The sequence below is a fragment of the Grampus griseus genome (assembly GCF_964374135.1).
Source record: "Grampus griseus genome assembly, chromosome: 19".
NCBI classification, from domain to species: Eukaryota; Metazoa; Chordata; class Mammalia; order Artiodactyla; family Delphinidae; genus Grampus; species Grampus griseus.
Window position 1 is genome coordinate 5111253 of NC_139013.1, and position 132140 is coordinate 5243392.

The 132140-nt window shown below is 42.1% G+C and overlaps 2 long non-coding RNA genes and 1 pseudogene across 5 annotated transcripts; all 3 read left to right on the plus strand.

The window, feature by feature from the left end:
* Nucleotides 1-12608: 12608 nt before the first annotated feature.
* Nucleotides 12609-14067, plus strand: LOC309836657 (outer mitochondrial transmembrane helix translocase-like; annotated as a pseudogene). Its single transcript has 3 exons — nucleotides 12609-12929; nucleotides 13150-13606; nucleotides 14048-14067. The product of its transcript is annotated as an outer mitochondrial transmembrane helix translocase-like (transcript).
* Nucleotides 14068-22671: 8604 nt separating this feature from the next.
* LOC309836239 lies at nucleotides 22672-90155 on the plus strand. Of its 3 annotated transcripts, none has more exons than XR_014298131.1 (5): nucleotides 22672-22732; nucleotides 24677-24735; nucleotides 29925-30014; nucleotides 42607-42733; nucleotides 89996-90155. It is a non-coding gene; the product is annotated as an uncharacterized lncRNA (long non-coding RNA). The 3 variants fall into 3 exon arrangements; XR_014298132.1 differs by lacking the exon at nucleotides 89996-90155 and adding an exon at nucleotides 67063-67214; XR_014298133.1 differs by lacking the exon at nucleotides 89996-90155 and adding an exon at nucleotides 63442-63498.
* A 515-nt stretch (nucleotides 90156-90670) lies between these two features.
* LOC309836240 lies at nucleotides 90671-99781 on the plus strand. The gene is made up of 4 exons (XR_014298134.1): nucleotides 90671-90893; nucleotides 91239-91332; nucleotides 95412-95599; nucleotides 98161-99781. It is a non-coding gene; the product is annotated as an uncharacterized lncRNA (long non-coding RNA).
* The last annotated feature ends 32359 nt before the right edge of the window (nucleotides 99782-132140 follow it).

Consider the following 132140-nt stretch of genomic DNA (forward strand, 5'->3'; position numbering starts at 1 on the left):
CCTCTGGAGTCCCACCCCTGAGCCCATCCCGGTTTGATCAGAGTTGCTGTACTTGGAAGAAGTAATCAGAAGATGTGGAAACACTGGCTGCTCTGTATTCCACGTGGCCCCTCGGCACCTGCTGTAGCTGTCTCAGGTCCTCTCTGCTGGTTTAGATCCCTCAGCCGTTTCTTCTGTTCAGGGGTGTGTGGAACAGCTAGGTGGATTGGATCTTCTGTGCTTGTACTTAGGAAAACTGTAAGCACCGTGGATGGAGAGATCCTCTTTTTGATCCTAAATACTACCAGGAGACCAGTGGTGAATCTGTCAGGCTCTTAGCTTGGCATCTGTGGGTTGAGCACATGGTCCCGTCTCAAGATCCTTGAATGTCTGACCCTCACATGTTGCATTGTTTTTTGGTCCTGTACTGCTCTGCTTAGTCTGGGAATGTCGACTCTTCCTGATTTTACATTCTGCTTAGTTTGTATGATTTTATCTCTTAAATTCCTTTGCAGTATCGTCCTAAGGTCTGAAATTTTATCTGGTTTCTTTGCTCTGATAATGTACACATGTGTAATAGGGAACTTGTGGTGGATTCTCTATGGAGTGTGTTTACTGGTTGCCAGAAAACATTTAATGGAGACACTTTCCCTCATGTTGTAATATTTTCCTCCTCCGTTCAGAGTCACCACTTGAAGCTACTTATTGGAGTGGTCAGCACGTTTTGGGACACGAGGTAGAAAGTATCACGAGAGCCTGTCTGATGAGTCTTTCCAGGTGTTTTTCTGGCTTTGGGGACTGTCACAAAAGCCTGTCTCAAGGGCACTATGACAATGTTGTTCACATATACCAACGATCATACATTTTAGCCTCTGTAAATGGTGTAGAAATTTATCCCAGGATGCTAAATATGAACTGATCTGTTGTTGATGCCACATTTTTCGTTGCCTGTGTGCCATTGTTCATTTACCTCAACAGCTAATATTGAAGAATCTTAATGAGGGAGCTTATGAAGTGGAATGATACTTTCAGTGATGAAGCATCATTTGTTTTTTTTAAGACAGTGGTACTTTCATTTTGTATATTCATATGCATTATACATGATTCTTATTTGTATTTATTATTAAGTTCATACATTTTGTGTTAATCTTCGTGTTTTTGTTTTTATGTTTGCAGTGTGTGGGTTGGTTGATTGGGGAAGGCCCCCGCGCCCCGCCATGGTAGAATTGATCAGTCCCTTTTAGAGTTCTTTATGTATTCTAGATGTTAATCTGTTATCAAATATATAATTTGCAAATATTTTCTCTTATACCATAGAGTCTTTTCACTTAGAGCATGCTTTAATTCACAGTATTTTATCATTTTGATATAGTCCAATTTATCTGTTTTTCTTTCGTGGGCTGTGTTTTTTAGTGTTATCTGATAAGTCCTTGGTGAATCCAATGTCAAGAAACATTCCTTGTATGATTACTTCTAGTACTTTCATACACTTGGGAGTTAGGTTTAGCTTTTTGAACCATCTTGAGTTAATTTTTTTCTGTCGTGTAAGACAGTGGTGCAACTAAATACTTTTGTTAGTGGGTTTCCAGTTTTCTCAACACCTTTTGTTCAGTAGACTGCCCTTCTCCCATTGAATGGTCCTGACACCCTTGTGGAGCATCAGTTTAGCATATACACAAGTTTTTTTTTCTGATGTCTCTGTTCTGTTTCAAGGATCCCTCTCTCTGTCTTGATGCCAGTACCACATTGTCTTGGTAAGTTTAGCTTTGGAAGAAGTTTTGAAATAAGTGTGAGACCTTCAACTTTGTTTTTTTTCAAGCTTATTTTTGTTATTCAGGGTTTCTGGAGATTCCATATGAAACATCGGATGGATTTTTCTGTTTCTTTGGGGAAAAGCTATTGGGATTTCACTAGGGGATAATTTGACGTGTTGACCAGTTTGTGTAGTATTGACTTTCAGTCTAGGGATTTGAGATACCTTTGCATTTATTTGTGTCTTTTATAAGCTTTTTCAGTGGTCTTTTTTTTTTTTTTAATATTTATTTAATTATTCGGCTGTGCCAGGTCTTAGTTGCACCACTAGGGATCTTTAGTTGCAGCATACAGGATCTTTTAGTTGCAGGAATCTTTAGCTGTGGCATGTGAACTCTTAGTTGCAGCATGTGGGGTCTAGTTCCCTGACTAGAGATCAACCCTGGGCCCCCTGCATTGGAAGTGCAGATCCTTAGCCACTGGACCACCAGGGAAGTCCTTCAGCAGTCTTTTTAATTTGCAGTGTACAAGTCTTTCCTGTCATGTATAACATTATGTCTAAGTATTTTATTTTATTATTTGATGTTATTGTAAATGGAATTGTTTTCTCAATTTCTGTTTTGATTGTTCATTTTTAAGGTTTAGAAACTGAATTGATTTTTCCATGTTGACTTGGTGTCTTGTAAGTTTATTGCAGTCTTTCATTATTTCTAGCAGTTTCTTTTTTTACAGAATCTTCAGGGTTTTCTTTTCTTTTTTTTTTTTTTCGGTACGTGGACCTCTCACCGTTGTGGCCTCTTCCCATTGCGGAGCACGGGCTCCGGACGCGCAGGCTCAGCGGCCATGGCTCACGGGCCCAGCCGCTCTGCAGCATGTGGGATCTTCCTGGACCAGGGCATGAACCCGTGTCCCCTGCATTGGCAAGCGGACTCTCAACCACTGTACCACCAGGGATGCCCTTCAGGGTTTTCTACATGTTATATAATGTCAGATAATTTTGCTTCCTCTCATTATTGGGATCCCTATTATCTCTTTTTCTGCGTCTGTGTTCTTTCTAGGACTTCAGGTATTATGTTTTTTTAGAAATATTGAGAGCAGGTATCCTCGTCTTGTTTCTGATCTTAGAGGAAAGCTTTCATTCTTTCACCATTAAGTATGATGAGAGCTCTGAGGAGCTACTCCATTGCAGCATGGCTTTCAGCATAGTCCTATACCTTTTCTGAACAGAGAACATATTCAGACATAATGAGGTTGAACCCAAGTTTGTGTGCTCAGTGAGGCCAAACAAACTGAAACTTTAGAGTTTGGAGCAGAGAAAGGTTTATTAATCAAAGAGGCACCAACCCGGAAGATGGTAGACCTAAACTTGCCTCAAATGCATTTTGCGGGTTGGCCAGGGTGTAAGATTTTTGGAGAGAAAAGGAGAGAAGGGAGGGGAGTGTCTGTGATCCCAGCTTCCCTGTAAGATCTCAGCTGCAGACTTTGGGCACCACGTTGTGGCATCTTCCTGATTATTCTGTAGGTTTCTGCAAAACAAATTCCTAATCACAGTCTTCTGATCCCTTAACTTCCTTCTGGGAGAAAGCAAAAGCAATAGTTGTGACATTTTATTATTTACTTAGAACCGATGTGACGGCTTAAGAATTTTACTTCTCACTTGGTCCTCTGACTGTCATCAATTTTTTCAGTCCTCTTGGGGCCGCTGGTTGAAGCCACAGTTTGGGCTCATAGATCAAGGTATCAGTTTAAGCTATGAGTCATGGGAAAGATTATGTTGGGCTTGCTTTTCCTTTCTTTCTGCATTCCCTCCTTCCCCTAATGAGTATCTGCTTGAATCTGCTCTTTGAAACTCAGGGAAGATCCAGGAGACCGAAGCCTTTTTCTACCAAGAGGAATCACGGCACTTGGAAAGGCTTTTGGTATCTAGGAGGTATCTAGGAGGGCCCTGCTGGGTTCCGTTTGTTTCAGTCCCCCGTTTTCTTTGATACTGCTCAGTCTTGAGGGGAACAGGTGTGGGAAGACAAGAAATGGAATAAAATTTTGGATAGAGAGATTAATCAAACTCAGCAGGGGAACACATATTTAGGGAGACTCACTTTTACAATCATGGCCTCCTACTCTACTGGACTGTTTATTCGGTTTCTTTGTATCTGCACATGTGTGTACAGAAGAAACTCATTCTTCTCCTTTAGATGGCCTTTTCCTGTTTTTTTTTTTCTTCTGATTTTTGCTAAGAACATTCTTGTGCAATCTCGTGGAATATTATGTGTTTTTCTGGAATGTAAGTATGACAGTGGAAATTATGGAATATACAGTTGGATACATTACACAGCAAATCATATAATAGATATAATCCTGCTTTCTCCCTACAGCATCTCACTCTCTCCCTTTTTAAATCTCTCTTCTTTCTGTCCTATACTCATAGTATAATTCTCATAGTTAAAAATCGACAGTATCATATCAATTGCTAAACCAATTCTTTTTTTTTAAGGTCAGTATCTTAGTTGCCCTCGTACAGTTATATTCACACAGGTACGCAGTTACCAGCTGTGCTCCCATGTATACATATACGCTGCCCGCCACTCAAATCCTTTCTCAGTCCTGACTTTTCCTCACATGGTATCTTGATGTCCTGGAAACACTGTCATTTGCTCCAATATTTAAGTTGTTCTCCTTGTGGTCCCCAAATCGACAGCACTCCTTCACCCATCCATCCACATTCCACATCACTCACACCGTAGAAATGATCCCTCATAATCTGTTGAACAACTTTCTCAGGACATGACCCAAGGCGCTACCTGCCGCAGTGATGACTCAGAAACCATTTCCCAGAGGGACGGCCGAATAAACTTAGTAGTTACACAGCTGACTTCTTCTTGCATCTCCCTTGACGTTTTCCTTCTAAACTTCTGGTGTTAGTTGTATTATTTGGTAATCTGTCCTGCCTGTGGGTGGTCATGCTTAAGAATGAGCGTTCTCAGTCTATAGGTCCAGATTCAAGTTATGGTTCTGTCACCCCTTTCTGTTGGTTAATGTCAGTTGTTAATGTCAGTTGGGTTAATGTACATAAACCTGTGCCTCTACTGCCCTGATTTTAAAAATCATGTTAATTTACCTCAAGCCTTTTAAAACAAATTTTTGCTGTTAGCTGGCTTAGACTATTGCATGTTTTTTCATAAATAGTGAAAAGTTACTTTTCTAGAAAAAGATACGTTAGTATTCTGTCATGTTTTTCATGATACACCTTTGTCTTCATTATATCCTGTCTGCTTTTCGTTTGCACTTTGTTCTCAGCAACGTGTCTGACCTCAGTTAATGAGTATACAAAGTGTTACTGTTCATCCCATATATTTTGGAACTACCTTTTTAATGGTACTGCATAGATAGGGAATTCTCTACTCATTGCCTGATAGAGAACTGAAGAATATTTTACATATTAATTTATACGTGTGATTTACAGATGATGGTTGTTCAGCATGTATTATGCAATACGACTAACTTGTTAATGTTATAAAACGCTTTTCCTTATGGGTACATAGTTTTATAGCATGATTGAGAAAAATGCATTGTTTTCTTAACAGCTGTTTTGTTGGATTCTTCACTTCCTCTATGCTGTATCTGTTTTACAATTCTAAAGAGACAGTTACTTAGATTATTCACCGGCAGAGCTAATTTTGTATTATTTACCATTACAATATATTGTCAGTTATTTAGCATTGATTTATGTATAGGAAGTAGGCAGAATATATCTGCAGTATAAAAATTTTTCTCCTCGATTATGAGCCAGCAGCATGCTTACTGTTAATGAGTATGGTCTTTGGGGTTATGGTGGAAAAATACCCTTTCTCTGAGAGCCGACATATGTTTGTCAAATGTGAGTGTTTTTGTCTTAGGAGTTTGAAACTAGACTACCCTAAAAGTAATTTGAATTATATTTTATCACTCTTTCTTTAGTTAAGCATTACATGCTTTGAGTTTATCAAACTTTTAAGATCATGTTTGGGAAGTTTCCTAACTGTGCTTGGTATAAGTATTACTTGTGGTGTAATATCATGTATTCAACATGAAATATTTATTTGTGAATTGTAGTGACAGGATACCTATAGATGTTTATGTCTTGTAGATATTTTTCCTATACATGTGATCAAGCAATTACAACCAAAAGTGAACACTGATCCAGGAGAAGTGTTCCAAACACTGATGTTGGGAAGACCTGAAAACGATGAAATCAAACATTTGCACATCAGAGAAATCCAGGAAGATATGTATGACTTTGAGTGTCGGTGCAGAGGTAATGAAAGAAATGACAAAGGAATGCCTGTAACCCATGATGGAAATCTCACTGATGAAAGAGATTGACATGGTAAAAGGGTTGTAGGAATCAAACCCATTGGAAATAGGCTTGGATTAAATGTTCAAAAGAAACTGCAGATATTTAAAACTGATGGGATATCTTATGAATGTAATGAAGTTGAAAGATCTAACAACAGTAGTTCCTCATTTTCACCACTTCAAAGAATTCCTCCTCATGTCAAAACCAACGTCCCTAATACATATGAGAATGATTTTATCCATCTTTCAATACAGACACAAGATCAGAAAGCACTCAGGGAAAGACCTCACAAATGTAATGTGTGGCAAAACCTTTCTTCAGGGATCTCACCTCATTAGACATCGGATCATCCACACAAGAGAGAAACTACGTAAATGTGATGTATGTGGCAGAGTCTTTAGTCATAAGGCAAAGCTTGCAACCCATCAGAGGATTCATACTGTGGAGCAGCCTTACAAATGTAATGACTGTGGCAAGGTTTTTAGTCAGTATGGAACCCTTGCAAGTCTTCAGAGAGTTCATACTGGAGAGAAACCTTATGAATGTAATGAATGTGGTAAGGCCTTTAGTCAAAAACCATATCTTCGAGTTCATTGCCGAATACATACCGGAGAGAAACCTTTCAAATGTAATGAGTGTGGCAAGATGTTTAGTCGGAAATCAAACCTTGCAGTTCATAAGAGAATTCACACTGGAGAGAGACCTTTCAAATGTAATGAGTGTGGCAAGGCCTTTAGTGTAAAGGGAAACCTTTTAAGACATCAGAGAGTTCATACTGGAGAGAAACCTTACAAATGTAATGAATGAGGCAAGGCCTTTAGTCGAAAATCACATCTTTGAGTTCACTGGAGAATACGTACTGGAGAGAAACCACTCAAAGTAATATGGTTTGCTAAGTCTCATTTTTGAAGATCAAAAATGTAGAACAGTGAGAATTTATGTTGAAGAGCGAACTTTCAAATGTAATGGATGTTGTAAATTTTTACATCAAGTATGCACACCTTTGGTGTTGAGAGCATTCATACAGGTCAAAATATATACACATGGAAGCTCTTTGAAATAGTGTGTCCGTATGGTTCACCCAAGAACACATATTTGGGAGAATTCTTAAAAATTTAAGGCATCTGGTGAATATTTTGAGCAATTCTTACAACAGCCCGTACACTAGAGAATGCATACTAGGAATAAATCTTTACCTCTTTGAGATGTTACATACAGCAGAACCATGACAAGTCACCCGCTGTTAAAACTTACGACATGATGTGTATATTTGAGGAAGAAGGACATGTATGGAAATGGCCCATTGTCTTCAGTGTATAAAATATTCAATTATTTGATTTTTCTCAAAAAGAATACATTACTATTTGTGCTTTTCAATCTGAAGTTTGAAGTAATAGGGGAGAACAGGGACTTCCCTAGGGGGCCAGTGGTTAAGATTCCGTGTTTCCAATGCAGCAGGTGTGGGTTTGATCCCTGCTCGGGGAACTAAGATCTCAAATGCTGCAGGATGCGGCCAAAAAAAAAAGGATGAAGTAATAGAGAAGAAGAAATATGATTCCATATTGGACTTGTTTCTTTTACTTTAACCTTTGTATTCTATTGCTTTTGGTAGAAGTCAGTCACTAAAGGGATGTTGCCTATACACTTAAATTATATATAATGGGCCATCTCTGGATACACTGCCACCCTTGTAATGAGTGTTAATGTAAAATACCTTTGCTTAGCTCCCAGGAAGCATCCTGACCAGACCCGCCTGTGAATGGCTTCAGGAAGGAAGAAATTAACATACCCCTTCCAGAGTGTCACCAGAAAGTAAACCAGTGCATCTGAGAAAAAAATGGAAAATTTTATTTGAGCCAAAATAGAGGATTGTATCCTGGGAAGAGCATCTCAGAAAGCTCTGAGAACTGTTCTGCCTGTTAGAAATCAAAGCACAGTTATATAATTTTTGTGAGACAGACAGTTATACATCAAATGACATATATATATATATATATATATATTTTTTTTTTTTGCTGTACGCGGGCCTCTCACTGTTGTGGCCTCTCCCGTTGCAGAGCACAGGCTCCGGACGCGCAGGCTCAGCGGCCATGGCTCAGGGGCCCAGCCGCTCCGTGGCATGTGGGATCCTCCCGGACCGGGGCACGAACCCGTGTCCCCTGCATCGGCAGGCGGACTCTCAACCACTGCGCCGCCAGGGAAGCCCCAAGTGACATATTTTTGACAGTTCACATAATCCAGGTCTAAGCATCATTGTGGTAGGTCATGTGAACCTTTACAAGATCAAAAAGGAATGTTATCCTTTAAGGAGTTGCCTTGTTGATGCTAGGAGAATGTGTCTTTATGGTTGAGTATTTATTCCTGCTGATGTGTCAGGTTTGGTTGATGTATCAGGCAAATACACAATGCACAGTGCGGGGAGAGAGGAAGCCAAAAGGCAGAGAAGAATTTATGTAAATTTTTCTTGTCTTGCCATAAAGTATAAATTTTATTTCACGGGAGTCTGACCTGAAGCAGGACTTTACTCTCTCCCCTTTTAGTATCAAAGAAACCTGGGGCTTCCCTGGTGGCGCAGTGGTTGAGAGTCCGCCTGCCGATGCAGGGGACACGGGTTCGTGCCCCGGTCCGGGAAGATCCCACATGCCACGGAGCGGCTGGGCCCGTGAGCCATGGCCGCTGAGCCTGCGCGTCCGGAGCCTGTGCTCCGCAACGGGAGAGGCCACAGCAGTGAGAGGCCCGCGTACGGCAAAAAAAAAAAAAAAAAGAAGCCTGAATTCTAACTCAGGGGAGATGATTCTTTGGGACAGTTGTTGACTATCTTCTCGGTCTGCTGGTTTTCTGAATAAAGTTGTCATTCCTTATCCCAGCAACTAGTCTCTCGATTTATTGGCCTGCAGCGAGCAGTAAGAGCTTAGCATTGGAAACATTGTGATCTTATGCCTTCATTACAGGCCTTGATGACAGTCTCTGGGAAGGAATCAGTAAGATGAAGGGGCCAACTTCATTAGTTGTGGTTCATTCGCATCCATGTTCCCTGGAAAAACAAGGCCCCTAAATTATTAAATTCAGTAGTGTGTGAATTAGCATGAGGGAGGGCCAGAGAATAGTGTAAGACTGTGACTTGACTCATCATGATTATTATATTCAGGGTGCCCTTTCATAGATAGACCACTGTGTGCTATAGTGCAGAATGCTTTACCAGCTGACCATGAACAACGCAGGAAGAATATCAAGTGATTGGGTTTTATTTGGTTTTGTTTTTATTTTTTAAATTTTTTGGCCTTGCCGTACAGCATGGGGGATCTTAGTTCCCCAGCCAGGAATGGAACCTGTGCCCCCTCCAATGGAAGCACTGGAACCAGGAGACTTAACCACTGGATCGCCAGGGAAGTCCCTGGGCTTTTTTTTTTTACCTGAGAGGAGAGTGACAGGTTACTGGGGACTGTTTATCCAGTAGCAATAATGCAGGGGTAGACTTGGTCACTTTCTCCATTGAGTGGCAATAGTAGTTTTATATATCTATGTTTAAAGGAAAATTAGTCTTATTGTTGGAAATTGAAGAGAGAAATATTCTGGAGAGGAACATTTAATGAAAATATTCAGAATAGTGTGTGTATATATATGATTCACACTTAACTCTCGCCGTTACATTTTGCTGCTGTTTTATTCAGAATGTATCATTAGTCTCCTGTTTCAACTAATAAAATAATCAACTTCGTTACAACACTGGATGTATGTTATTCCTTTTTCCAACAGTTTTATTCTGTCTCTGTACTTTATAGCAGAAGCTAGCAATGCACTGTTAGTATCTCAGGGTTGAAAGCATCTATAACAATCTTTCCAATATGGGATCGAACAACATACAAGTCGGAGATTATATACTCGTAATTTGTACTTGAGTTATTCTCTCCACACTCTGTTGCAGAATATTCAAATGTCTATAATGCAAATCGTATAGCAGTGCCTTTCAGACTTTTGACTTCAATTAGTGTACAACAGTTCAACCAAGGAAATGGAAAGACCTAATTGGCTTTATTGAATGCTTCATGAATTGGGCAGCATCACACCTAGTAAATAAAGAGGTGCTCCATGGAGCTGTACAAAGTGGAAGAGCCCATGATGTTGAGCATCTTTTCAGGTGCTTTCTTTTTTTTTTTTTTTTTAATTATTTTTGGCTGCGTTGGGTCTTTGTTGCTGCATGCGGGCTTTCTCTAGTTGTGGCGAGTGGGGGCTACTCTTTGCTGTGGTGTGCGGGCTTCTCATTGTGGTGGCTTCTCTTGCTGTGGAGCGTGGGCTCTAGGCACGTACACTTCAGTAGTTGTGGCACATGGGCTTCGTTGCTCCATGACACGTGGGATCTTCCTGGACCAGGGCTCGAACCCCTGTTCCCTACCTTGGCAGGCAGACTCTTAACCACTGTGCCACCAGGGAAGCCCTCAGGTGCTTTCTGAATGTGTGTCTATGACAGGTTTTTGGTTTGTGTTTACTGTGAAGTTTTTCTATGGATATAGAACTCTGCACTTCCTATACTTAGGTGACTCTTTTCCCTCGTTAGGGAATTTTTCAGTTATTGTTTCTTCAGATATTTTCTCAGGCCCTCTCTCTCTCTTCTCCTTCTGGATCCCCTATAATGTGAATATTGGCACACTTGCTGTGGTCCCAGAGGTCTCATAAACTGTCCTCCTTTCTTTTCATTCTTTTTTCTTTTTTCTGTTCGGGGGTGGTTTCCACTACTCTGTCTTCCAGCTCACTGACCACTCTTCTGCCTCATTTAGTCTACTGTTGATTCCTTCTAGTTTTTTTCTTTACATTTCAGTTGTTGTATTCTTCAGTTCTGTTGGATTGTTATACTTTCTAAGTCTTTGTTAAAAACTTCATTCCTTGCTCTGTGCATCCATTCTCCTTCTGACGTCTTTGATCACCTTTATGGTCATTACTCTGAGCTCTTCCTTTGGTAGATTGCATATCTTCATGTAACTAAGTTCTTCTGGGGTTTTATCTTCTTCCTTTATCTGAACCATAATCCTCTGTTGCCTCATTCTGTCTAAATTGCTACTTGTATTTTTAGGTATGTGGTAGGTTAGCTGAGCTTCTCATCCTTGGAGGGATGAGAAAGTGTCTCCCACTTTAGGCGACATCCTTTGTGTCCCAGCAGTACACTCCCCTCTTGTAAGCCAAGGGTCAGGGGCCAGCTGGTCCCAGGGTTGTGTCTGGCCTGTGTTTGCAGATTCTGTCTGTAGACTGCAGGACTTCAGTTTTTTTGCTTCTCACGTGTGCCCCATGGTGGGTGAGGCTGGTCTCGAGGCTTGTGCCTGCCCACTGGTGGGTGGAGCTGGGTCTTGGCCCTCTGGTGGGCAGGGCCAGGTGTAGATGCATGTGTAGAGATGGCTGTGGGCTCAGGATTTCTTTAGGCAACCTGTCGGCTATGGTTGGGGCTGTGTCCCCACCCAGTTTCTTGTTTAGCCTGAGCAGTCCCAGCACAGGAACCTACAGGCTGTTGGATGGTGCTGGGTCTTGGTGCTGACATGTCAGCCTCCTGGAGAGCTCATGCAGATGAATGCTTCCCGAGATGTCTGCCACCAGTGTTTAAGTCCCCAGTGTGAGCCACAGACGCCTCCCCAGTAGACCATGTAAGACCAGCAGATAGGTCTGGCCCATGCTTCTATCCTATTACTGCTTTTGCCTTTTGTCTCTGTATGTTGGCCTTTGAAGAGTGAGGTATTGGGCTTCCCTGGTGGCCCAGTGGTTAAGAATCCACCTGCCAATGCAAGGGACACGTGTTCAAGCCCTGGTCTGGGAAGATCCCACATGCCGTGGAGCAGCTAAGCCCATGCACCACAACTACTTAGCCTGTGATCTAGAGCCCGTGAGCCACAACTACTGAGCCCGCCCGCCACAACTACTGAAGCCCGCGCACCTAGAGCCTGTGCTCTGCAACAAGAGAAGCCACAGCAATGAGAAGTCCGTGCACTGCAATGAAAACCCAACGCAGCCAAAAATAAATAAATAATTTTTTTTTTTTAAAAGTGAGGTATCTGTGAGGGAGTGAGTCGCGGGTTCCCACAGGGCTTTGTGAGAGGGGTGAAGGGTCCAGCTGAGGTCCTTTGCGGACCAGATCGGATCTGGGAAGCCAAGCTGGAAAGGTCACCTCCCTTTCCTCTCACACCCCACCTTAGTGCCACCCCCCAGCTTCCCGCAGCCCTTGGTATCCATTGGATTAACCTCCAAGGGCGTCCCAGTCCTCACCTTGCCGTCCACCTGGCCTAGGCCCTTAGTTCTCTGTTAGTGCTGCCCCTGTGAGTTAGGCCATTTCCAGGGAAAGTTTAGGTAGCTGGCTTGCTGCAGGGGCATGGGGTTGTCTTGGGTGACCTCAGAACCAGGGTCCTAGGTGAAGGTGGCCAGAATGAACCAGATCTGATTGTTGCACAGGCACTGGTACGACCTAGTGCAAAAATGGAGGTGGTTCTTCCAGCCTAGGCACCCTTTCGCAGAGAATGATGGTGTTAACAATTTCCTGTTCTTCATGCGACTGTTACCAATCAAGATGGAACATGCTGAAGCCTTTTCTCGTCCCCTGAGTCGGAATGATGTTGGTTTAATTTTCTGTTTGATGATATTTGATGCAATAACATACTTTACAATCGAATGGATGATGGATGCCATTCATCCAATCAGAAAGCAAAAGCTCTGAAACAGAAAAATTAAGCCAATTGCCGTGAAAAATGTGAAGATTTCAGAATATGAAATGAGTATTGCTGCTCGTCAACTAGACCGTCTGAACACGTATGTTACTTGGAGTGATATAGGAGGTTTAAATTATGTCATTATGGATCTGAAAGATACAGTCATCTTACCTATCAAAAAGAAACATTTGGGGCTTCCCTGGTGGCGCAGTGGTTGAGAGTCCGCCTGCCGATGCAGGGGACACAGGTTCGTGCCCCAGTCGAGGAAGATCCCACATGCCGCGGAGCGGCTGGGCCCGTGAGCCATGGCCGCTGAGCCTGCGCATCTGGAGCCTGTGCTCCGCAACGGGAGAGGCCACAACAGTGAGAGGCCCGTGTACCGCCCAAAAAAAAAAAAAAAAGAAACATTTGTTTGAAAATTCCAAGCTTCTGCAGCCTCCAAAAGGTGTTTTTTCTCTATGTGCCTCCATGCTGTGGTAGAACATTGATTACCAAGGCTACAGCCAAAAAAGCAGGTTGTTTTCTTAACCTTCAGCCTTCAACACTGACCGGTAAGTGGTATGGAGAATCTCAGAAACTACCTGCTGCTGTTTTCTCCCTGCCATGAAGCCACAGTCTTCCATCATCTTTATAGATGAAATTGACTCCTTTCTATGAAAACGTTCAAGTTCTGACCATGAAGCTACAGCCATGATGAAAGCTCAGTTGATGAGTCTTTGGGATGGATTGGGTACTGATCACAGGTGCCAGGTCATAGTGATGGGAGCTACGAATCATCCTCAGGATTTTGACTCAGATATAATTGGAAAAATGCCTATGAGATTTCATGTCAACCAGCCTGTTCTAAACAAACCTCAATGTGGGAGTTGGCTACCGGCGATGCATCCAAAAAGATATTGCTGTGATTTATGTATCCTGACATATTTTTGAAAATAATGTGTAATCTGCTGTTTTTTAATGTTGTCCTAAAATTCTTGATTCTGTCCCATGATTTGATGGTGGTATGGAGTTCATCCATGCAAGGTGATTTTCTTTGTCCTTGTTCTGTCAATTACTGAGAGAGATGTATCAGAATCTCAAGGTGTAGTTGTGGATTTGTGTATTGATCCTTTCAGTTCTATCAGTTGTTGCTTCACAAATTTTGCTGCTGTTCTTTTGTGCATGTACACTTAGGATTGTGTGGTCTTCATGGTAGATTGGCCCTTTTTTCATTATGTCATTTGCTATTACCCTTGGTAGTTTTATTTTCTTTGAACTTTATTTTATCTGCTATTAAGAAGACACTCCTCTTTCCTTTCAGTTCATGTTAACATGGTGTAACTTTTTGATTCTATTGACAATGTGAGTGAGATAAATCTTTGTTGTGTGAAGCTGTTCCCTGCATTGTAGGACGTTTACCAGCATCACTGAACTGTACACACTAGACACCAGAAGCACTACCCCAGTTGTGACACTAAAAGGTGTGTCCAGATTTTTGCAAATGTTTCCTGGGAGTAGTGTGATCTCCCGTGGATATCCTTTCAGTAACAGAAAAGATAGTAGTATGGCATTTGGTTTTCAACTTCCTTTGATGTAATATTACAATCAAGACCTGATATTATGAATGAACAAGCTGTTTTCCAAGCAAGAGGGATCTCATGAGACCATTATGAGATCCTCACTGGTGATGGAAGTTGTATTCGTATAGACATTTTTTTGTTTTCATTTCAGTTGGAACTGAGGTGAATGTATTTTGTGTGTGAACAAAGTAAAGATAACTTTCTTTTATTTATTTTTTTATTGAAGTATAGTTGATTTACTATGTTTCAGATGTACCACAAAGTGATTCACTTATATGTATATTTTTTTCTGATTCTTTTCCATTATAGTTTATTACGAGATATTGAATATTGTTCCCTGTGCTACACAGTAGTTCCTTGTCGATTATCTATTTTATATATAGAGTGTGTATATGTTAATCTCACATTCCTAATTTATCCCTCCCCTCGTTTCCCCTTTGGTAACCGTAAGTTTGTTTCTACTGTCCCTAAGTCTGTTTCTGTTTTATAATTAAGTTCACTTGTATCATTATTTCAGACTCCACATATAAGTGATATATGATATTTGTCTTTCTCCATATGACTTACTTCACTTAGTATGAAAATCTCTAGGTCCATCCATGTTGCTGCAAATGGCATTCTCTCATTGTCTTTTATGGCTGAATAATATCACATTGTATACATGTATGTACCACATCTTCTTTATCCACTCATGTGTTGATGGACATTTAGGTTGCTTTTGTGTCTTGGCTATTGTAAGTAGAGTCGTGATGCACATTGGAGTATATATGTCTTTTTGAAGTAGAGTTTTCATTTTTCTGGATATAGGCACAGGAGTGGGATTGCTGGGTCATATGGTAACTCTATTTTTAGTTTTTTAAGGAATCTCAATGCTGTTCTCCGAAGTGGGTGCACCAATTTACATTCCCACTAACAGTGTACAAGGGTTCCTGTTTCTCCACACCCTGTCCAGCATTTATTGTTTGTAGACTTTTTAATGATAGCTGTTCTGACTGGTGTAAGGTGGTACCTCGTAGTTTTTATTTGCATTTCTCTAATAATTAGTGATGTTGAGCATCTTTTCATCTACCTTTTGGCCATGTGTATGTCTTCTTTGGAGAGATGTTTATTCAGGTCTTCTGCCCATTTTTTTATTGGGTTGTTTGGTTTTTTGATATTGAGCTATATAAGCCATTGTATAATTTGGAAATTGACCCGTTGTTGGTTGTCTCATTTGCAAATATTTTCTCCCATTCTGTAGGTTGTTCTTTCATTTTGTTTATGGTTTCCTTTGCTTTGCAAAAGCTTTTAAGTTTCATTAGGTCCCATTTGTTTATTTTTGCTTCTGTTTCCATTACTCTAGGAGAAGGATTCAGTATATCTTTCTATCTGTTTGTGTCATCTTTGATTTCTTTCATCAGTATCTTATAATTTTCTGAGTACAGGTCTTTTGCCTCCTTAGGTAGGTTTATTCTTAGGTATTTTATTCTTTTTAATGTGATGGTAAATGGGATTGTTTCCTTAATTTCACTTTCTGATGTTTTGGTTTTACTGTATTCAAATGCAACAGATTTCTGTATATTAATTTTGTACCCTGCAACTTTACCCTCTTCATTGGTGAGCTCTAGTAGTTTTCTGGTGGCATCTTTAGGATTTTCTATGTATAGTATTATGTCATCTGCCAACAGTGATCATTTTACTTCTTCCCAATTTGGATTCCTTTTATTTTTCTTGTCCAATTGCTGTGGCTAGGGACTTCTTTCTGATGAAGCTGTACTAATAACATATTACAGTATTATTTCCAATCATTTATCACCCTCCTGTGAGGTCATGTATGTCTGCCCTTTGATATCAAGCTTGGCCAATTGACATAGGCAACCCTTCCATCCCTTTGAGAGGATTGCTCTTCCCTCCCTATTTTATGCAAGCTTGGTCATTTGAGTTCCTTGGCCCATTTGGTGTGAATAGAATGACATGTTTTTAAGTGGTGCTGGGAAAACTGGACAGCTACATGTAAAAGAACGAAATTAGAACACCATACACAAAAATAAACTAAAAATGGAATAAAGACCTAAATGTAAGGCCAGACACTATAAAACTCTTAGAGGAAAACATAGGCAGAACACTCTATGACATAAATCACAGCAATATCCTTTTTGACCCACCTCCTAGAGAAATGGAAATAAAAACAAAAATAAACAAATGGGACCTAATGAAACTTAAAAGCTTTGCACAGCAAAGGAAACCATAAACAGGATGAGAAGACAACCTCAGAATGGGAGAAAATATTTACAAACAAACAACTGACAAAGGATTAATCTCCAAAATATACAAGCAGCTCATGCAGCTCAATATCAAAAAAACAACCCAATCCAAAAATGGGCAGAAGACCTAAACAGACATTTCTCCAAAGAAGATATACAGATTGCCAGCAAACACGTGAAAGGATGCTCAACATCACTAATCATTAGAGAAATGCAAATCAAAACTACAATGAGATATCACCTCACACCAGTCAGAATGGCCATCATCAAAAAATCTACAAACAATAAATGCTGGAGAGGGTGTGGACAGAAGGGAACCCTCTCGCACTGTTGGTGGGAATGTAAATTGATACAGCCACTATGGAGAACAGTATGGAGGTTCCTTAAAAAACTAAAATTAGAACTACCATATGTCCCAGCTATCCCACTACTGGGCATATACCCTGAGAAAACCATAATTCAAAAAGAGTCATGTACCACAATGTTCGTTGCAGTTCTATTTACAATAGCTAGGACATGGAAGCAACGTAAGTGTCCATCGACAGATGAATAGATAAAGAAGATGTGGCACATATATACAGTGGAATATTACTTAGCAATAAAATGAAGCGAAACTGAGTTATTTGTAGTGAGGTGGATGGACCTAGAGACTATCATACAGAGTGAAGTAAGTCTGAAAGAGAAAAACAAATACTGTATGCTAACACATACATATGGCATCTAAAAAAAAGAAAAAGGTTCTGAAGAACCTAAGGGCAGGACAGGAATAAAGATGCAGATGTAGAGAATGGACTTGAGGACACGGAGAGGGGAAAGGGTAAGCTGGGATGAAGTGAGAGAGTGGCAATGACATATATACACTACCAAAGGTAAAATAGGTAGCTAGTGGGAAGCAGCTACATAGCACAGGGAGATCAGCTCGGTGCTTTGTGACCACCTAGAGGGGTGGGATAGGGAGGGTGGGAGGGAGATGCAAGAGGGAGGGGACATGGGGATATATGTATATGTATAGCTGATTCACTTTGTTATACAGCAGAAACTAACATACCATTGTAAAGCAATTTTACTCCAATTAAGATATTAAAAAAAAGAAGAATGGCATGTTTACATGGACGCTTTCAAAGTCTTTGTTCTGTATAGCCTTGTTTCCTCTCTACTGCAAGAATGTTCTTGGGTAGACTGAAATTTTACCCTTAATGACAATTGAATTATAGAAATAAGCAAGAGGTGATAATAATGATAGAGCTCATATGAGGAAGCAATACATATTTGTTGTTATAATCCAGTGAGAATTCAGGAATATTTGTCACCACAGCAAAACTTTTAGAAAGCTGACTGGTACACTTTCAATGACCTTTTGTTTTTTCATCCCCACCTTCACCTCCCAGAGTCAAGGTTACAGGTAAGAATGTAGTATCTCCAGGAATTGTTTCACCTTTGACATCTTGATGTCAAGAATTCTTTTCCTAAATAATTACCCTTATTACTTCCAATTTCTGTTTTCTCTTCCCATTAGAATAGCCATTCATTTTTATTTTATCTAGAAATATATTACTTTTTGTAGTCCAGCTACCCTCAATGGCCTATGTGTTCTCAGTTATACCATTTCGAAGTGGTGTATCATAATCAAATGTTTGTAACTTACCTCAAGCCTTGCCCTTTTACCTGGTCCTGCCCTTCCCCCGCCTATGAGAGCCTCAGAACTGGATGAACTGAGTTATGGATGTAAGTCCCATGCCAAGCAGGAAGTTCACATTAATAACCAAAATAACCAAAACCCAAGCAAACAAACAAAGAAAGAAAAAAGAAAGAGCCCTTAGGTTTTCAGATGTTTTAATAAATTGCTATCCATTTTCAAGTTTTTAATTTCTCCTGAAGTACTGGTCAGTTGTAAATTTCATATGTTCTGTTCTCATTTTCATTCAGTTGAGAATACATGCTAATTGCCTTTGTAATTTCTTCCTTGTTCCAACCTTGTTCATTAGTAGGTCTTTATTTTCCATATATTTGTGGTCATTATTTTCCATTATACTTTTTCCAGATATTTTTTGTTTATTGATTTCTGGTTTTTCCATTGTGGTCATAGAAATATTTTGTATAACTTGAATTCTTATAATTTATCAAGACTTGTTTGATGGCCAAAAATATGGTTTGTCTTGGTAAAGTACTTGGAAGATCTTGAAAAGTTATCTCATTATGTTGGGTGTTCTTACAAAGGAAAAACTTGATTTTCTTCCTCCTGTGGAGGGAAAAATCCATTTCTTCCTACTGTGTGTTTCTTTCCTCTGTGTCTCCTATGTCTCACACCACAACACCCTCACATAGAACACTTCTGACACTTTTGGTCACTGATGTGTGAGGAGTTTTCTGCACAACAAGCAATTCCTGGGACACCAGCTGTGTATCCTACAATTCAGCTCAATTCTGACACCGCCTGTACTGAGATCGCATGAGATCCTACAGATCTCACAGGACTGCCATCTCTTTCAGCACACTTCAGGTGGCAGCACAAATGTACGTTATCACCTGTGCTTCTGACCAATAGGCTGTAAGATCATAAGTTTCAACAACCCCCTCTGTCACCCTCTGTAAGCCAGGAGTAAAGAATCTGCACTTGGAAGTTATGTATTCATTTGCAAGAATGCCTGGTAAATTCTGGAAAAAACGTACTGGAGGAAATATGTTCAGACTTATTATAATGCATTGAAGCTAAATGAGTGAGTCACTGACTTCAAAATCTCAGTGGTCGGGAGTGGAATGGAAAGTTCAGAAAGAGACCTTAGGGCTAGAAGGTATTTTATTCCATCATTGGTCTTCACCTGTGAAATCAACCTAAATCTCTGACACGTGGGTGTTCTTTAAATGACTTTCGTTACCTCCATCCCTCAGAGGTTATCTTTTCACTCTGTTGATGGTATCATTTGGCACACCAAATTTCTGCGTTTGATGCAGGTAAGGTTCCAGCTTCCTTCTTCTGCTGGTAGATATCTAGTTTGCCAGCACCATTTGTTAGTGAGACTGTCCTTTCCTCTTTGTGTAGTCTTGGTACCCTTGTCAAAACACTTTACGTACTGGAAAGGATTATTTTGCGGCATTCTGTTCTGTTCCATTGGTTTATTATATAGCACAGGGAACAATATTCAATATCCTTAATAACCATAATGGAAAAGAATATGAAAAGAATATATGTATTGTATGTATAAGTGATTCACTTTGCTATACAACAGAAATTAGCAGAATATTGTAAATCAAGTATACTTCAACCAAATAAATTTTGTAAAAACACAGAAGAAAAAGAATATATTCCCGTTAGTCATGATGGTCTTTTAAATGTGTTGATTTTTTAAAAATATTTATTTTTGGCTATTATTATTTTTGGCTGCATTGGGTCTTTGTTGCTGCTCACGGACTTTCTCTGGTTGTGGTGAGCAGGGGCTACTCTTCTTTGCAGTGCGTGGGCTTCTCATTGCAGTGGCTTCTCTTGTTGCTGAGCATGGGCTCTAGGTGCATGGACTTCAGTAGTTGTGGCACGTGGGCTTTGTAGTTGTGGCTCGGGTGCTCTGGAGCACAGGCTCAATAGCTGTGGCGCATGGGCTTAGTTGCTCCACAGCATGTGGGATCTTCCTGGACCAGGGATCAAACCATGTCTCCACTGGCAGGCAGATTCTTAACCATTGCACCACTAGGGAAGTCCTTGGAAGGTTGGTCTTAATTGTTTATAAATGTTGGGTTGAATTTTGCAGTGAAGCTATCTTGCTTTCCTTTGCTGAATGGTTTTTGAATACTGGTTCAATCTCCTTAAAAGTTATAGGCTTGTTCAGATTTTTAATTTCTTTATAATTCTGTCTTGGTAGGTTGTGTTCTGTATGGATTTATCCATATCTTCTAGGTTATCTGATATTTAGACATAGAATTGTCTAAATATTTTCTTCTAAATTTAAAAAAAAATTTCTGAAGAATCAGTTGTAATCAGCTATAATATCCCCTCTTTGATTTCTGATTCAGTCATTTGAGTCTTCCCTTTGTTGTTAATCTGGATAAGGATTTGTCAGTTTTGTTATCCTTTTCAAATAACGATGTTGTACTGTTGTCATGTTCTCTGGTTTTATTCTACATTTCATTTGTCTCTGATCCTTTTTCCTACCTTCTGCTAGCTTAAGCATATTTTGTTCTTCTAAGATCTTTTTATTTTGCTTTTTTTTTAAAAGGAATTTTTTAGTCACCATATACGTTCACAAGGTAATTCATCGCAGGTGTGGCAGAGAGTAAGTATTTTAAAGAATAATGGGGACTTCCCTGGCGGTCCAGTGGTTAAGACTTTGCCTTCCGGTGAAGGGGCTTGCAGATTCGATGGAGAGCTATGATCCCACATGCCTTGGGGCCAAAAAACCAAAACATAAAACGAAGCAGTATTGTAACAAATTGAATAAAGACTTTAAAAATGGTCCACATTAAAAAAAAAACTTTAAAAAATGAATAATGCAGTTCTCATCAAAGAAAAGTTTTTTCTCCTATTTTGATTTCTCTTCATTTTATCTATATGAGATGATGCATGATAATTAAACTTACTGTGAGTTATACACCAGGACAGTCTGCTCATTTTACCTGAAAATACTTTAAGTATGCTAATTTCCCTATGTAAACATCATCCTATTTCAATGGATTCCCATGTCTCTCTGGTTGAAATGTTTCACATGTAGGGATGTGATAAAGCATAGTTTATAGTAGATGTTATCTAACAGATACTGCCTTAAAAATATTGGGGGTCCAAATGAAGTTACTGTATATTTGGTAATCTAGTTTTACTCTCTTTGGGGTTCAAATTAAAGAGAATATACCTCCCTAGTAAATGCTGTTAGAAATATTGCAACTTAATTATTCTTTAAATGGAAATAAATCCCAGTGTCTTCTGAAGACTGTTATTTTTCAGGCTTTGTTACCCACCCTTGACAAAACTTTAAGAAATAGAAAATAAAAAACTAAAATATATTTGGAAATAAAAAGTGAAAAATTCTAATTATGTTCATAATGAACATATAATCAATTTGAAATTACATTGTGTTATTATGTATTTAAGTAGAATTTCATTAAAAGTTTTGGGGAAAGATACTTAAAAGTAATTCTCCCAAGTGTGGAATACAGTAAGTTTTTTAAACAATAATGCAGTTCTCATCAAAAGAAAAAAAAAGTTTTTTCTTCTAGTTTGCTTTCTCTTTTTATGTTATCTGTATGAAATTCTGGATGCTAACTATACTTATTGTGATAATCATTTCACAGTATATGTCAGTCAGTTACTTATGCTTTACAGCTTAAACTTATACTGTGATGTTTGTCACTGTATAAAGTGTTGCTTATACAACTCTATGTCACTGTTTACAGAATTGGTTTTAGAAAGGCAAATAATTAAAACACATTGGATAAAAGAAAGAATAATGCAGTTTATAACAATTTTAAAAAAATGTATTGCTGTTTTTAAGGCAATTTTTAGTGACCTAAATGATCACATGTCTTAGTCTTCCATCTCAGACCTCCAGGTACTGTCCCTGAGTTTGTGGAACTCAGCACCATGTTGAGTTTGCCCTTCTGCGTGAATGGGGAATAGAGAAAAAAAGCAGTTTTGTAGGGTGTCAGTATGAAATAGCCCATTTCTACCCAGGGGGAGTTTTGTATTTGTTATTTGTAATACAGAGAGTAGTCCCATTTTTATTTCTTAAAGCTGCTTAAATTAATTCCAATTTAGGAAGTGTTCCTGGATCCAACTAATGGCCCACGTCAACCCCTCCCTCTCCGCTCCTAGAGACCCAAGTTCCCAGACCAGTGAATTGCTTCAGCCTCACTAGCAGGACGTCAGAACAACTTGCTGTGAGAAATAGGTTTTTATTAAACCCTTTTAGTCTTAAGAGGAAATATCTTGGCTTCCAACATAACTGGCCCACACGTGAAAACTGTTACAGCCAGTAACTTAAAGGAATGTAGTCAAGGTAACAGGCGCACCAACCCCGCCCTGCTCCCTGCACCTCCCTCCTGCGCTCAGTGCGCAGACCTGGGCGCTCTCCTCGCCCCGCCCCTCGCCGCTGGCGCTCCGCCTAGGCCCCGCCCCGGAAGCCCTCCCTCGAACGCCAGGCGCCCTTTCCTCAGGACGCGGAGAGCGGAGAGTGCTGAGCCAAGGTCGCAGAGCGGAGCGTAAGTTTCTTTCCAGTGTAAATTTGTGCAGCTCCCCCTCCCCCACCCCCCGCCGACCACCGTCACCCTCCGCCGCACCCGTCCCAGAGTAAATCCAGACGTGGCAGTTGCAGGTCGGGTATCTTTTCGTTTGGGTTTTAATTTTTTCTGAGGCTGGTCCGTTCCCTTGGCTTTTTCAGCCTTCGGTCCACGTAGACACCGTCTTTGGCGACATTTTCCTGTTTAAAACTCTTTAGTACCTCCGCCCTCCCCCTGTAAAGTCCTCTTCCGCAAGGTGGGTTCGCGCCCCGCAGCCTCGCCCTCTCGGCCCCTGGAGGGCTGCGCCGGCCGCCGCGCTCCCGGACAGGCCGCGTCCTTCCCGCGGTCCTGGGGTTCTGCAGAGCCCCGCCCCTCTCCTGAGACCCCCTCCCTCCCTCCCCGCGCCTCTGTCCTCGCCTCCTCCTAAGGCCGGTCCTTCTGCTTCTCTGGCCTCCCCTTCCTGGTCAGCCCTTCCCCTCACCCCGCGTTGGGGGAGGTGACCTGGTCCAGCCTTGTGACTCCTAGTGGTGTTCCGTGTCGTATTCAGCTCTATTGAAAAATGTGCTTTTCCAGTCCGCGGGCATCTCATTCAGTCTCCAGCCCCTTAAATGGGCGAGGGGCATCAGGAGAAGCAGAGACTGAGCGACTGAGAGAGAAAGATTAAAACTGCGAAGGAGAAAAGCATGAGAGAGAACCGATGGGAACGTAGAGGGTGGCTGAGGAACTTGCAAAGAGGTAGTAAAATGAAAGAGATTAAGCCTTGAAAGTAGCAGGTGAATAAAATAGAGAAGTAAATGAAAAAGCCAGATCTCCAGGGATTGGAAAACAACAAGGGAGAGCTGCCCTGGAGGAGGGGGCGGCGAACGGTGGTGAGGTACGTCAGACGTGGAGAGGATAAAACGTGGAACCATGGACTTCAGTGCATCATGGTGCTGGCAGAGAAAGAAGCCAAAGGGTGACAAGAGCAGAGGAAGAAAGAAGAGCAGGAAGGAAGCACAGCCACCTGGGGTTCCAGAGAGTGGGGAGGAAGGGAGAGTAACAGGGAGAGAAGGAGTGTAACCCGGAGGGCAGAGATGAGGCAAACAAGAGGCAGAAATACCTGCAGATTTTTGACAGAATCAGAAAGGTTGGAGAGAAAGAGCATCTCGAAGGGAAATAAGTTGCAGAGTGGGGCAGGACAGGTGTGAGGGAAGAAATAAGAGGGGAGAAACAGCAGGAGTGTAGAGGGGAATAAAAAGAGACACACAGACCAAGATGAAATAGGGAGACAGGTGAACAGAATGAGATGGAAACACCTAGTAAAAGTAGAGAGGGTAAACTGGATCCAGGTGGATGGTGAGTTGATTGGATATAGATGATTAAGTTGTGATGATATTGATTCGTGTCTTTAGAATCTAATACATTTAAAATTTCTTTAAATTATACAGATGAGGATGAGAATTGCAAAACTCCTGTCAATAAGGCTTGTGCCTTTTGTTATTATTTGTATCAGAAGATAACTTCCATTTGCAAACCCTGTTGAGCCAGCAGGCAGTGACTTGATTCACTCAGTTGTCACCCCCGTACCTTTTCCTGACATGGGGTAGAAGTCAGGGGAGAGGAGAAGAGGGGCAAGAAATGACTGACTCTGTCACTATGTGGTGGTGGCTTTTTAAGGCAACATTGTTTTTTTTAATGGATTTACATTTTTCTTTTTCTTTACATATGGTTCTTTTTGTAGCTTGGAATAAATCTTAGTTCATTCAATTTCTTCTTTCCTATAAATCATTTTTAATTTATGAAATAAGCTTTTTTAGTCTCCAATATTCTAGTCATGTCATTCTTTTCCAAATGTGATATACCCTCGGTTTTTATTTTAAAACTTTGATACCAGATTTTTAGATTAAAAATAATACACACATTATTTCTTTTTCAAATTTGTTTCAGATTCATTCCTCGCCTGAGTGTTTTCTTCTCTTCATCTAATATATTTGAAATTTTCTTTGGTAAGTAGAAATAACTTTAGACTGTTTTGACGAGTACTTGGCAAAGATGTCAATGATCTTTTATAGTAACAGTCAAAACCTAGTTTAACCAGTTAGTCTAATCCCTTTTTTCCATTTTCTGTGGTCGGGGAAGATAGTGAGCTATGAGGTGATACGAAGATGTTTCCCTCAGGTCCCTTTTGACTCTTCTGTGCAAATGAGGAAGGATGGGTGGGATTGACTTGGAATCTTCTTCCAACAGCGTCCCTCTACTCACGATGAAAAGGATTGCTCAGATCTTATTTCTAAGCTGATTCCTTACAATGTTTTCTGCACCAGGGATATATATTTGCAATTCTGTGTTTTTAAAACATTTTACTGCAATCTTCTGATAAAGAAGAATTACCTGCTTGGTACCAGTGTGATCGAACCTTGAAAGAGAAGTTTCCTTTGTTCAGGCACATGAAAGATGGTCCTGGTGTTAAATGGGACAGTTGATAAAGACAAACTGTGCCCACTTGCCCATCAGGTGACCTTTTCAGAATTCATTCACACCCGGTTCTATTCACTCAGCTCAGACCTTGTCATAAATGTCTCCCCTCTGGGCCTCAGGGAGCCCTATTGTAACATGGAGATGAGAGACTAGACCAGAAACTCTGAGCGTGAGCAACACTGACCCCTGAGATGATTGGCCACATTGGGCGTGTGTCTGTGTGTGGCAGTTCTGGTTTGGAGGGAGTGTCCACTGGTAATTAGAATTTTAAATGGATCCCAGACTTCCCAAAATGAAAAACTAAAGAACAGTAGGATGGAGGCAGGAAGCTAGGCTCAGAGTCAGCGAGACCATCATCAGGTGTCTTCCATGAATAAGGATAAATCTCCAGGGAGATTTTGTCACTTCCTGACACTCAGACCTCCACTGGCCTCCATTTGTCCTCAGGAGAAAATCCCGACTCCTCCCTGTGGCTGCTCAGCCCTGTGTCATCCTCAGGGCCCTGCCAGTGTCCCCAGCCTCATCCTGGGAGCTTTTCTCTTGGCTCACTCTGCCTGGTCACATTCACCTTTTCTCTGTTTCCAAACACCATCTGTCTCAGATGTTAGTTTCCGCTCTTACCTTTGGTTATTAAATCACCATGCTCAGGCCCTTTGTCCCCCTTCAGGTCTAGGCTCAGAGACGGCTCCCCATCCTGCCTTGACAAGCTCTGTCATTTTAACCAGGTTTTATTGCCTTTAAAGTCAGTCACCCTCATCTGAAAGCCCTTCTCCGTTGATTATTTTCAGTCTTTCCTGGTTACCCTTTATTTAAGGGCTCACAGTGTTCCTCCCCTTCCCAGGATGGCTGCAGTACCTGATGCTGGAGGTGTCTTTAGATGTTAGGACTGTGGGTTGGGCTGGATAATCCTCAAGGGAGACCAAGAGAACAGGGCAGGTGATGAGGATGTTTCCTGCATTCTGGACATTTCAGCTGTAATTGATCTCTACCACATGTGGCTACTAAATTACTGAAAAGAAGAGCCCCAAAATACAGGAGTCCTCAAAAGCCCATGGATGTCCTCATGCGGTGTCCTGAGGTGTCTTCTTGTTTAGTCTCCTGTGTGACTGCTGTGCTATAGCCCTCAGTGTTCCAGGCTGTGCACATCCAGGTACCAGTCGCCACCTTGGACAGGAGCCTTGCCTTCCAGCAGTTCATCTGCACAGAGTCAGCGGTAGTGGTTTCACTGCGCTAAGGGTGGGCAGAAGGAGAACCTAATGGGGCATGAAGGAGGCCTCCCTTAAAGAGCTAGAACATCTTCCAAGTAGGTGTGAGTGGGGACAACAGGAAACTGAGACCTGGGGACCCTCTCTTTGAGACGTCCTCCCTGATCTCAAATGCCTTTGTACCCAGACTCCATAATGTCCCCAGGTGGTGGCAGACTTTCCCAAGAGGACCAGTTTCTTTCTTTCTTTTTTTTTTTTCCTTTTTTGCGGTACGCGGGCCTCTCACTGTTGTGGCCTCTCCCGTTAAGGAGCACAGGCTCCTGACGCACAGGCTCAGCGGCCATGGCTCTCGGGCCCAGCCGCTCTGCAGCATGTGGGATCTTCCCGGACCGGGGCATGAACCCGTGTCCCCTGCATCGGCAGGCGGACTCTCAACCACTGTGCCCCCAGGGAAGCCGTCTGTTTTTTTTAAAATAAATTTATTTATTTTAGGCTGCACTGGGTCTCTGTTGCTGCACGCGGGCTTTCTCTAATTGCAGCAAGCAGGGGCTACCCTTCATTGTGGTGCGCGGGCTTCTCATTGCGGTGGCCTCTCCTGTTGCAGATCACGGGCTCTAGGCACGCGGACTTCGGTAGTTGTGGCACGCAGGCTCAGTAGTTGTGGTGCACGGGCCCAGTTGCTCCGCGGCATGTGGGATCTTCCTGGACCAGGGCTAGAACCTGTGTCCCCTGCATTGGCAGGCGGACTCCCAGCCACTGCGCCATCAGGGAAGCCCAAAGGGCCAGTTTCTTGATTTTCATACTGAATGCCCAATATCCTTTGGGTGGCAGCTTGTGTACATTCCTGTTTGGATCCCTTTGCCGAGAAGTCCCTGTGCCTTTTAGTCTCCTTTAGTCAGTCATGCATGGAGAAGAGGTAGAAAAATGGGGAAAGCGGAGGGGAGCCTGTAGGGACCGCAGGAGGGATATGGCAGCAAGCGGGGGCATCAAGATGAGCCCAGTGAATGGTGTGTGCACCTGTCCCAAGGGTAGTTACGGGATCGAGGGCTGTGTGGGTCTGTTGGAAAGGAATGTCTCAGTTCAGGCTGGAGAAACTGGCAGTGGGTTTGTTGGAGAACCTGCATGGAATGGTTTGAGGTGCCCTAGTGTCTTAGCTCAGGTTCCTGGGACGTCAGTGTTGAGGCTGACATTTGCCTGCATGGGTTTGGTTCGATAACTCATGATCACACGTGAGCAGCAGTGAAGAAAGTGAAATTTGACTGAGAGAAATGTTATCCTCCACTGTTAGAACTATGGCCTGAGCAGAGCCCACAGGGAGCTCTGGGTGCAGGAGGATGGGTGCCTTGGTCTTAAGGGGCTGGATCTAGAGGGTGCCCCCCAGCATCCACTCCACACACTGACTTTTGTTGGCTCTTTTAGGAGGACAAGCATCATCATGCCACCAATAGAGTAATATAGGGAAAATCTCAGATCATTTTTTGCGTTAACGTTGGTATCTTTGAGTATTTGGTGTTGCAAGTGAAGAAAGTTTCCTATGCATTTGGAAAGATGCAAAGAGAATCTGGAGTGTTGCCTTGGAAGATGTTGGGGTCTCACTGGGGCATGTGCATCATTGGAAATATCTTTTTAGTAGTTTTTTGTGATTCCAGTGTTTTGCCTGGGTCACTGTAAATGAAAATACGGTGCCTTGTGTCTAGTGGGTCCTTGGGTGTCCTCTTATGTATTATCCCTCATGCATGAGTTATTAGGGCTTGAAATGTTTTCTGTCATTGTGTAACAGGATGAGGGGATCATTTTGGGCTCTATGGACACTGTGTTGGACCCCATGAGAGTTTGTAAGTTTGTTTGAGTCCAGACTGGAAATTATGAGTAGTAAGCTTAAGACTGCAGAATGTTTTTAGTAGGGAGGTCCTGCTAGGTATGGGTCTATGAGCCCAACTTGAGAAGAGTCATAAAGTCTCGTGTTGTTGGGAAAGATTATTGCAAGAATCAGAGGACAGCAACACTGCAGTGATCTGCAGTCCGGGGGCTCATCCTTGGGAAGATGCAGCTGCAACTTTCTTGCTGCCAGGCCAGTGCTGGGTACTCTATTATCCACTCCTGTCCCTCCCAAAATATGCACAGAGGCACAATACAGAGAACAGGGAACCTTTGTGTGCTGTTGGTGGGTGGGTAAATGGTACCGCTAAATTGGAAAATATGGAGTTTCCTTAATAAATTAAACATAGAGCAGGCACACAATCTATCAAACTGTCTTCTGGCAGATATCCAAAGGAAAGGAAATCAGTGTTTTCAGGGACACATCTGCAGTCTCATGAGTATTATGGTATTTGCAGTAGCCAAGGAACAGAAACAACCAAAATGTCTGTTGACAAAAGAATGGGTAACAAAATCGTGGTATCAAAACATATACTGTATATTGTACAGTATGTATATAATATGTGTAATGAAATGTTATTCACTGTATATAAATATGAAAAATCAAGGATCCTGCATTTATGACAAAATGAATGAACCTAGAGAACATTATGCTAAGTGAAATAAGCCTGACAAAGGACAGGTATTGTACATGGAAACTAGAATTATCAAACTCATAGAGCCATAGAGTAGAAAGGCTGTTACCAGGAGCTGGGTGGTAGGGAAAATGGGGCGATGTCTGTCAAAGTATACAGATTTTCAGTTGTAAAATGAATAAGTTCTAGGGATCGGATGTACTGCATGCTGCCTATACTGTTTCTATATACTTGAAATTTGCTCACAGAGAAACAATTAAGTGTCCTCACAACAAACACACAAAATGGTAATTGTTAGTTGATGGAAGTGTGACTTGCTTGATGGTGATAATTATTCACAGTATACACATCTGTCAGAGGATCACTTTGTATACCTTACATTTACATCATTTTAATTCATCAGTTACACCTCAGTAAAGCTGGGAAAGAACAAGAAAGTGGGGGCTGTGCTGGGCTTGCCTCCTGTGAGTGGTGCTCAACCCAGGCTTCCCATTAGATCGATGAGGCTTTATGCATAGACATGTTTTGTACCCTCTGACCAGGGATTCCTCTTCATGTAGTCAGTGTGGGACCAAAGCTCGATAATATTTATGTTGCCCCAGGTGATTCCAATCCGGATGCGTCACTGAGCATCAGGACTCTGGGTCCCCCCGTTCCTGAGGGCTGAGATCTGGGCTGAGGGTGAGGGCTCTGCTCTGTGTGGGGATGGATCAGGGCTGGTCTGTGACCTGCAGGGGATCGTCGGGTCCCGCTGAGGTGCCCGCTGCTGCTGGGTACGTGAGGGCCTCACCAGGAGGGGAGCGAGGTCTGAAGAAAGGGTGGGAAAACTCACCTGTTAGACTCTGTGTGGGAGTTTACTGTCCTGAGTCCCTCCTGGGACAGTGGGCAGCAGAGGACCGTCTGTTCCCCATGCTGAGGGCTTCCCTGTGTGTGTGGTGGTGACTCAGGAAGGGGGTGTGTTGATTGCAAGCATTAAACAGCCTGTTTTCCACTTTCAAGGTCAACCTCTAAAGACTCACGTTTCCTGAGGAGGAAGCCCGGAAGAGGAGGGAGAGGAAAGAAAAGGAGTCGGAAATGGCTCTTTCTCAGGTAAAGTCATATTCTCAGTTGTTTCTTCTGTCTGTCCGTCCTGAAATGCCCTTCTTTGGGCTTGCTGATCTTGTCTGACTCTGAAGTATCCTGCCTGACACCTGTACCTCACACTCACCCGGGGCCCTCCCTCAGGGTCTGTCGTCTCCACTTAGATTTCACACCCACGGATTGGAGACGTGGTGTCAGTGCTCTTGGGCAGCAGGGACTGTTGAGGGGCCCCATCCGGATGCACTGTCCACTCTCTGTCAACCAGGATAGAGAAGCTGCACTTGGAAGTCGGGTATTAACGTGCACAGTACCTGGTAAAATCCGAAAATCAGACCAATTGGAGCAGTTTGTTCTGACTTTTTCTAAGGCAGTTCAAGGTAAACATGTGAGTCACTCTCCTTAAATCTTAATGATTGGGAATGGAATGGAAAGTTCAAAAATAGACATCAGTGGCAGAGGGTGTTTTAGTTTATCATCAGATTTAAACTATGAAATCAACCTAAATCTCTGGCAGTTGGAAATTCTTTAAATTACTTTCATCACCTCCATTCCTCAGAGGTTGTCTTTTCACTCTGGATTGTATCCTTTGACAGACAGAAAGTTTTACTTCTGATACGGGCAAGATTCCAGCTTCATTCTTTTCCTAGTAGATCTCTCTTTTCTCAGCACCATTGGTATTGATACTCTCCTTTCCCCTATGTGTATCTTGACACCCTTGTGAATACATTTTACATATACGCAAAGGATTATTTCTGAGTATTGTGTTCTGTTCATTTGGTTTATGTTATCTGTGTTTATACCGGTACCACACCATCTTGATTACTTCTTAATACGTTTTGAAATAAAAAGGGAGGCCTTCACCTTTCTTCTTGTTCAAGAGACTTTTGGCTATTTGTGGTCTCTAGAACTGCCCTGTGACTTTTAGCATTTTTTTTTCCCTCTATTTCTGCAAAGATTGCTATGGAAATTTTGATAATGGGTCCACTGAATCTGTAGAACACTTTGTGTAGCTTGGATTTTTTCTGGGTTTTTGTTTTTTTTTTTTTTTGCGGTACGCGGGCCTCTCACTGTTGTGGCCTCTCCCGCTGCGGAGCACAGGCTCCGGACGCACAGGCTCAGCGGCCATGGCTCACGGGCCTAGCCGCTCCGTGGCATGTGGGATCCTCCCGGACCGGGGCACGAACCCGTGTCCCCTGCATCGGCAGGCGGACTCTCAACCACTGCGCCACCAGGGAAGCCCTAGCTTGGATTTTTTAAGAGAATAAGTCTTCCAGCCCATGAGTACAGGTTGTCTTTCTATTTGTATCTTTTTGGATTTCTTTTAGCAATGGTTAGTAGCTTTCAGTGTACAAGTCTTTCACCATGTTGGCTAATTTATTCCTAAATATTTCATCCCTTTTTAATGCTATAGTAAATAAGATTGTTTTCTTGTTTTCTTCTGACATTGTTCATTGTGTATAGAAATGCAACCGATTTTTGCATTTGGAGTTTGTATACGACAACTTTTCTAACAGTCTTGATATAGCAGGTTTCTTACGGAATCTTTATGATTTTTACATATAAAACCTTGTCATCTAGGAAAGAAGGTAAGTTTACTTTTTTAGTTTGGATAACTTAGATTTCTTTTTCTTATCTAATTGCTCTGGCTAGGAGTTTCAGTACATTGTTGAGCAGTGGTGCAGAGAGTGTGCGTCCTTGCCTTCTTTCTGATCTCAGAGGACAAGCTTTCAGTCTGTCTCCATTGAGAATGTTGTTAGCTGTGCTTTTTTCATAAATGGCGTTTATTATGTTGAGAGAATTTACTCTTTCTGGTTTGTTGAGTGTTTTATCTTGAAAGGTTGTTGAATTTTGTCAAATGCTTTTCTCTGCATCAATTGAGATGGTCCTGTGTGTTTTTTTCCTTTACTCTGTTAATGTGGTGTATCACATTAATTGATTTTGTACGTTGACTTCTCTTTGCCTTATATGAATAAAATCCACTTGGTCAACATGTCAGATCTTTTTAATGTGGTATTATTTTGCTAGTATGTTGTTAAGGATTTTGCATCAATATTCATCAGGGGTATTGGTTTCTAGTTTTACTTTCTTGTTGTGTTTTTGTCTGAGATTGGTATCAGAATCATGCTGGCTCCATAGAAAGAATTTGCAAGAGTTCCCTCTTCAACTCTGTAATTTTAGCAGGATTAGTGGTAATTCTTTTGTAAATATTTCATAGAATTTGGTCCTGGGTTTTTCTTGTTTGTTTGTTTTTTTAAAATTATTATTTATTTATTTATTTTTGGTTGTGTTGGGTTTTCATTGCTGGGCGTGGGCTTTCTCTAGTTGTGGCAAGTGGAGGCTACTCTTTGTTGCGGTGCACAGGCTTCTCTTATTGTGGAGCATGGGCTCTAGGCCCACAGGCTGCAGTAGTTGTGGCACGTGAGCTCAGTAGGTGTGGCTTGCAGGCTCTAGAGTGCAGGCTCAGTAGTTGTGGCTTGCGGGCTCTAGAACGCAGACTCAGTAGTTGTGGCAAATGGGCTTAGTTGCTCCATGGCATGTGGGATCTTCCCAGACCAGGGTTTGAACCCGTGTCCCCTGCAATGGCAGGTGGATTTTTAACCACTGCGCCACCAGAGAAGCCCTGGGTTTTTCTTTGTTTGAGGTTTTTGATTACTTTTTGAATTTCTCTAGTTATAATTCGGTTCGAATTTTTTATTTTTTTTCTTTTGAATTTTATTTTTTTATACAGCAGGTTCTTATTAGTTATCCATTTTATACATATTAGTGTGTATATGTCAATCCCAATCTCCCAATTCATCACACCACCACCACCTCCCCCGCCACTTTCCCCCCTTGGTGTCCATATGTTTGTTCTCTATATCTGTGTCTCAATTTCTGTCCTGCAAACTAGTTCATCTGTACCATTTTTCTAGGTTCCACGTATATGCGTTAATATACAATATTTTTATCTTTCTGACTTACTTTACTCTGTATGACAGTCTCTAGATCCATCCACGTCTCTGCAAATGACCCAATTTCTTTCCTTTTTATGGCTGAGTAATATTCCATTGTGTATATGTACCACATCTTCTTTATCCATTCATCTGTCGATGCGCATTTAGGTTGCTTCCGTGACCTGGCTATTGTAAATAGTGCTGCAGTGAACATTGGGGTGCCTATGTCTTTTTGAATTGTGGTTTTCTCTGGGTATATGCCCAGTAGTGGGATTGCTGGGTCATATGGTAATTCTACTTTTAGTTTTTTTAAGGAACCTCCATACTGTGCTCCATAGTGGCTGTATCAGTTTACATTCCCACCAACAGTGCAAGAGGGTTCCCTTTTCTCCACACCCTCTCCAGCATTTATTGTTTCTAGATTTTCTAATGATGCCCATTCTAACTGGCGTGAGGTGATACCTCATTGTAGTTTTGATTTGCATTTCTCTAATCATTAGTGATGTTGAGCAGCTTTTCATGTGCTTCTTGGCCATCTGTAAGTCTTCTTTGTAGAAATGTCTATTTAGGTCTTCTGCCCATTTTTGGATTGGGTTGTGGGTTTTTTTTTTTGCAGTGGCATATTTTATATATTAATAGAGGGGCTTAAATAAGACAGTTGTAGAAGCTGAAAGACAGGAAAGAAAAAAATGAATCTATGTGATATCTCGAAAACACATTTTTTTGTTTTACCATAGGTACCTTTTTAAAAATTTTTTTAAAGGTAACACTAGTGTTTTTTTTAAATTGCACACAGGTCTATAAACCTAATAAGTAGGTTTTTTTCTGTTTTTTTTTTATACAGCAGGTTCTTATTAGTCATCAGTTTTATATACATCAGTGTATACATGTCAGTCCCAATTGCCCAATTCATCACACCACCATCACCACCACCCCCGCGGCTTTCCCCCCTTGGTGTTCATACGTTTGTTCTCTACGTGTGTGTCTCAATTTCTGCCCTGCAAACTGGTTCAGCTGTACCATTTTTCTAGATTCCACATATATGCGTTAATATACAATATTTGTTTTTCTCTTTCTGACTTACTTCACTCTGTATGACAGTCTCTAGATCCATCCACGACTCTATACAAATGACGCAATTTCGTTCCTTTTTATGGCTGAATAAAATTCCATTGTATATATGTACCACATCTTCTTTATCCGTTCGTCTGTTGATGGGCATTTAGGTTGCTTCCATTACCTGGCTATTGTAAATAGTACTGCAATGAATATTGGGGTGCATGTGTCTCTTTGAATTGTGGTTTTCTCTGGATATATGCCCAGTAGTGGGATTGCTGGATTATATGTTAATTCTATTTTTAGTTTTTTAAGGGAACCTCCATACTGTTCTCCATAGTGGCTGTATCAGTTTACATTCCCACCAACAGTGCAAGAGGGTTCCCTTTTCTCCATACCCTCTCCAGCATTTGTTGTTTGTAGCTTTTCTGATGAAGCCCATTCTAACTGGTGTGAGATGTTACCTCCTTGTAGTTTTGATTTGCATTTCTCTAATCATTAGTGATGTTGAGCAGCTTTTCATGTGCTTCTTGACCATCTGTATGTCTTCTTTGGAGAAATGTCTATTTAGGTCTTCTGCCCATTTTTGGATTGGGTTGTTTGTTTTTTGAATATTGAGCTGCATGAGCTGTTTATATATCTTGGAGATAAATCCTTTGTCTGTTGATTCGTTTGCAAATATTTTCTCCCATTCTGAGTGTTGTCTTTTCGTCTTGTTTATGGTTTCCTTTGCTGTGCAAAAGCTTTTAAGTTTCATTAAGTCCCATTTGTTTATTTTTGGTTTTGTTTCCATTATTCTAGGAGGTGGATCAAAAAAGACCTTGCTGTGATTTATGTCAAAGAGTGTTCTTCCTATGTTTTCCTCTAAGAGTTTTATAGTGTCCGGTCTTACATTTAGGTCTCGAATCCATTTTGAGTTTATTTTTGTGTATGGTGTTAGGGAGTGTTCTAATTTCATTCTTTTACATGTAGCTGTCCAGTTTTCCCAGCACCACTTATTGAAGAGACTGTCTTTTCTCCATTGTATATCCTTGCCTCCTTTGTCATAGATTAGTTGACCGTAGGTGCGTGGGTTTACCTCTGGGCTTTCTATCTTGTTCCATTGATCTATGTTTCTGTTTTTGTGCCAGTACCATATTGTCTTGATTACTGTAGCTTTGTAGTATAGTCTGAAGTCAGGGAGTCTGATTCCTCCAGCTCTGATTTTTTCCATCAAGACTGCTTTGGCTATTTGGGATCTTTTGTGTCTCCATACAGATTTTAAGATTTTTTGGTTCTAGTTCCATAAAAAATGCCATTGGTAATTTGATAGGGATTGCATTGAATCTGCAGGTTGCTTTGGGTAGTATAGTCATTTTCACAATATTGATTCTTCCAATCCAGGAACATGGTATATCTCTCCATCTGTTTGTATCATCTTTAATTTCTTTCATCAGTGTCTTATACTTTTCTGCATACAGGTCTTTTGTCTCTAGGTAGGTTTATTCCTAGGTATTTTATTCTTTTTGTTGCATGGTAAATGGGAGTGTTTCCTTAATTTCTCTTTCAGATTTTTCTTCTTTAGTGTATAGGAATGCAAGAGATTTCTGTGCATTAATTTTGTATCCTGGAGCTTTACCACATTCATTGATTAGCTCTAGTAGTTTTCTGGTGGCATCTTTAGGATTCTCTATGTATAGTATCATGTCATCTGCAAACAGTGACAGTTTTACTTCTTTTCCAATTTGTATTCCTTTTATTTCTTCTTCTTCTCTAATTGCCGAGGCTAGGAGTTCCAAAACTATGTTGAATAGTAGCGGTGAGAGTGGACATCCTTGTCTTTTTCCTGATCGTAGAGGAAATGCTTTCAGTTTTTCACCATTGAGAATGATGTTTGGTGTGGGTTTGTCATATATGACCTTTATTATGTTGAGGTAGGTTCCCTCTGTGCCCACTTTCTGGAGAGTTTTTATCATAAATGGATGTTGAATTTTGTCAAAAGCTTTTTCTGCATCTATTGATGATCATATGGTTTTTTTTCTTCAGTTTGTTAATATGGTGTATCACATTGATTGATTTGCATATATTGAAGAATCCTTGCATCCCTGGGATAAATCCCACTTGATCATGGTGTATGATCCTTTTAATGTGTTGCTGGATTCTGTTTGCTAGTATTTTGTTGAGGATTTTTGCATGTATGTTCATCAGTGATACTGGTCTGTAATTTTCTTTTTTTGTAGTATCTTTGTCTGTTTTGGTATCAGGGTGATGGTGGCCTCATAGAATGAGTTTGGGAGTGTTCCTTCCTCTGCAATTTTTTGGAAGAGTTTGAGAAGGATGGGTGTTAGCTCTTCTCTAAATGTTTGATAGAATTCACCTGTGAAGCCATCTGGTCCTGGACTTCTGTTTGTTGGAAGATTTTTAATCACAGTTTCGATTTCATTACTTGTGATTGGTCTGTTGATATTTTCTATTTCTTTCTGGTTCAGTCTTGGAAGGTTATACCTTTCTAAGAATTTGTCCATTTCTTCCAGGTTGTCCATTTTATTGGCATAGAGTTGCTTGTAGTAGTCTCTTAGGATGCTTTGTATTTCTGCGGTGTCCGTTGTAATTTCTCCTTTTTTATTACTAATTTTATTGATTTGAGTCCTCTCTTTTTCTTGATGAGTCTGGCTAATGGTTTATCAGTTTTGTTTATCTTCTCAAACAACCAACTTTTAGTTTTATTGATCTTTACTATTGTTTTCTTTGTTTCTGTTTCTTTTATTTCTGTTCTTTATGATTTCTTTCCTTCTAGTACCTTTGGGTTTTGTTTGTTCTTTCTCTAGTTCCTGTAGGTGTAAAGTTAGATTGTTTGAGATGTTTGTTGTTTCCTGAGGTAGGATTTTATTGCTGTAAACTTCCCTCTTAAGCTTCCCTCGTCGTGTTTTCATTGTCATTTGTCTCTAGGTATTTTTTGATTTCCTCTTTGATATCTTCAGTGATCTCTTCGTTATTTAGTAACGTATTGTTTAGCCTCCATGTGTTTGTGTTTTTTATGTTTTTTTCCCCTGTAACTGATTTCTAATCTCATAGTGTTGTGGTCAGAGAAGATGCTTGATACGATTTCAGTTTTCTTAAATTTACTGAGGCTTGATTTGTGCCCCAAGATGTAATCTATCCTCGATGATGTTCCGTGCACACTTGAGAAAAAAGTGTAATCTGCTGTTTTTGGATGGAATGTCCTATAAATATCAATTAAACCTCTCTGGTCTATTGTGTCATTTAAAGCTTCTGTTTCCTTATTAATTTTCTGTTTGGATGATCTGTAAGTGAGGTGTTAAAGTCCCCCACTATTACTGTGTTACTGTCGATTTCTTCTTTTATAGCTGTTAGCAGTTGCCTTATGTATTGAGGTGCTCCTGTGTTGGGTGCATATAGATTTAATATCTTCTTGTTGGATTGATCCCTTAATCATTATGTAGTGTCCTTCCTTGTCTCTTGTAACAGTCTTTATTTTAAAGTCTGTCTGATATGAGTATTGCTACTCCAGGTTTCTTTTGATTTCCATTTGCATGGAATATCTTTTTCCATCCCCTCACTTTTAGTCTGTATGTGTCCCTAGGTCTCAAGTGGGTCTCTTGTAGAGAGCATATATGTGGGTCTTGTTTTTGTATCCATTCAGCGAGCCGTTGTCTTTTGGTTGGAGTATTTAATCCATTCACATTTAAGGTAATTATCGATATGTATGTTCCTTTTACCATTTTCTTAATTGTTTTGGGTTTGTTTTTGTAGGTCTTTTTCCTCTCTTGTGTTTCCCACTTAGAGAAGTTCCTTTAGCATTTGTTGTAGAGCTGGTTTGCTGGTGCTGAATTCTTTTAGCTTTTGCTTGTCTGTAAGGCTTTTGATTTCTCCTTCAAATCTGAATGAGTACCTTGCTGGGTAGAGTAATCTTGGTTGTAGGTTTTTCCCTTTCATCACTTCAAGTATATTATGCCACTCCCTTCTGGCTTGTAGAGTTTCTGCTGAGAAATCAGCTGTTAACCTTATGGGAGTTCCCTTGTACGTTATTTGTTGTTTTGGCCTTGCTGCTTTCAATAATTTTTCTTTGTCTTTAAGTTTTGCCAATTTGATTACTGTGTGTCTTGACATGTTTCTCCTTGGGTTTATCCTGTATGGGACTCACTGCGCTTCCTGGACTTGGGTGGCTATTTCCTTTCCCATGTTAGGGAAGTTTTCGACTATAATCTCTTCAAGTATTTTCTTGGGTCCTTTCTCTCTCTCTTCTCCTTCTGGGACCCCTGTAATGCGAATGTTGTTGCGTTTAATGTTGTCCCAGAGGTCTCTTAGGCTGTCTTCATTTCTTTTCATTCTTTTTTTTTATTCTGTTCCGTAGCAGTGAATTCCACCATTCTGTCTTGCAGGTCACTTCTCTGTACTTCTGCCTCAGTTATTCTGCTATTGATTCGTTCTAATATATTTTTCATTTCAGTTATAGTATTGTTCATCTCTGTTTGTTTGTTCTTTAATTCCTCTAAGTCTTTGTTAAACATTTCTTGCATGTTCTTGATCTTTGCCTCCATTCTTTTTCCGAGGTCCTGGATCATCTTCACCATCATTATTCTGAATTCTTTTTCTGGAAGGTTGCCTATCTCCACTTCATTTAGTTGTTTTTCTGGGATTTTATCTTGTTCCTTCATCTGGTACATAGCCCTCTGCCTTTTCATCTTGTCTATCTTTCTGTGAATGTGGTTTTTGTTCCACAGGCTGCAGGATTGTAGTTCTTCTAGCTTCTGTTGGCTGCCCTCTGGTGGATGAGACTGTCTAAGAGACTTGTGCAAGTTTCCTGATGGGAGGGACTGGTGGTGGGTAGAGCTGGCTGTTGCTCTGGTGGGCAGAGCTCAGTAAAACTTTAATCCGCTTGTCTGCTTCTGGGTTTGGCTGGGTACCCTCCCTGTTGGTTCTTTGGCCTGAGGCGACCCAACACTGGAGCCTGTCGGGTTATTTGGTGGGGCTAATGGTGGACTCTGGGAGGACTCACACCAAGGAGTACTTCCCAGAACTTCTGCTGCCAGTGTCCTTGTCCCCACGGTGAGCACAGCCCCCCACCCCTGCCTCTGCAGGAGACCCTCCAACACTAGCAGGTAGGTCTGGTTCAGTCTCCTATGGGGTCACTGCTCCTTCCTCTGGGTCCTGATGCACACACTGCTTTATGTGTGCCCTCCAAGAGTGGAGTCTCTGTTTTACCCCAGTCCTGTCAAAGTTCTGCAATCAAATCCCACTAGCCTTCAAAGTCTGATTCTCTAGGAACTCCTCCTCCCGTTGCTGGACTCCGAGTTTGGAAAGCCTGACGTGGGGCTCAGAGCCTTCACTCCGGTGGGTGGACGTCTGTGGTGTAAGTGTTCTCCAGTTTGTGAGTCACCCACCCAGCGGTTATGGGATTTGATTTTATTGTGATTGCGCCCCTCCTACCGGCTCATTGTGGCTTCTCCTTTGTCTTTGCACGTGAGGTATCTTTTTTGGTGAGTTCCAGTGTCTTCCTGTTGATGACTGTCCAGCAGTTAGTTGTGATTCCAGTGCTCTCGCACGAGGGAGTGAGAGCATGTCCTTCTAGTCTGCCATCTTGAACCAATCTCCAATTTTTTTATTTCATAATGATAAATCAAGTTTAGTAGGTTGTATGTTTCTAAGAATTTACCTGTATCTTTTAGATTCTGTACTTTGTAGGCATTATTGTTCATAGTACTTCCTTAAAAAACTTTGATATCAGTTGCAATCGTTTCTCTTTCATATCTGTTCTTAATTATTTGAATCTTTTTTTTTTTTCTTAGTGTAGCTAAGGGTCTTCTCATTCAGTTTTTTCAAAACACCAACTGTTGGTTTGTTCATTTTTATATTTTTCTACTTTCTATTTTATTTATCTTTGGTCTAATCTTTTTTTTTTAATACGTTAATTTATTAATTTTTGGCTGCATTGGGTCTTCGTTGTTGGGTGTTCGTTGCGGAGTGCAGGCTTCTGATTGTGGTGGCTTTTCTTGTTGCAGAGCTTGGGCTTTAGGCATGCAGGCTTCAGTAGTTGTGGCATGCAGGCTCAGTAGTTGTGGCACACAGGCTTAGTTGCTCTGCCCAGACTAGGGCTCGAACCTGTGTCCCCTGCATTGGCAGGCGGATTCTTAACCATTGCCCCACCAGGAAAGTCCCTGGTTTCATTTTTCTTATTTACCTCTTTCCTTCTGCTAAACTTGGGTTTAGTTTGTTTTTGTTTTTCTACTTCCTAGAGGTGTAAAAATAAATTTCTGATTTGAGATCTTTTTTTTTTTTACTGTAAGCATTTAGCAGTTTTGAATTTCCTTTTAGTACAGCCTTCATTGTGTGTTATAACTTTTGGTAGGTTGTATTTTCCTTTTCATCCATATATTTAAAAATTCCCTTGTGATTTCTTCTTAGACCCATTAGTGGTTTAAGAGTGAGTTGTTTAATTTCCGCATTTGGGGGAATTTTCTTTTTTTTCTTCTGCTGTTTATTTCATTGTTGTTTACTTTTATGATATCAGTCTCTTAAAATTGTTAAGATTTGTGTTTTGGCCAAACATGTGGTCTGTCATGGAGAATGCTTTATGTGTGCTTGAGACGCATGTGTTTTCTGCTGTTGGGTCATGTGATCTGTTATGTCTAATAACCAGTAAGGTCTGTAGTTTCCTTATTGATCTTTTTGGTTCCATCCGTAAGTTCAGCTGGGGCATTGAAGTCTCATAGTATTCCTGTGCTGCTATTTCTCTCTTCTTTTCCTTTAACGTTTGCTTCATTTTTCTGAGATATCTAATGTTAGATGTATATATATTTTTACTTGATACTTCTTTTTGGTAAATTGACCCATTTATCATTATATAATGTATTTTTGTCTCATGTCACTTGTTTTTCTTCAGTTTATTTTGTCTGATATAATGTATTCTCTCCTGCTTTCTTTAGGATGGAATATATTTTTCCATCCTTTCACCTTTCTGTGTCCTTATATTTGTGAACACTAGCAGTTCCAAGTCTCTCACAGTGTGTCCCTTGCCCTCTGTTTTCCCCCGTTACTTACTCTAGTGGTCCCTGCTTAGGCACACTGTACAGTGGTGAAAGGCAGGTGCCCTGGCCAGCCCCCTTCACTCCACTGTAACTCCAGAGGGAATGCATCGAGTGTTTCCTTCTGTTCATGACATTTCTTGAAATGTTCTTGTTTAATCAGAATTTATTTTTTTCCATATCCTTTTTTTCTTGATTTTTAATTGTCCAGGAAGTTTTTAACTTTACTATTATGATATATTTTTTCATAACCTGTGGCAATAATGTATAATAGTAAATTTTCTAATTTCTAATCAATGTTTTATTGGTGGCAAAAACAAAGAAATTCTTTGGCTTTTGTTAATGCCTAGCTATGTAAATTTAAATGGATAAAATTGTATTTATATTTTTGGGCATGGTTATCTTATTGAGATTTGAGTTCAAGTATTCTATTTTTTCTAATGTTCATACCATTTTTTTTTAGTATGCTACTACAGAATCACGTTGACAAACTAAATTAAGTACAGTGGATACATTTTCATTGTCTGAAAGATGCTGAAATACATGTGAATAAAACGATGATAAAAAATTGTCCAAAAATGTGTCAAGAGATTTTTCTCTCATTTCAGTTATTTTTTATAGATATGTATGTGCATGAGTGCATGGATGTGCAAGTCTGTGGTTTAGAAACAAGAGATCATGATTTTAAAACTATGTATTATATCTTTTTTCGGTTGAAATGGTCTTCAGTATATTCCATTGCCTGGAATTTTTCTATGCAATCCTGTTAATGGTTTAAGTAGTAGTAAGATTACTAACAGTTTATGTGTATGTGCTGTGTGTCCACATCTGTAATGACCTTTCATGCCATTCACCTTGGACTTCTTTCAAGTTTTCTCAGGGAACCCTCTGTCAATGTACTTCTAATGCTTTCTGTATTACTTAACTATTTGATTCTTAAGCTTCAGTTGCTGAGCACAGCCCTCTGAGTTCAAGTGTTTGCTGTAACATTTCTTACCTTCTTGATCTGAGTCAAGTTTCTCAGAGTGTCTGTGACAGTTTTTGTCCTCTGTAAGGTGGGGACAGATCTTCCTTTAATGAGCTGTTATGTTGATAACAAGGTCTTGCCTGTAAAAGTACTTACGTAGAGTAATGTTTAGAGTAACATTAATGTAACTTAGAGCAATAGGAAGTGTTCAAACACTTTTAGTCGTTGTTGTTATCATCATCATAGTTGAAGGTTTTGACCTTTCATTAAAAGCACTGCAAACTTTGTCATCTCATCTGTATACTGAATCTCACTCAGTGTGTAGAACGTAATACCTAACACTTCTGCATAGACAACATGGTGTTGAGTGTTACTTATAGGCGTTTCATAGATTTTTCGACAGTGACGAAAAATCATATTAATTGGAGGACCTCATAAGGTCTTATGAAAAAGTATAAGAAATTAAGATTAGAGATACATAATTTTTCCAGATACCTCTAAATGGATCTGGTAGAACACATACTTTAATTGAATCAGTCCTTACCCCTTCCTCGTCTTTTCCATTTGTATGAAGATGAGAACTCTTCGTGGCCCATTGGTGAAATGTGGTTTCATTTCAGGAACGGTTGACCTTTGAGGATGTGGCCATCGAATTCACTGAGGAGGAGTGGGAATGCCTGGACCCTGCTCAGAGGGCCTTGTACAGGGACGTGATGGTGGAGACCTACAGGAACCTGATCTCCCTGGGTGAGGATAACTTCCCTTCAGAGCTGGGATCTGCCCTTGGGTGTCTTTGCATTTTCCCTTGTGTGCCTCTTGGGAGGCCCTGATAATCTTTGAAAGCCCTGTTGATTCACATCATGTGGCATCATGAGTTTAAACTGACCCTTTCTTCAGATGCTCTGCACGTTTCATGTTACATCAGGGGTTGTCCCAGAGCTTAATTACGTACAAAGCTCAATGGCAAACTTTAAAAAATACCAAATTTCCTATTTTCTGCCTTTTGGCTTTTGACTCAGTTTTTGCAGGAAGAGCGCTTGATGTCTGCATATTACACCGTTCCCTGTGTAGAAGGGAGGCGGTGGATGAATTTGTGAAATACTTTTCCTGACCCACCTGTAATGTCCTCACCCCTCAGCTGAACAAAGAGCTGGGATTTTAGGAAAGCCACAGCACCTCACATTTCTTTGTCCTGATAAACCAGAATTTCTGTTTCTTTTCTAAAAAATTTTTTGGCCACACCTTCTGGCTTGTGGGATCTCAGTTCCCTGAGTAGGGATTGAACCCGTGCCCTCTGCATTGGAAGCATGGAGTCTTAACCGGTGGGCCACCAGGGAAGTCCCAGAATTTCTTTTTCTGATCTGACTATTATCTCCACATTGGAGCAAGAGAAAGAGCCGTGGACAGTGGGGAGAAATGTGAAAAATAGCCAAGAATACATTGTGTGGGAGTCAAAAGTGCAAACAAAGATGGGTATCTCAGAAGGGCTGTTTCTTTTGTTTAGGGGTGTGTGGGACAGGCGGGTGGATTGGATCTTCTGTGATTGTTACTTAGGAAAAGTGTAAGGACAGTGGACGGAGAGATGCTCCTTTTGATCCCAAATCCTACAAGGGGTGCCTATGTGAATCTCTCAGGCTCTTAGCTTGGCATCTGCGGGTCGAGTACATGGTCCCATCTCAAGATCCTATAATGTCTGACCCTTACACATTGTATTCTTTTTACTCTTGTACTGCTCTATCTGGTCTGGGAATGTCGACTGTTCCTAATTTTACCTAATTTTGCCTCTTAAATTTCTTTGAAGTATGTTCCTAAGGTCTGAAATTTTACCTGGTTTCCTTGTTGGGATAATCCACCTATGTTTATCTGGCAGCCTCTTGTGGAGTCTCTAGGGAGAGTGTTTACTGGGTAACAGAAAATTTTGATAGAGACACTATTCCTCGTACGTTGTAGTATTTTCTTGCTCTGTACAAAATCACCACTCGAAGCTACTCAGTAGAGTGGTCAGCATGTTCTAGGATATGAGATAGAAAGCATCACAAGAGTCTGACTGATAAGTCTTACCGGGTTTTTTTCTGGCTTTGGGGACTGTCACAAAAGGCTGTCTCAAGGGCACTGTGACCGTGTTATTCATGTGTCTCAATGACCATACATTTTAGCCTCTTTAAATTGGTATAGGAATTTATCCCAGGACAACTTTGTCAAAGCTCACATTCTCATATCTGTGAGGCTGTTGGCTAAAGTGTTGTTGATGCCACATTTTTCACTGCCTGTGCCATTGTTCATTCTACCCCAACAGCGAATTTTGAAGCATCTTAATGAGAGCGTATGAAGTGGAGGGATACCTTCAGTGATGAACGATAATGTGTTTATAACACTGGTACTTTGATTTCGTACATTTCTATGCATTATAAATGATTTTTTATTTTATCATTAGGTTCAAATTTCCATGTTACTCTTGGGGGTTTTGTTTTATGTTTGCAACGCGTGGGATGGTTGATTGGGGATGGGTCCCTGTGGTGGAATTTGTTATCAGTCCCTCTTAGAATCTTTATATATTCTTCATACTCATCTATTATCAGATATGTGATTTAGAAATGTTTTCTCTTTTACTGTTGGTTGTCTTTTCACTGTGCTTTAATGCACAGTAGTTTATATTTTTGATGTAGTCCAATTTATCTGTATTTTGTAGCCTGTGCTTTTGGTGTTATACCTGATAAATCATTTGTGGGTCCAATGACAAGAAACTTTTTCTGTATGTTTACTTCTAGGAGTTTTACATACTTGGGACTTAGGTTTAGGTCTTTGAACCATTTTGAGTTAATTTTTGTCTGTAGCGTAAGATAATGGTCTAAGTAAATACTTTTGTTAGTAGGTATCCAGTTTTGGCAACACATTTTAAAAAAAAAATATTTTTAATTAATTAACTTTTTTTGGCTGCGTTGGGTCTTGCTGCGCATGGGCTTTCTCTACTTGTGGTGAGCAGGGTCTACTCTTTGTTACGTTGCACAGACTTTTCGTTGTGGTGGCTTCTCTTGTTGTGGAGCACCAGCTCTAGGCACGTGGGCTCAGTAGTTGCAGCACATGTGCTTAGTAGTTGTGGCACCCGGAGTTCAGTAGCTGTGACACATGGGCTCAGTAGTTGTGGCTTGTGGGCTCTAGAGTGCAGGCCCAGTAGTTGTGGCACATGGGCTTAGTTGCTCCATGGTATGTGGGATCTTCCCGGACCAGGGCTTGAACTCATGTCCCCTGCATTGACAGGTGGATTCTTAACCACTGCGCCACCAGGGAAGTCCTGTCAATACCTTTTGTTCCACTGTTCCACTGATTCTCCCATTAAGTGGTCTTTACACCTTTTTGAAACATTGTTTAAACATCTACACAAGAGGTTTTTTTTTTAAAGTATAGTTAATTTATAATGTTGTGTTAATTTCAGGTGTATAGCAATTTACAAGATACTTAATATAGTTACCTGAGCTATACAGTAGGTCCTTGTTGTTTATCTATTTTATATATAGTAGTTTGTATATATTCATCCCAGACTCCTAATTTATCTCTCTCCTCGCCCCCCCACCCCCCCGCATCCTGCACTTTCCCCTTTGGTAACCGTAAGTTTGTTTTCTATGTCTGTGAGTCTATTTCTGTTTTGTATATAAGTTCATTTATATCACTTTTTTAGGTTCCACGTATAAGTAATATCATATATGTCTTTCTTTGTCTGACTTCACAGGTCCATCCATGTTGCTGCAAAAGGCATTATTTCATTGTTTTTTATGAATGAATAATATTCCATTGTATATATGTGCCACATCTTCTTTATCCCTTCATCTGTCAATGAAAATTTAGGTTGCTTCCATGTCCTGGCTAGTGTAAATAGTGTTGCTATAAACATTGGGGTGCATATATCTTTTCAAATTAGAGTTTTCATCTTTTCCGGATATATGCCCAGGATTGGAATTGCTTGTTCATGTGGTAGCTTTATTTTTAGTTCTTTAAGGAACCTCCATACGGTTCTCCAAAGTGGCTACAGCAGTTTACATTCCTTCCAACAGTGTAGGAGTGTTCTGTTTTCTCCACACCCTCTCAAGCATTTACTGTTTGTAGACTTTTTTTTTTTGGCCACGCCGGATCTTAGTTGTGGCACGCAGAATATTTAGTTGGGGCATGCGGACTTCTTAGTTGCTGTATGACTTTCAGTTGCGACATGCGTATGGGATCTAGTTCCCCGACCAGGGATTGAACCTGGGCCCCCTGCATTGGCAGCGTGGAGCCTTACCGCCTGGACCACCAGGGAAGTCCCCTATTTGTAGACTTTTTGATGGTGGTCATTCTGACCAGCGTGAGGTGATAGCATTTTTTGGTTTTGATTTGCATTTATGTAATAATTAGTGACATTGAGCATCTTTTCATGTGGCTGTTGGCCATCTTTTTGTCTTCTTTGGAGAAATATCTATTTAGGTCTTCTGCTAATTTTTTGATTGGGTTGTATGGTTTTTTTGATATTAAGCTATATGAATTTTGTATATTTTGGAAATTAATCCCTTTTTGGTAGCATCATTTGCAAATATACTCTTCTAGTCCTTAGGTTGTATTTTCGTACTTTTTATGGTTTCCTTTGCTTCGCAGTAGCTTTTAAGTTTAATTAGGTCCCATTTGTTTATTTTTGCTTTTATTTCCATGTCTCTAGGAGAGAGATCCAAAAAAATATTGCTGTGATTTATATCAAAGAGTGTTCTGCCTTTGTTTTCCTCTAGGAGTTTTATAGTATCTGGTCTTACATTTAGCTGTTTAATCCATTTTGAGTTTATTTTTGTATGTGGTGTTAGAGAATGTTCTAGTTTCATTATTTTCCATGTAGCTGTCCAGTTATCCCAGCACCACTTACTAAAAAGACTGTCTTTTCTCCATTGTATATTCTTTCCTTCTTTGTCATAGAATAATTGACTATAAGTGAGTGGGTTTATTTCTGGGCTTTCTATTCTGTTCCATTGATCTGTGTTTCTGTTTTTTGCCAGTACCATACCGTCTTGATGACTGTAGGTTTGTAGTATTGTCTGAAGTCAGGGAGTGTGATTCCTCCAGCTCCATTCTTCTTTCTCGAGATTGTTTTAGATATTCGGTGTCTTTTGTGTTTTCATACAAATTTTAAAAATGTTTTGTTCTCGTTCTGTGAAAAATGCCATTGTTAATTTGATAAGGATTGCATTGAATATGTAGATTGCCTTGGGTAATATGGTAATTTTAACAATGTTGCTTATTCCAATCCAAGAATATGGTATATATTTTCATCTGTTTGTGTCATCTTTGATATCTTTCATCAGCATCATATAGGGTTTTTTTGGGTTTTTTTGTGGTACGTGGGCCTCACACCGCTGTGGCCTCTCCCGCTGTGGAGCACAAGCTCCGGACGCGCAGGCCCAGCGGCCATGGCTCATGGGCCCAGCCGCTCTGCGGCATGTGGGATCCTCCCAGACCGGGGCACGAACCCGCGTCCCCTGCATCGGCAGGCGGACTCTCAACCACTGCGCCACCAGGGAAGCCCAGCATCATATAGTTTTACAAGTACAGTTATTTTGCTTCCTTAGGTAGGTTTATTCCTCGGAATGTTATTTTTTGTGATGACATGATAAATGGGATTGTTTCCTTAATTTCACTTTCTGATATTTCGTTGTTAGTATATAGAAATGCAACAGATTTTTGTATATTTATTTTTTATATTTATCCAGCAACTTTACCCTGTTCGTTGATGAGGTCTAGTAGTTATCTGGTGGCATCTTCAGGATTTTCTACGTGTAGCATCATGTCATCTGCATACAGTGATAGTTTTACTTCTTTTCCTATCTGGATTCCTTTTATTTCTTTTTGTTTTCTGATTGCAGTGGCTAGGACTTCCAAATGTATGTTGAATAAAAGTGGTGAGAGTGGACATCCTTGTCTTGTTCCTGATCTTAGAGGAAATGCTTTCACCTTTTCATTGTTGAGTATGATGTTAGTTGTGTGTTTGTCATATATGGTCTTTATTATGTTGAAGTAGGTTCCATCTGTGCTTACTTTCTGAAGCGTTTTTATCATAAATCAGTGCTGAATTTTGTGAGAGGCTTTTTCTGCAACTACTGAGATGATCATATGGTTTTTAGTCTTCAATTTGTTAATGTGGTGTATCATATTAATTGACTTGCAGATATTGAAAATCTTGCATCCCTGGAATAAATCCCACTTGATCATGGTTTATGATTCTTTTAATGTATTGTTGGATTCTGTTTGCTAGTATTTTGTTGTGGGTTTTTGCATATATGTGATATTGACTTGTAATTTTCTTTTTTTGGAATATCTTTTTCTGGCTTTGGTGTCAGGGTTATTATGGCCTCACAGAATGAGTTCATTGGAAGTGTTCCTTCCTCTCCAAAAGTATTTTTTGTAATAGTTTCAGAAGAATGAGTGTTAGCTCTTGTCTGAATATCAGAATGGGAGAATTCACCTGTGAAGCCATCTGGTCCTGGACCTTTGTTTCTTGGAAGATTTTTAATCACAGTTACAATTTCAGTACTTGTGATTGGTCTGTTCCTATTTTCTATTTCTTCGTGGTTCATTCTTAGGAGATTGTACCTTTCTAACCCATTTCTTCTAGGTTGTACATTTTATTGGAGTATAGTTTCTTGGAGAAGTCTCTTCTGATTCTTTGTATTTCTGTGGTGTCCATTGTAACGTATCAGTTTTGATTTCTGATTTTATTGATTTGGGCCCTCTCCCTTTGTTATTAATGACTCTGGCTAAATGTTTTTCAATATTCTTTTTTTCTTTTATTGGGGTATAGTGGTTTTACAATGTGTTTGTTTCTACTGTACAGCTAAGTGAAGTAGAGTTCCCTGTGCTGTACATCAGGTTCTCATTAGTTATCTATTTTACACATATTAGTATAAAATAGCATGTTAAAAGATACTTTCTTCTTTTCCAATATAAGCATTTAAAGCAGCAAATTTCCCTGTAATTACCATTTCACTTATTAGGTTTTTTTAAATTAATTTTTATTGGGGTATAGTTGCTTTACAATGTTGTGTTAGTTTCTACTGTACAGCAAAGTGAATCAACTCTACGTATACATATATCCCCTCTTTTTGGATTTCCTTCCCATTTAGGTCACCACAGAGCATTGAGTAGAGTTCCCTGTGCTATACAGTAGGTTCTCATTAGTTATCTATTTTATACATAGTATCAATAGTGTATATATGACAATCCCAATCTCCCAATTCATCCCACCCGACCCTGCCCCTTGGTATCCATACGTTTGTTCTCTACGTCTTTGTCTCTATTTCTGCCTTGCAAACAGGTTGATCTGTATCATTTTTCTAGATTCCACCTATATGCATTAATATACGATGTTCGTTTTTCTCTGACTTACTTCACTCTGTATGACAGTGTCTAGGCCAACCACGTCTCTACAAATGACCCAATTTCATTCTGTTTATGACTGAGTAATATTCCACTGTGTATATGTACTACATTTTCTTTATCTGTTGGTCTGTCGATAGGCATTTAGGTTGCTTCCAGGACCTGGCTATTCTAAATAGTGCTGCAATGAACATTGGGGTGAATGTGTCTTTGAGTTATGGTTTTCTCTGGGTATATGCCCAGTAGTGGGATTGCTGGGTCTTATGGTAATTCTATTTTTAGTGTTTTAAGGAACCTCCATACTGTTCTCCGTAGTGGCTGTATCAATTTACATTCCCACCAACAGTGTGAGAGGGTTCCCTTGTCTCCACACCCTCTCTAGCATTTATTGTTTGTAAATTTTTTTATGATGGCCATTCTGACTTGTGTGAGCTGATGCCTCATTGTAGTCTTGATTTGCATTTCTCTAATAATTAGTGATGTTGAGCATGTTTTCATGTGCCTCTTGGCCCTCTGTATGTCTTTTTTGGAGAAATGTCTGTTTAGGTCTTCTGCCCATATTTTGATTGGGTTGTTTGTTTTTTTGATATTGAGCTGCATGAACTATTTGTATATTTTGGAGAGTAATCTTTGGTCCATTAATTCGTTTGTAATTATTTTCTCCCATTCTGAGGGTTGTCTTTTTGTCTTGTTTATGGTTTCCTTTGTTGTGCTGAAACTTTTAAATTTAATTAGGTCCAATTTGTTTATTTTTGTTTTTATTTCCATTACTCTGGAAGGTTGGTCAGAAAAGATCTTGCTGTGATTGATGTCAAAGAGTGTTCTCTCTCTGTTTTCCTCTTAAGAGTTTTATAGTATGTGGCCTTACATTTAGGTCTTTAATCCATTTTGAGTTTATTTTTGTTTATGTTGTTAGGGAGTTTTCTAATTTCATTCTTCTACATGTAGCTGTCCAGTTTTCCCAGCACCACTTATTGAAGGTACTGTCACCATTGTATATTCTTGCCTCTGTTGTAGATTAATTGGCCATATGTACATGGGTTTATTTTGGGGCTCTCTATTCTGTTTCATAGATGTATGTGTCTGCTTTTGGGCAAGTATCACACTGTTCTGATGCCTGTGACTTTGTAGTATAGTCTGAAGTCAGGGAGCCTGATTCCTCCAGCTCTGTTTTTTTTCCCTCAAGATTGCTTTGGCTACTTGGGGTCTTTTGTGTTTCTATATAGATTTTAAGATTTTTTTTGTTCTAGTTCTGTGAAAAATGCCATTGGTAATTTGATAACAATTGCATTGAATCTGTAGATTGCTTTGGGTAGTATAGTCATTTTCACAGTATTGATTCTTCAAATCCAAGAACATGGTATATCTCTCCATCTGTTTGTGTCGTCTTAGATTTCTCTCATCAGTGTTTTATAGTTTTCTGAATACACGTCTTTTACCTCCTTGGGTAGGTTTATTCCTAGGTATTTTATTCTTTTTTTGTTGCAGTGGTGAATGGTATTGTTTCCTTAATTTCTCTTTCTGGTCTTTAGTTGTTCATGTATAGGAGTGCAAGAGATTTCTGTGCATTAATTTTGTATCCTGCAACTTTACCAAATTCATTGATTAGCTCTAGTAGTTTTCTGGTGGCATCTTTAGGATTTTCTACGTATAGTGTCATCTCATCTGCAAACAATTTTACTTCTTCTTTTCCAATTTTATATTCCTTTTGTTTCTTTTTCTTTTCTGATTTCTGTGGCTAGGACTTCCAAAACTGTATTGAATAGTAGTTATGAGAGTGGACCTCCTTGTCTTGTTCCTGATCTTCGAGGAAATGCTTTCAGTTTTTCACCATTGAGAATGATGTTAGCTGTGTGTCATACATGGCCTTTATTATGTTGAGGTAGGTTCCATCTGTGCCCACTTTCTGGAGAGTTTTTATCATAAATGGGTGTGGAATTTTGTTAAAAGCTTTTTCTGCATCTATTCAAATGATCATATGGTTTTCATTCAATTTGTTAATATGGTGTATCACATTGGTTGATTTGCGTATATTGAAGAATCCTTGCATCTCTGGGGTAAATCCCACTTGATTGTGGTGTATGATTCTTTTAATGTGTTGTTGAATTCTGTTTGCTAGTAGTTTGTTGAGGATTTTTGTGTCTATATTCATCAGTAATATTGGTCTGTAATTTTCTTTTTTCGGGATATCTTTGTCTGGTTTGGGTATTGGTGACGGTGGCCTCACAGAATGAGTTTGGAAGAGTTCCTTCCTCTTCAGCTTTTTGGAAGAGTTTGAGGATGGATGTTAGCTCTTCTCTAAGTGTTTTGTAGAATTCACCTGTGAAGCCATCTGGTCCTGGACTTTTGTTCCGGAAGATTTTTAATCACAGTATCAATTTCATTACTTGTGATTGGTCTGTTCATATTCTTTGTTTCTTCCTGGTTCAGTCTTAGAAGGTTATACCTTTTTAAGAATTTGTCCATTTCTTCCAGGTTGTCCATTTTATTGGCCTATAGTTGCTTATAGTAGTCTCTTATGATCCTTTGTATTTCTGCAGTGCTCTTTGTAACTTTTCCTTTTTCATTTCTAATTTTATTGATTTGAGTCCTCTCCCTCTTTTTCTTGATGAGCCTGGCTAAAGGTTCATCAATTTTGTTTATCTTCTCAAAGAACCAACTTTTAGTTTTATTGATCTTTGCTGTTGTTTCTGTTTCATTTATTTCTGCTTTTATCTTTATGATTGATTTCTTTCTACTAACTGGGTTTTTTTGGTTCATCTTTCTCTAGTTCCTTTAGCTGTTTAGATTGTATATTTGAGATTTTTCTTGTTTCTTCAGGTAGGATTGTATTGCTGTAAACTTCCTTCTTAGAACTGCTTTTGCTGCATCCCGTATGTTTTGGATCATCGTGTTTTCATTGTTATTTGTCTCTAGGTATTTTTTGATTTTCTCTTTGATTTCTTTACTGATCTCTTGGTTATTTAGTAGTGTAGTGTTTAGCCTTCATGCATTATATATTTTTTACAGTTCTTTTCCCCTGTAATTGATTTCTAATCTCATAGAGTTGTGGTTGGAAAAGATGCTTGATATGATTTCAGTTTTCTTAAATTTACCAGGGCTTGATTTGTTACCTAAGATGTGATCTCTCCTGGAGAATGTTCCATATGCACTTGAGAAGAAAGTGTATCCTTCTGCTTTCAGGTGGAATGTTCTATAAATATCAATTAAATCTATCCGGTCTATTGTGCCATTTAAAGCTTGTGTTTCCTTGTTTATTTTCTGTCTGGATGATCTGTCCATTGGTGTAAGTGGGGTGTTAAAGTTCCCCACTATTGTGTTACTATCGATTTTCCCTTTTGTGGCTGTTAGCATTTGCCTTATGTATTGAGGTGCTCTTATGTTGGGTGCATAAATATTTACAATTGTATGTTTCCTTGGATTGATCCCTTGATCATTATGTAGTGTCCTTCCTTATCTCTTGTAACAGTCTTTATTTTAAAGTCTATTTTATCTGATATCAGTATTGTTACTCCAGCTTTCTTTTGATTCCCGTTTGTATGGAACATCTTTTTCCATCCCCTCACTTTCAGTCTGTATGTGTCCCTAGGTTTGAAGTGGATCTTTTGTAGACAGCATATATACAGGTTTTGTTTTTGTATCCATTCAGCCAGTCTGTCTTTTGGTTGGAGCATTTAACCCCGTTCACATTTAGGGTAATTATTGATATGTATGTTGCTATTACCATTTTCTTAATTGTTTTGGGTTTGTTTTTGTAGGTCTTTTTCTTCTTTTGTGTTTCCTGCTTAGAGAAGTTCCTTTAGCATTTTCTGTAGAGCTGGTTTGGTGATGCTGAATTCTCTTATAGCCTTTGCTTATCTGTAAAGCTTTTGATTTCTCCGTGGAATCTGAATGAGATCCTTGCTGGGTAGGATAATCTTGGTTGTAGGTGTTTCCCTTTCATCACTTTATATAAATCCTGCCACTCCCTTCTGGCCTGCAGTTTCTGCTGAAAGATCATCTGATAATCTTATGGGGATTCCCTTGTATGTTATTTGTTGCTTTTCCCTTGTTGCTTTTAATAGTTTTTCTTTGTATTTAATTTTTGATAGTTTGATTAATATGTGTTTTGGCGTGTTTCTTCTTTGGTTTATTCTGTATGAGACTCTCTGCACTTCCTGGACTTGATTGGCTATTTCCTTTCCCATGTTTAGGGAAGTTTTCGCCTATAATCTCTTCAAATACTTTCTCAGACTCTTCCTCTTTCTCTTCTTCTCCTGGGACACCTGTAATTCGAACGTTGTCCCCGAGGTCTCTGAGACTGTCCTCAATTCTTTTCATTCTGTTTTCTTTATTCTGCTCCATGGCAGTTATTTCCACCATTCTATCTTCCAGGTCACTTATCCGTTCTTCTGCCTCAGTTATTCTGTTGTTGATTCCTACTAGAGTTTTTTTTTTTTTTTCGGTACGTGGGCCTCTCACTGTTGTGGCCTCTCCCGTTGCGGAGCACAGGCTCCAGACGTGCAGGCTCAGCGGCCATGGCTCACGAGCCTAGCCACTCCGCAGCATGTGGGATCTTCCCAGACCGGGGCACAAACCCGTGTCCCCTGCATCGGCAGGCAGACTCTCAACCACTGTGCCACCAGGGAAGCCCCCTACTAGAGTATTTTTAATTGCACTTGGTGTGTTGCTCATCACTGTTGGTTTGTTCTTCTGTGTCCTTGTTAAACATTTCTTGTGTTTTATTCTATTTCTGAGATTTTATTATTTTTTTATATAAATTTATTTATTTGTTAGTTTTAGCTGTGTTGGGTCTTTGTTGCTGTGCGTGGGCTTTCTCTAGTTTCAGTGAGTAGGGGCTACTCTTCGTTGTGGTGCGCGGGCTTCTCACTGTGGTGGCTTCTCTTGTTGCAGAGCATGGGCTCTAGAGCACGTGGGCTTCAGTAGATGCAGCGCGTGGGCTCAGTAGTTGTGGATCGTGGGCTCTAGAGCACAGGCTCAGTAGTTGTGGTGCACGGGCTCAGTTGCTCTGCGATATGTGGGATCCTCTGGGACCAGGGCTTGAACCCATGTCCCCTGCATTGACAGGCGGACTCCCAACCACTTGCGCCACCAGGGAAGCCCTATTGCTGAGATTTTAGATCATCTTTACTATCATTACTCTGAATTCTTTTTCAGGTAGACTGCCTATATTCTCTTCATTTGTTTGGTCTTATGGGTTTTTACCTTGCTCCTTCATCTGCAGCATATTCTTCTGTCTTCTCATTTTGTTTAATTTACTGTGTTTGGGGTCTCCTATCCGCAGGCTGCAGGGTCGTAGTTCCTCTTACTTCTGGTGTCTGCCCTCAGTGGGTGAGGTTGGTCCAGTGGCTTGTGTAGGCTCCCTAGTGGGGGGACTGGTGTCTCCGTTCTGGTGGGTGCTGCTGGATCTTGTCCCTCTGATTGGCAGGGCCACGTCCGGTAGCTCTTTTTGTGGTGTTTCTGAGCTTAGTATGACTTTAGGCAGCCTGTCTGCTAATGGGTGGGGTTGTGTTTCTGTCTTGCTAGTTATTTGGCATGAGGCCTCCAGCACTGGACCTTGCTTGCTGTTGGGTGGAGCCAGGTCTTGGTGTAGAGATGGAGTCCTGTGGAAGAGCTCTTGCCAATTAATATTCCCTGAGGCTGAGAGTTCTCTGGTCATCCAGCGTCCTGGACTAGTCTCTCCCACCTCAGAGGCTCAGGCCCGACCCCTGTTCAGAGCACCAAGAGTCTGCAACTGCACGGTGTGGAAGAAAAGGGAAAAAAAAAAAGAAGGAAAACAGACACACACAAAGAAACACACAAACGAAAACAAACAAAAAAGAAAACGAACAAACAAAACCCCAAGACAAAAAAACAAACCGCAGGAGAGAGAGATAACAAAAAAGAAGAGAGCAACCAAACAAACGAACCCCAAAATGAAAACAAACACTAAAAACTAAACTACCTAAAAAAAAAATAAAAAAAAAATAAAAAAATAAAAAAAAAAATAAAATAAAATAAAATAAAAATAAAAAAAAATAAATAAACTACCAAAACTAAAAGCAAATCAAAAGCAGAAATCGAACTCTCGGTAGGTCTCTGCACCTGCTGTGGGCACCATGGGGCCAGCTTATGCTCTGACCTGACCCAACTCGTACGAGTACTTGCCCCAGAGTCCACAGCCTCAATTGTGGAAACACTCGTTGTCTATTCAGATATTGCACAGATGGAGGGTGTACCAAGCCGATTGAGGGATTTAATCTGCTGCTCCTGTGGCTGCGTGGAGAAATTTCCCTTTCTCTTCTGTGGTTGCACTGCCCCAAGAGTTCAGCTTTAGTTTTGGCTCTGCCTCTGTGTTTTGGCCACCCTCAGGAGTCTCTTCCCCACCCGGGCAAGGGGGAGTGAAGGCAGTGGCTGGTTAGGGCTCACTTGCTCACCCAGGCCAGGGAGCGGGAAGGACACAGCATTCACAGTTGGGATGTGCGGGGAGTACCTTTGGCAGCAGAGACCAGTGGGAATTTTCAACAGCCTGAGGTGTGCTGTTCGCCCTCCCCAGGAAGTTGGTCCCAGATCGCTGGACCGTTGGCAGTGGCGGGCTGCACTGGCTCCCGGGAAGGTGTGGGCAGTGACCTGGGCTTGCTCACGGGACCTGCGGTGGCAGCAGTAGCTGCCACGCCCACCTCTGGGGTTCAAGATAGCAGGCACAGCTCTCACCAGGCCCTAGAGCTTGTGTAGGCTGTGCCCTGCTGTCTGTGAGTGCGTGGAGAAAGAGGCTCCTAGGGCGGGTGTGCCCCTCTCCTCGTGCACCCTGCAACAATGGTCCCTTGTCTATCTGGCAGGCCCAGGTTGCTTTCCGGACTCCATCAGGCTGTCTTCTCACAGCTAACCCCCAATCCTCTCTCCCTGGGGTCTGACCTCTGAAGCCCGAGCCCCAGCACCCAGCCCCCACTCGCCCCGGCAGGCAGGCAAGCATCTCAGGCTGGGGAGTGCTGGTTGACACTGATCCTCTGTGCGGGATTCCCTCTGCTTTGCTCTCCGCACCCCTGTTGCTGCGTTCTCCTCTGAGGCTCCAAAGCTCCCCCTTGTCTCTGCCAGTGAGGGGGCTTCCTAGTGTGCAGAAACATTTCCTCCTTCACAGTGCCCTCGCAGAGGCGTGAGTCCTGTCCTGTTGCCTTTGTCTCTTTTTGTTTTTTCCTTTTTTCTTTTGCCTTACCCAGTTACATGGAGACTTTTTGCCTTTTTTGGAAGTCTGAGGTCTTCTGCCAGTGTTCTGTAGGAGTTGTTCCACATGTAGATGTGTTTTTGATGTATCTGTGGGGAGGAAGGTGATCTCCACATCTTATTTCTCTGCCATTTTCTGAGACTTCTCTATCAATGTTCTTTATCTTTTCAAAGAACCAGGTTTTAGTTTCATAGATCTTTTCTTTTCTTTTTTCTTTTTTTTGGTCTCTATTTCATTTATTTCTGCTCTGATCTTTATATCTCTCTTTGGGGTTTTGTTCTTTTTCTAGTTCCTTTAGGCATAAAGTTAGGTTGTTTATTTGAGGTTGTTTGAGATTGTTCTTGAATCCTAAGTTTAGCTTGTTTTGCTATAAACTTCACTCTTAGAACTGTTTTTACTGTGTCCCATAGGTTTTGGGTCACAGTTTTCATTTTCATTTGTCTCTAGGGTTTTCTTTTTTTAATTTCCTCTTTGATTTCTTCAGTGATCCACTGGTTGTGTAGTAGCATATTCTTTAGCTTCCACATCTTTGTGTTTTTTGCAGCTTTTTTGGTTTTTGGTTTTTTTTTTTTTTTTTAGGTGATTTCTAGCTTCATAGCATTGTGGTCGGAAAAGATGCTTGATATGATTCCAGTTTTCTTACATTTACCAAGGATTGCTTTGTGATCCAGCATGTGGTCTGTCTTGTAGAATGCCCCACGTGCACTTGAAAAGAATGTGTATTCTGCTGCTTTCAGGTGGAATGCTCTATAAATATCAATTAAGTCCATCTGCTCTAATGTGTCAGTTAAGGCCTGTGTTTGCTGATGGATTTTCTGTCTGGATGATCTGCCCATTGATATAAGTGGGTGTTAAAGTCCCCCACTATTATTGAGTTGCTGTCCATTTCTCTTTTTATGTCTGTTAACATTTGCCTTATATATTGAGGTGCTCCTTAGTTGGGGTGAATATACATTTGGAATTGTTATGTCTTTTTGGATTGATCCTGTGATCATTTTCTCGTGGCCTTGTCTCTTTTAACAGTCTTTTTTCTTTTTCAGGTCTGTTTTGTCTGTTTTATTTCCAGTTGCATGGAATACTTTTTACCATCCCTTCACTTTCAGTCTGTATGTCTCTGCATCTGAAGTGAGTCTCTTGCAGGCAGCATATGTACAGGTCCTATGTTTGTATCCATTCATCCAGTCTGTATCTTTTGGTTGCAGCATTTAGTTCATTTACATTTAAGATAATTATTGATATGTATGTTTCTATTGCCATTTCATTAATTGTTTTGGATTTGTTTTTGTAGGTCTTTTTGTCCCCCTTTCTTCTTTTGTTCTCTTTTCTTGTCGTTTGATGAGTATCATTAGTGTTATGGTTGGATTTCTTTTTCTTTTTTATATGTATATGTATTAGAGATTTTTGTTTCTCAGTTACCATGAGGTTTTTGTATACTAGTACGTATGTTTATGTGCTTGTTTGAAGTTGCTAATCTCAAATGCGTTTTAGATACCCTGCATTTGTAGTCTCCTCTCTGCATGATTACTGTTTTTGAGATTATATTTTACATCCAGTTGTTTTGTATATCCCTTAACTGCTCATTGTGGATACAGATGGGTTTACTACTTTTGTTTTTTAACCTACCTACTAGCTTTGTGTGTGGATGATTTTCTGCCTTTATTACATGTTTGCCTTTACCAGTGAGCTTTTCCATTTTGTGATTTTCTTGTTTGTAGTCAAGAAAGTCTTGTTGTGGTCTTTTCCCACTAGAGAAGTTCTTTTAGCATTTGTTGTAAATTTGGTTTGGTGGTGTTGAATTCTTTTAGCTTTTTCTTGTCTATGAATCTTTTGATTTCTCCATCAATCTGAAGGAGAACTTTGCTGGTTTGACTACTCTTGGTTGCAGGTTTTTCTCTTTCATCACTTTAAGCATATTGTGCCAGTGCCTTCTGGCTTGCAGAGTTTCTGATGAAAAATCATGTGATAGTCTTATGGCAGTACTCTTGTGTGTTTTTTATTGCTTTCCCTTGTTGCTTGTAATTTTCTGTCTTTAATTTTTGTTATTTTAATCAGAATGTCTCTTGGTGTTTCCTTTCCCAGGTGAGAGAAGTTTTCAGCTATTATCTCTTCAAATATTTTCTCAGGCCCTTTCTCTCTTCTCCTTCTGGGAACCCTGTATTGTGAATATTAGCATACTTGCTCTTGTCCCAGAGGTCTCTGAAACTGATCTCATTTCTTTTTATTCTTTTCTTTTTTTCTCTTTGGTGGCAGTGATTTCCCCTACTCTGTTTTCCAGCTCACTGGGCCATTATTCTGCCTCATTTCGTCTATTATTAATTCCTCATATTTTTCATTTCATTTATTGTATTCTTCAATTTTGTTTCATTGTTATTTAGAATTTCTAAGTCTTTGTTAAAAACTTCTCATTTCTCACACTGTGCATCCATTCTCCTACCAAATTCTTTGATCATCTTTACGATTATTCCTCTGAACTCTTTCTTGAATAGTTTGCCTGTCTCCACCACACTTGGTTCTTCTTCTGGGCTTCTATTTTGTTCCTTTATCTGAAACATATTCCTCTGTCGCCTCATTTTTTTTTTTTTTTTCTGTCGCCTCATTTTGTCTAAATTGCCATTTGTATTTTATGTATGTGGTAGGTTAGTTACATTTCTCAACCTTGGAGAAGTGGCCCTCTGTAGGAGACGTCCTATGCATTCAGGCAGTGCACTCCCCTTTCGTCACCTATGGACCAGGGGCTATCTGGTCCTCAGGTAGTATGTGGCCTGCATTTGCAGATTTGGTCTATAGGCTGCAGAGACTATAGTTTTCTTGCTTCTCGTGTCTGCCCCCTGGTGAGTGAAGCTGGTCTAGAGGCTTGTGCAGACTTCCTTGTGGGAGGGGCAAGTGCCTGCTCTCTGGTGGGTGGTGCTGGGTCTGCCTCTGGTGGGTAGGGCCCACTGGTGTCTAGGGGCATGGGAAGTAGCTGGGGCTCAGGAAGTCTTTAGACAGCCTGTCTGCTAATGGGTGGGACTGTGCCCCTGCCCAGTGTGTTGTTTGGTCTGAGGTGAGGAGTCACAGCACTGGAGCCTGCAGGGTTTTGGATGGGGCCAGGTCTTGGTGCCAAGATGTCAGCCTCCAGGAGAGCTCATGCAGATGAATGTTCCCTGATATGTCCACCACCAGTGTCTATGTCTCCTGACCATGCTACAGTTGCCTCCTGCCTCCCCGGAGATCCTCTAAGACCAGCAGGTGGCTCTGGTCCATGCTCCTATGATATGACTGCTTTTGCCCTTTGTCCCAGTGCATGTGAGATTCTTTTGTGCGCCCTTTAAGAGTGAAGTCTCAATTTCCCCCAATCCTGTGGAGCTGCAGTCAAGTCCCGCTGGCCTTCTAAGCCAAATGCTCTGAGGACTCTGTTTCCTGGGGCTGGACTCCTGGGCTGAGCTGCCTTACGTGGAGCTCAGAACTCTCACTCCTGTGGGAGAACCTCTGTAATATAATTATTCTCCTGTTTGTGGGCTGCCCACCCAGGGGGCATGCGATTTGATTATATGGCCAATCTGCCCCTCCTTCTGTCCAGTTGTGGTTCCTTCATTAGCTGTTGAAGATCTTTTCTGGTAGGTTCTAGTTCAGTGGTTGCTCTTCAGTCAGTTGTGCTTTTGGTGTGCTTGTGAAAGGAGGGGAACTTAGGGTCCTTCTCTGCCATCTTAGCCGCTATCCCTCAAGAGTTTTTTTTTGGAAGTCTTCTGTTCTATTCCAGCAGTCTGTCTGTATGCCAGTACCACACTGTTTTGATTAGTGTATCTGTGGAATAAGTTTTGAAATAAAGAAGTGTGATACAACAAGTTTGTTCTTTTCAAGATTGTTTTTGCTATTTGTTTTCTCCTGAGACTCCATATGAATCACAGGATGGATTTATCTGTTTCTTCAGGAAAACACCACTGGGATTTCACGAGGGAATGATTTGAATATAATGATCACTTTGGGTAGTATTGACATCATGACAACATTGACTTCCAATCCATGAATTTGGGATGTCTTTGCATTTATTTTTGTCTTTTCTAAAATTTTCAGCAGTCTTTAGTTTGCAATATACATATCTTTACCTTCTTGTATAATGTTGCATCTAACTTTTTTTTTTTTTGATTTTCTTGTAACTGGAATATTTTTCTCATTTTCTTTTTTGGTTGTTCATTTTTAATGTTTATGAGCCCAACTGAATTTTGCATGTTGATTTTATATCTTGTCATTTTTTTAGAGCTCTAAAAATTTTAGCAGGTCTTTTCTGCGGAATATTCACGGTTTTCTACATATTAGATCATGTCAGTTCTGTAGAGATGATTTCACTCCCTTTTGCTATTGGGATATCTGTTACCCAATTTTCTGCCTCTGTGTTCTTCCTGGGACTTCCAGTAATAGGCTTTTAGAAATATTGAGAGCAGGTATCCTTGTCTTGTTCCTGATCTTAAAGGAAGAGCTTTCATTCTTTCACCATTGAGTATGATGATAGCTTTGTGTAACTGCTCCATTGCAGGATATTTTTCAGCATAGTCTTCTCCCTTTTCTTGATAAAGAACGTACATCACACATGATGTTGAATACAAATTCATATGCCCGTTCCTCATTGGAGTTAGAAGCAGAGAAATGTGTATTAGTTGAGGAGGTGCCAACCAGAAACTTGGGAGACCTGGCCTTGCCTCAAATCCATCTTCCTGGCTGGCCAGGGTGTAAGATTTTTAAAGGGTAAGGGAGAGAGGGGAGGGGAGTGTCTGTAATCCCAGCTTTCCTATAAGATCTCAGCTGCAGACTTTTGAGAATCAAGTTGTGGCTTCCTTTCTGATTATTCTGTATGTTTCTGCAAAGCAGTTCCTAAATCAGAGTCTTGTGATCCCTTAACTTCCTTCTAGGAGACAGGAAAAGCAATAGTTCAGGCATTTTATTACTTAGAGCCAAATGTGGCTGGTTAAGAATTTCAATTCTCAGTGGACCCTCTGGTGTCATCAATTTTTAAGTCCTCTTGGGGTAACTGGTTGAAGCCACAGTTTGGGTTCATAAATCAAGGTACCAATTTAAGCTACCAATCATGGAAGTGATTAAATTGGACTTGCTTTTCCTTTGTTTCTGTATTCTCTCAATCCCCTAATTAGTAACTGCTTGAATCTGACTTTCTGAACTCAGGAATGGTCTAGGAGACTAAAGCCTATTTTTTTTTTTTTTTTTTTTTTTGTGGTACGTGTGCCTCTCACTGCTGTGGCCTCTCCCGTTGCGGAGCACAGGCTCCGGACGCGCAGGCTCAGTGGCCATGGCTCACGGGCCCAGCCGCTCCGCAGCACGTGGGATCCTCCCGGGCCGGGGCACGAACCCATGTCCCCTGCATCGGCAGGCGGACTCTCAACCACTGCGCCACCAGGGAAGCCCAAGCCTTTTTTTTTTTTTACAAACAGGAAATGGGAGACTCGGAAAGGCTTTTGTAACCAGGAAGGCCCTGCAGATTCCTGTTCAGTTTCAGTCCCCCGTTTTCTTTGGTACTCCTCAATCTTGAGATGAACATGTGTGGAAGAAGAAACAGAATAAAATTTTCGATAGGTTAATCAGACTTAGCAGGAAAACTCAGATTTAAGGCAACTTAACTTTTGAAAATTATGGTCCCCTACTCTACTGGAGGGTTGATTCGGTTTCTTTGTAACTGCACGTATGTACAGAAGAAACTCATTTGTCTTTAGATGGCTTTTTCCTGGTTTTTTCTTCTGATTTCTGCTAATAAAATTCATGTTGTTTATGATATGACTTTATCTGCATTATATCTTGTATGGTTTTCATTTGCATTTTTTTCCAACAACATTGTGTCTCACCCTAGTCAGTAAATATACAAAGTGCTCACTTTTTGTTTCTAGTATTTTGGAGCCATTAAACCAGATAATTAAGGATACCACATAGGTAGGGATTGCTCTGTTACTGGCCATTAGATAACTGGAGGATATTTTATGTCTTAAATTGTAAATGTCATTTACAGATGACGGTCTTTTAGCATGTATTATGCAATACAACTGACACATACTACTTGTTAATGTAAAATGCCTTTTTTGGGGGGGTGTACATAGTTCTATAGCAAAGATTTAGAAAAATATATTGTTTCTTACAAATTGTTTCATCAAATTCTTCATTTTCTCTGTTATATTTGTTTTACAGTTCTAAACAGCCAATTACATTATTAATTGGATAAGTTTTGTTTTGGATTATTTCCCGGTACAATACATTGTCTATTTTTAAAAATTAATTTATGTACAGTAAGTATGCAGAATACATCAATAGTATATTTCTCTCCCCAATTATGAGACAGCAGTGTGTTTACTGTTGGTTCTTAGGGATGATAGTAGAAGAATACTCTCTTTGAGAGCCGACATAGGTTTGTCTAGTGTGAGTGTTTTTGTCATATGGTGTTTAAAACTAGGCTAGGGCTTCCCTGGTGGCGCAGTGGTTGAGAGTCCGCCTGCCGACGCAGGGGACCCAGGTTCGTGCCCCGGTCCGGGAGGATCCCACATGCCGCGGAGCGGCTGGGCCCGTGAGCCATGGCCGCTGAGCCTGCGCGTCCGGAGCCTGTGCTCCGCAACGGGAGAGGCCACAACAGTGAGAGGCCCGCGTACCGCGAAAAAAAAAAATAAATAAAACTAGGCTACCTTAAAGTATATTTGGATTTATGTTGTCACGCTTTCTTAAGTAAAGAATTCTATTCCTTTAGTGTTTCCAAAAATTTAAGGTCATGGTTGGGGCATTTCATACCTATCTTTGGTATAAGTATTACATCTGTTGTAATAGCATATATTCAACATGAGACATATATCTTGGAATTATTGTGAATGGGATACCTATGGTTCTTTATATCTTGTAGATATCTCCCCTATACATGTGATCAAGCAATTACAACCCAAAGTGAACAGTGATAAAGGAGAAGTATTCCAAATACCAATGTTGGGAAGACCTGAAAGCTGTAAAATCAAACATTTTCACCTCTGGGAAATTCAGAAAAATATGTATGACTTTGAGTGTCAGTGGAGAGACGATGAAAGAAATTACAAAGGAATGCCTGTAATCTGCAACAAAAATCTCACTGATGGAAGAGATCGACATGGTAGAGGGGGTGCAGGAATGAAGCCCTGTGGAAATAGGCTTGGATTAAACTTTCAGGATAAACTGCAGATATTTCAGACTGATGGGATAATTTCTGAATGTGATGTAGTTGAGAGGTCTGTCAACAATTGTTTCTCATTTTCACCACTTCAAAGAATTCCTCCTAGTGTCCAAACCAATGTTTCTAATATATATGGGAATGATTTTGTGCATCCTTCAGTGATGACGCAAAACCTTAAAGCACACAGGGAAAGACCTTGCAAATGTAATGAGTGTGGGAAAGCCTTTCTTAAGGGCTCACACCTCATTAAACATCAGACCATCCACACAGGAGAGAGATTACATAAATGTGACATATGTGACAAATTCTTTGGTCGAAGTTCACAGCTTGCATGTCATCGTAAAATTCATCCTGGAGAGAAATGTTACAAATGTAAGGCGTGTGGCAAAACCTTTAACAATGGCTCCACCCTTGCCAGACATCAGATAATCCACCCAGGAGCAAACTTGCATAAATGTGATGTATGTGGTAAAATCTTTGGTCAAAATTCATACCTTGTACGTCATCAGAATATTCATGCTGGAAAGAGAAGTCACCAGTGTAATGAGTGTGGTAAAACCTTTACTGACAGCTCAAACCTCAGTAGACATCAGAAAATTCACACAGGAAAGAAATTATATAAATGTGATACATGTGGCAAAGTTTTTAGCCGAAATGCACACCTTGCTGGTCATCGGAGGATTCATACTGGAGAGAAACCTTATAAATGTAATGAGTGTGGGAAGCTCTTTAGTCAGAATTCACATTTCATAAGTCATAAGAGATTTCATACTGGAGAGAAACCTTACAAATGCAGTGAGTGTGGCAAGGCCTTTAGTGAGAAGGCAGTCCTTTTAAGTCATAAGAGAATTCATACTGGTGAGAAACCTTACAAATGTGATGAGTGTGGAAAGGTCTTTAGTCAAAAATCACATCTTCGACTTCATTGGAGAATTCATACTGGAGAGAAACCTTTCAAATGTAATGAGTGTGGCAAGGTCTTCAGTCGAAATTCACACCTTACAAGTCATCGGAGAGTACATATAGAGAAACCTTTCAAATGTTTTGAGTGTGGGAAAGCCTTTACTCAGGTCTCAACCCTCGCTACACATCAGAAAACCCATACCTGAGAGAAACTATGTAAGTGTGATATATGTGGGAAGGGCTTCAAAATTCACACCTAACTGTTGTTCAGAGAATTCATACTATGGAGAAATCATACAGATATCAGTGTGGCAAAGCTTTTGTGCCCTGAGCCTCCCTTACCATCAGAGAATTCATACTAGAGAGAAACGTTACAAATGTAGTGAGTGTGGCAAAGTCTTCAGTGTGCTTTCAAGCCAAACTTAACCATCAGAGGATCCATACAGGTTAGAGCACTTAAAAATATAATGAAGGGGACTTCCTTAGTGTTCCAGTGGTAAAGAATCTGCCTTACGATGCAGGGGACATGGGTTTGATCCCTGGTCGGAGAATTAAGATCCCACGTGCCGCGGGGCTACTAAGCCTGCGCGCCACAACTACTGAGCTTGCGTGTCTCAACTAGAGCCCACATGCTGCAAACTACAGAGCCCGTGCATTCTGGAACCCACGCACCACAACTACAGAGCCCACGCTCCCTGGAGCCTGTGCGCCACAACTAGAGACGAGAAAACCTGCACGCCACAACTAGAGAGAAGCCTGCGCACTACAGTGAAAGATCCTGCATGCCTCAACAAGGATCCTGCGTGCCGCAACTAAGACCCAACACGCCAGAAATAAATAATAAGTAAATCTTTAAAAAAAAAATACAACGAAGGTGGCAGTGCTTTAGGAGGCCTTCACATCTTAGGCTTCACGAGAAAATTCATACTGGATAGAAGCCAGATAAATGTATTTAGTATAGTCAGGCCTTTAGAAAATGAATTCAATCTAGAAAGATTCCTCACCAATGCCATGAATGTGAAAAACCTATTCTCACAGCTTACATCTCACCAATATTCAGGTAATCTGCACTCTTCAGAATGTTACAAATGTACTAAATTTTGAATGCTTTTAGATTGTGCCTTAAACTCAGTGATCACCAAATACTTCATGTTTTAAAATGCAACGAATATGTCAAAAGTTAAACTATTGCTCACTCATTGCTAGATATCAGAATTTTTTTTTTTTTTTTTTTTTTTTTGCGGTACGTGGGCCTCTCACTGTTGTGGCCTCTCCTGTTGCGGAGCACAGGCTCCGGACGCGCAGGCTCAGCGGCCATGGCTCACGGGCCCAGCTGCTCCGCGGCATGTGGGATCTTCCCGGACCGGGGCACGAACCCGCGTCCCCTGCATCAGCAGGCAGACTCTCAACCACTGCACCACCAGGGAAGCCCGATATCAGAATATTTATCCTGAGTAAAACGCGCAGAAATGTATGTGGCAAGGATCTTACCCAGAAGTCACAAGATAGGAGCATACTGGCGCCGTACCTCCCAAATTCACTGGTTGAGGCAAAACCTTTACCTTGAGTTCAAGTACTTGGCAACTGCAGAAAATTCATATTGAAGAGAAGCTGTGGAAATGTATGAAGAGAGGCTTTCTCCAGGCCTCACAGTGCACTAAGCTTCAGAGTACACAGTTTTGAGAGAAACCACACAAAGCAATATGTGTCCTGAGGACTGTACTTGAAGATCAAAACTGAAATAGAGGATTTACGCTGGTGAGAAAGCTTTCTGATGTAATGAATGTTGTAAATTTTTACATCAAGTATCCACACCTTTAGTGTAATGACAGAATTCTTACAGGTTACAAAGTATACACGGAAAAGCTTCATGTAACAGTACATCCTTGGGGTTTACCGAAGAACTAATATTTGGGACAGTCCTTACAAATATAATGAATTTGGTGAATTTTTTGAGCCACTCTTACGACAGACCATCAGAGAAGGCATACTAGGAATAAATAAATCTTTAGTTCTCTAAGGTTAACCTGAGATATTACATACTGCAGAATCATTACAACTCACAACATGTTAAAACTTCTGACATGGTGTGTATATGAGAGGAAAAAGGACATATGTGAAAATAGCTGATTATCTTCAGTATATTAAAATTTAAGTATTTGAGTTTTCTTGAAAAGGCTACTTACTATTTATGCTTTTCAACCTAAAGTTTGAAGTAACAGGGAAGAACAAGTCTGTCTCTTTCCTTTTACTTTAACATTTGTATTCTATTGCTTTGGCTACAAGTGAATCACTAAAGGGATGTTGCTTATAAGCTTAAATTATACATAATGGGCTATCTTTGGGAAACCTGATTCCCGTGTAATGTGCATTAAACTAAAATACCTTTGTTTACCTTGTGGGAAACCTCCTGTCCAGGCTCCCCTGTGAATGGATTCAAGAAAGAAGAAATTAAGACATCCCCTCAAGAACCTGATTGGAACTAAGAGTTTACTCCCTCCTCTTTTAGTATGAAAGAAGCCCGAATTCTAACTCAGGGAAGACGATTCTTTGGGACAGCAGTCCACCATCTTCTGGGTCTGCTGGCTTTCTGAATAAAGCCACTGTTGCTTGCTCCAACAACTAGTCTCTCAGTTTATTGGCCTGTTGTGTGGTGAGCCCTAAGAGCTTGGCCTTGCTAATATGTTGATTTCATGCATTCATTACAGGCCTTTCATGATGGTCTCTGGGAAGGAATCAGTAAGATGAGGGGGCCAACTTCATTAGGTGTGGTTCATTCACATCCATGTTCCCTGGAAAGACATGAATCCTGAATTATCAAATTTAATAGTGTGTGAATTAGTGTCAGGGAGGGGCAGAGAATAGTGTAAAACTAGGACATGAATCATCATGCTTATTATGTTCAGGGCGCCCTTCTGTTCACAGTGGGTTACAGGACAGAGTGCTCTACCAACTGACCTGGACAAGAGCAGGCAAGACATTAGGCACTGGGCTTTTCATGGGAGGAGAGTGACAGGTTATTAGGGACTGATTATGTGGTAGGAACAATGCACAGGAAAAGTTGGTCACTTTCTCCATTGGATGGCAATAACTGTTGTATGTATGATTAAAAAAAAGTTAGTCTTGGGGCTTCCCTGGTGGCGCGGTGGTTGAGAGTCCGCCTGCTGATGCAGGGGACACGGGTTCGTGACCCGTCCGGGAGGATCCCACGTGCCGCGGAGCGGCTGGGCCCGTGAGCCATGGCCGCTGAGCCTGCGCGTCCGGAACCTGTGCTCCACAACGGGAGAGGCCACAACAGTGAGAGGCCCACGTACCGCAAAAAAAAAGAAAAAAAAAAAAAAGTTAGTCTTATTTTTGGAAATTGAAGAGAGAGCAATTATTTTGAGCATCAAATTTAATCAGAACCAGAATAATATGTGTGTGTGTATGATTCACATTTAACTGCTGCCATTATCATTTGCTACTGTTGTATTCATAGAATTACATTCTGAATGTATCATGGGTCTCCTGTTTTAATTAATAAAATATAATCACTTTTGTCATAACCCTGGATGAATCATGTTTATTCCGTCAACACAGTTTTATCTCATGTCGGTGCTTTATAACAGCAGGTAAAATGCACCGTTAGGCTCTCAGGTTTGAAAGAATCTATAACAATTTCTTTCCAATATGGAATGAAACAACATACAGTTTGGGGGTTACATACTCATAATGTGTACTCTCCACACTCTATTCCAGAATATTCAGATGGCTATAATGCAAATCCCATAGCAGTGCATTTCAGACTGACTTCCTTCCATTAGTGTGCAAAAATTGAATCAAATTTAAATAAATTTAAAGATCTAATTGGCTTTATTGAATGATTGATACACTGGGCAGCATCCCACCTAGGGAATAAAGAGGTGCTCCAAGGAGCTGTACAGAGTGGGAAAGCACATGATGTTGAGCATCTTTTCATGTGCTTTTTGAATGTGTATCTATGATAGATGTTTGGTTTCTGCTTTCTATGAGTCTTCATATGGATATGGGACTCTCGCCACTTCCTGAACTTGGGTGACTGTTTCCTTTCCCAGGTTAGGGCGGTTTTCAGCTATTATCGCTGCAAATATTTTCTAAGGCGCTTCCTCTCTTCTTCTCCTTCTGGGACCTGTATAATACAAATATTAGTGCACTTGTTGTTGCCCCAGAAGTCTCTTCAAATGTCGTCCTTCTTTTATTCTTTTTTCTCTTCAGTGGTGATTTCCACTACTCTGTCTTCCAGCTCACTGATCCATTCTTTTGCCTCATTTAGCCTGTTATTGATTCTTCCTAGTGCATTTTTCATTTCAGTTACTGTATTATCCCATTCTGTTCAGTTGTTGTTTAGATTTTCAAAGTCTTTGTTAAATACTTCTCATTTCTCAGGCAGTGCATCCATTCTCCTCCCGAGTTCTTTTTGATCATTACTCTGAACATTTTTCCGGCCAGATTTCCTATCTCCACGTCACTTAGTTCTTCTTCTGGGGGTTTTGTCTTATTCCTCCGCCTGAAACATATTCCTCGGGTACCTCATTTTGTCTAAATTGCTATTTCTATTTTTATGTATGTGGTAGGTTAGTGACATTTCTCAACGTTGGAAAAGTGGCCCTCTGTAGGAGGTGTCCTTTGCATCCCTTTCATCACCGAAGGTCAGAGGCCAGCTGGTCCCGGGGTAGTGTCTGGCCTGTATTTGTGGATTCAGTTTGCAGGCTGTGAGACTGCAGTTTTCTTGCTTCTGGTGTCTGCACCCTGGTGGGTGAGGCTGGTCTAGAGGCTTCTCCCTGCCCCCTGTTGGTTGGACCTGGGTCTTGGCCCTTTGGCAGGCCAGGGTATGTCTAAGGGCATGCAGAGAGGTGGCAGTGGGCTCAGGAAGCCTTTAGGCTGCCCATTGGCTGATTGGTGGGGCTGTATCCCCTGCCAGTTTGTTGTTTTGCCTGAGGCGCCCCAGCGCCAGACCTATAGGTTCTTGGGTGGGGCGAGGTCTTGGTGCCAAGAAGTCAGCCTCCAGGAGAGCTCATGCAGATGAATGCTCACCGATGTTACTGCCGTCATTGTCTGTGTTCCCAGGGTGAGCCAACGCTTCCCCCCACCTTCCCAGGAGATCCTCCAAGATCAGCAGGCAGGGGCAGTTCTTGCCCAGGCTTCTGTCAGATTATTGCTTTTGCCCTTCATCTCTGTGTATGTGAGATTTTGTGTGTGTCTGTTAAGAGTGAAATCTCTCTTTTCCCCATTACTCTGAGCTCCTGCAATCAAGCCCCACTGGCCTTCAAAGGTAAATGTTCTGGGGGCTTCTCATCCCAGTGCCGGACCTCTGGGCTAGGGGGCGTGATGTGGGGCTCACGACTCTCACTCCTGTGTGAGAACCTCTGTAATATAATTATTCTCTAGTTTTTGGGTCACCTACCCAGGGGATATGGGGTTTGGGTATATCATGAGTCTGCCCTTCCTACCCATCTCATTGTGGTTCCTTCTTTATGTCTTTACTTGTTAAAGAGCTTTCCTGGTAGGTGCTAGTCTTTCATCAATGGTTGTACTGCAGTTAGTTGTGATTTTGGTGTGCTCGTGAGAAGGGGTGAGTTTAGGATCCTTCTACTTCGCCATCTTGGCTGCTATCACAGAAGAGTTTTTTCCTAAAGTCTCTGTCTGCCTTTATGACAGTACCACACTGTTTCGATTAGTGTAGGTTTGGAATAATTTTCGAAACAAGGAAGTGTGAGACCTCTGTTCTTTTCAAACTTGTTTTTACTATTCATTGTCTCTTGACATTCCATAGGAATCACAGAATGGATTTACCTGTTTTTTCAGGAAAACCCTATTGGGATTTCACTAGGGAATGAATGATTTGAATCTGTTAATCACTTTGGGTAGTACTGACATCTTGACAATATTGACTTTCAATCCATGAACATGGGATATGTTTCCATTTATTTTTGTCTTCTGTAAAATTTTCAGCAGTCTATAGTTTGCAGTGTACAAATCTTTCTCTTCTTTTATAATGTCATGTCTAAATATTTTTTGATTCTCTTATAAATGGAATTGTTTTCTCAATTTGTTTTGATCATTTTTAATTTTTAGAAACCCAATTGAGTTTTGCATGATGATCTTAAATCTTATAAGGTTTTTGAACTCTTTCATTATTTCTAGAAGGTTTTTTTTTTTTTTACTTTCAGAATCTTCAGGGTTTTCTACCTATTAGATCATGTTACCTGTGTACAGAGATGATTTTGCTTCCTCTTGCTACTGGGATATCTATCATCTCATTTTATGCCTATGTGTTCTTGGTAGGACTTTCAATTATATGTTTTTAGAAATAGCAGGTAGGCTTGTCTTGTTCCTGATCTTGGAGGAAAAGCTTCCATTCTTTCACCATTGAGGATGGTGAAAGCTCTAAAGAAAGACTGCGTGGAAGGACAGTTTTCAGCATACCTGTGTGTAAGGTTTTCAAGGCAAAAGGAGGGAGGGGAGGGGAGTGTCTGTGATCCCAGCTTTCCTATAAGGTCTCAGCTGTGCAGACTCTTTGGCACACATTGTGACTATTCTGTACGTGCCTGCAAAACGAGTTTCTATATCACGGTCTTGTGATTCTGTAACTTCTTTCAGGAAGAGAGTAAAAGCAATAGTTGTGACGTTTTATTATTTACCTAGAGCCAGATGTGATGCGTTAAGAATTCCAGTCCTCAGTTGACCCTCTGGGTGTCATCAATTTTTAAGGCTTCTTGGGGCAACTTGTTGAAGCCACAGTTTGGGGTTGTAAATCAAGGTATCAGTTTAAGCTACCAATCGTGGGAAAGATACATGTTCGGCTTGCTTTTCCTTTGTTTCTGCATTCCCTCCTTCCCCTAATCGGTAACTGCTTGAATCTGCTCTTTGGATCTCAGGGAAGGTCTAGGAAACTAAAGCCTTCTTCTATAAACAGGAAACAGGGGACACAGAAAGGTTTTTGTAACCCGGAAGGCCCCCCAGGTTCCCTTTGATATCAATCCTGCCTTTTCTTTGACATTCATCAATCTTGAGGGGAACAGGTATTGGATAAGAATGGGAAAATGTTGCACAGACAGGTTAATCAAACTCGACAGAAGAACTCAGGTTTAGGGGGACTCAGTTTCAAAATCATGGTCTCTTACTCTTCTTTACTATTGATTTGATTTTTTTTGTATCTCTGTTTGGGTACAGAAGAAAGTCATCCATCGCCTATGATCGCCCTTTTTTGGTTTTTCCTTCTGTTTTCTGCCAAGAACATTCTTGCACAATCTCCTGAAATATTGTTTTTTTTGTTTTTGCTTCATTGGGTCTTTGTTGCTGCACATGGGCTTTCTCCAGTTGCGGCAAGCGGGGGTTATTGTTTGTTGCGGTGCGCGGGCTTCTCATTGCGGTGGCTTCTCTTGTTGCGGAGCATGGGCTGTAGGCGCGCGGGCTCAGTAGTTGTGGCTCTGCGGCGTGTGGGATCTTCCCGGACCAGGGATGGAACCCGTGCCCTCTGCATTGGCAGGCGTATTCTTAACCACTGTGCCAAAATCCTGTATGTTTTTCTTGGATATAAACATGACAGTGGAACTTGTGGTACTTGTGGTATAATCAGTACAACACATTATAGAGCACATTTGTAATCCTGCTTTCTCCTTACAACATCACACTCTCTCCCTTTTTAGATCTTTTTCGTTTCTGTTTCATACCCATAGTATAATTTCCATAGTGAAAAATGGGATGGTATCATGTTAATTCCTAAACCAATTCTTGTTTTCTTTTAAAATTAGTATTTCAGTTGCCATCGTACACTTATTTTCACACAGATGTGCAGTCACAAGCTGTGCTCCCACATATGCATACACCCTGTGCTCCACTCATGCCCTTTCTCATTCCTGATCACTTCTCAGACGGAACCTCGATGTGAATGGAAAGTTATTTATTTGCATATTTAATTTGTTGTGTTGATCACCCCCATTTCCAGAGCACTTTTTCACCCATGCCTCCACCTTCCACGTTAGTCACATTATAGAAACAATCCCTCTTTATCCATTGAACAACTTTATCCGGACAGCCGTGCAGCTGTGATGACTCGGAAACCACTTCCAGGAGGGATGGCTGAATGGCTTCGTTACACAGCTCACTTCTTACATCTCCCTTGACGTTTTCTGTCTAAACGTCAGAAATTCGTTGTATTATTCGTTGTATTATTTTGGTATTCGTTGTATTATTTTGTAATCTGTCCTGTTTAAGTTTTGGCCGATGGCCGGTCACATTGAAGTTTTCTGTCTGTAGGTCCTGGTTCTTACACTACTTTGTGTGTCGGTTGGGTTAATGTACATAAACCTGTGTGCATCTCCTACCCTGATTTGAAAAATCGTGTTAATTTACCTCAAGCCTTTAAAAACAAGTTAGTGCTGTTAGATGGCTTAGAATATTGCATGTTTTGTAGTAAATACTCAAGTTACTTTTTTAGAAATAGGTATGTTAGTATTCTGTCATGGTTTTCATGATACACCTTTGTCTGCATTATATCCTGTTTGCTTTTCGTTTGTACTTCGTTCTCAACAACATTGTATCTGATCCCAGTTAATGAATATAGAATGTGCTGTTTATTCCATATATTTTGGTAACCATTAAGCTAGATAACTAAGGGTACTGCATAGGTAGGGATTGCTCTACTTACTGGCTGTTAGAGAACTGGAGAAAATTAATATTTTATATATTAATTTATAAGTGGAATTTACAGATGATGGTCTTTCAGCGTGTCTTATGCAAAACAACTGACATACTACTTGTTAAAGTTATAAAATGCCTTTTCTTTATAGGTATGTAGTTTTACAGCAGATACTTAGAAAACTATATTGTTTTGTTAAAAATTGTTTTATCAAATTCTTCATTTCTCTGTATTTGTTTTACAGCCTATTAGTTAGATTGGATATGCTTGTTTTGGCTTATTTAGCATTACAATTTATGTCATCTGTTCTTTTTTTTCTTTAACATCTTTATCGGAGTATAACTGCTTTACAGTGTTGTGTTAGTTTCTGCCGTATAACAAAGTGAATCAGCTATACATATACATATGTCCCCATATCTCCTCCCTCTTGCGTCTCCCTCCCACCCTCCCTATCCCATCCCTCTAGGTGAACACAAAGCACCGAGCTGGTCTCCCTGTGCTATGCGGCTGCTTCCCACTAGCTAGCTATTTTACATTTGGTGTGTATATATGTCCATGATACTCTCTCACTTCATCCCAGCTTACCCTTCCCCCTTCCTGTGTCCTCAAGTCCATTCTCTACGTCTGCATCTTTATTCCTGTCCTGGCCCTAGGTTCATCAGAACCTTTTTTTTTTCCTTTTTTAGATTCCATATATATGTGTTAGCATACAGTATTTGTTTTTCTCTTCACTTCATTCTGTATGACAGACTCTAGGTCCATCCACCTCACTACAGATAACTCAGTTTCGGTTCTTTTTATGGCTGAGTAATATTCCATTGTATATATGTGCCACATCTTCTTTATCCTATGTCATCTGTTCTTTTGCATTTATTTATTTACAGTAAGTATTCAGAATACACCTATAGTATAATATATTTTTTTCTTCTCAATTATGAGACAACAGTCTATTTAGTGCTAATTGGTATGTAAATATCATTCTTTTAATTCATGTTCCCAGTGATTAAAATGTCATCACAGTGTTTCTCAACTGTAGGTCACATTCATTCAAAAGACATGCAGTCAAATAGCGAGTGTTCTGGATAATGAAGCGGGGGTGGAAAAGAGGTCGAATCCCCAGAGGTGAGGGCCTCGTGGGTGTGCGCTGACGGGGCCCTGGTACCTGGTGGGGGCGTGTGCAGCCAAAGCCTGTGGTCACTGGCTCGGGAACCTGGAAACCCATCCCTCCCAGCTCTCAGCCCACCGCATCCTCAGGAGAGCAGGCTCGGGGCTCCCGGCGCATGTGGCCGGCAGAGGCCAGCCTGCTGCTGCTCCCCCCGGGAGAGGGGTACCCAGCCTCGGGGTCAGTGCCCCACCGGACACAAGTGCCCGCTCCACCATCCACCCCTAAGGACACCTTCCGTGGGTTCAGCTCTTCTGCGAGGGGAACAGAGCACCAGGCACACAGCAGGCATCCAGTAGCTGCTCACTACGAGGGCGGCCCTCCTTGAGGACAGCACAGGTGACCAGCGAGGGCTCCCTGTGCTCACGGGCCACCGTCCACAGCCTTGCGGAGGACACCGTGGGGTTTCTCTCCTCACTCCCCAGTTTTCACTCTTTTCCATGGACTTCCCTCCTGTGGAAACCTGCCAGTTCTCCTGCTTTTAACCCTCTGCCTGTAGAGATGGAGAGGTACTGTGATGGGCCAGCTTGAACTCCCTGAACTGGGATTCTGTGAAGAACGCGTTTCCATAACTAGGTCGACTCCAAGACGGCTTGGTGCAAGTCAGCGATGGAACGTTCAGCTTGATAAAGCTGCAGGTCGGAAGGGCACTGACAGAAAAATCTTCATGTTAATCTTCCACCCAACTCTTTAAACTGATAATGACAGAACTGTTCCTATAATCATTTTTACCTCAGGGAAATCCAGGAAAATACACATGATTTTGAGTGTCATTAGATAGATGATGAAATTACAAAGGAATGTCTATGACCCATAGTGGAAATCTCACTGATGGAAGAGATCAACATGGTAGGAGGGATCAAGCAGGAATCAAGCCCATTGGAAATAGGCTTGGATTTAACATTTTGGATAAACTGCAGGTATTTCTTACTGATGGGATAATTTCTGAATGTGAAGAAGTTGAGAGGTCTGTCAACAGTAGTTCCTCATTTACTCCACTTCAAAGAATTCCTCCTCGTGTCCAAACCGACGTTTCAAACACATATGGCAATTATTTCATGCCTCCTTCAGTGATGACACAAGACCACATCGAAAGACCTTACAAGTGTAATGAGTGTAGGAAAACCTTTCTTAAGGACTTACTCCTCACTGGACATCAGATAATCCGTACAAGAGAGAAATTATATAAATGTGATGTATGCGACAAATTCTTTGTTCGAAATTCACAGCTTGTACGTCGTCAGAAAATTCACGGAGAGTCATGGTACAAATGTAACGTGTGGCAAAACCTTTAATGATAGAGCCACTCTTGGAAGACATCAGCTAATCCACCCAGGAGCCAAATTATATACATGTGATGTATGTGGTAAAATCTTTGGTCAAAACTCACAGCTTGGAATATTCATGCTGGAAAGAGAAGTTACAAATGTAATGACAGCTCAAACGTCAGTAGACATCAGAAAATTCAGACAGGAAAGAAAGTGTATAAATGTGATGTATGTGGCAGAGCCTTTAGCCGAAATTCATACCTTGCCAATCAACGGGGAGTTCATACCGGACAGAAACCGTACAAATGTAATGAGTGTGGTAGATTCTTCAGTGCGCCGTCTAGCCTAACTTAGCATCAGAGGATCCGTACTACTGAGAGCCCTTAAAAATATAATGAAGTTGGCGATGCTTTTAGCATGGCTTGATAGCTTAGGCTTCATGAGAAAATTTATGCTGGATAGAAGCCAGATAAATGTATTTAGTATAGTCAGGTCTTTAGAAGATGAATTCATTGTGGAAAGAATCCTCACAAATGCCATGAATGTGAAAAAGCTATCCTCGTGGATCACGTCTCACCAATAATCAGGACTTCCACACCCGTCAGAGCACTGCAGATGTGCTGAATTTAGCAAAGCTTCTTCGTTGTGCCTTAAACTCAGGGATCACCAAATACTTCATACTTAAAAATGCACACCACAACACCCTCATGTAGAACGCTTTTTTTTTTTAAAAACATCTTTATTGGGGTATAATTGCTTTACAATGGTGTGTTAGTTTCTGCTCTACAACAAAGTGAATCAGCTATACATACACATGTGTTCCCACATCCCCTCCCTCTTGCGTCTCGCCCACTCCCACCCTCCCTATCCCACCCCTCCAGGCAGCCACAAAGCACCGAGCTGATATCCCCGTGCTATGCGGCCGCTTCCCACTAGCTGTCTACCTTACGTTTGTTAGTGTATATATGTCCATGCCTCTCTCTCCCTTTGTTACAGCTCACCCTTTCCCTTCCCCATATCCTCAAGTCCGTTCTCCAGTATGTCTGTGTCTTTATTCCTGTCTTACCCCTAGGTTAGTCATGGTTTTTCTTAAATTTCATATATATGTTTTAGCATACAGTATTTGTTTTTCTCTTTCTGACTTACTTCACTCTGTATGACAGACTCTAGGTCTATCCACCTCATTACAAATAGCTCAATTTCGTTTCTTTTTATGGCTGAGTAATACTCCATTGTATATATGTGCCACATCTTCTTTCTCCATTCATCCGATGATGGACACTTAGGTTGTTTCCATCTCCGGGCTATAGTAAGTAGAGCTGCAATGAACATTTTGGTACATGACTCTTTTTGAATTTTGGTTTTCTCAGGGTATATGCCCAGTAGTGCGATTTCTGGGTCATATGGTAGTTCTATTTGTAGTTTTTTAAGGAACCTCCATACTGTTCTCCATAGTGGCTGAACCACTTCACATTCCCACCAGCAGTGCAAGAGTGTTCCCTTTTCTCCACACCCTCTCCAGCATTTATTGTTTCTAGATTTTTTGATGATGGCCATTCTGACTGGTGTGAGATGATATCTCATTGTAGTTTTGATTTGCATTTCTCTAATGATTAATGATGTTGAGCATCCTTTCATGTGTTTGTTGGCAGTCAGTATATCTTCTTTGGAGAAATGTCTATTTAGGCCTTCTGCCCATTTTTGGATTGGGTTGTTTGTTTTTTTGTTATTGAACTGCATGAGCTGCTTGTAAATTTTGGAAATTAATCCTTTGTCAGTTGCTTCATTTGCAAATATTTTCTCCCATTCTGAGGGTTGTCTTTTGGTCTTGTTTATGGTTTCCTTTGCTGTGCAAAAGCTTTGAAGTTTCATTAGGTCCCATTTGTTTATTTTTGTTTTTATTTCCATTTCTCTAGGAGGTGGGTCAAAAAGGATCTTGCTGTGATTTATGTCATAGAGTGTTCTGCCTATGTTTTCCTCTAAGAGTTTGATGGTTTCTGGCCTTACATTTAGGTCTTTAATCCATTTTGAGCTTATTTTTGTGTATGGTGTTAGGGAGTGATCTAATCTCATACTTTTACATGTACCTGTCTAGTTTTCCCAGCACCACTTATTGAAGAGGCTGTCCTTTTTCCACTGTACATTCCTTCCTCTATCAAAGATAAGGTGACCATATGTGCGTGGGTTTATTTCTGGGCTTTCTATCCTGTTCCATTGATCTATCTTTCTGTTTTTGTGCCAGTACCATACTGTCTTGATTACTGTAGCTTTGTAGTATAGTCTGAAGTCAGGAAGCCTGATTCCTCCAGCTCTGTTTTTCGTTCTCAAGATTGCTTTGGCTATTCGTGGTCTTTTGTGTTTCCATACAAATTGTGAAATTTTTTGTTCTAGTTCTGTGAAAAATGCCAGTGGTAGTTTGATAGGGATTGCATTGAATCTGTAGATTGCTTTGGGTAGTAGAGTCATTTTCACAATGTTGATTCTTCCAATCCAAGAACATGGTATATCTCTCCATCTATTTGTATCATCTTTAATTTCTTTCATCAGTGTCTTATAATTTTCTGCATACAGGTCTTTTGTCTCCTTAGGTAGGTTTATTCCTAGATATTTTAATCTTTTTGTTGCAGTGGTAACAAAAGAAATTATATAAATGTGATGGGAGTGTAAATGGGAGTGTTTTCTTGATTTCACTTTCAGATTTTTCATCATTAGTGTATAGGAATGCAAGAGATTTCTGTGCATTAATTTTGTACCCTGAAACTTTACCAAATTCGTTGATTAGCTCTAGTAGTTTTCTGGTAGCATCTTTAGGATTCTCTATGTATAGTATCATGTCGTCTGCAAACGGTGACATCTTTACTTCTTTTCCGATTTGGATTCCTTTTATTTCCTTTTCTTCTCTGATTGCTGTCGCTAAAACTTCCAAAACTATATTGAATAAGAGTGGTGAGGGTGGGCAACCTTGTCTTGTTCCTGATCTTAGTGGAAATGCTTTCAGTTTTTCATCATTGAGGATGATGTTGGCTGTGGGTTTGTCATATATGGCCTTTATTATGTTGAGGAAAGTTCCCTCTATGCCTACTTTCTGCAGGGTTTTTATCATAAATGGGTGTTGAATTTTGTCAAAAGTTTTCTCTGCATCTATTGAGATGATCATATGGTTTTTCTCCTTCAATTTGTTAATATGGTTTATCACATTGATAGATTTGCGTATATTGAAGAATCCTTGCATTCCTGGAATAAACCCCACTTGATCATGGTGTATGATCCTTTTAATGTGCTGTTGGATTCTGTTTGCTAGTATTTTGTTGAGGATTTTTGCATCTATGTTCATCAGTGATATTGGCCTGTAGTTTTCTTTCTTTGTGACATCCTTGTCTGGTTTTGGTATCAAGGTGATGGTGGCCTCATAGAATGAATTTGGGAGTGTTCCTCCCTCTGCTATATTTTGGGAGAGTTTGAGAAGGATAGGTGTTAGCTCTTCTCTAAATGTTTGATAGAATTCGCCTGTGAAGCCATCTGGTCCTGGGCTTTTGTTTGTTGCAAGATTTTTAATCACAGTTTCAATTTCAGTGCTTGTGATTGGTCTGTTCATACTTTCTATTTCTTCCTGATTCAGTCTTGGCAGGTTGTGCATTTCTAAGAATTTGTCCATTTCTTCCAGGTTGCCCATTTTATTGGCATAGAGTTGCTTGTAGTAATCTCTCGTGATCTTTTTTATTTCTGCAGTGTCAGTTGTTACTTCTCCTTTTTCATTTATAATTTTATTGATTTGAGTCTTCTCCCTTTTTTCTTGATGAGTCTGGCTAATGGTTTATCTATTTTGTTTATCTTCTCAAATAACCGGCTTTTAGTTTTATTGATCTTGGCTATTGTTTCCTTCATTTCCTTTTCATTTATTTCTGATCTGATTTTTATGATTTCTTTCCTTCTGCTAACTTTGGGGTTTTTTTGTTCTTCTTTCTCTAATTGCTTTAGGTGCAAGGTTAGGTTGTTTATTCGAGATGTTTCCTGTTTCTTAAAGTGGGCTTGTATTGCTATAAACTTCCCTCTTAGAACTGCTTTGGCTGCATCCCATAGGTTTTGGGTCGTCTTGTCTCCATTGTCCATTTGTTTCTAGGTATTTTTAATTTCCTCTTTGATTTCTTCAGTGATCACTTCGTTATTAAGTAGTGTATTGTTTAGCCTCCATGTGTTTGTATTTTTTACAGATCTTTTCCTGTAATTGATATCTAGTCTCATGGCATTGTGGTTGGAAAAGATACTCGATACAATTTCAGTTTTCTTAAATTGTGACCCAAGATATGATCTATCCTGGAGAATGTTCCATGAGCACTTGAGAAAAATGTGTATTCTGTTGTTTTTGGATGGAGTGTCCTATAAATATCAATTAAATCCATCTTGTTTAATGTATCATTTAAAGCTTGTGTTTCCTTATTTATTTTCATTTTGGATGATCTGTCCATTGGTGAAAGTGGGGTGTTCAAGTCCCCTACTATGAATGTGTTACTGTCAATTTCCCCTTTTTTGGCTGTTAGTATTTGCCTTATGTATTGAGGTGCTCCTATGTTGGGTGCATAGATATTTACAATTGTTATATCTTCTTCTTGGATCGATCCTTTGATCATTATGTAGTGTCCTTCTCTGTCTCTTCTAATAGTCTTTATTTTAAAGTCTATTTTGTCTGATATGAGAATTGCTACTCCAGCTTTCTTTTGGTTTCCATTTGCATGGAATATCTTTTTCCATCCCCTTACTTTCAGTCTGTATGTGTCTCTAGGTCTGAAGTGGGTCTCTTGTAGACAGCATATATATGGGTCTTGTTTTTGTATCCATTCAGGCAATGTGTGTCTTTTGGTGGGAGCATTTAGTCCATTTACGTTTAAGGTAATTATCGATATGTATGTTCCTATTCCCATTTTCTAAATTGTTTGGGGTTCGTTATTATAGGTCTTTTTCTTCTCTTGTGTTTCTTGCCTAGAGAAGTTCCTTTAGCATTTGTTGTAAAGCTGGTTTGGTGGTGCTGAACTCTCTCAGCTTTTGCTTGTCTGTAAAGGTTTTAATTTCTCCATCAAATTGGAATGAGATCCTTGCTGGGTAGAGTAATCTTGGTTGCAGGTTTTTCTCCTTCATCACTTTCAGTATGTCCTGCCACTCCCTTGTGGCTTGCAGAGTTTCTGCTGAGAGATCAGCTGTTAACCTTATGGGGATTCCCTTGTGTGTTATTTGTTGTTTTTCCCTTGCTGCTTTTAATATGCTTTCTTTGTTTTTAATTTTTGACAGTTTGATTAATATGTGTCTTGGCGTATTTCTCCTTGTATTTATCCTGTATGGGACTCTCTGTGCTTCCTGGACTTGATTAACTATTTCCTTTCCCATATTAGGGAAGTTTTCAACTATAATCTCTTCAAATATTTTCTCAGTCCCTTTCTTTTTCTCTTTTTCTTCTGGAACCCCTATAATTCGAATGTTGGTGCGTTTAATGTTGTCCCAGAGGTCTCTGAGACTGTCCTCAGTTCTTGTTATTCTTTTTTCTTTATTCTGCTCTGCAGTAGTTATTTCCACTATTTTATCTTCCAGGTCACTTATCCGTTCTTCTGCCTCAGTTATTCTGCTATTGATCCCATCTAGAGTATTTTTCATTTCATTCATTGTGTTGTTCATCATCGTTTGTTTCATCTTTAGTTCTTCTAGGTCCTTGTTAAATGTTTCTTGCATTTTGTCTATTTCCAAGATTTTGGATCATCTTTACTATCATTATTCTGAATTCTTTTTCAGGTAGACTGCCTATTTCCTCTTCATTTGTTAGGTCTGGTGTGTTTTTATCTTGCTCCTTCATCTGCTGTGTGTTTCTCTGTCTTCTCATTTTGCTTATCTTACTGTGTTTGGGGTCTCCTTTTTGCAGGCTGCAGGTTCGTAGTTCCCATTGTTTTTGATGTCTGTCCCCAGTGGCTAAGGTTGGTTCAGTGGCTTGTGTAGGCTTTCTGGTGGAGGGGACTAGTGCCTGTGTTCTGGTGGATGACGCTGGATCTTGTCTCTCTGGTGGGCACGTCCACGTCTGGTGGTGTGTTTTGGGTGTCTGTGGACTTACTATGATTTTAGGCAGCCTCTCTGCTAATGGGTGGGGTTGTGTTCCTGTCTTGCTAGTTGTTTGGCATAGGGTGTCCAGCACTGTAGCTTGCTGGTCGTTGAGTGAAGCTGGGTGCTGGTGTTGAGATGGAGATCTCTGGGAGATTTTTGCCATTTGATATTATGTGGAGCTGGGAGGTCTCTTGTTGACCAGGGCCCTGAAGTTGGCTCTCCCACCTCAGAGGCACAGCACTGACCCCTGGCTGCAGCACCAAGAGCCTTTCATCCACATGGCTCAGCATAAAAGGGAGAAAAAGTAGAGAGAAAGAATTAGTAGAAGTAGGAAGGAAGGAAGGAAGAAGGAAAGGAAAGGAGGGAGGGAGGAAGGAAGGAAGGAGGGAAGGAAAAAAGAAGATACAGTAAAATAAAGTAAAATATAATAAAGTTATTAAATTAAAAAAATAACTATTTAGGAAAAAAAGGGACGGATAGAACCTTAGGACAAATGGTGGAAGCAAAGCTATACAGACAAAATCTCACACAGAAGCATACACATACACCCTCACAAAAAGAGGAAAAGGGGAAAAATTCATAGATCTTGCTCCCAAAGTCCACCTCCTTAATTTGGGATGATTCGTTGTCTCTTCAGGTATTCCACAGATGCAGGTACATCAAGTTGACTGTGGAGCTTTAATCCGCTGCTCCTGAGGCTGCTGGGAGAGATTTCCCTTTCTCTTCTTTGTTCACAGCTCCCAGGGGCTCAGCTTTGGATTTAGCCCCACCTCTGCGTGTAGGTCGCCTGAGGGCGTCTGTTCTTCGCTCAGACAGGACGGGGTTAAAGGAGCCGCTGATTCGCGGGCTTTGGCTCACTCAGGCGGGGGGGTGGGGGGCACGGAGGGAGGGGCGGGGCTGCGGCGGCAGAGGCCGGCGAGACGTTGCACCATCCTGAGGCGCGCCGTGCGTTCTCCCGGGGAAGTCGTCCCTGGATCCCGGGACCCTGGCAGTGGCGGGCTGCACAGGCTCCCTGGAAGGGGGTGTGGAGAGTGACCTGTGCTTGCACACAGGCCCCTTGCTGGCGGCAGCAGCAGCCTTAGCGTCTCCCGCTCGTGTCTGGGGTCCCCGCTTTTAGCTGCGGCTCGCGCCCGTCTCTGGGGTCCGCGCTTTTAGCCGCGGCTCGCGACCGTCTCTGGAGTTCCTTTAAGCAGCGCTCTTAATCCCCTGTCCTCGCGCACCAGGAAACAAAGAGGGAAGAAAAAGTCTCTTGCCTCTTCAGCAGGTCCAGACTTTTCCCCGGACTCCCTCCCGGCCAGCCGTGGTGCACTAACCCCTTCAGGCTGTGTTCATGCAGCCAACCCCAGTCCTCTCCCTGCGCTCCGACCGAAGCCCGAGCCTCCGCTCCCAGCCCCCGCCCGCCCCGGCGGGTGAGCAGACAAGCCTCTCGGGCTGGTGAGTGTTGGTCGGCACCGATCCTCTGTGCGGGAATCTCTCCGCTTTGCCCTCTGCACCCCTGTTGCTGTGCTGTCCTCCGCGGCTCCAAAGCTCCCCCCTCCTCCGCCTCCCGCAGTCTCCGCCCGCGAAGGGGCTTCCTAGTGTGTGGAAACCTTTCCTCCTTCACAGCTCCCTCCCACTGGTGCAGGTCCCGTCCCTATTCTTTTGTCTCTGTTTTTTCTTTTGCCCTACCCCGGTATGTGGGGAATTTCTTGCCTTTTGGGAGGTCTGAGGTCTTCTGCCAGCATTCAGTAGGTGTTCTGTAGGAGTTGCTCCACGTGTAGATGTATTTCTGGTGTATCTGTGGGGAGGAAGGTGATCTCTGCGTCTTACTCTTCCTCCATCTTCCCCTCCGCCCCTGTAGAACGCTTTTGACACTTTTGGTCACCAATGTGTGGGGATTTTTCTCACAAGTAATTCCTGGGACACCAGCTGGGTGTCCCACAATTCAACTCAGCTGAGACAGTGTCTGCACTGAGATTGCATGAGGTCCTATAGATCTCACAGGACTGACCTCCCTCTCAACACACTTCAGATGGCAGGCACAAATCGGGGTTATCACCCGTGCTGCTCACGAATACGCTACAGATCCTAAGTTTCAGCAACGCCCTCTGTCACCCTCTGTAAGCCAGGAGAAATGAATCTGCACATGAAGTCACGTACTCATATGCATCAATGTCTGGTATGTATTTTTGAACAAGTGAAGTTTGCATCTGATCACTGGAGTCTGTGGATCCCCTCTGCATCTGTTTCTATTTCTGTTCTTTTTATCTCTTGGTCCTATTTGTTGTGACATCGTTTTTGTTATTTTAGTTGAGTGCTGGGTATTATATATGCAGAACCGTAGACGCAGACCCAGGGTACGGACAGGCTCTCAGTTTAGTCAGGGAATGAGTGACTGGAGGCTGGGAGTCCTTGTAAGCCTCAGTCTTACCTGCCTTCACCCACCTTCCCCCCCACCCCAGGGTGGAGCCCTCCAGGGTCTCCGTCTGGAAGCTTCCCAGGGCCCCTCCTCCTTGGCAGGTCCTCAGCACCATGAGGTTTTACTGCAGCTCAGCTGCTCAGCCCGTTTGTGCAGAGTGTTGGGCTCATTTTCTGTGCCTTCCTTTTCTTGGGGAGCTTGGTCCCTAAAGTCCTGGCTGACTTGTCAGGCCTGCACTCGAATTTTTGTCTTCCCAGCCCCATGGAACTGTCCAGATCTCTGTTAGCCAGGGCTCTCTGCTTGACTTTTTACTGCATTTTCTTCCCAGAGTCAGATGCCCCGAGTGAAGGAGTGGCCCTCTCAGTCTCCCGCTCCCTCACTGGCTTTCCCTTTTGTCTGGAATCTTGGACCCTTCGGTTGCGGATGCCTCAGTACCTCTTTGACGCCTTCAGACATCCGTTAAAAACATATTTAGCTTTTCTAGTTCTTGGTGGGCTGACCTACAGGCTGCTCACGTATAGAACTGGAAGTGGGGGAAAAACTGGTGTTCTCTCCATCTGAAGCAATACGTAATAGTCATTGTAGATATGTCGATCATTTTTATTTAATATGGGAGAAAGCAAGAACCACTGGTCCTTGTTCAGTCCCCACTATTCCGTTTCTAATCAGAATCCCCAGGTTGCCCATGCTATTGGCCACTTGAACTTGGAAAGAGGATGGAGCAAGTGGCCCACTCTGCCCAGAGACAGAGGACCTGTGCTGCGGCTCCTCTCGTGGCCGCTGTGCCGTTTTCCCAGGCCCGCACTGGTCTCCCCTCGTCCCCTTGCCCTGTGCCAGCCCAGGGCAGGCTTCGTGATGACGGGCGGTGGCTGAGGAGGTGGGAGGGGTTACGTGGCCTTTATTCTGTGAACTGATCCCATGTGGGTTTTCTCTTTAAGTGCTTAAAAAAATGACTGCTTTTAGTCATCCCTCCAATTTCATTTTAAAGGTGAAAATGAAGATTTTATTCTTGAAGTTGAGTGCAGTGATTTTAGTCTTTTTGAAAGCAACAGTTGAGATTTGAGAAAGACATTTCAGAGAACTCCAGTGTATAAGGCCGAGAAAAGAGAGTGTGTTCAGGTTGAATTGTGGGCGGGACCCCAAATTGTGCCTCTGTGTCTCCCGGAGTCTGCTAATTCCTGAGATGGGTGGGTACAGGACTCCAAACACCCGAAGGACTAAGGTCCTAAAATCACAACTTAGTCTGCCTGAGATGGGTGGATATAGGACTCCAAACACCTGAAGGACTAAGGTCCTAAAATCACAACTTAGTCTGCCTGTGTCAGGAGTGTTGGTTGTCACAGCAGAGGTTTGGGTGGAGCCAGGAGCAGTGTAGCCTGTGCAGGGGGGATCAGAGAGCAAGGAGGGTGAGGGGGTGGGGGATGGCGTGGGGACACAGGAAGGGGCGACACCGGGCGGGGTCTGAGGGGCCGTGGCTGTCGCACTCAGGGCAGGGATGCTCCTGAACATCTACACAGCACCCACGACACAGCCGGGGTTGAGAGGCTCTGGTGTGAGGAATCCCCAGCCTGTCTCAAGAACGGCTGAGTTCACAGCAGGGTCCAGCACTCCACTGTGGGTTCATTTCAGTGCCCTTAACAAGGTTGGAGCCAGCACTTCCTGAGCTTGAGTGAGTCAGTTAGGCAGAACTGACCTCAGAATCAGTGAGGTAGAATTAGCTCAGTGACTCCTCACCCGGGGTAGATTCTAGGGATGCCCTTGAGTTTAGGTGGGGCCCTTCCCATAGCCTCACTGGTGTCGTTTTTAGTAGGAGGAGGTGGCAAACCCCTCTTAGTTCTAGTGCATTTGTTTTCTGAAACAGTTAATACTCTTCAGTAGCTTCGTGTTGTTAATTTGCTAAAAATTTTGTTCCGTTTTTAAAAAATTAACTTGTTTTATCTGTATGGCTGAGTCGGGTCTTAGTTGTGGCACGTGGGATCTTGAGGCATGCGGGCTTTTTCGTTGAGGTGTGCGGGCTTCTCTCTAGCTGCCGCATGCGGGTTTTCTCTTCTCTAGTTGCGGCGTGCGAGTGCAGTAGTTGTGGCGCGCGGGATTAGTTTCCCCACAGCATGTGGGATCTTAGCTCCCGGACCAGGTATCCAACCCGCGCCCCCTGCATCGTCAGGCGGATGTTTACCACGGGACCAGCAGGGAAGTCCCTCTTCGGTGCTTTCAAACAGTAACCTTTCCAAGCAGCGTTTGCGCGCTCTTCCCCACACACTCATCCTGTCGTCGTCTTGGAAGTCGTCGTCCCACCGCACCCCTTCTCTGCCCCGTTGATGGTGGCCTGAGCCGAGCCCTTCCGTTTCCATGGAGCCCCTTGTGACTGGGTCGGTTCCGGGCTTCCGGGAGACAGTGGCAGAGGCGGAGCCATGGCGCCATTTCCTCTGGAGATGGCAGTGATGGCGGCGGTCGCGGTGACGGGAGGTGGTGAGGTGCCCGGCAGTGAAGCAGCAGCCACTGCCGTGTGCGAGGTGCTGCACCCGTCCCCGAGGGTGGGTGGTGGAAGGGGCCACCTGTGGTCGCATTTCCGGCGCCGCGACCGCAGGGCCAAGGCCATGGCGAGGAAGAACTTGGCCTCGGCTCAAGTCACGGAAGTGGGGCGAGCGCCCCCGGCCCCTGGAGCACAGCGAAGAGTGCAGGGAGGTGAGGGCGGCGGGGTTTGTTTCGTCTTGTAAGTACGGCTGCGAGCCCAGGGCGTTGTGGCCTCAGTGGGGAAGGATTGACACCATCTGGTCGGACGTGGCAGCAGGTCCTGCGGGCGCTGCGTGGAGGACAGGTGGGGGCGGGGCAAGAGGGATTGGTGGAAACCACTGATGGAGGAGTCGCTCGGCGTACATGGGTTGAGCTCTTGGGGCAAAAATTTTAACCCCCTCAACGTCACCCATCTTACGAAGCCCAGAGCAATGTATATAATACTTTAATTAAGTGTACATACTGCTTATGTGTATAATGTATGTACCCTAACATCTTCAGATATTTGCTGAGCACCTGTTCTGTGTCAGGCACTGTTCTACTCACTATGTAGGAAGGGTTACGTGGCCCAAGATCTCTTTGTGCAGAGAGAAACAGAATGAAAGACTAGGTGAGTTCAGTTTGAGAAAGTTCAGTGCGTGGATAGAACTGCTGCAGAAGCAGTGGCCGATGCTGGGTGTGTCAGCATGGGAGGACTGGGCGTGGCAGCTTTCCTTGCGTTTCCATGATCCTCTGCCCTCCCCACTCTACTGTTCGGCTCACACACCCTCGCCTGGCACACCTCCTTTTGGGTGGACTTTGGGACTTTGAATTCAACACGGGCCCAAACTATCTTTTCCTCACCATCTATTGGTCCTCCTGAGGTTGGTACAGTTTTGTACCTGGTCAGGTGGTCAGAAACCGAGGAGACAGCTTTGCCTCACCCTCCTAGTCTCCAGGCCCTGTAGGAGGCACCTTTCCTGTGTCTTGGAGGCCGAGTTTGAGGCCCACTGGTGAGATCTGGACCCTCTTCCATCAGGTTGACTCAAGGAGGGGTTGACCCCAGCGGCCTCTCTGTGTCCCGCCCCAGCCATGCTGGGTTCCTCACCCAGGATGTTGTTTTCCTGTAGCTTCTTTGTAAATATGCTGTTCTCTCAGAGAAGAAGGCCTTTCTTCTACCCTGTCTTCTGCTGGCTAGCTCTTAGCGCTAGCTACTGCTGAGTAATTCGGTAACTAGCTCTTGGAGAACCAATTTTGCCCTGTGTATACAGATCCTCAAAAGTGCTCATATTCTGACAGGAGCCGTTTTATTTCTGCTAAGGAAATGGTTCTTATCTGGAGGAAACTTACGCGTAACAATGTTGACCGTAACAACTTTCAATGTGATTTACATTTTTTACTGGTTAGAAAATTATAAGAGCAATACGCCACTTAGAAACCACTTTAAAGTATGAGTACCTTGTAGTTCGCATTCCACAGGGATTTAATGTCTCTCACTTTGCCTCCCACCCTTAACCTCATTTCCCCGTTTTGCCCTCACTTTCGGAGGGAATGATTTCTGGTGGTCCCATTCTTGTGGTGGGTGGTGGACTCACTGGGCTGAGGCAGTGATTTCTGACCCCTCTGACTCTCTCCTGAGCAGCCTGAGAGTGTGAGGCCACTGCGTGCAGAAGGCAGTTTTGACCTTGGCGATTTCCCGGAGGTGCTTTATTTCGTCCCTCACCAAACAAGGCTGTTTTAAGGATTCTTTCTGGTTGTTCCCTAAGCCACGAGGAAGACCTGGCTAAAGTGATCGAGCTCCAGGAAATCTTAGATGAGCAGTCAAGAGCAGAGCCAGGGACTTCACTGGTGGTCCAGTGGGTTGGACTCTGCGTTTCCAGTGCAGGGGCCCGGGTTTGATCCCTGGTCAGGGAACTAGATCCCACATGCATGCCGTGACGAAGAGCCCACCAGCGGCTTAATCCAGACTCAATCTTCGGTTTACACACTGGGAAATTCCTCCACCAATGTGTATATAAGCTGATGCCCTTTAAAATACGCTTGTTTCTGCCTGTAAATCTGCTCGCTGAGTCCATCTGACAGTTAGTGGCTGGTGACACTCCTGAGGCTCCCTGGGTCCTCTGTTGAACAGAAGCAGTGGGGAGGGACCTTCTAACGAACAATGTCCCTGCCCTTCTCTGTACCTGTGAGTCAGCTCTGGTGATGGTGCAGGAGTCCACTAGGAGATAGCAGTGGGAGGCGACAGCCTACGGAGCCAGGGCACAGGCCACACCCGTCGTCACTCCTTGGTGCTTTTAAAACACTGACCATACTTGTTCTTGAAGTCTGTAAGTTTTTGTTTTTCCTATTTTAGGCAAAAAAGCAGTTACAAGAAGTGCAACATAATCAGATACTTAAATCTCTTAATCGTTTAGGAATCTGTAAAGAGGTGAATTGAGCTGGGTTCATAGTTATAATTACTACAGATGTTTAGCCAGAGTCTATGCCAGTCCACTGCTGTAGTGTGTACAGCACCCCTGGACTTGGAGGCTGAATGTTTGCACTTTAGATGCATTCAGAGTCTGGCAGTTGTGTGTGGTTCGGAATGCTGAGTCCTTTCTGGGTTCACGTGAAAGCTGACAGCCTAGGGAGCCAGGGCACAGGCCACTCAACGTCATCGCTCCTTGGTGCTTTTAAAATAATGGCCATACTTGTTCTTGAAGTTTAGAACTTTTCGTTTTTCCTATTTTAGGCAAGGCAGAGAGAAAAAATGAATGGAAAATGTAATAAAATCAGACATTGTTGACAAGCTTCTTTCAGAATCTAACAAGAGGCTTCAGCTTCATCATAAATGGCTGCTCGGGCAGAGAAGGTGCCCAGCACAGCGTCCCCAAAGGCCCCTTTACAAAGAGAGTGCCACTGGTCATGTCCATGCTGCAGCGAAGATCTCCCGTGCTGCAACTGAGACCTGGCGCAGCCAAATAAATATTTAAAATATATATATATATATCTCCACTGTAGCGTTAGGATTTACGTTCAGGAAGGTATCTTAGACTTCCCTGGATCTTGAGGTGTGTTCCCTTCTCGCATGCCGGGGTCAGGGGCGGAGGGGTGAAGGCTGGTCTGAGTTACGGTGGTCCGGGGGCGTCTTGGGTGGACCTCCTTTCTCTGGCGGGTCTTCCCACAACGGCACGAGGTGCCTTTGTGTGAGGACTGGACAGTCTTGAGGGTCTGTTTTCTGTTTCTATTTATTTAACTATTTTCCAGGATTTTGTAGCAGTTAAGAACTAAAGAACTAAACATATGCAGAGGATTTTGTAGCAGTTAAGAACTAAAGAACTAAACATATGCAGAGAGCAGCTCCTTGAAAGAGAAAAAGAAATCGCTGAACTGAAAGCGGAAAGGAACACCACCATCTGCAGCTCCTTGAAAGAGAAAAAGAAATCACTGAACTGAAAGCGGAAAGGAACACCACCAGGGTTAGTGGGGTTCTTACTGGGTTAACATTTGCTTCCGGTCATGATTGGGCTCTGGGTTATTGTCTTTAAACTCAAAAGATGATCCACTCTGCCTGCTTTTAAACAGATTTTCGACATCTTCTCACTAAGCAGACTGTGGAATCTAGTAACCAGACCCCCTGCATTGGGAGCGCCAAGTGTTATCCACTGGAGAGCCAGGAAAGGCCCCTAGCTAATGATTCTTAAAAGAGCAGAAAAACCGGAAGGAGACATTGACAGGACAGATGGGGGTGCTTGACATAAACCCCGAGCATGAATGGAAAGGCAAGTCCTTGTCTCCCTCTCTGTCTGGTTCTCATCTCACCTGTCCAGTCTGTGCAGGTCTGTTGCCAACACACTGCTTAGACCTGAGCGGCCGTGACAGTCGTGTGAGCCCACAGCGTGCAGAAGGCAGTTTTGATCTTAGCGATTTCCCAGAAGTGCTTATTTCGTCCCTCAGCAAACAAGGCCGTCTAAGGATTCTTTCCGTTAGAGGTCTTCTGATGGTTCTCATGAGGAAGACCCGGCCAAAGTGCCCGAGCTCCGGGAAATCTCAGACGAGCAGCTGAGAGCAGAGCCAGATGAAGGAGCTGGACGCCCGGCCGCCTTCGGTACTCACGTGACAGAGCGGGAGGAAGGTCTGTACACGGCCGGAGAAGACCTCATCGTATCTGAGGAAGTGAACACGAAATTGCAATGAGATGTTTGTGAGGTGAGTGACATTACATGTGTCAGTGTTGGAACCAGACATAATCGAAGACAAATATGGTGAATTGGCTCCGTGTGCACCTTCTGTGTGGTTCTCAGTGGGTCCTCACACGACCCAGAGAACAGGGAGGGCAACGATCGTCTGCCTTGAGTAACTCAGCCTCCCCTGGATGTCCAGGCCTTACTGCCTCTGGAGCATTTTTGTGTGTTTGTTTGTTGTCTGGTCGGAAAGTTTGCCTTTACACTTTGCTTCACTCTCCCTGCAAATACTCCTCCACCTGTTACAGAAACACCTAACTTGGCCGTGTTGATTTTCTCTCAATATTTCAACCACTCTGCTTCCTCCTAGCTGGTATGTCAGAGACAGAAAACTCATCTCCAGATGAGTTGGGCCTCAGCAAATTGGGAGGACAGGCTGAAAACAATGATAAGCTTCCAAAAAAGTAAGCTTTTTGTTTTTTGTCCATCTTTTTGTTTTTTGTCCATCTCACTGAACAGTTTTCAGTTGTTCCTGATTTTTAATTAATGTTTACTGATTAAATGGAATATCCAGCTCTCTCTATATATTATCTTCTGAAAGCTTAACCCAAAGCCTTTTATTAAACTGTTCTTTCTGGAGGACTTAGAGCATCTGAACTAGATTCTCAAACTGGGGTTACATGAGGTCTCCCCACCTAAGGCCACTGTCCCCTTCTACATTGGGGCTTTATAGGAACTTGTGGGCCCAGGGAGGTGATTTCACTGCTGCAGCCCCAGGTTCAGTCCCTGGTCAGGGAACTAAGATCCCACAAGACGATTGGCTTGGCCAAAGAAAAAAACAAAAGATAGGAGTTGTCTAGTGACATATTTTTGGATAACATTTTCCATTACCATTTTCATCCACATTTATTTCAGCATTTTTATTACCTGCACTTAGTTTAGTTTAAATTTAATTTAACATATTAAGAAAAAGACTTATCACAATAATAGTTTAAAACTTCCTGGAGAATTAAAAATCATGACAAAAAGGAATATAGAAAAAAAGATTGTTATGAAGCAAGAACATTTCACCAAACATCATAATCAGAAGAAAACACTGGATGCATTCCTTCTGAAGTTGCAGTGAAGGCTGCTGGCCAGGGCTCCTGCCTTTCACCACTGTACAGTGTGCCTACAGAGAGTGTGTCAGAGAGTTGGAACTATTAACAATCACAAATCTACAGCCATGGAAAGGCCAAGTGTGAAAGGGTGGAAAAAGACATTCCATCCTAAAGAGACCCGAGGTGACTACACAGTGTCAGACAATATAAAGACAAAAGCTGATAAAAGAGATGGACAATATATACTGTTAAAAGGATCAATTCACCAGAAGATATACATCTAACATTAGAACTCCCCCCCAAAATTAAGGAAACATTAATACCCCAGTTTTTTCGATGGGTGGAACCAAAGAGAACATCAGTAAGGAAACAGAGGACTTGAACAACACTATAGACATACTGGACCTAACAGACATGTACAAATCACTCTACCCAACAAAACCAGAAAACACACACTTCTCAAGAACATTCTCCATGAGAGACCACATGTTAGGATATAAAAGAAATCTTTTTTTTTTTTTTTGCGGTACGCAGGCCTCTCACTGTTGTGGCCTCTCCGGCCGCGGAGCACAGGCTCCAGACGCGCAGGCTTAGCGGCCATGGCTCACAGGCCCAGCTGCTCCGCAGCATGTGGGACCTTCCCGGACCAGGGCACGAACCCGTGTCCCCTGCATCGGCAGGCGGACTCTCAACCACTGTGCCACCAGGGAAGCCCTAAAAGAAATCTTACTTCATTGTGTTCTCAGTCTTAAAATTTTCTCAAACTACAAAGCAATGAAATTAGAAATAAACAGCAGAATGAAAACAGAAAAATCTCCAAAATGTGGAAATAAAACAACGTATTCATAAATAACCAATGGGTCAAAGAAGAAATCACAAAGGAATTTTTTAAATATCTGGATGAAAATGAAAACATACAAAAATTTATAAAACGTAGTGAAAGCTGTACAAACAGGGAAGTCAAATCAGAAATCTGTTTTTACTAAAGTAGAGAAAAAGAATAAAATTTAACGAAAGGAAAGAGGTAAATAAAGATTAGACCAGAGATAAATGTACTACAATGAATATAAAATATAAAAGTCAATATAAAAGTGAAAATATAAAAGTGAAAACTATGAGTTAGTGTTTTAAAAAAATTTACAAAACCTTGGCTAGAGTAAGAAAAAAAAGATTTAGATAACTAAAAACATGAAAGAGGAGAGATTTCAACTGTTGTCACAGAAATGTTTTTTAAAACTGTAAGGGGTCCTGTGAACAATAATGCTTACAAATTATATAATCTAGAAGATACGGGTAAACTCATGAAACATACAACCTACTAAGCTCTTATCTTTAATAAAAAAATTGAAAAGAATTATAACTAGAGAGGTTCAAGCAGTAATCAGAAATCTCAAACAAGGAAAAAGCCAAAACCAGATCACTTCACTGCATAATTCTACCAAAACCTTTACAGAAGAATTACCTCTAATCCTGAATTTAAAAAAATTTCCGAAGAGCTGTAGAGGGAACGCTGGCAAACTCATTCTATGGAGCCCGCATGATTCTACACCAAGCCCAGAGAAAGACACACGAAACACAGAAAACTACAAACCAATATCCTTCATGAATACTGAAAAATCCTCAACAAAATAGTACCAAACCAAATTCAACAACACATTAAAATGACTTTACATCATGACCAAGTGGATTTTATTACTATAAGCAAGGATGACTCAACATACAAAAATCAATTAATGTCATATACCACATTAACAGAATAAAGGAAAAAAACATATGATCGTCTCAATTGATGCAGAAAAATGCATTTCACAAAATTCAACTATGTTTCAAGATATAAAAACTCTGGGAATTGACTGGCGGTCCAGTGGTTAGGACTCGGCACTTTCACTGCCGTGGCCCAGGTTCAGTCGCTGGTCAGGGAACTAAGATCCCACCACAAGGCCAAAAAGAAAAAAAGATAAACACTCAGCTAGAAAGCTTTCCTTCTCAGGAAGAAGGCAAGGATACACACTCTCTGCACTACTGTCCAGCAAAGTACAGGAAGCCCTCACCAGAGAAATTAGACAAGAAAAAGAAAGTTACCCAAGTTGAGAAAAGTAAAATTATCTTATTTGTAGATGATAACTTTTGTATGTAAAAACAGTAAAGATTCCACAAGGAAACTGCTACATCAGAAAACAACTCTAGGGCTTCCCTGGTGGCACAGTGGTTGAGAATCCGCCTGCCAATGCAGGGAACAGGAGTTCGAGCCCTGGTCTGGGAAGATCCCACATGCCGCAGAGCAAGTAAGCCTGTGTGCCACAACTACTGAAGCCTGTGCGCCCTAGTGCCTATGCTCTGCAACAAGAGAAGCCACCACAATGAGAAGCCCGCGCACTGCAACAGAGTAGCCCCTGCTTGCCGCAACTAGAGAAAGCCCGCGTGCAGCAACGAAGACTCGATGCAACCAAAAATAAATAAAATTTAAAAAAACCTCTAGAAAAGTTGCAGGATACCAAAAGTCCATGTGCAAAACATCACGAAATAATCAAGATGATGTAGTACTGGCATAAACAGATATGTAAAGTAACGCAACAGAACAGAACACTCAAAATTAATTTTGCATATACATAGAATGCATTTTCAAGGGTGCCAAGACCACGCAATAGAAAAAGGACAGTCTCAGTAACAAACGGTGCCGGAGAACCGGGTATCTACCAGCAAAAGTGTAAAGCTGGAACCTTACCTGCATCAGAATGAGAAACTTCTGTGTGTCAGAGGAGGCAACCAACAGCGAAAAGTAACCTCCAAGGACCAGAGATGATGAAAATGGGCTAAGAATCTCCATGTGTCAGAGATTTAGGTTGATTTCAAAGTTTAAAATCAATAGTAGAATGAAACACCCTCTACCACTGATGTATCTCTGAACTTTCCATTCCATTCCCCATCATTACGATTTTTAAATCAGCAACACATCCATTTCGTTTCTAATGCAGCATGAAAAGTCACAACATATTTGCTGTAGTCTGTTTGCTAAAATTTACCGGGCATAAGTGCATATTATTACCTGACTTGCATGTACAGCTTCTTTATCCTGGTTTTCAGAGAGCAGACAGTGCATCCAGATGGGGCCCCTCAGTAATCCCTGCTGCCCAGTAGCACCGACACCCCATCTCCAGTCCATGGGTGTGAAGCCCTGCCCAGGACTAGGCCCAGTGGAGCCTCTTCACAAGTCCCAGGTCATGGGGAGATGGGATCTAAGTGGAGGTGACAGGCCCTGAGGGAAGGACCCGGATGACTGTGACTGTACAGGTGTCAGGCAGGACACTTCAGACAAGACCAGCGAGTCCAAAGAAGGGCATTTCTGGAAAGACAGAAAAATCAACTGAGAATATGACTTTACCTGAGAAAGAGCCATTCCAGACTCCTTTTCTCTCCTCTCCTCTTCTGGGCTTCTTCCTCAGACAAGAGTCTCTAGAGGTCGATCCTGAAAGTGGAAAACAGGCTGTTTAATGCTTGCAATCAACACACCCCCTTCCTGAGTCACCACCACACACACAGGGAAGCCCTCAGCATGTGGAACAGATGGTCCTCTGCTGCCCACCGTCCCAGGAGGGACTCAGGACAGAAAACTCCACACAGAGACCAATAAGTAAGTTCCTACACTTTTGTTTTGTTCAGTGCATGACAAATCTTTGAAGATCAAATAGTGTAGCTTATCCCTTTTTTAACTGAAGTGTATATATATAGAATTTATTTATTTATGGCTGCATTGGGTCTTCGTTGCAGTGCATGGGCTTCTCATTGCGGTGGCTTCTCTTGTTGCGGAGCATGGGGGCTCTAGAGCACAGGCTAAGTAGTTGTGGCGCACAGGCCTAGCTGCTGCGGAGCATGTGGGATCTTCCCAGACCAGGGCTCGAACCCGTGTCCCCTGCATTGGCAGGCAGATTCTTAACCACTTTTTCAGATTATCTTCCATTATAGGTTATTATAAGATACTGAATATAGTTCCCTGTGCTATACAGTAGATCCTTGTTTAATTATTCTATATGTAGTAGTGTATATTTGTAAATCCCAAACTCCTAATTTATCTCTCCCCTTCCTTCCACCTTTGGGAACCATAAGTTTGTTTTCAATGTCTGTGAGTTTAGTTCTGCTTTGTCAGTAAATTCATTTGTACCATTTTTTTAGATTCCACATATATGTGTCTACCTGTGTCTGATTTACTCCACTTAGTACTGTTACCAAAACGCAAGTCCGTGTGCTAGACGCACAGTGAGGCCAAACAATACCAGAATGTTGGAGTTTGGAACAGAAAGGCTTGCTGCAGGGCCATGCAAGGAGATGGGTGGCTCATGCCTTAAAAACCCCAAACTCCCTGAAAGCTTCCAGCAAAGCCCTCTTACAGGAACGGTGAGGGAGGGGTGTGGTTACAGACCTCTTGGTGGCAGATCCTTTGTACTTGAGGTCAGGTCGTGGTCAGGTAAAGATGTTCCTGTAAACCTCCACCAAACAAATGTTACTCTCTGTCCTGACAAGAAAGGGGAAGGTGCCAAGACACAACTTTCACCCTCCAGGGTCCAGGCCTGGCTAACAGAAAGGGGTCCCTGCAGAGGGGCCAGTTACCCTGCCCCGGAGCATTCGTCCAGAACCAGGTTTGGGTCCTCCTGCCAGTGCCCAGGCCTGGCTGAAGAAGCAGATCTCAGTTGGCAGCTCCCTCAGGGCCAGGTCCCCGTGCAGACTGCTGCGGCCATTAGGGCAGCCTAATGGATTCCCGCAAAAGACACCCCGTTCCCTCGGCCTCCCAGCTCACCTGCTGGCCCAAGGAGAAGGGGAGGGGAGAAGGCCTGGATCCCTCTCTTACTTCACTCTCTGCCTGACGACTGCCACTCCGCGGACATTTGGCTGAATGGGTCCATTAAATGTCACTCATTGGCAGCTGGTCGCTTGAGGGAAGGGCTCACTGTGGCGCCGACCAATGGCTGAACGGGAGCTCTAAGGCCACTCCAACCATCCCTTCAGTGGTCTCCTGGTAACGGGGGTGGGGGGAACAGCGTGCGCCAAGGGCCCTGTGCTAAGGGCTGCGCACTGCTGGGCTCTATTACAGTGTGATCATCTCCAGGTCTCCACCTGCACTACTCTGCGTTTCCATTTCATTCTGTTTATCGGTCTCCCTGTTGCTTTCTATGTTTGTCTTTTTGCTCCCCTCTAGCCTCCTGCTGTTTCTCCCGTCCTATTTTCTCACTCCTGTCCTGCCCCACTCTGCAACTTGTGCCCCCTATTGATGCTCTTTTTCCCCGACCTTTCTGATGACCCTACATCTCTGTATTTCTGCCTCTTTCTTCCCCCATCTCTTCTCTCTCTCTGTCCCTGTTATTCTCCCTCCCCACTCTCCGCCGCTTCCTGCTCTCTCTCTTCCCCTCGTTTCTCCTCTTCTTTTCCTCTCCCAGCATCAAGTTGCTCTGTAGGACATGGGTTCAGCTCTTTTATCCCCTCCCCCGACTCTCCATGGGAAATGCCTCACCACGGTTGACGATGCTGTTACCACTGATCAAGGGCCCCTCTTGTATTTTGCCTTAATCCCTTCACCTTCATCTCCCTGGAGATCCCAATTTTCTATACACTCTATTTTTCTCATCTGCTACTTTCACTGCTTTTTCTCTTTCATTCTTACCATCTCTTTGCAAGACACTCACCCATCCTCTACACTGCCCTCTGACCTTGCCCACTCTTCTTTTCCCCTCAGTTTTCTATTGCTCTCTCAGTCCCTCTCTATGTCTTCTGATCCCCCCTGCCCACACAGTCAGAGGATGTGGGATGGAGTAAGATGCCTGCTTCCCCCCTGCCCACACAGTCAGAGGATGTGGGATGGAGTAAGATGGAGTAAGATGCCTGCTTCCTGGGAAAACAGTGATGAAATAAAAACTCACAGTTTAAGGCAAGACAGGAAAAATTTGAATTTAAATTAAATTCCTTCTCCTTCATCAGTAATGACTCAGCACTCACCTTGTATATCTAGACATCTTCAGTGAACTTTATGTACCATAACAATATATCATTTACCTTAAAGATAACAATTGGTGCAGAACAGACTGTTCCACAGACCTGGGGAGGTACTGGGCCGCACCTAACAGAAGCTCTTTTAAGTACTTAAGTACTTACTTATGACCGTATTAACGTTACTGTACTACTTGTGTTCTGCCTGTTTTATAGGATTGTTCCTTGCATTACCAAGTGTGTGACTGAGCCTCCGGTAAAAATGATGACTAGGCGACTTGAAACAAGTGACCAAATCTATAGTCTTATAAGACCAATGATTTTAATAGTGTAACTCTACATATGGGAAGAAGCAACAAGAGAGAACCAGCAACAAGAGAGAACCATTTCCTGGACCACAACAGACTGGTGGAACACCACGCAGAGGCCTTTGGCTACTGTTGCATTAGGGGCAGGGCGCGTGCGGGGCGTCGCCGGTGCAGTGTGGCAGTGGCCCTGTGGCCACAGTCTCCTCGGGCCGCAGTCCAGCTCCCATTTGCCCACTCGCCCCCTTTGCCGGCGCAGTCACCAAGCCTGCAACAACCAACCACGCAGCACCCCTCCTCTGTATAAAAGGAGCCCGAAATCTGACTGGGGGAAGATGGCTTGTGGAGACACTGGTCCGCCATCTTCTCCGAATAAAAAGTCGCTCTGCCTTGCCCCAGCAACTCGCCTCTCAGTTTACTGGCCTGTCGTGCAGCAAGCAGAACGACCTTGGACTCTATCAATTTTGGCGAAGCCGGCCAGGAGCCTTGCTGCTTGTGGTCAGCCCCGGTTGGGGAATTTTTGGGTAAAGCCCTAGCAGCTGCTGGGACCACCTGTCCTGAGGATCTTCCCCTTTAAAATTCCCTGAAGTGGCACCAGATGCCCCTGCACTTGGCAGTGGGAGCTCCGTACAGATGGAATCGACGGGCTCCAGACAGTAGGTGTGTCTGATGTGTACAACTGGGAACACACCACCCTCTCAATTTCGGCTTTTCCTGTAAGGGAACAGCCAAGTTGTTTTGCATTTGACTGGGGTACCCTGTTGCAGAGGGGAATTTTTGTTGCAACTCTGTGAACCAGTTTGTTTGCTTTTGTTTTGCATTCATTCACGATGGAATTTGTTTGTGCCTTTTGTGTTTTGTTGCTCTTGAACTTGTATCTGTCCCTAAGGAAAGCCCTTTGGGGCATATCTTAAATGAATGGACAAAGTATAGTTATGGGCCTGTGACTAAAAAGAGATGATATTCTATTGTATAGCGTGTGGCCCCAGTATATGTTAGGATCAGGAGAGCAAGGTGCCCTGCTCACTTATACAATCTTGCAGTTAGAATTGAGCAGGTAAAAATGGTGAGATTCCATATGTAGAAGCATGTACGCTATTGCATCATGAGGAAAAGAAGTGAGACAGCTGCTGCCTTATGGTGGTCTGAAAGGAAAACCGGGGGAAAATCTGTTCTACAAGAGGGAGAGGGAGAAAATGAGACTGAGAACATGTTATTTCAAAACACTGGCCAAGCAGGCTGCACCAGTGGTTGTTCCGACTGCCCCCATGCCACCAACATATGCACTCCTTTCAGCACCTCCTGTTTCCCCTACTTATGGGGATCAATTAGAAGTTTCTGTGTTAACCTCTGGGGCACAGGGGCCTAGTTTGTGTCACCATCTGTGACCCAACCTCTGGGGCACAGGGGCCTAGTTTGTGTCACCATCTGTGACCCAGGAGGGCGTCCCATTTGACCAGGAGCCACTTCTGGAGCACGCAGCTTCCCTTGCACTGATACCCTGGAGAGGAGGCCTTAATGCAGATGGCCAATCAGCTGGGTTTCTATGGACGCGCCATCCATTCTCAATTTGATTTATTTAACTGGAAAAACCATAACCTACATACCTCCACGTGACTGAACTTTTCACTTCTATCTTTGCCACTCACCATCCCTCATGGGCGGACATTCACACTTTTATGAATATCATGCTTACTGGGGATGAAAGGAGGATGCTCTTTGACAAGACTAGAGAGGAAGTGCACTAGCTCCATCTAGCGGACCAGGTGGAACTCCAGAAGCAAATCAGGCAGTTCCTACTGCTGAGCCTGACTGGGAACCTAATAACGGAGATATGCCGCACCTAGAGCATTACAGGAAGTGTATCTCAGCGGGTCTTCGAAAGGCAGTAGCTAGGCAAAAGAGCTTCAACAAAATTCAAGAGATCAAGAGATACACCAAAACCCAATGAGGACCCATCAGAGTTTCTAGAAAGAATTTATCAAGCTTATAGGCACTACACTGGTGCAGACCCTGAGGCCCCCAAAATACTGGAATGGTAAATATGACCTTCATTGGGCAAAGCGCCCCAGATCTAAGAAGAAAATTACAAAGCTAGATGGTGCATTTGGAATGAACCCTTCTCAACCGGTAGATGTTGTTTTTAAAGTGTTCACCAACAGGGAACAACGAAAGGAGCTCTTTGCAAGACTTAACGCCACTCATCTGGTGCCAGCACTGGATTCCCGGAAGGCGAGTAGCCTGGAGAGAGGTGAGCCCCACTGGGGAGGGAACAGTGTGCTTACTGTAGGAGGAAGGGCACTGGGAAAGACTGCGCTCATCTAAGGAATAAGAAGGAAAACCACAAAAGAAAGACGGGAGCCTCTCCTATGGTAGAGAGAGCGCAACGCTCTGAAGATGAATAAAGCGGCCCAGGGGCTCCCTTGGACTTGAGGTGTCCAATTCCAATTTCCCCACAGGAGCCCCGGGTAACTTTGACAGTGGGGAACAAGTTGATTGACTTTCCGATAGATACCGGTGCAACATACTCTGTGGTAAACAGCACGGTGGCACAGAAAACATCTCAATCCTTCCCAGTCACAGGAGTTTCTGGAGAAGGACAAAATCTTATGTTCCTATAACCTCTAGAATGCTAATTAGGGACCTCACCCTGAAACGCAGTTTCTTATATATGCCGGTATGTCTAATCAGTCCCTCTTTTGTAAATTAAGCACTCAAGCAACTTTTTCGCCAGAACAGCTTGACATCAGGGTCCCACAGGAGCACACTGTAAGCCTAAAGATGGCGCTCACAGACACCCCAGAAAAGGAGACTGAGCTCTCACCCACTCCACCCCCATTCCCCCTGCTCCAGGTCTGTGAAAAGCTAAGGCACAAGTGTGGGTCGATAGCACCCTAGGGAAGGCCAAAAATGCATGGCCAATACAAATCATGTTAAAAAGGGACTCTGGAGGGAATTCCCTGGTGGTCCACTGGTTAGGACTCGGTGCTTTCATCGCGGTAGCCTGGGTTCGATTTCTGGTCAGGGAACTAAGATCCCGATCCCGCAAGCTGCACAGTGTGGCAAAAAAAAAGGGATGCGCTGGGACACCTAATCGAAAACAATACCCTCTGAGCCAAGGGGCCCAAAAGGGAATTTAGCCAGTTCTCAAAAAGTTGGTTTAATCAGGTTAAACCTTGCAGGTCCCCATATAAAACCCCTATCCTCCTAGTCAAACAGCCAAACTCAACAGAGCATCTCTTTGTCCCAGACTTGAGGGCTACTAATGAAAAAATCCAGGATTTGCACCCTGTGGTACGCAATCCATACGCTCTGCTCACAGCTATTCCAGAAGCAAACAGCTGGTTCTGTTTTTGACGTGAAGGATGCTTTTTTTCTGCATTCCTACTGCAGAAGAATCACAGCAGCTGTTTGCTTTTGAAGGGCAGGACCCAGAAAGACAGGTAGTCCAACAGTATTGGTGGACGGTCCTGCCTCAAGATTTAAGGATTCCCCTACCTTGTCTGGGGAAATGTTGGCTGGGGACCTTAGAGACTTAATATTGGATGAAGGACTCTTCCTCCAAAATGTGGACCATTTGCTCATAGCGAACCCTATGAATGATAAGTGTCTACAAAATACCATCAGCACCCTGAGTTATTTGGCCAACTGTGGATGTAAGGTCTCCCAGAAAAAGGCTCAAGTATGTAAGCAACAAGTCACGTAGCTGGGTTTTATCCTTTCCCAAGGGCAGCGGGGTCTTTTGCTTGATAGAAAACGGGCAATTGCAGGCTTGGGAACACCAAGAATTGCAGACAACAGGGCGTTTCTGGGAATGGCAGGATTCTATCGGATCTGGATCCCGAACTATAGGCTCAGAGTAAAGCCCCTCTATAAGGCTTTAAAGGGACATGATTTTGAGCCCCTACTTGGACTAAAGAGTGCCAAACAGCCTTTGAAACAATAAAAACATAGTCTCAGCTCCGGCTTTGGGACAACCAGACTGAAAGAAACCTTTCAGATTATATGTCCGTGAGAGACGAATCTTGGGGTGTTAATTCAAATTCTGGGGAATGTCCTTCGACCTGTTGCCTACTTCTCAGGACAACCAGAACACACTAGGGGATGGCCACTCTGCCTTTGAGCTGTAGCAGCTCCTTGCAGCAGACTTCCGGAAGCTGAGCAGTTTGCCGTGGGCAGCCCACCACTCTGTATGTCTCTCACCCTGTCCTTTCTTTACTGGAACAAAAAGGGGGGCTACTGGCTGACTTCTGGGAGAATGGGAAAGTACCAGGCCAGTCTCTTAGACAATCCCAATGTAACATTTCCGGTCACTTCAGCCCTAAAGCCAGCCACCATTGCTCCCAATGTAACATTTCAGGTCACTTCAGCCCTAAAGCCAGCCACCACTGCTCCCGACTGCGGCTGCACAATCCCCAGGGCACCGCTGCCTGCACGTCGCGGGGCTGGTGTACTCTGGCAGACCAGACTGAACAGACAACGCCTGGCTGAGGCAGGTACGGACTGTTCACAGTAGCTGACGTGCTGGGTATGTGGTGGTAAACCTTGGAAGGACTGACCCTCGCTATGCATTCTCCGTGGGGCATGCTCACGGCGCCATCTGGAAAGAAAGGGGGCTCCTCACTTCAAACAGTAAAGACATAAAACATGCTTCTGAAATCTTGTCCCTGTTAGAAGCAGTCCTCAAGCCCTCACAAGTGGCCGTAATGCACCGCCCAGGCCACCAGAAGGGTGAGACTCATATAAAAAAAGGCAACCGGTTAGCTGACCAAGCTGCAAAGAAAATAGCAAAGGCAGGCGATTACCAAGCCATCATAGGGTCACTTCTCCCGCAGACTGACTTGTCAGAATACCAGCCGGAATATTCAGAAAAGGACGAGGAGAGGGCCGAAGAGTGGGGATGCACTCTTGATCACACCTCGCCTGGCTAGAAATGTAGCGCACACGGAACTGACTTGATTTCTGAGGCTTTCGTGGACACTGCTGCAGCACATCGTGACAGTACCCACCACGGGAGAGATGCCGCCTTACAGTGGATTCAAAAGTATATAATGGGGCCTGACCTACAAGGGCCATCCAAGGAGTCACTGAAAATTGCATGATTTGTGCTAAAAATAACCCAAATACTGCTGTCAGATCTCCCCAGATGGGGACCCAACACAGAGGACTCCACGAGCCACCAAGGACTGGCAAATAGACTTCACTCAAGTTGATAGGGACAGAGTAAGGGACAAAGTAGGCGGTTGAATAGTTAATCCCACTAGGGGACTGCAAGTAAAGAAAAAAGCATGGGAGACCCCTGTAAGTTAATGATCACTCAAGAAAGCAGGTTTGCTTAACTACAAAACCAAGCAACAGAAGCCTGAGACACGCCCCCGAACAATAAAACAAGGGTGGCATGAGACCCACATCTGCCCAGTGAGCTCAGTAAGTTGACCCCTAGACACGCTCCTCTGCGCACACTAAAAAGTATATAAGGAAAAGGTGACATTATGCTGAAAACTGAGATGGTTTATCATATCTTAGTATATGTTACCACCTTTTTTCCTCACTTCCGTTGCTCCATGACAGTCCCAGTTTGGCCATGTAGGGACAAGAAAAAGCCCCCACCCGATGTGCAGGCGGAGCTGAGGATGGAAGCTTGATGGCTACTCAAGAATGAGGAAGGAGGTGGTCCTCTCCCCCTCCCCACTTCTCCTTTGATTATAAAACAGGAGCCCACTAAGTTCTGGGGGCGGCACCCTCTCGCCCACCCGCAAGCCTCACAAGCGTGCTAGTCTAATAGATCACTTTGCCTCTCCCTGAAGAACGAGCTCCTCAGAGCCCCCCAAGACACATTTCAGTGGTTTCGGCTGGCGACCACAAAGGGGCAGTGGTAAGATAAGAAGGAGGGGGGTCGGGTCCTAGAGGGGCCGTGGATGCCAGGTGGACTGGGGAGGACACTCCCCCAATGTGTGCCCCTTTTAGGCGACTGGTCAACCCCGAATGCTTTAGGACTCTGATGAGAGATCTAGGACAGACCAGAGGAACAAGGATATGGATGTTTAGAGACACGGAACCAGAGGAATGCTGGCAGTCAGCATGGCTTGCCACAGAAAGACGCTGTGGATGTTTATGGACCCGGAAGGACACGTACATTCTAGGTCTGTCCCTGTTGTACTCAAGTCTGTAAACTTAACTATTCCAACTGTTATTTATAAACTGATAAGTTTTGTTTTGCAATGCCTGTCTTATGAACAAGTTTTAAAATGAAACTATGAGATCTCTGTCTGTCTGGATATATGTGTGTCTTACGTGGTCTTGTCTTTAGATAGTATTGCTAAGGTTAATTTGTAAATGAGCTCAATTTAATTGGCTTAAAAAAAAAGTAAGTGCTTACAAATTAAACATTTCTGAATACAAGAGAAACTAAGCTAAATGGATTTCAGATTCACATGACCTGAGAAATATTTAATGTTAAATTAATATCTGGTATTAAAGTTTGTTGTTATTAAAGATTGTTAATACAGACATGTCTTTAGAGTCGTCAACATTAAGCACGGTATTTTTATTGTACCTGGGTTTGCTGAAAGTCACTAAGTTCATACTATTTTTGTTGTAAAATCTGTCAGCAAGAAAATTCATGAGTTAAAATTAAATTAACTCATTGTCAGACTTTTGCCGTCCTGATGTACTTGTAGCATGGCCAGTCTGCTCCTAAATGAGAGAAATTAAATGGGTAAATAACAGCTGCAAATTGAACAGTCAGGGCTGTGGGAAATCCAAGACAGCCACTTGGCTCCTCCTGGATCCCTGGCAAACCCCATTTTTTATTTAATGGTTTAAACCCTTTCTTGGCTACAAGGCTGATGCCCTCACAGTGGAAAAAAGAATGGTTTAAAAACGTGTTTTGGGCTTCCCTGGTGGTGCAGTGGTTGAGAGTCCACCTGCCGATGCAGGGGACACGGGTTCGTGCCCCGGTCCGGGAAGATCCCACGTGCCACGGAGCGGCTGGGCCCGTGAGCCATGGCCGCTGAGCCTGCGCGTCCGCAGCCTGTGCTCTGCAACGGGAGAGGCCACAACAGTGAGAGGCCTGCGTACCGCAAAAAAATAAATAAAAAAAATAAAAACGTGTTTTTCACTTGGGTATAGTTTCTATAAATTTTAGTGATCAAGGCAACCACTTTACTGGACAAATTATAATACAAGCCTATGTTATTAATTAACCAGACTTATTTTACAAATTAATCTTAATTTGGCTATATTTGGTAAAACTGAGGGTTATTTAGAAAAGAAAAAATTATGTTTTAACAGATATTAAATTTTAGTTTTGCTAACTGAGGTCAGTATCTACTGTCTTAAAACTCACTTTTCTAATAGCTCTTTGTTGCTATATTATTCTAAAGCTTAATTGAGTTAAGATATTCTAAGCTTGTTTCTGAAGCTGATCACGTAATCTATCTTTGGATGAAGATTAGATGCCCGTAATCTATAACCAGGGGGTTATACATACTAGAAAAAGCATCATTTAAAGGACTGTGTCCGTCCTAGATAAAAGGCCTCTTAACAGGTATTCTTAAGCACGTCATGCACAGGGAAACTGAAGGGAATCAACTTCCAAGGCTTAAGGTACTTTCCCCCCAATTACTAGGAGTGCCCAACGGAGGAGTGCCCTGATGTCGGTCATCCCCTCCCTACGCCCCTTACAGGTGCTGACCCTTTATTTCCAATTTACAGTCAGACCAGTTCCCACTCACTGTTAACACCATTGGGGACACCTTCTGTACTATTCCTTTGGGACAGTTTCTTGGCCATTAACACCAGGCTGGGAGACTGACTACTTTGGAAGGGATCCATCTGAAGTAGTAAGTACAAATCTTGATGAAATTGCACGGTGGGTTTTGACAAAGGAAGGAAACTTCTGGATAGCTAACTACTGCTCTGGTGGCAGGTGCTATAACCGTGGAAGCGGCTGCTCCAGTAAGGGCTATCTCACAGGCAGGAGCCCCTTATCCCAGGGGAAAGCGCACCCGAGGGTGAGGAGAGAGAGGCCCCCACCAAATTCAGGAGCTCCTTCTCTGTACCCCAAGGGGCCCAGTCTTGGACCAGCGAGCACCCGCAGTGGCGTAAGTCACCAGCCAACTGCCCCTACCGTTCTGCCTCTGAGAGGAAGTTCCTGACGGAAATCGAGGAAACATAGAAGTCCGTGTGCCTTGCTCAATGTCTGATCTAAGTCTGGCAGAAGATCAACTGGGAAGTTTTTCTGAGGACCCTGAACTTTTCACGAAGGAGTTTACCCGGTTAATACGATCTTCTGATCTCACTTGGGGGGATTTGCAGAGTTTACTATACCCCGTGCTGCACCCCAGAGGAAAAACAGCCTATAACATTGGCAGCCAGCCACAGCCCAGCAGGGCCAGTCACTACACCGGGTGGGGAACAACGCTGTCCCCGAGGCAGATGCAGGATGCCTTATCAGGTAAATTCTACTGATAGGGACGGATGAGACCATATGATTGTTCAATAGAGGCTATGAAACAATGTCCAGTGAAACCTGTCAATTATGAACAAGTGAAAGAAGTCCAACAGGGGTCAGATGGAAATCTGATCGTATTTCAAGAAAAGTTAATAGAAGATTTTTATAAGTACATGAATGTGGATCCGTCCTCCCCCAAGGCACAGGCCCTTTGGCTATACACTTCACAGCCCAGTCGGCCCCAGACGTCGGGCGCAAGATTCAAAAGGCGGCTGCTGGCCCTCAGACCCCTACAAGTGATTTGCTCCAATTGGCTTATTCAGTTTTCAATAATAGGGATATGGCCGAAAAGGCTGAACACACCCAGAGAAATATATACAAAAGGCCCAAATGATGGTAGTGGCTTTGTCCATTCAGAGCGCCTCGAAGGGGAGGCCGGCCTTTCTGGGCCAATCTGGCTGTGGTGGACCACAAGGCCCGTGGGTACCCAGACAGGACCAGTGTGCCCTGTGTGGACCAAAGGGACACTGGAGGAACGACTGTGACACGCGCCCTTTACAGACAGGGCATTGGAGGAGAGAATGCCCCAGACGCCAGAGAGTGACGGGGGCCTTTGATGGTTTCACAATCAGAACAGTGAGGGGGCTCGAGGCTGAAAGTGGCTCTGCCTACAGATACCATGTACATAACTAGTGTCGAGCCCTGGGTGGTCATTAAGTGGTGGGCCATGATAGAATTTCTCATAGACACCAGTGCAACCCTTTCAGTCTTAACCAAAAGGATTAGAAGCCTTAACAAGCATAAGAAATATGTAATGGGAGTGTCGGGAAAGAGACGGGGGCACACTTTCCAGGAACCCCTTTTGTGCAACAGCAACGGCCGGTCGTTTCTACATTGCTTTCCGTTTGTGCCTGACTGTCCCCTCTCTTTAGTGCAAGGAACTTACTAAATTAGGGGCCACCCTGTCTCTTGAGGGACAAGGAAGCCACCCTTACCACCAAATGATATTAACAAGAAACAAGATTAAATCTATAACTGAGATAAAAGACTCAACAGAGGGCTTCCCTGGTGGCACAGTGGTTGAGAGTCCGCCTGCCGATGCAGGGGACACGGGTTCGTGCCCCGGTCCGGGAAGATCCCACATGCCGCGGAGCGGCTGGGCCCGTGAGCCATGGCCGCTGAGCCTGCGCGTCCGGAGCCTGTGCTCCGCAACGGGAGAGGCCACAGCAGTGAGAGTCCCGCATACCGCAAAAAAAAAAAAAAAAAAGAGAGAGCAGGCTTGCTTAGCAATAAAACCATGCAACAGAAGCCTGAGACACGCCCCCAAACAATAAAACAATGGTGGCCTGAGACCCACATTCTGCCCAGTGAGCTCAGTAAGTTGATGACCCCTAGGACACACTCCTGCACACACTAAAAACAAAATATAAGGAAAAGGTGACATTATGCTGAAAGCTGAGATGACTTACCATATTTTAGTATATGTTACCACCTTTTTGCTCATTTCCGTTGCTCCACGACAGTCCCGGCTTGACCACGTAGGGACAAGAAAACTGCCCCTCGGGACGTGGAGGAGTTTTCCCTTGATTATATGAAACTGTAGCTAAGTTCCCAGGGCGGCACCCTCTCACCCGCCCCGGAAGCCTCACCAACGTCCCTATCTATCACTTTGCCTCTCACTGCATTCTTTCTGCGCTGAGAACCAGAGCTCCTGGGAGCCCCCCCTGAGACACATTTCTGCAGCATCAAAATGCCTCGAGCCACAGGAAATTTCAGGTATCTGCTTGTGTTTGTGGACACTTTTCAGGATGGGTGGAGGCCTATCCCACCCAGACAGAGAAAAAGCCTCTGACGTGCTTAAAGCCCTCAAGGAAATTATCCCCTGACGTGGACTCTGCCTAACACCCTTCAAAGTGATAACGGGTCTGCTTTTCTCTTGAGCAACACCCAACAAGGGTCTAAAGCCCTGCAAATTAATTGGAAGCTACCATTTAAAAAGGAGCATTGCTGGGACTTCCCTGGCGGTCCAGTGGTTAAGACTCCGAGCTCCCAATGCAGGGGGCGTGTGTTCGATCCCTAGTTGGGGAACTAAGATCCCACATGCCACGCAGCCAAAAAAAAAGAAAAAAGAAAAAAAAACAAGACCCTACTCCTGAAAGGCCCAGATAGCAATGGGTTGGTGAACGCTTAGAAGACAAGGTTGCTCACTGGACCTGGGAATGAACATTCCTAGTACTGTGGGACAAATTGGTCACAAAATGCCTCCCAAATGTTGGATGAAATTAAGACCGAGAGGGAACAGATTGTAAAAGAATGTTGCCCATCATCCAGTTCTACAAGATTCAAGACATTAGCCACCGCGGTCACTGACCTGCAGCCACCCTGACAGGAATTCCGGGCAGAGAGCAGGATGAGGCACTGGGAAAACTGGCAGAACCGGCCTTCAGACAGTCAAGCATTTGCAGGAAAAATTTTTATGAACCTGGGTTCTTACATCTTACCATAGTTAGCAAAGCACTAAAACCATTAACTAAGCTATGTGTTCCTCAAGCACAGCAGTTACCTTCTTCCAAGATGCGTGCCTGACTGCCTGTACCCCTTCCCAGCATCAGCTATACACCAGCCTTCCCCCTTCCCTCTTCAGCACAGTTCTCACAGCTCTCTAAGGGGCTGTCTCCGGGGTTATAATCCTCAGCTTGGCAAAAATAAGTTTTTCACTTCTTTCTTAGATTGACTATTGATTACTTTTCCGCTGACTACACATTTTCCAGCGGGGTGGAATTTCAGACGGAAGAACACTGGGTGTCACAAGGCTGGCCCAGGTCACCTCTCCCTACACGGGGTGAGGGGAAGGGCTGACTAGGAAGGGGAGGCCTGCGGAGCAGAAGGACCGGCCTGAGGAGACGCGAGGACAGAGGGGCTGGGAGGGAAGGAGGGGGTCTCAGGAGAGGGGCGGGCTCTCCAGAACCCCAGGACCAGGGAGAGGACGTGGGCTCTCCAGGAGCGGGGCGACCGGCGCTGCTCTCAAGGGGCCGAGAGGGCCAGGCTGGGGGGCGCGAATCCACCTTGTGGAAGGGGACGTTACGTGGGGGGGCGGGGGAGGTCGTAAAGGGTTTTATGGAGGAAAACGACCCTAAAGGCGATGTCTACGTGGACCGGAGACCGAAAAGCTGAAGGAGGCAAATACACGCATCATATCAATAATATTAAGCCATCGTTTACACATCGTAACTCTCCACCCGTTACCTCTCTTACTCCTATCATTAAATCCCCAAATCATTTTAGGACCTTATACTGTAAGTATACTTTAAAAAAGAACCAAACAGTACATTGTGAATCCAGTAACAGAAGACTAAATCTTATTTACCAAAAACGTATGCAAGAACTGCTAATTCACGTGTCCATACCTGTTAGGATGGCTTTTTCAAGCTTCTAAAGGACAGTAGTTATCCACTGGTCTTGGGAACCAAAAAACTGGTGCAACTCCAAGTAAAAATAATAACTTACCTTCTTCAGTCACACTATTCATACTAACAATGCCTATTATAACAACAAACTCCAACATTTACAAAAGTAATGTATATCCACCCCATGTGAAAACCACTATCTCATATGCTTTTATCACCAGCCTAATTCCAACAATACTTATTCTTACAGAACAAGAAATATCTCAGACTGACAGTGAATCACAATCCAAACCTTATTATCACTTAGCTTCACAATAGATTATTTCTCAGTGTTTGTGCTGGTGGCACTGATTTGTCACATGATCTAGTATGGAATTTTCAATATGATACATACACTCAGATCCTAATATTAATCAATTTTTAAAATATTTACTCCTGTTTCTTATCACAATACTAATTCTTTTCCCCGACCAGGGATGCAACCCAGGCCCTCGGCAGTGAAAGCACGGAGCCCTAACCACTGGACTGCCAGGGAGTTCCCACAATACTAATTCGTGTTCCCACTAACAATCTTCTCCAACTTTTCACTGGATGGGAAGGAGTCAGAATTATGTCTTTTCTACTTATTGGGTGATGACGTGACAGAGCAGACGCAAATACGGCCGCTCTTCAAACAATTTTATACAACGCACTGGAGACACTGGATTCATTGTATCAACAGCATGATCTCTATTCAACAAATCTTTATACTTAACCTAAATCACCCAAATCTACCCGATAGGACTTGTATTAGCCGCAACTGGAAAACCCGCCCGAATTGGCCTCCACCCATGACTTCCCTCAGCAATAGAGGGTCCTACTGCCATCTCAGCCCTACTCCACTCGAGCACAACAGCTGTAGCAGGCATCTTCCTACTTATCCGCTTTTACCCTTTAATAGAAAATAATACATTTTTCCAAACAATAACATCATGTGTAGGAGCTATCACCACATTATTTACAGCAATATGTGCTCAATTGTTGCTTTCTCCACTTCGGGTCAACTAGGCCTTATAATAGTAACAATCGGCATTAACCAGCCTCATCTAGCATTTCTCCATATTTGCACACACGCCTGTTTCAAGGATATACTATTCATATGCTCTGGATCGATTATTCACAGTCTAAATGATAGATAAGACATTCGAAAAGTAGGAGGCCTATGTAACGCAATGCCCTTCACCACAACAGCCCTCGTTATTGGAAGTCTCATGTTAACAGGATACCACTCCTCACAGGTTTCTACTCTAAAGATCTTATTATCGAATCCGCTAACATGCTGTATAACCAACACCTGAGCCCTCTTAATAACCCCCCCCATCGCCACATCCTTCACAGCTGTGGGCAGCACTCACGTTATTTTCCTCCCACTCTGAGGACAACCATGCGTGTCCAATTAATTTTAATTAATGAAGACAACCCACTCCTAATCAACTCTATCACACGTCTATTAGCTGGAAGCAGTTTCTCCGGATTTCTTATCTCCAACAACATTCCCCCAACAACAATCCCACAAATAACCGTGCCTCCTTACTGGAAACCAACTGCCCTTGCCGTGACCGTCCTAGGCTTTATTCTAGCACCTGAAATCGACCTTGCTGCATAAAATTTAAAACTTAACTATCCCTCAAACTTCTTCAAAATCTCAAAACTCTTAGGGTATTTTCCCATTATACACCACTTTCAGCAAGCCAAAAATCAGCATCTTCCCTACTGGATTTAATTCGACTAGAAAATATCTTACCAAAACCCAATTATCTTATTCAAATAAAATTTTCTACACTTGTGTCACACCAAAAAGGCCTAATCAAACTATACTTCCTTTCATTCCTCATTATCCTTACCCTAAGCATAACAGTATTTAATTACCATGAGTAACCTCTATAGTAACTATAAGCAATGACCAACCAGTAACAATTACCTTGAATCAACTACCGTAACTATACAACGCCGCAATATCTATAGCCTCCTCACTAAAAAATCCAGAATCACCTGAATCATAAATTACTCAGTCCCCCAGTCCACTGAACAAATAAAATTTCTACTTCCTTGTCCTTTAAAGCACAGAAAATTCTATCACTTCAATTTTCTATTGTAAATTCTATCATTAATTCCAAAACAAATACCTAAAACAGTTTTATTTGAAACTCAAATTTCAGGATACTGCTCAGTAGCCACAGCTGTTGTATAACCAAATACTATTAACATTTCCCCTAAAGAAATTAAAAACACCATTAAACCCAAAAGCAAACCACCAAAATTCAACACAATTCCACAACCAACACCACCACCCACAATCAACCCAAGTCCACCATAAACAGGTGAAGGTTTAGAAGAAAAACCCACAAAACTAATTATAAAAATAGTACTTAAATACAATGTATGTTACCATTATTCTTACATGGAATCTAACCACGGCCAATGACATGAAAAATCATCGCTGTATTTCAACTATAAGAACACTAATGACCAACATCTGAAAATCAAACCCACTAATAAAAGTTATCAACAAGGCAGTTCATTGATCTTCCAGCTGCATCAAATGTCTCATCATGATGGACCTTTGGTTCTCTCTTAGGCATTTGTTTAGTTGTACGCATCCTGAAAGGCTTATTCCTAGCAATACATTATACATCAGATATAGTAAATGCATTTTTATGAGTAACATATATCTGCCAAGATGTAAACTAGAATCACCTGAGATCTACATGCAAATGGAGCTTCCATGGTTTTTATTTGCCAATTCATTCACGTAGGATGAGGCTTATACTACAGATCCTATACCTTTTCTGAACCATGAAATACTGGAATCATTTTACTATTTACAGGTGTAGCCACAGCATTCATAAGCTATGTATTACCTTGAGGACAAACAGCGTTCTGAGGAGCAAGTTACTACCAGTCTTCTCTGAGCAATTCCCTGTATCGGCACAAGCCTTGTGGAATGAATCTGAGGCGGTTTTTCAGTAGACAAAGCAACTCTAACACAATTCTTTGCCTTCCATTTTACCCTCCTCATTACAGCACTAGCAACTGTTCACTTATTATTCCTTCCAGAAACGGGCTCTAATAACCCCACAAGAATCTCATATGACATAGACAAAATCCCATTTCACCCCTACTATACAAAGACATCCTAGGTGTCTTATCGTTGATTCTAATCTTAGTATTATTCTCATCTGACCTGCTAGGAGACCCAGACAGCTACATCCCAGCAAATCCCCTTAATACACCACCACATATCAAGCCAGAATGATACTTCTTATTCGCGTATGCAATTCTACGATCAATTCCCAATAAACTTATAGGAGTACTAGCTCTAATTTTTTCAGTCTTAATCCTAGCTTTCACCCAGTACTCCATACATTGAAACAACGAAGCGTAACATTCCAACCCCTCAACCAGTGCCTATTTTGAGTACTAGGAGCAGACCTATCGACACATGAATCGGAGGACAAACCCTAGAGCACCTGTTATTATCGAACAACAAGCATCCATTTTGTTTCTTTTAAATTCTAGCTCTAATACCAGTAACTAGCATCACTGAAAATAATCTCCTAACATGAAGAGTCTTTGTAGTATATTACCCTGGTCTTGTAAACCAGAAAAGGAGAACAACAGACCTAAGACTCATGGAAGAAGCTCCACTATCAGCACCCAAAGCTGAAATTCTACTTAAATTATTTCCTGAACATTTGTTACGGGACACTTACAAAATTAAGTACCATGTCGGTATTAAAATGACTTCTTTTTTCTATAAGTTACTACGTATTTCGTGCATTATATGCATTACCTCTGGATTTTACACCAAAGGGAAATCAGACCCCAGGCCTCTCACGGCCACAACTGAATTAACTTGGGGTGGGGGACCGGATATTTTAAGGTCCGTAGCAACCCCAGACCTCGGATACGGAGTGGGGACCACCAGGCGCAGGTTTAACTAGCAAAGAACGGTTAACTCACACTCCCCACCGCGGCGTCAGCTCCGTGTTCTCTGCTTCGGGAACTGCAGCAAACTGCGCGACCGTGGAGTAGAGACGCTAGAAGCGGCTGGGGGCGGGGCCTGAGCAGAGCGCCACGGGGAGGGGCGGGGCCTGAGCAGAGCGCCACGAGGGGGGGCGGGGCGTGGGCCCAAGCCAGCGCCTGGAGCGTGAGAGGGCGGGACGGGGCGGGCGCTGCACGTTCCTCCGTTTGATCCTGTCTGGGTTTAGAAACGCTTGAGGGTCTTGTGTTGCACCATTGCTTCCTCCTTGGTTTAACAGTTTGTAACAGTTTTAAGGTAAAAGCTTAAAGTAGTGTGGGATACTTATGTTGGTCTGGGAACTGCAGTCTCGGCGGGGGCTTGATGTGGGGTGGTGTTTGGACCCAGGAACATTCCTGCAATTAGAGTTAATTTAAGCAGTTTAAGGAAACAGGAGCTGGATCTGTCTGTGTAGGGATTACAAACTATGTGAAACACAGAACCCTTAGAATGGGCTATTTCATACTAACACCGGTAAGGACAAAAATGTTGCCATGCCATTCCAGTTCTACAAGGATCAAGCTCATTGGTCACTGCAGTGGCCCTGAGTGTGTCATACAAATACAAATGGGGAAGGGCAATTCGGTGAAGGAAACAGGAGAAAATTGCCAGGATGGGAACATATTTACAATGATTGAGGAATAGCCATAATTATTGTGTGGCTTGGTGAGGTGTGATATTAATTTTCTATTGGAGACATTTAAAATTTGGGACTTCTTGTAGTTACAATTTTTTTATTTTTCAGGACTTAAAAAGCCACCCTATATAAATAGGCTGTGTATACTTCTGCATGTTGAGTCTTCGTTTTAAAAAATGATATAATTCCCTAGAGAGCTTAAGATATAAGTAATGGATCCAAAATCATGATTACCTGTTTGAAGGACACACAGACGTTTCTTTATAGCATCCTCAGTATTGCCGAGAAGACATGGGGATGGGGCAGTATAATGAATTAATGGAAAGATAGTTAATATCATTTGTCAAAATTGCCTGAGAGACTTGATCCCAGGACTAGTTATATACACACTTTTCCTGTATCGACCCCTGTAGCTATGTAGGGGTATGTTGCTAGTTCCACTTATGAATGCATGACAAGTAAAGTAAGTGGACGCTTTTAAGCCTCAGTTTTTCCTTCAGTGTCAATGTCATCAAATTTTTTTTTTTTTTTTTTTTGCAGTATGCGGGCCTCTCACTGTTGTGGCCTCTCCCGTTGCGGAGCACAGGCTCCGGACGCACAGGCTCAACGGCCATGGCTCACGGGCCCAGCCGCTCCGTGGCATGTGGGATCTTCCCGGACCGGGGCACGAACCTGTGTCCCCTGCATCGGCAGGCGGACTCTCAACCACTGCGCCACCAGGGAAGCCCTCATCAAAATATTTTAACGTATAATAAGATACTGTACTTTCGAATCAAATTGCAACACAATCTCATATCACTTGTATTTCCCCTGAATGAGTACAAGACCTACTGACTGCCAATTATTTCCAGTTTTGTTTTTCCAAGTAAGAGCAATCCTGTCTCGCAACAACACGGATTGACCTAGCGATCATCATACTAAGTTAGTCAGAAAGACAAATACCATATGCTATCACTTCTATGTGGAATATAAAATATGACACAAATGAACTTATCTACAAAACAGAAACAGACTCACAGACATAGAGAACAGACTTGTAGTTGCGGGGGGTTAGTAGATGCAAACTATTATATATAGACTGGATAAACAACAAGGTCCTACTGTGTAGCACAGGGAACTATATTCAATACCCTGTGATAAATCATAATGGAAAAGAATATGAAAAAGAATATATATATGTATAACTGAATCACTTTGCTGTACAGCAGAAATTAACATTACAAATCAACTATACTTCAATAAAATAACTTTTTTTAAAAAAAGAGTAATTCCTGTGTCACCACTGCCTAATACCTGAGTACCAGACTGACTTTTCCGTATGCATTATGTCCCAAATTTATAGTAATTGAGATACGAAATCAAAATGTGACACTCCATGAGAAGTCAGCAAACATTTCTGTAAAGGGGCAGATGGCAAATATTTTATGCTTTGTAAGCCAGACTGATTCTGTTACAACTATTCTACTCTGCCCTTATTAGGTCCATAGTACCTAAACATAAGTGTATTCTAATTACATTGATACGGCATTTAAAAACTGATGGCAGGTTGTATTTGGCTCCTGTTCTGTAGGTTGCTGAGCCATGACCTACACAAAGGAATGAAGGGCACCAGAGACAGTAGCTACACGGGTAAATACATAAGCCATACCTTTCTTATTTTTAAGTTTCTTTGAAATATAATTGTTTAAAAAACTTAACCATCTAGTTTGGGTTTATAGTATATGTCAAAGTAAAATCTATGATGATGATCACACAAAGGGCAGGAGTGGAGAAATGGAAGTATATGTGTGTAAGGGTCGGAGGCTCTATAGAAAGTAGCGCGAAAGTCCTTGAATATAGACTGTGGTAAGCTGTATAGTAAAACCCCTAGAGCAAACACTTATAGTTACAGCTAACAGTGATGAACCGAAAAAGGAGTTTAAAGAAACCCATAAAAAAAATCAGTTATTTTACAGAAGACAGAAAAAGAGGGGAGATAGTGGAAAATACAAAGCAGACAATATAAAACCAATAGCATGATAATAATTTAAATCTAACTATATAATTATCTCTTTTAAACCAAATGGCCTAAAGACCCCAATTGAAAGGCAGACATTGTCAACTAGATTTTTAAAAGAGAGATGACACTATGTTTCCCACAAGAAATGCACTCTGAAAATTAAAGGACACAAAATAAAAGCATGGAAAAAAGATAAACCATATCAACACTCTTCAAAATAGAGTGGCTATTGTAAGATCAAAGTAGATTGAGGAGCAACTAATAAGACCGGGGATAATGAAATCTAGTTCATAATCATAAAGGGATTTAAGTTCATCAGAATGACATGACAATCATAAAAACTATGCATCCAGCAGCAGAACTTCAAAACCCTCGGAAAAAACTGACAAGATTGCAAGGAGAAATAAATAAACCCACACTTACGGTTAAGGTGGGTAAGGAAAAAAAAAAGGTCATTGAAAGTGTACCAGTCAGCTTTCTACAAGTTTTCCTGTGGTAACAAATATCCCTGAATTCTTACTGCCTTACAACAACAAACATTTATTTCTTGCTCATATGATATCTATCATTATTCACCTCTTGCTAGTTTCTCTAACTTGATTCTGGGATTCAGGGTAAAATTCCAGTGTATCTGGGATCTACCATTCTTGCAGCAGGAAGAGAAGGTTCAAAAAAGCAAACAAAGGTTTTGAAAGCTTCCATTTAAAGTTGAAACATACCATTCTACTCACACCAGGAACTCACAAAACCAATCTTGCATAAAACGGCTAGGGGAGTGCAGTCCTCTCAAAGGGAAGGAAGGGTTGGTTGCCTAAGTCAAGTGGCCAAGTTTGATATCAAAGGGCAGACATGTATGATCTCACAGGATGGTGATAAATGATTGGAAATAATAGTACAATATATGTTAGTGCAGCTTCTATCAGAAATAATTTGTCTGTCCTTTGTTCACACAAAATATATTCACTCTGGTCCCAGAGGAAGGAAAAAACATTTCTACCTAGACATGAGTTCAATCACAAATGAGAATTTCATAATAATCTCATGAGATTCCTCTGAATTCAGAGCCCCATGTGGAGCTCTCCTCACTCATAACACATTATGGTGGAACAGAGAAATAAAATCTCAATAAACACTGTCATTTAGAAGAAAAAAAGGAAAGAGGTACCCAGTAGTCTCGGGTCCACAGCAAATGTGCAGTGCTGCTGGGCAGATGTAGTGAGGGCGCTGGTCTGTGGGGGCAGGAATGACAAAGGACCCTTTTCTTGAATCCAGCTCTTTCCCGGAGAACGGACATGCAGTGGTTTGTATTTCGTTGCTCTTGCCTTCACCTAGTTACATCTAACGGAGTATTGGAAATGTTGCCTTCCTTGTGCAATGGGCTGCTTGCTCCGGTTACTCCCTTCGCATGAATATTTACAGTCCCAAAGATTATCGGGTTAATTGAAAAAAATAAAACTGAAAACCCACTATCAAAACTACCAAAGAAAATAGGAGATGGACTTCCCTGGTGGTCCGGTGGTTGAGACTCCAGACTCGCAAGGCAGGGGGTCCGGGTTCCATCCCTGGTCAGGGAACTAGATCCCACATGCACGCCGCAACTAAGAGCCTTCACGCTGCAACTAAAAGATCCTGCATGCCACAAGGAAGATCCCATGTGCCGCAGCTAAGACCAGGCGCAGCCAAATAAATAAATAATTTTTTTTTTAAAAAAAGAAGGAAAATAGGAGAAACACAAATAACTAATATCAAATGAAACAGGGAACATTACTACTGTTAAAAAGAAAACCACAGGCCAAAATGGAATCACTCATGCTAGGCCACACCACTAAACTGGGGCTTGAGGGACTTCCCTGGCGGTCCAGTGGTTAAGACTCTGCACTTCCACTGCAGGGGGCACAGGTTCGATCCCTGGTGGGGGAACTAAGGTCCTGAATGCCATATGGTGTGGCCAAAAAAACCCCCCAAAAAATGGGTCTTGATAACTTAACTGAAGCTTCAACCTCCCCCAGAAATGCTGTCTTAACAGGTCAGTCAGGAATTTTCTGGTCTGCGCCAGTGAGGTCATGTGTCACGTGGGCCCTCTCCATTCTCCAAAGGAACATGAGGTCCTCTGCCACACAGACCCCTTCTGTCCACCACAGGTGAGTGACCTAAGCCTGAAGTTATCTTTTTTGTTTATGACTTCTTGCCTCGCCTTTAAAAAAACCTCTCCTTTTCTGTTGCCCTTTACAGCTCCCCTCTCCTCACTGTACAGGACGCTGCCCTATTCATATATCAATCAATGAAGCCAATTAGATCTTTAAAGTTTATTCAGTTGAATTTTTGGTTAACACTACAGAGGGACTTCCCTGGTAGTCCAGTGCTTAAGACTTCGCCTTCCAGTTCAGAGGATGAGGGTTCGACCCCTGGTTGGGGGACTAAGATCTCACATGCCACGGGGCAACTACTGAGCCCACGCACTCTAGCGCGCTCCACAACTAGAAAGAAGCCCGCTCACCGCAATGAAGAGCCTGCACACCACAAGGAAAGATCCGCAACTAAGACCTGACGCAGCCAAATTAATTAATTAATTTTAAAAAATGGTCCATATCAAAAAAAAACAACTTAAAAAAAAAAGAACTACAGGGCTTCCCTGGTGGCCCAGTGGTTGAGAGTGAAAGACATCAGCAAATATTCATTATCCACGTTAGCTGTCTTCCTTGTGGATTTTTGCTCAGAAATTTGGAAAAACAATAAAAGAGATCACACCCTCCCACCCCCCACCCCCCCCAAAAAAGAAATTAGGCAATGACCATTTCAGAAAAAAATTAGCATTATGTTGTGGGTTTCAGAGCAAACGATCTGGGACTTGACAGTCTGCAGCTTCAGATGTATCTTCTGATATTTCTCTGTTAAGAATAAATGTTTTAACGTCAACCCCAGGCTCACACCAAATCTAATATTTAAACTTATTCATTGCACTTGTTTCCATGACTTCTGGGTATCATTTGGAATACTTGTATTTGAGTCTATTTCAATAATTATTATATTGTTCCTCACAGAGTTTCATTTACTCCTCCTTCATTGTTAACCAATTATATCCTATGTAATCAATAATAGTTTAATCTCTATTTTAGTGTTTTGTCTCATACATGTTTCAAAGCCCAGAGATTAGCCCATCATATTATAGTACAAAGATTCTGTTGGTTGCTCTCATTTTATGCTTGTTCTTGGGATAAGGACAAATGCATCTCTGTTACCACCATCACATCAAACCATTATTGCCCCTATAAAGCCAACACTTGGTCTGGGATAATCTTTTTTATAGGATTTTATGGTAGTTGGTGCATTATTATCTTATTTGCATTTCAAAGATTTATTCATAGGTAACATTGGCCTATAAAATAAACTTATAATTATAAAATTGCCCCATCACATTATTAATGAAGATAAAACCACTTAAGTATGGCAAAGGACATCAGTAAAAAAAAAAAAATACAGATGTTGAGGACGTGAAGAGTAAAACTGACTACCTTTCTTCATGTAGGATCCTGGTGAAGAGGCTTGTCTGCAGCTAGAAAACACAGATGCAGTTTCTGATGTTGCCACCTAGGGGGACGCGAGTTGGGATGGTTCTTATAATCTGTACTTAGGGTCGCCTCGTCTGGAAAATGACAACAACAGTACTTATCTCAGAGTTGAAGATTCAGTGTTGTTACATACAAAACAGTATCACTGATGCAACCACTTGTTAATGGAAAATGGGAGTGTTTCTGAATGAAGAATAGTGAATTTCAATTGCCATGTCACCAATAACATAAAACTCACATATTCCTGCAGTGCCGTCTTACTCTGAATATGAATCTCAGTGTCTGGGAGGTGGCAGAATGGCCTCCAGGGATTTGGCAATAGGGGTTATCTCCTTATCACAGACTTGTAGTTGTAATCTTCGGGAATTTCTATTTTCTTTATCAGAATGTCATCATTCACCTCAGGGGATACAGGTTAAAATCCCTAGATTTGATTCTCAGTCACCCGATTTTTGCCAATACCTTGGTACTCCTTTCTAAAGGACTTCCCCACACAATGGCAGCCTTTGGGTTGAAACATTCCCTCAGTGACTTTGGATGCAAACTTGTTTTCTATGTTCACAGAGTGGCCACGGCTGTGTCCTTCAGCACCACCTGTCTCTTAAGTATCTTACAGGCCATCGTGATCAGCCCCAGGAACTCCACATGGACAAATGTTAAGGTAAAGGCTCCCAAGTACACTGGCTCCTTTATTTACCTGAGACGGATTTTGCACTTGCTTGTACATATAGTTGTTTTCACATGTGTCTGGTAAATGAGGCAACACAAACATCACAAAGCAAAACGATTTGGGATACTGCTCTAGTACTCTTCTTGACAAAACAACATCCACACTATTGGCAGCTTTTTCAAGCCCTCCTAGTACTTTGTCTTTTGGACTCATGATCTTGGCCAGTGGATACATGGTTTTCATTCTGTACACACACGACGACCAGCAAGTCTGACACATTCATAGGACCAACCATTCAACTGGATCCTTTCCTGAGACCAGAGCTTCCCAAAGGATCCTTGCCTTGGTGAGCACCTTTCTTTCTTTTTACATCCTCTGCCCCATTTTTGCAACTTATATGGTGATTTTCAATAATCCCAGTTAGTGGCTGGTTAACATCTCTGCACTAATGCATTCACATTTCCCCGCTGTCAGCCCCTTTCTTCTCATGAGTCCAGACACCAATGTACCCAGGCTCTGCTCTACCTGCTGTAGAAGGAATACCCAAGTCCCTAATCTGGTCAGAAAACTCTAAATTTTCTATTTGTATTCACAATAAAAGTCCTTTATTCATTCAGTTTTTGCTGTATTCAGCACTACAATGAGCAGTCACATCAGAGAGAGTGGTGAGCAACAGGCTGTCTTCAGAATTTAAAATATATTGGTTGGGGGCTTCCCTGGTGGTGCGGTGGTTAAGAATCCGCCTGCCAATGCAGGGGACACGGGTTTGAACCCTGGTCCGGGAAGATGCCACATGCCGCGGAGCAACTAAGCCCATGCGCCACAACTACTGAGCCTGCGCTCTAGAGCCCGCGAGCCACAACTACTGAGCCCACGTGCCACAACTACTGAAGCTTGTACGCCTAGAGCCTGTGCTCCGCAACAAGAGAAGCCACCATAATAAGAAGCCTGTGTGCCACAACAAAGAGTGGCCCCCACTCGCCACAACTAGAGAAAAGCTCATGTGCAGCAACAAAGACCCAATGCAGCCAAAAATAAATAAATAAATTTATTAAAAAAAATTTTTTTGTCTGTACAACCACTATGGAGAACAATATAGAGGTTCCTTAAAAAACTAAAAATAGAACTACCATATGATCCAGCAATCCCACTCCTGGGCATATATCTGGAGAAAACCATCATTTGAAAAGATACATGCATCCCAATGTTCATTGCAGCACTATTTACAATAGCCATGGAAACAACCTAAATGTCCATTGACAGAGGAATGGATAAAGATGTGGTACATAGATAAACAATGGAATATTACTTGGGCATAAAAAAGAATGAAATAATGACGTTTGCAGCAACATGGATGGCCCTAGAGATGATCATACTAAGTGAAGTAAGCCAGAGAAAGACAAATATCATATGATAGCACCTATATGTGGAATCTAAAAAAAAAAAGATACAAGTGAACTTATTTACAAAACAGAAACAGACTCACAGACTTCAAAAACAAACATACGGTTACCAAAGGGGAAATATGTGTGTGTGTGGGGGGGGATAAATTAGGAGGTTGGGATTAACATACACGCACTACTGTACATAAAATAATCAACAAGGACCTACTGTATAGCACAGGGAACTCTACTCAATATTCTGTAATAATCTATATGGGAAAACAATCTGAAAAACAATGGATATATATATAATTGAATCACTTTGCTGTACACCTGAAACTAACACAACATTGTAAATCAATTATACTTCAATATAAAATAAAAATTAAATTTAAAAAAAGCAAAAATAAAAAGGTCTAATTAACACACACACACACACACACACACACACACAAAATATACTGGGGAAGACACTGAACCAGCTATTTACTAAGCAAAATGCAATGTAATCTCATTTTCATGAGCTGTTTCAATATAATACTTGAGTCTAGGAATTTGTAAAAAGTGTGGCCTGTATTATTTGGAGATAATAGAAAGTTTCTCTGAGTACGTATATTTCAGTCTAATAAATCAAAACGTCCCTAGAACTCAGGAGGCAGTGAAATGTGAGAAGAGTTTATGGAAAGAAAGAGCCTTTGGTTTTGACTATTCACATACCTAGGACGGATCTGGAAGAGGGAATAAGGTGTCAGACACTGCATAACACTGAAGGTCCAGTATGTGTTTTTACCTCAAAGCCTGAGAGGAGACCTTGCTATTTGAGTTGTTTTTGGATGGGGAGAGATTGCCATATGTTTTTTCCGCATTTTCTGGCAAAACTCAGCTGAATGACGAAGGTAAGGCAACAAAGTAAACACATGTCTTGGGATTTTTAAAGTAATATTTTTAGTTGTGATGAAATACACATAAAATCTAACATTTTAACTATTATTAAGTGTACAGTTCAGCGGCATTAAGTACCTTGATATTGTTGTGCAACTATCACCACCACCCATCTCCACGATTCTTATCTAGTAAACTGTAACTCTACGCAATAAACAGTAACTCCCTATTGCCCTCTCCCTCGGCCCCTGGCAACCACCATTCTACTTTCTGTCTCTAGATTTGACTGGTCTAGGTACCTCATATAAGTGGAATCAGAGAGTATTTGTCCTTTTGCGCTTGGCTTATTTCACTTAGCATAATGTCCTCAAGGTTCATCCATGTTGTAGCATATGTCAGACTATCCTTTTTAAGGCTGAATAATATTTTATCGTTGACCACATCACGTTTCTCTTTGTGTGTCAGTGGACATTTGGTTGCGTCCACCTTTTGGCTATTGTAAATAATGTTGGCTATTGTAAATAATGTTGCTCTGAACATGCCTGTACAAATTTCTCTTTGAGTCTTCTCTTAGTTCTTTGGGGTATATACCCAGAAGTAGAATTTTTGGATCATATGTTAATTCTAGGTTTAACTTTTTTTTTTTTATAGAATGAATTTAAATTTATTTATTTATTTATTTTTGGCTGTGTTGGGTCTTCGTTTCTGTGTGAGGGCTTTCTCCAGTTGCGGCGAGCGGGGGCCACTCTTCATCGCGGTGCACAGGCCTCTCACTGTCGCGGCCCCTCTTGTTGCGGAGCACAGGCTCCAGTCGCGCAGGCTCAGTAGTTGTGGCTCACGGACCCAGTTGCTCCACGGCATGTGGGATCTTCCCAGACCAGGGCTCAAACCTGTGTCCCCTGCGTTGGCAGGCAGATTCTCAACCACTGCGCCACCAGGGAAGCCCCTAGGTTTAACTTTTTGAGGAACCATTTGTTTTCCAAATTAGCTGCACCATTTCACCATCCCACCAACAGTGGATAAGGTTTACAGTTTCACTACCTCCCTGCCAACATTTGTTATTTTCTGTTGTTTTTTAAATAATAGTGGCCGTCCTAATGGATGTGAGGTGGTATCTCATTGTAGAATGTTTTTAAGATGGGAAATCGACAAGTAAAAATATCAACCGGGTACTGGGATATTTAGAGGCTGAAATATTTTGTATTACGTGATATCGCAATTAGTTTGAGGGAAGACAGGAGTCAGTTCGGACTCCCATGTCCTCTCTGGAGGACATATACCTATGGTGGAATCTTCACATTTCTAGAATAGCAGACGAGGAGGGTGTGGGTGAATAACCTTTTTGTTTATGTGGACTTTTCTTCAGGAAAAGATCTAAGGGAACAAAACAGGAGAATCAAAAAGTGGGGGAGTATAACTGATTCACTTAGTTATAAAGCAGAAACTAACACACCATTGTAAAGCAATTATACTCTAATGAAGATGTTAAAAAATAATAATTAAAAAAAATAAAAAATTAAAAAATAATTTTAAAAAAAAGTGAGGGAAATGGACAATTCCTCAATCACATAGAAAGATTAGAATATACCCTTATTCGTGATTGCTAGATTTGAGGATCCAAAAAATTTAAAGGAGTTTCAACAAATGCACAATATATTCAAACTTGTGTCAAAAAATATATATATAAAGAACAATTTCCAGCAGTTGTTAGACCACAAAGTCTCAAACACTAAAAAAATTTTTAATAAGACAGATAATATTTTATCATCATCAAATAATACCACTTGGAAAACTGTACATTCAGAAATTTTAGAATATTGAAAACCTTAAAGAGTCACTATTTGTTTAGATAATTAGAATTTATGTATATGAAAAGATAAGAAAATTCTTGTGTCAACCCTGTGATATTTAGTTAATGAAAAAAATTATTTAGAGGAAATAAGATAGCTGCAAATTCACATATTAGAAGTTCACTGGACAATCCATGTCCTATGGGCCCAATTCAAGAATTTTTAAAGAAAGGTATAGTGTAAATCCAACAAAAGGCAAAAATGAAAATTATATTAAATATAACAAAATGTTCTTTTGAAATATTGGCTTTAAAATGTGCAAAAGGCTTCCCTGGTGGCCCAGTGGCTAAGAATCCGCCTGCCAATGCAGGGGACATGCGTTCAAGTCCTGGTCCGGGAAGATCCCACATGCCATGGAGCAACTAAGCCCATGCACCACAACTACTGAGCCTGCGCACCACAACTACTGAGCCCACGTGCCACAACTACCAAAGCCTGCACACCTACAGCCCGTGCTCCACAAGAGAAGCCACCACAATTAGAAGCTCACACACTGCAAGGAAGAGTAGCCCCCGCTCACCGCAACTAGAGAAAGCCCATGTGCAGCAACGAAGACCCAATGCAGCCAAAAGTAAATAAATAAAATAAACTTATTAAAAGAAACAATAAAATAAAATAAAATGTGCAAAGACACACTTGAACAATACTAATCATAGCAGATGACTATTGATAGAGATTTTCAAAACCTGTAGAGATTACTAAGAACAACTTTATATTAACTTGAAAATTGAGAAGAATGATTTTTACAAATATAGATCACTAAAACTGAATTAAGAAGAATTAGAAATAAGAGAAACATAAATAACTTCAAAACTTTGCAATATTCAACAAGACTGATTGTTTTACAGGAAAATTTCCCACATTTGCAAGGTATTGGCAGTTCTCTTCATTTACAAACTTTTTTCAATACAGAAGATATGAAAATGTGTAATACTGCTATTATATCCCTCATGTTAAGACATCAAAAAAAAGCAGTTTGACTTCTGAAGTTTAATGCAAAATGGATCATTAAAATACACAATGTGACTGAGTAGATGTTATTCTAGTAATAAATGATATTTTAATATATGTGGTATTACACAGCCTGCTGTGGTGTGAACAATGAGAACACTGACCTCCATTATACCAACAGCTTCAGAGAAGCACTTGAAACATTTCAACACTCAGTTACATTTATAGAAATCTACAACACAACATTGTAAATCAACCATACTTCAATAAAATTTAAAACAAAGTAAAATAAAATAAACATACACCCAGCATATAGGATCAGGAAGAAAATTAATCTGATCATGTCCATCAACAATGAATATAGAACTTTATATTGATGGTCAAATGTTGACAGTGTGTTATGGACTTACATACACTACCAAATGTAAAATGGCTAGCTAGTGGGAAGCAGCCGCATAGCACAGGGAGATCAGCTCCGTGCTTTGTGACCACCTAAAGGGATGGGATAGGGAGGGTGGGAGGGAGACACAAGAGGGAGGGGATATGGGGATATATGTATATGTATAGTTGATTCACTTTGTTATACAGCAGAAACTAACACACCATTGTAAAGCAATTATACTCCAAAAAAATGTTTAAAAAAATGTTAACAAGCATTTCTGTTTAGGTCAGGAATAAATTGAGAATTGATCTCTGAATATCACTTCTACTCAAGAGTATAGTAGAATTTGTAGCCATTACAGCCAGTAGGTCAGAAGCATGGGAGGCCTAGGACTTGTGATTGGCATCTGAAGTGGGGGTAGTGTTGTGCAACTGAGTCCTTAATTCTTTGGAGGCTGTACTTACTCCAAGTAGTTGGTATCAAAATTCAATTGTAGGACATGCAGTTGGTGTCCGAAGAGCTGGAGAATTGCTTGGTGTGGGGAAAACCCCCATATGTTTGTTGTCACAAGTGTTGTAACTGAAACAGCTCACCCTATCACTGATCATTAAAAAAGATCCTACTGGACTTCCCTGGAGGTCCAGTGGTTAAGACTCCACACTTCCATTGCAGGGGGCACGGGTTCAATCCCTGGTCAGGGAACTAAGATCCCACATGCTGCATGGCACAGCAAAAAAAAAAAAAAAAAATCAAATCAAAATGAATTAAATACTTAAGTGTCAGACCTGAAACTGTAAGACCCCTAGAAGAAAACAGGGGAAAAGCTTCTTGACAACGGCCTGTGGAATAATTTTTTTTTATTTGACAACAAAGCTAATTAGACAAATGTGACCACATCAAACTAAAAGTTTCTGCACAGCAAAAGAATCAATCAAGAGTGAAAAGGCAGGGACTTCCCTGGTGGCACAGTGGTTAAGAATACACCTGCCAATGCAGGAGACACGGTTTCGAACCCTGGTCTGGGAAGATCCCACATGTTGCAGAGCAACTAACCCCATGTGCCACAACTACTGAGCCTGTGTGCTACAACTACTGAAGCCCACACACCTAGAGCTCGTGCTCTGCAACAAGAGAAGCCACCACAATGAGAAACCCGCGCACCACAACAAAGAGTAGCCCCCGCTCGCCGCAGCTAGAGAAAGCCTGTATGCAGCAACAAAGACCCAACGCAGCCAAATAAATAAAATAATTTATTAAAAAAAAAAAAAGAGTGAAAAGGCAGGGACTTCCCTGGTGGTCCAGTGGCTAAGACTCCACGCTCCTAATGCAGGGGACCCAAGTTTGATACCTGGTCAAGGAACTAGATCCTGCATGTCACAACTAAAGATCCTGCATGCCACAACTAAAGATCCTACATGCCGCAACTAAGACTGGTGTAGCCAAATAAATAAATAATTTAAAAAACAATAATAAGGGCTTCCCTGGTGGCGCAGTAGTTGAGAGTCCGCCTGCCGATGCAGGGGACGTGGGTTCGTGCCCCGGTCTGGGAGGATCCCACATGCCGCGGAGCGGCTGGGCCCGTGAACCATGGCCGCTGAGCCTGCGCGTCTGGAGCCTGTGCTCCGCAACGGGAGAGGTCACAGCAGTGAGAGGCCCGCGTAACGCAAAAAAAAAAAAAAAAAAAAAAAAAAAAACAATAATAAAATTAAAAAAGAGTGAAAAGGCAATCTACAGAATGGGAGAAAGTATTTGCAAACCATATATTTGATAAGGGGTTAATATCCAAAATATGTAAGGAACTCATCTCAATAGCAAACTCCCCCAAATAATCCAATTAAAAAATGGGCAAAGGACCTAAACAGACATTTCTCAAAAGAAGACATACAAATGGTCAGCAGGTATATGAAAAGATACCCAACATCACTAATCAGGGAAAAGCAAATCAAAGCCACCATGCTATATCATTTCATACTTGTTAGAATGGTTATTAGTTTTTTTTAATAAATAAATTTATTTATATATTTATTTATTTTTGGCTGCATTGGGTCTTCGTTGTTGCATGTGGGCTTTCTCTAGTTGCACAGAGCAGGGGCTACTCTTCGTTGTGATGTGCGAGCTTCTCATTGTGGTGGCTTCTCTTGCTGCGGAGCACGGGCTCTAGGCGCACAGGCTTCAGTAGTTGTGGCACATGGGCTCAGTAGTTGTGGCTCGCAGGCTGTAGAGAGCAGGCTCAGTAGTTGTGGTGTATGGCCTTAGCTGCTCCATGGCATGTGGGATCTTCCCGGACCAGGGCTTGAACCCATGTCCCCTGCATTGGCAGGCGGATTCTTAACCACTGCACCGCCAGGAAGTCCCTAAGATGATTCTTAAAGAAACAAATGATAACAAATGTTGCCAAGGATGTTTGAGAAAAGGGAACAGCGGTACAGCCACTACAGAAAACAGTATGGTGGGTTCTCCAAAAATTATAAATAGAACTACCATATGACCCAACAATCCCACTGCTGGTTATATATCCAAAGGAAATAAAATCAGGATCTCATAGAAGTACCAGTACTCCTATGTTCACTGCAGCATTATTCACAATAATCAAAGTATAGAAACAACTTAAATGAGCATCAACACAAGAATAGATAAAGAAAATGTTTTATAAACATGCAATGCAATCTTATTCAGTCTTAACAAAGAAGGAAATCCTGTCATTGTTCAACAACATGGATAGCCCTGGAGGACTCAATGCTAAGTGAAACAAGACCGATGGAGAAAAATACTGTATGATCTCACTTTTATGTGGAACCTAAAATAGTCAAACTCATCGAATCAGAGTAGCATGTTGGTTGCCAGGGATTAGCAGAGAGGGAAATGGGGAGATGGTGTTCAAAGGGTACAAAGTTTCAGTTATACAAGATAAATAAGTTCTGGAGATCTACGATATGACATACTACCTATAGCTAACAATACTGCACATGGTAGTACTCATGTTAAGTGTTCTTACCTCAAAAAAAGTGCCCCTCCCAAACTTATTGCTAGACTCAACTGGTGACACTAGGCAATTCTATCAAATGTATGAAGAATAACAGCATTTGTATACAATTTCTTCCAGAAAATAGACCATGAATACTTTTTAACTCAATTTCTGAGACTACTATTACCATGGTAACAAAAATAAAGGCATTTGAAGAAAGCAATAACTACTAACTAAATCCCACATAAAAAATATGCAGGGCTTCCCTGGTGGCGCAGTGGTTGAGAGTCCGCCTGCCGGTGCAGGGGACGCGGGTTCGTGCCCTGGTCCGGGAAGATCCCACATGCCGCGGAGTGGCTGGGCCCGTGAGCCATGGCCGCTGAGCCTGTGCGTCCGGAGCCTGTGCTCCGCAATGGGAGAGGCCACAACAGTGAGAGGCCTGCGTACCGCAAAAAAAAAAAAAAAAAAAAAAAAGCAAAAATTCTTACAAAATATTAGTGATAGAAATTAGCAACATATAGAAAGAGGGACTGCCCTGGTGGTCCAGTGGCTAAGACTCCAAACTCCCAATTCAGGGGGCCCAGGTTCGATCCCTAGTCAGGGAACTAGATCCCACATGCTGCAACTGAAGATTCTGTGTGCCGCAACTAAGACCTGGTACGGCCAAATAAATAAATATTTAAAACAAACAAACAAACAATATATAGAAAGAACTGTACACGATGACCAAAAGGGGTTCACTCGAGGGATGCAAGGCTGTTTTAACGTTTAAAACACAATCAACATAAATCACAGTGGCAACAGATTACAGTGGAAAAATCATAGCATCCTATCAATTGATGCAGAAAAAGCATTTGACGACATTCAACACTCAGTTTAAGCTTTCAGAAAACCAGGAATAGAGGGAAATTTCCTCAACTCAATAAAGAACACCTAAGAAAGCTTACCTACAACAAACATCATTCTTAATGGTGCAAGACTGAATGCTTCCCCCACAGAGACTGAGGATAAGACAAGGATGTCCGCTCTTACCACTGTTAGTCAACATGCAATTAGAAGTTACAGCCAATGAAATAAGGGAATAAAAGGAAATAGAAGTGATAAAGAACAGAAAGAAGATACTAACAGTGTATCCATCAGGAGGAGGTATCATTGTGGTGGTGGGTTGAACAATCACCTCCCGCCACCAAAGGACAGCCACATCCTCACCCCTGTAACCTTCAAGTGTTAAGGATCTTGAGATGAGAGATTATCCTGGATCATCCAATAAGCATGGTATAATCAGAAGGGGTTGAATAAGAAGGATGCAGTTGGACTTGGCCACATAGAAGCTGCTACTGTGGTGGAAGAAGGACGGAGATAAAAAGATATTAAGATGGTACCTGGCTGACTTTGACGATGGATGAAGCGGCAAAGCATATAAGCAGTCTGCAGAATTTGCAAAGTGCAAGGAAATAAATTCCTCCCTGGAATGTCAGGGTTACAGTTCTGTTAACATACCCATTTTAGACGTCTGACCTGAACTGAAAGAGAATAAATTTTATTGTTTTAATCCACCTAGTTTGTGATAATTTCTTAACGCCTGATGAAATAAAATTTATATTTTAAGGCAAGACAAGAAAAAAATTAACATAAAATTCTGTTTGGGCCTCCTCCCTCCCAGATGTGCAGTGTGCATCTGCATTACACATTAACCACAGCTCCTCAAAGGTGGGAGTGCCTGCCCAACCAACCGGAGAGGTCAAATTGTTTTCCTCTCTTTTGACACTAGCAATTTAACTTCTTACAAGAATAGCGTTCTTTCCCAACTCTGTAGGGGGTCATGGTGACTTGCTGCTCGCGTTGTATGTACTCACCTGGACTACGTATCCTTGGTGAGCTTTATGTCAAGTATCAGTATGTCATTCTGATGCACGATCCTTTGTCTCGAAAATGTGTATGACTGTACCTTGAACTCTAACAGCTGGAACAGTTCTCAGAGCTTTCGGAGAATCTGCTTCCTGGATTATAGTCCTCAATTTGGCGTGCATAAAGATTCCCCCTTTTTTTTTTCTTCTTGATAGATAATTGAATTTTCGTCAACAAGCTGCATTAGGAAACTAATGAAATGATATATACAGACAAGTCCAAGTCATCTGCGAATACCTCTAGAATAAGTGAGACTGGTAAGTTCTGAGGATACAAGATCAACATTCAGAAATCTATTGTATTTCTATATAGTAGCAATTAACACATGGAAACAAGTTAAAAATAACATGTCCAATTATTCAAAAAAAAAAAGTAGAAATGTGTTAATCAAACAAAACGTTGACGGGATTTTGATGCTGAAATCTATAAAATACTGGTGAAAGAAACCAAAGATCAGAGAAATAAATAGACATACTACAGCCATTTATTGGAAGGCCTAACATAGAAATGATGTCAAATGATCGCAAACTGACAGGCAGGCTTAATGCATTTTCTATCAAGATATTTTGTAGGCACAAACAAGATTTTTCTAAAACTTATATGGAAAGGCAAAAGGAACTAGAATAGCTAAAATATCTGAAGAAGAATAAACTGGTTGGAATCACTCATTCAATTCAAAACTTCTAATAAGATAAAAAGTAATCAAGACTGATTTTGTGGAGTGAGACATACAGAACGATGGAACAAAACAGAGAACCCAGAAATAGCCCCACA